Here is a 123,904-nt window from a genome sequence, read left to right on the forward strand (position 1 = left end):
CTAAGAGACAGACTGAGGGAGGGAAAGAGAATGAAAGAAAACCTACAGAGTAGCTGTGCTATTTAAAAAAACTTTATTTGCTTAAAAGAAGATAAGGCAAAACAGAAATTTAAAAACTTTTAAGGACATTTTCCTCCGGATTTGATTCAAATCCGCTGGATAGAAACCAGTTCTGCACAGCTATTAACAATTAAATTGGTTGTTAAAGATATTGTTCAAAGATACGTTGACTAAACAATGGAATTATTCTCTTTTATTATTTCTGTATCCACGGCCAACTGACTATAAAACCATATATAACAGATTATCTGAACAACATTTGTATTTAGAACTTCCAATATTTTTGGTGATTTCACACAAAGTACCTAGTTGAGCACTGAAACCACCATCCACTTATTTTTCTCAAGTTATTTCAAAATAGGGGGGAGGGTTTTATCACAGCTCACTAGGGTGCTTTGTGTGTGAGTGTGGTAGGGTGAAGCGTTTCAACCCTACAACGCGAGTTCGATTCAAAAGAGCCCCTAGCCTTAAGCACAAAGGCTCTAGCTACTTATAAAGCGGGAAGTTTGTAAATATTTTACTCAATACACTAAATCGTTACAATTTTCATGAGAAATACGCATTTTATAAGGCATACAAAACGCTCTAATTTTCGTTCTATTTAACGTAATTTTGTAATTTTTTTTGCTGGTTATTTCATTTTACATATACTTTTATCATTTTATCAAAAAAAATCTTATCTTTTTTCATCATTTTTTGGAGAAATTAATGTTTAAACTAAGGGTATCTTTAAACGCAAAATTGACGCACTTAGAATTAATAATGCGTATTGAGTACAAAGGGGGGATAATTTCAAGACATGCATGTTCCAAAGATATCTTTTTTTCCATAAAATTTTAATGTTTAGTCCACCGGAGATTACCCTGAAAATCATATATCAATTTAGGAAGATAATTTTTGTAGAATAGTTACTGAATTTACAACTTTATTTACTCTAAAAGTATAGTTAAGTTCAAAGGCGTGCAAAAGGTTGGTGTAGGGGTTGTTTACACCACCCTTGTAAAATTAAGGGGGATGGATACACCTCCCTAGGTGTAAACCCATGTCCACCCTCTTGACAAGAGCCTACACCCTCAGATACACCCCTCTATAAATTCCAAGGGGGTGTAAAGGAAATAAATTTACACCCCTTAAAATAAAGAGTAAGGGGGGGGGGGGGAGGTGTTTAAGGCGGGTGTATAAAATTAAGCAACTGATTAAGATAATTCTATGCTATCTATTTTTAGATAAATTAATCATTAATTTCCAGACTTTACTAAAAAAATCTTTCAATATTCTGTACAACTGTACTGTACAACTTTTAATTAGTAAATTGAGACATGAGGAAACTCTCATACATATGTAGGGGGGGGGGGAGTTAATGCAACCATCCCATAATCAATTAATCCAAATTTTGTTATGAAAATTGGCATGTGTAATCCTTAGTAGGTCTGTTTTTCAAAATTTAACAAAAAGTTAATCTTAAGGGGGGGGGGGGGGGGTTAAGGCAACCATCATGTAATCAATGCACAAATGGCACCTAGAATTCGAATTTCATTACAAAACTTGGCATGAGTAATCCTTGGTAGATCTTTTTTCCCAAAATGGAACAACAATTTGGAAAAGTTATGGCTAAGGGCTGTTTGCTCAGCTGTTTAGCCATTTTTGGGCTATTTTCAGGGCAAATCCAGCAATAATTACGTAGGAATCATCCATTAGGGATAGGTTTTAAGGGGTGTTGAGCTGAAAAATACTACCAAAAATAGTGGTAGCTGGGTAATGGCTTATAAGGATATAAAAAATTGAATATTTCCATGAAATTAAACTTTTCTTAATTAACATTATAACTTTATGTCATGGACAAGGACATATTACTAAAAACACTTTTTTAATTTCTAGATTTCGCTGTCATAACAGCTGAAAACTGCCAAAAATGGCTGAGAACAGCTGTCAACAGCCAAAAGTACATATTGTAGATTAAATCATCCCACCATGAAAAAATTTTGAAAAAATTTTTGCCCCCAGTAAAAATGTGGTTGATTTAAGCAAAAAAATGACACATGCTAAATATTTTTTTCTGTGATGCAATAATTGTGACCTCACGAGCACTACAAAGTTTTTGAAATCTGCAAAAAGAATGTTTTTTTAGTTCTTTTGTGTGATCTCAATTTTAAAAATTTTTACAAAATTTCAATTCTAGTATGTCAATATAAACCTGAAATTTACCAAAAAAATGGAGCAGTCTCAATAATAACATATGAAGGTGTAGCAAGAAATCTGCAAAGTCAAATTCCATTTTTGCAATTTTTCTTACCTAACTTAAAAAAAAAAATTTAATTTTGTTTTTCTTTTAGATGCAGTAACTACTGGACCAGGTAGTTTAAAAATTTTAGCTCAATATATATCAATTTTGCCCACATTCCAGCACCAAACCCCCCTTTATTGATAAGAAGACCATTAATTTTATTTTATTAATTTTTAAAATACCACAAAAAAATTCATTTGGCAGCTTGCTAATGGCCGCAGCTCAGCTGGGAGCGGCCAAGAGTAGAATGAGTAGATAGGGCTTGTGACGTGTCTCTTGGTAGGTTTTTAACAGTCTGTGTAACAGCCCCAGCTGCCAAATGGATGGACCCCCACTATTTATAGTAGTATTTTTGAGCTCAGTACCAATAAAAACCTACCCCTAGACATGTCACAAGCCCTATATACTCTTCATACTCTTAGCCGCTCCCAGCCATTTTCAGCCAGTTCTAGCAGCTGGTACAAGAAATTTTAAAAATGGATATTTCAAGCAAAAATATATTTCAAAAAGTTGATTCCTATGCAATTAATGATAGTTTCGCCCTGAATATAGCCCAAAAACGGCTAAATGACTGAGCCGCCAGCTGTTAGCCATAACTTTTCCAACTTTTTGTTCCATTTTGGGAAAATAGATTTACCAAGGATTACTCATGCCAAGTTTTGTAACAAAATTCAAATTCTAAGTGCAATTTGTGCATTGATTACGAGATGGTTGCATTAAGCCCCCCCTCCCCCTCAAACTTGAGTTAATTCCTTTAATGATCTTGATAGATATAAACTTATAACTTTTAATATATTTTACAATAGTTTTTAAAGTTAATGTTGGGAGGGAGATATATCCCAATCCTCTTTTTATAAAAAAAAATTTAAAATGTAATAAATTTCTTATGTAAAGTAGGTTTGGTAAAATCTTAATAAAATCACCCTTGATTTTAGTTAAAGGGGGCTGTCAAACGTCAAAAGTGGGGTGTCAAAAAATTTAGTTGTTAATAAATTAATGGAATATAACCTGATATTATAAATTTGAAACATATTTTTGATGTACAAAGAGAATAAAGCAACATGTATTACACTTTTCTTCATAGAAGAAATTGAATCATTTTTTATTTGTTTTTTTTCAACACAGGGTTATTTGTGTATCTCTTGGTACAAGATACCACCATTATTAGTTAAATCTAATTTTTTATAAATTAAGTGAATAAGTCTGTTAGACCAAGGGTAGAAACTCAGTAGATAGACAGACAGACGGGCAAGAAGAATTATCAAAGTTTAACTAAAATAGACAATTAATTAGATAAAATCCAATAGAGAACCTGTGAATGATCAGACAGACAGAGGGACAGACAGACAGACAGAGGGACAGGTAAATAGTAACAGAGAGTCTTTGAGGCATTAACAAATTACAATTAGGCTATGCTAGATGATTCATTGAAATCCAAAAGAGAGGCAGATAGACAGATAGACAGACAAGTGGTGGGACAGACAGACAAAAGGACAGACAGACAGAGGGACAGACAGACAAATGGGTATTGCCTAAAACAGTTTGGCTGCTATATGAATCATTAAAACCCACCGTAGAAAAGAAATTTACATTAGTTTCTTTTTTCGATACTCAACGCCCCCCCCTCCCCCAATCAAAGGGGTTTATTATTTCTTAATATCAATAAGTGACTTTTCAGCTTAATAAAGTTGAATGTACTTTTTATTTCATCAATTTATCTTAAATAGAACGAAAGTTATAATCATTTTATTGTCTACAAGATATATGCTTTGAGTAAAAATCAACATAATTGTCAGTAAAAACGTCATATTTATGCATATTTACACAGTAAATAGATTTTAAAATTGTATTTTACTGTAATGAATAACTTAAGGGGGTTGTATGAAATATCAAAAACTTAAAAAAACCTAATTTGGTTAAATTAGTCCAAGTAATGATTGATTTAGTACAGTACGTATGAATAAGTTGTCAATTTCCTACCAGAGTCCTTGTGTAAGGATTCTATCAATAAAGTACTACAAGTAGTTACTGTTTGAAAGATATATTTGAACTGAATACACATACAACAAGTTAATAGCTTATATACAAAATAGATTACAAATGGGTTAGGTAGAGAAGGGGTGTAGAGGAGATGGGGGAGCCCCAGCCAGGTGAAGAGTAGAGGGGTAGGCTCCAGTAGGGGGGTAAGGTAGACGTCCCCCGGAAAAGGGTAGGTTACTGGAACATGTAGAGGGGAGGGGCAACTCCCTCCTTTTATCAGTGGTGGATAAGTTGACCGCTTTCTCTGATGATCAAACAATGGCAAAATGGGCTGGCTAGAATTGTGATAAGCCGGGGATTAACGTCTTGGTGTTAGCGGTAGACACGGAGCATAGCATACTCTAGGAAAGGTCTATCCGTCTGTCCGACTACCACATGAGCACCATATTTTCTTTAAAGTTTTATCTCAACTATTCTTCTTTAATTATTTTTAAAATTTACCCCTACGCATTTGCGCCATTTTACCCCCTCCCCGTTAAAAAAATTTACCCCCAACCCAAAATAAAAAGCTTGGACGCCCCTGCATATGTGGATATTATGACATGAGATATAACTTAATTTGCTACTATGTTCCTCATTTATTAGTCAGTACTTTATTCTAGTAGTCAAGGAGGGGATTGGGTAAAAGGAGTGGATTGGGTATTGTTATATTAGCCAGCTGAAATGTTAATTGTATGAGAGTATGCGAAAATATGATGCAACATCCAAGTAATATATATATATCGATTACCAGGAATTATGACATGTGTAAGCATATAAAGATCTTGTAAATGACTATACTGATTTTTGTCCTTCGCCCTGTTAGATAAGGGACAAACGGATGGACATACAAACAGACAAGAGGCGGAAATCCCTAGAGTACTTGATAGATAGATATATTCTACTTTTTTTACTACTTAAATATAATGGTTAATTATCGCATCGTATAATAGACATATTTCCGCGGATATTAAAAGGAAAAAACGATTATTGATAACAGTTTTCTTATCTCTGAAATTCCAAAGGCCTAGGCTAATAAAACTAGTATTAATCTTAAATTTTTATTTTAATATTCGTGGAAAATTTCTATAATACGATGCTACATATGTTTTTTTCAGTATGGCTTGGTACAGATTCTAATCCAGCGGATATTAATCGGTTTCAAAGCCATACTGGAATATTTATTCTCCTGTGATTTATGTATTTTTATTCTTTACATAGATATTAACTTTTTTCGCTGATTATCTTGAATTTTAAAAAAATTATCTGCTATGGAACTATCTTTTGTATAATTCATCCTAAATAATGTATTGTTTAAATATATGATACTATCTTAAAATATTGATAGATAATTTATTGTTTACTATCATTTACTTTATTTGTTAGATATTTCTATTTTTTCCTACTCATTGATTTTATCATCCTTGACAACCAAAACTTTGATTTTACTACCTTTGTCTGGAGGTCCTAACTGTGCAGTGCATGGTAATGCCTGTTTTCAAGCCATCGCATTCACCTACTACACACACATGGCATTTTTGATGTCTCTAGTATTTCACAGTTCAGTCTCGAACCCGACAGGTTTTTTATTAATATTATTTTTTCAAACTGTTTCTTTACTTTCGTTATTGAAGGGCGCCTTTATAATCTGTATATTATATAGTAACATTATGTTAGTTTGTCTGTTTGTTCCAAAGGATTTGCTTAACCACCGGACCGATATGGATCTCCTTTACAAAGAAGTTTCTCAAAAGTCCATCCGAAGAGAAATAGCCCCAGGAAACAAATATTTCACCCCTCAAAAATATTTTTTTTCTTTTAAGAGGGGCGTCATTATGATCTTCCTATTATATAAAGTAGTAAGCGTTTTTTGTCTGTCCCGAAGGAACTCGCTAACCCCTGAACCGATATTGTTCTCCTTTACAATGAAGCTTCTTATAGGTCCTGGGAAGGTTTTAAACTATTTTTGGAGAGGGTGTCTTCACCACCCTCCCTCCCGAAAAAAAATATTTTTTAAAACTCTTTTGTAACTTAAATTTAAAATGGGACGAGGTCGATTTTTCCCCCTCCTACCAGTGCCCCTAGAGGCTTCTAGGGGGCGTAGCCGCTAGTAATATTATAAAGTAACATATTATGTCTGTTTGTACCGAAAAATCTCAAGAACTGCTTGAACGATATGGCTTTCCTTTATAGGGCCAGTCAAGGTTTTTTTATTAGTTTTAGTAAAACTCTTAACCACCAAAAAATATTATTCAAATACTCTCCCTAGAGACTTCTAGTGGCGTAGCCGCTAACATAGTATTTAAACTTGATGCGTATATGCTGTTTTAAAACTTGATTATAGAGATTCTTCGCTTAAAATATCATTTACCTTGTTGAATAAAAAGTTGTTATAAGAAAAGTTAAAATCACCATGGTAAATACGGACTTTCTTGTAACGATTATAGAGTTGCTGCGTTTTCGAAATCGTACCTAACTGTCACGAGAATCAGTATTTAAAGCTTTAAATCGACTGGACAATTCTAACATACCTAAATAATGAAAAGAGCTAACCGTGACGTGCGTACGGATGTACAGACCATAGTTATAGTAAAGCTTTGATAAAAAAAACAAATGTTTAGTTAATTTTACAATATTTATTGTACATTATAGAAACATGCTGTCAATATAAAAACAAAATAATTATCATTTTTAATGCAAATTTTATATTATATACACTAATAGGATGTCATTCTGTATGCATGTATACATGATCAATACTATCTCATAAACGGCTGGATAAACAATTCACTAATTTAGGAAGTTTTATTAAACTAACAACAAAAAGAATCTTTAAATCCTTAAAGGGGCGATACTTTTAGTAATATGATAAATTAGAGATGTTACGGATATTTTTTTACATGGATAATAAATTATGTTGTCAGGAAGAAATTCTCTGATGAAATTATTTACAACATTCTCATTCATTTACATTTCAATAGAGAGAGGATCAATATTGTCAGCTGTTATTTGGATAGAGAGAGGATTCTCTTCAAATATTTCTTCTTCTTTAATTTCCTCCTTGATATAAACTTCTTCACATTTAATTAAACTAATAGATACAGAAGGTGGAACTGTATCATTATGGCTATTCATCATTTCTAAATGTTTAACAGATTTTTTATGGGTTGATAACAAGGAACTAAAGGTATAATGTTTGTCACAAAGTTTACATGAGTATGGCTTTTCTCTTGTATGAACTCTTTTGTGGTTAGTCAAAATTCTATTATTTGTGAAAGAAACTCCACATGAGTATGGCTTCTCACTAGTATGGATCCTTTTGTGTCGAGTCAAATGACTACCTTGATTGAATGTCTTTTCACATTGATCACATGAGAAAGGTCTCTCACCAGTATGGATCCTTTTGTGTTGAACCAAAGTACTTTTATCATAGAAGGTTTTTTCACATTGATCACAAGAGTATGGTTTCTCACCAGTATGGATCATTTTGTGTCGAGTCAAATTACTACCCTGATTGAATGTCTTTTCACATTGATCGCATGAGAAAGGTTTCTCACCAGTATGGATCCTTTTGTGTTGAACCAAAGTACTTTTATCAGAGAAACTTTTTTCACATTGATCACATGAGTATGGTTTGTCTTCAGTATGAATTCTTTTATGTACCTTCAAAGCACTATTCTGAGAAAAAGACTTTTCGCATTTGTCACATGAGTATGGTTTCTCTCCAGTATGAATTCTTTTGTGTCTAGTCAAACGACTATTTTTAGAGAATGCCTTTCCACATTGATCACATGAGTATGGTTTATCACCAGTATGAATCATTTTGTGTTCAGTCAAAGCACCACTATCTTTGAATGTCTTTTCACATTGCTCACATGAGAATGGCTTTTCTCCAGTATGGATCCTCTTATGAAGAGTCAATTTATCTTTCCGTGCAAATGCCTTCTCACATTGATCACATGAGTAAGGTTTCTCGCCAGTGTGGGTTCGTTTGTGTTTATTCAAAACACCATTCTCAGAGAAAGACTTTCCACATTGATCACATGAGTACGGTTTTTCGCCAGTATGAATTCTCCTATGAACAACCAAGTGAGATTTCAGTTTAAAATTCTTTTTGCAAATATCACAGGTATTCATGCTGGTATATCCTCTCTCAAACTTCTGAAATTATTATGAATTAGTATTACAACATAAAATATTTTTCATGTAAAGGGTGTGCAAAAAAAATGCGGACCTTTTTAAAATTTAGATTGCGCGGCTTGTGTTAATAGTAGAAAAACGTTATGCATACCATTAGAACCGTTATGAAGTCTATTTTTTGGAAATATAAAAACGATTCCTATGCTACGTATACTTTAGAAGCTATGTGGTAAAATGTCCCAACTTGCTTAAAACTTGACTTACGAGTAAATCATTAAAGATTAAATTAAAAGGTATGCAAATAAAAATACGTACATTTTTAAAATTCTAGTTGCTCAGCTTGTGTTAATAGTAGAAAAACGTTATGACCGCTATGAAGTCTATTATTTGGAAATATGAAAACGATTCCTGTGCTACGTATGATTTATGAGCTATGTGGTAGAATGTCCCAACTGACTTAAAACTTGACTTGCGAGTAAATCATTAAAGATGAAATTTTTCCACTTTTCTCACACTTATCAATACAGCTCCTAAACTAAAAATAGCACAAAAATCGTACTTATATTTCCAAAAAATAGAGCTTATGACGGTTCTAACGATATACATAGCATTTTTCTACTATTCACACAAGCCGAGCAGTGTGAATTTTAAAAATGTCCGCATTTTTGCACACACTTTTTTTTATCTTTAATGATTTACTCTCAAGTCAAGTTTTAAGTCCGTTGGGACATTCTTCTACGTAGCTCCTAAACTATAAGTAGCACAGTAATGGTTCTTATATTTCCATAAAATAGACTTCATAGCGGTTCTAACGGTATGCATAACGTTGTTCTACTACTAACAGGTAAATTTTAGAAAGGTAAATATTTTTTTTATATACTTTAATCTTTAATGATTTACTCGCAAGTCAAGTTTTAAGGCAGTTGGGACATTTTACCACATCGCTCCTAAACTATACGTAGCACAGGAATCGTTTTTATATTTCCAAAAAATAGACTTCATAACGGTTCTAATGGTATGCATAACGTTTTTCTACTATTAACACAAGCCGCGCAATCTAAATTTTAAAAAGGTCCGCATTTTTTTTGCACACCTTTTATATATTTCTAGATGAACTGTTTCATGAAATATTCGACTTCAAAAAAAAACATTCAAGTTTAATTATTTTTACTTTGAACTCTAAAGATAATGTGATAACCCTTACAGAATATGCCCCACCCCCACTTGTAGGTAAGATAGAGAACTGTGACTTCATGCCTTTTTAAGTTTAGTAATTATACGTCGGCAAGAGTTGATTTTATAAGGATATCGTTTTTTTGTGAATACTTAGTAATCAATGAACATCTGAGAAAAGTGATATTATTATGACCGAATTTTTGTCCGGCTTTTACTATAGACATATGTCATGAATATCGTTTTTTTTTTGGTGAATCCTTGAGCAATAAGGAACTTCCGTGAATAAGATAGGTCATGGCCGTTTGACCGCTACTTGACCGATTTTCTATTTCATGCCTGAAATTCTCTCTCTATATATTTATAAGACTAAAGACAAATATCATGAATTCTATTACACCTACATTTTTTTAATGAATCGAGGAGCAACAAGAAACTTCTATGAAAAAATGAGTGATGACCATTTGATCACTTCTTGACCAATTTTCTATTTTGGCTGCTCTAAAGCTGTTTAAATGATTAGCGGCTGGCCACTAAAAAGCGGTTTGACAACCATGAATATAAATTAATATTTATTGTTATGAAAAATAAAATCTCGACCTAAAATTTAGAAATCTTAGCTTTGAAATTGGTATTTAATATTTAACAGCTGTCCGCTTAAAAGCGAATAAAAAGCAGTTTAGCGACTATGACTATGACAGGTTAATTTTTTTGCTATGAAAAATAAAAGCTCCACCTAAAATTTGGTTATCTTGTTCTAATATTTAGTTTAATCTTTAGCAGCTGGTCGATAAAAAAGCGGCTAGGAAGCAGTCTGACAGCCATGACTCGAAGAATTAATTTTCTCTAAAACAGCACATGAACCAACAGAAAATTTTTTGGTCTCTACCTGTAACAGGAGCCGAGATATAGGGGAGGAAGGGCATAATAGGTGCAAATTGGGGCCCGATCTGTAAGGGTTAAGTTAATCTAAAAAATGGAAAAATATACTTTTTAAAAAAGATGTATTAAAACACAAAAACTTCATTAATATTTTTTTTTTGTAAAATTTACTTTATAAAATAAGTTTTTAAACATAAGTTGTGTTGCAAATATGTGCAGTTTTCATGCTGATTTAAAAAAAAGTAGCAGAGGGTGTTTTTAGACGTACTTACGGATACAATTGTCAAGTAATTTTGTCCAAACATAAAAAAAAGTTTTGACATATGAGGGGGCGAAAAGCGAAGCTTGACAAATCAGATTTACAATCTTACATTGACTAACAGAGAGTGACTGCATAGAGGCTTATATGGCTTTATATACTCCTCTCCCTTATTTTTTGTTTATAGTTATATTTGTTCTAAGTTAGAGCGATAAAGGCAAAATAATATTGCAATAATTTGGGCGTTAAATACCAAAAAAAAATATAGAAAAAATCATTGATTACAACATCTAGAAATAAAATCAGCTTTCTATCTTTGATGAATGCTAAGTAAATGCATATTTCTTATAAAAATTTGACAGACCATCACATCAAGTAATATATAGATTACGTCCAAAATTCGAAAATGGTTAGCAAAATATTCACAAAATAAAATGTTTCTACCCTAATACTAACTCTTTCTTGATTAATGATGTACAGTATAAAAAAAAACAATAAATACCTTGTAATATAAAGTAGATCTGTGTAATATATTTCTTTCTGTTCACTGTAAATGTTAGTTGCTGACTGATATTGATTCTATAATAAGCCTAAGACATAAACAATAGTTAACTATTATTTATAATTAAAGCTAAACTAAATCTCCGCCCATTTACTTAAATATGATGCTTAACGCGGACTCCTCCCACTTTTAATAAGAAACTGGATAAGCAAATATGATATGGTGTTATTTTAAATAAAGGTAATGGCGGCAAATTTAGGGGGGGAGGAGACATTAGTGTGATTATTACACTAGTCCCCACGGTTTTATGAATACGTTTTCTTTTTCGTTTGACCATCAACTTTGGGGACCATAAATGCCTTCTGAGTGTCCAAACGTTTCAACTAAAATAATTTATACCTACAGAAGGGGTAATTTTGTGTATTAACATTTAGGATGTGCATAAAATTATCGGCCATTGTCTTATCCATTATATCCCTGCGGTAAATTAGGAAAAAAAATGTACTAACTTTAAAATAGGGTAATTATTCTTTATTTATATAAAATAGTCTGTTTGGAAAGAGCACAATTCAAAGGTTATTTGATGTGATAACAATATTGTAGATTTGCTTTCTATATAAAACATGAAATGAAAGCAAGATACCCTTACATCCTTATAATAAGTTAACCAGATGTCTGTTTGTCTGTCTGTTCTCGCTAACCGCTGAACCGATGTGATTCTCCTTTACAGGATAGCTTCTCCGACCGATGAAGGTGCGGCAAGGGGCCCGACTGTTTAGGGTTAATGAAAGTAATCACGTTTACCTGATTTATCTTAGCTATTTATTCAAATATAGACTGGAAAAATTGCACTTTCATTTCAGTGTTATCTGAAAAAAAATCAAAGGGTACAAAAATGATAAGTTTTGGTTTGCAAAATAGAAAAAATATTTTTTAATAAATAATCTTAAATAAGCAGCAATAGTAGAAAAATAATATATACAGATATTATAGAAATATGGTAAGGTTTGGAGGGGTGGGTTTGCCACTTTCACTTATTCCGTGATTATCAGGATATGTATTAAAGTTAGACAATATAACAAAAAAGTAAAGTTTTATCCAAAATAACCTAAAATATATATAGTCTAATATTAATATCAAGTCTAATAATGACGGAGTAATCGAAAGTTTCAAAACTTCCCCTTCCCTCCCTTTAATATTTACATTAAAAATAATACAATATTTAGAAAATTTGGTATTTCATATAAAAAAACAATTGTTCATAATATTTCAATTTTATGTTCTATGATATCATTACAATCTTTATCCTCAGTTTCATCTCCTTCTATTTCCTGTTTTATATTTTCTTCAACATTCTCAGCCTCCATGTTGATAGAGAGAGGATCCACATCAAAAGTTTCTTCTTCTTTTATCTCTAGTTTTACATTAGCTTCACCACAATCAACAAAACTGGTAGAAGTAGAAAGTGGAACTGTATTCTTTGTAGATTCTAACTTTTTCAGATGTCCAGCTGTTTTTTTATGTCTTGACAGGTCTGAACTAAAAGTAAAAGATTTTTGACATAATTCACAAGAGTATGGCTTCTCTCCTGTATGAATCCTCTTATGGTCAGTTAAATTACTTTGTTTTGAGAAAGTCTTTTCACATGTATCACACGAGTAATGCTTCTCTCCTGTATGGATCCTCTTGTGGACTGTTAACTCACCATTTGAACGAAAAGCTTTTTCACATGTACTACAAGAGTATGGCTTCATTCCTGTATGAATTCTTTCGTGCTTAGTCAAGTTACCTTTTTCTAAAAATGACTTTTCACAAAGATCACATTTGAATGGCTTCTCTCCTGTATGGATCCTCTTGTGGACTGTTAACTCACCATTTGAACGAAAAGCTTTTTCACATGTACTACAAGAGTATGGCTTCATTCCTGTATGAATTCTTTCGTGCTTAGTCAAGTTACCTTTTTCTAAAAATGACTTTTCACAAAGATCACATTTGAATGGTTTCTCTCCTGTATGGATCTGCTTATGTACAGTTAAATTACTTTTTGTAAGGAAAGTCTTTCTGCATGTATCACAAGAGTATGGCTTCATACCATGAACTGCCTTGTGTCTGTTGAAGCTATCACTCTGTGTGAATCTCAAGCTACATATTTCACATTTGAATGGTTTTACATCTGTTTGTTGAGCATTCATGGTAAGGACAGGGGATTTAACCTTAAAACATTACATAATTTAATACAGTCAATACAGAGGTAAAATTATCTATATTACATTTAAAGTTTGATTTTAATCTAAGGGATAGTTGAACAAAGTGCATTTAACTAGTAAGGGTACTTAGAGTAGTAAACTTTTAGGTAGATATGTTAGCCATGACGAAAATTGAAATAAAAGTAAACTTTTATCACACGGTTTTTGAGTTATGTCCTAAAATGTCTAATCTGTTTAGGTAAAAGTCAGTTCAGAAAACACAATCCAAGCATAAGATACAAGAATACCGACTAACATATAGAATTTTATAATACAATGAATAACACACAATTAACAGTAGTCATTCAGATTTTGTGAAAATAAGCCAGATGTTTAAGTTGCATAGATCATTAGATAACAAGAGAAAGATTTTTAAGTCTTGAAATTTTTCTGACTATGTGGTAGATAATTGAAATCTTTTCAAATATATATGCCTTTTAAATGAATTCTAAACCATTGAACAAGAAAAAATATGTGTTTCACTAAATTCAAGTTAACATGAATTTCTTGCAACTATTCCATTATTCACTTGAAAATTTTTAAATCTAAAAGAGATTATATTTTACAGAAGTTAGAAATAATAAGGAAGATTTTTTTCTGTAACTGCTAACTAAATGACTTGTGGCATATTTAAATTCCCACAAAAAAAGATCTAATAAATACTGAGACTGATTTTACATGAGCTTTCTCGCATTTTCTGTGCATTGACAGAAATTTTACACGTTGTGCTTGTAAGAACTTAAGCTTCCTTGTCTTATCCCACTGTCTCCAAGATTTCCTCAAATTATGGAGGTACCCTCCGCAAAAATAGTTAAAAAAGTTCCCTATTCTTAAAAGTAGCTTGGCTGTAAAGGAATATTTCATCTCTAATAACATATGGCCTCACTTCAATGCCTAACCCAATTACTGTGAAGTGTTCGAATACCTGTTTTTATTGTTCCGTAAAATCAAATTTCATTTTAATGTTCTGAAAATATAAAAAATAATCAAGAAATAAAAGAATTATATCTAATGTACAGAAAACAAACAAAATTACAGATTTACACAGAGAGAAAACTTTAACATTCTTACTTAATCAATTTAAAAATGTAATAGAAAATAAATAGAAGGAAAAAAATTCTTGTTTATATAATATACATATAACCAAATAAAAAAATAACTTAAGTAAGTAATATATTGCCTATTTATTTACAACAATTTAAGGGGGGGGGGCGTAATGACATAAGCTCTTAAACCGTGAGCAAAATGGTCTAAATATTGAGCTAGACCCTTCAAACTTGGTATATAAGCCTAGTCCTATAGGTATTACATCTAAATGGCAAAAAAATCCAAAAATTTTTATTTTTAGGTTAGGTTAGGTAAGAAAAACCCTGCGGAAATGGGGTTTTTAGGCTTTTTTTGGTCTATTTTGCTGTGGAAACTTGCCTTAAATTGTTTTTTCTTAGGGTTTTAACTTAAATACACTGTATCTATTCATATGAACATTATTTAAGATGATTCAGCAAGTCAGGGACCGACCCCAGGGGGCTAGGTGGGTGGCCCGCAGGGGTTAAGTTCATTTTTCCCAATATATTTGTTGTGATACATCAAATTATAGGTTTTTTAGGTCAAGGAACTCAAATTCAGAGCTAAAATAAGCATTAGACTAATCTGAAGCTAGCCCCAGCGGGCTAGGTTGGTGGCCCGCAGGGGTTAAGTGTATTTTTTCTAATATATATCTTGTTGTATATCAAACAATAGGTTTTTTAGGTCAAGAAACTCAAATTCTGAGCGAAAATTAGCCTTAGACTGACCTGAAGCTAACCCCCCCGGGCTAGGTTGGTTTTCTGCAGGGCTTAAGAGCATTTACCTAACCTAACCTAGAAACTTACTTATATTTTTACAGGTTTTTTTCTTGAATAAACTGTGTCTATTAATGAAGACTTTATTTAAGATGATCCAGCAAGTCGGGGACCGACCCCAGCGGGCTAGGTGTGTGGCCCGCAGGGCTTAAGTGCATTTTCCCCTATATATATGATGTGATACATCAAATGATATGTTTTTTAGGTCAAAGAGCTCAAATTCAGAGCTAAAATAAGCATTAGAATAATCTGAAGCTAATTCCAGCGGGCTAGCTGGGTTGCCCACAGGGCTTAAGTGCATTTTACCTAAGCTAACCTAGAAACTTACATTTATTATTTTTTTTAGGTTTTTTTTTTAGAATAAACTGTCCATTCATGAGGACCTTATTTCAGATGATTCAGCAAGTCGAAGACCGACCCCAGCGGGCTAGGTGGGTGGCTTGCAGGGGTTAAGTGCATTTTCCCCAATATATATGTTGTGATAAATCCAATTATATGTTTTTTAGGTCAAAGAGCTCAAATTCAGAGCTGAAATAAGCATTTGAAGCTAACCCCAGCGGGCTAGAAAGGTAGCCCACAGGGCTTAAGTGCATTTTACCTAACCTAACCTAGAAACTTACAATTAATATTTTTTTTTTCAGGTTTTTTTTTCAAATAAACTGTCCATTCATGAGGACCTTATTTCAGATGATCCAGCAAGTCGAAGACCGACCCCAGCGGGCTAGGTGGGTGTCCCTCAGGGGTTAAATGCATTTTTTTAAAGTATGTGTTGTCATACATCCAACTATAGGTTTTTAAGGTCAAGAAACTCAAATTTGCAGCTAATAAAAGCATCAGACTAATCTGAAGCTAGCCCCAGCGGGCTAGGTGGGTTGCCTGCAAGTCTTAAGTGCATTTTACCTAACCTAATCTAGAACCTTACTTGTTTTTTTATGGTTTTTTTCTGGAATAAACTGTGTCTATTTATTAGAACATTATTTAAGATTTAAGACCCCAGCAGGCTAGGTGTGTGGCCCGCAGGGGTTAAGTGCATTTCTAGTTGTCATACATAAAATTATAGGTTTTTTAGGTCCAGAAATTCAAAGGGGTAGTTTCACGAAATGCATTTGAACTTAATTTAGTGAACTGCATATTTTTTCCTGGTTAATTGGTTAAACTACATTTATATGGCATATATTTGAAAGAATTACAATTTTGATAGTACAATGTTAGCGGTGGAAGAATTTAATATGCTAATAGGATACAATTTTTTAATTTAATGTATACCACATACCACGAAAAAACTAGTATTAGGTTGCTATTGTGTTTTTTTTAGCTCCAAATTGACTTTAAAAACCTATAGTTTGATGTATAACAACACATAATTTGGAAAATTTACCCCTGCAGGCCACCCACCTAATCCGCGGGAGTTAGCCTTAGGTCAGTCTAATGCTTAAAATAGCTCTGAATTTGAGTTTCTTGACATAAAAAACCTATAATTTGATGTATGACAACACATACTTAAGAAAAAATGCACTACACCCCTGTGGGCCACCCACCTAGCCCACTGGGGTTGGTCCCCAACTTGCTGGATTATCTAAAATAATGTCCTCATTAATAGACACAGTTTATTCAAGGAAAAAACCAAAAAGAATAAGTAAGTTTCTAGGTTAGGTTAGGTAAAATGCACATAAGCCCTGTGGAAAATCTACCTAGCCCGCAGGGGTTAGCTTCAGGTAAGTCTTATGCCAATTTTAGCTCTGAATTTGAGTTTCTTGACCTTAAAAACCTTTATTTTGATATATAACAAGATCTATATTGGAAATAATGCATTTAACCCCTGCGGGCCACCAACCTAGCCCGCTGGGGATAGTTTCAGATTAGTCTTATGCTAATTCTAGCTCTGAATTTGGGTTAACTAACCTAAAAAACTTATAATTAGATGTATCGCAACATATATATTGGGAAAAATGCACTTAACCCCTGCGGGCCACCCACCTAGCCCGCTGGGGTCGGTCCCTGACTTGCTGGATCATCTTAAATAAAGTCCACGTTAATAGAAACAGTTTATTCAAGAAAAAAACCTGTAAAAATATAAGTAAGTTTCTAGGTTAGGTTAGGTAAATGCTCTTAAGCCCTGCAGAAAACTAACCTAGCCCGGGAGGTTAGCTTCAGGTCAGTCTAATGCTAATTTTCGCTCAGAATTTGAGTTTCTTGACCTAAAAAACCTATAGTTTGATATATAACAAGATATATATTAGAAAAAATACACTCAACCCCTGCGGGCCACCAACCTAGCCCGCTGGGGCTAGCTTCAGATTAGTCTAATGCTTATTTCAGCTCTGAATTTGAGTTCCTTGACCTAAAAAACCTATAATTTGATGTATCACAACAAATATATTTAGAAAAATGAACTTAACCCCTGCGGGCCACCCACCTAGCCCCCTGGGGTCGGTCCCCGACTTGCTGAATCATCTTAAATAATGTCCATATGAATAGATACAGTGTATTTAAGTTAAAACCCTAAGAAAACACAATTTAAGGCAAGTTTCCACATCAAAATAGACCAAAAAATGTCTAAAAACCCCATTTCCGCAGGGTTTTTCTTACCTAACCTAACCTAAAAATAAAATTTTTTGGATTTTTTTGCCATTTAGATGTAATACCTATAGGACTAAGCTTATATACCAAGTTTGAAGGGTCTAGCTCAATATTTAGACCATTTTGCTCACGGTTTAAGAGCTTATGTCATTACGCCCCCCCCCCCCTTTACTGAATATTGATCTTTCTTATCAAATGACATTCTATTTTTGGATAAAATTAACACTATCATAGAGTTAATCATATTTAATTTTGTGTTCCACAATGTCAATAGAATTTTTATAATCATCATCAGGATTCCGTTCACAAGAAAGATAATCTTTATCCTTAATTTCTTCTTCTATTTCTGCTTTTATAGTTTCTTTAACATTCTCAGACTCCATGTTGATAGAGAGAGGATCTTCATCAAGAGTTTCTTCTTCTTTTAACTCTAGTTTTACATCAGCTTTACCACAATCAACAAAACTGGTAGAAGCAGAAGGTGGAACTGAATTCTTATAAGATTCTAACTTCTTGAGATGTCCAGCTGATTTGTTATGTCTTAACAGGTTTGAACTATCATTATAAGATTTTTTACATATATTACAAGAGAATGGCTTCTCTCCTGTATGAATTCTCTTATGGACAATTAACTCACCATTTGTACGGAAAGCTTTTTCACATGTATCACAAGAGTATGGCTTCTCTCCTGTATGAATCTTCTTATGGACAATTAACTCACCATTTGTACGGAAAGCTTTTTCACATGTATCACAAGAGTATGGCTTCTCTCCTGTATGAATCTTCTTATGGACAATTAACTCACCATTTGTACGGAAAGCTTTCTCACATGTATTACAAGAGAATGGCTTCTCTCCTGTATGGATCCTCTTATGGACAGTTAATGTACCTTGTTGTGAGAAAGCTTTTTCACAGGAATCGCATTTAAATGGCTTCTCTCCTGTATGAATTCTCATATGTCTTGTTAAGTCTCTCTTTTTAGAGAATTCCTTGCAGCAGATATGACACTTGTACATGATGGATTTTTTGTTGTTCTTGCACCTTGAATAAATAATATTTAATGTAATACTTGTGTAGAGTTGAAAATAAAAAATTAATGCAACATTATTTTTAATAGCTATTCTATATGTAGGGTATGTCCGTCACTATGTAGGTAAAAGTATTCCAGATGTACTCTATAAAAACTCTCCTCTGATATCTAATTATTATTCCACTTTCTCTTCTATCCACTTACATGTACTTGTCTTATTACCCAATCTACTTCTGATGTTTTATTTAATTACTATCTTTAGCTTTAATTTTAAATACATACTATAGAAAACAATCATCCCAAACCCCAACTGTTTTTTAATGATATTTTTGTCACAGCAAACTAATTCACTTTTATGACAGACAGATATACATACTTTATCTTAAATATTAAGATTTTAAAGATTCTGCTACATAATATTTGTATTATACATAAGCTGACTTACTTTACTTTGTAAACTCAAATAATTCGTTTGTTCTTTCTATTTATAATCATTGAGTCTCAATTCATTTTTTATACAGTCTGAAAATAAATATAATAATAATTTTACAAGTAACACAATTTTAATTATAAGAACTAATTGAAAATAAGAAATAATAAAAATTAGAAATGGTAGAAATACCTTGCTCAATAGGATAGAAAAATGTATAAACAGAAACGGTAACTAAATGATTTAGTGGAAATGCAATTAATATTTACAATATTATATCAATTAGTATTCAATTTTAGGTCAGGGTAAATTGGGTATGTATATGTACAAGGTAGCCCCACAGGGTTGAGCCAACGCAGATTTATGTTTAATCAATAAAGTAAACAAAGTATATAAGATACTAGGTACTTATTTACACATTTTTACAAATAACGTTTTTTTTCAAAGAATTAAGATTTTGTTCTTTAAAATAATTTTTGGAGAAGTAATATCATTTACACATTACATCAAATCTTAGGACGACACATGTTTATGTTTAATCAATAAAGCAAACAAAATATATAAGATACTAACTATTTACACATTTTTTTCAAAAAATTATGATTTTTTTTTAAAATTCGCTATTTAGGGTCATGCATTTATCAAACATTTTTATTTCTATCTACTTAAACGAATTCTTCACTCTAAATTCCTTCTTCCTCCTTTATTTCCTCTTTTATAATTACTTCCACACTCTCAGCCTCAATCTTTATAGATATAGGATCCTCATCAAGAGTTTCTTCATCTTTTATTTCCATCTTTATATTAGCTTCACCACAATCAACAAAACTGGTAGAAGCATAAGGTGTGACAAAATTCCAACTGGATTTATGGATCCTCTTATGCTGAGTTAAATTACCTATATGAGAGAAAGCCCTGTCACATGTATCACAAGCGTATGGCGTCTCTCCTGTATGGATCCTCTTATGGTTATTTAATTCCCATTGATATAGGAAAGCTTTTTCACATGTATCACAAGAGTATGGCTTATCATCTGTATGAATTCTCATATGACTTATTAAACTACTCTTCATAGAAAATTCCTTGCTGCAGATATGACACTTGTGTAGAGTTAATTTACTAGAGTATGGCTTCTCATGCTCAGTAAAATGATAATTAAACTCATACTTTGTACGGAAAGCTTTGTCACATGTATCACACGAGTATGGCTTCTCTCCTGTATGCATCCTTTTATGTAATGTCAACTCTTTACTGAGACGGAAAGTCTTTCCACAAGAATCACAAGAGTATCGATTTTCCCTTTTATGGATCCTCTTATGGTCAGTTAAATGACCTTGTTGAGAGAAAGCCTTATCACATGTATCACATTTGAATGGCTTTTCTCCTGTATGGATCCTATTGTGTCTTAATAAATTACCTTTTTCTGAAAATGCCTTTTCACAAATATCACATTTAAATGGCTTCTCTCCTGTATGAATTCTCATATGTACTGTTAAACAGGCCTTTCTAGAGAATTTCTTGCAGCAGATATGACACTTGTTCATGATAGATTATTAATTGTTCTTGCACCTAGAATAAATAATATTGAATGTAATACCTGTGTGTAATTGAAAATGATAATTTCAAGCCTTCATATTTTTTAATAATCCTTTTAAATACTGACTTTTGTTAAAAAAAGCTAGTATATAATTTGTGCAGCTAGTATATAATTAAGATGTGTTCGTGCAGCTGACAATATGTTGGTAAAAGTATTCCATATTTGCTCTATGAAAACTATCTCTTCTTACATCCATATCTTATTTAATATAGCTACCCTATATGTTGGGTGTGTCCAAGTCCATTAATATGTAAATAAAAGTAATCAAAATATGCTGTGCTATTTTATTCATTGTTATGGACATATTTATTCTTGTACTTGTTAAAAACTAACTTACTTTAATTTTGTTAACTGAGACTGTGCGTGGTTTGTTTCTTTTTATGTTGACTTCAGTTTCAAATCTTATTTCATTTTATATTTGTCTGAAAGTAAACAAAATTATTATTTTATAAGTAGATCTAATTGAATTAAAGAAGGAATACGCATTTTTGCGTTCAAGAGAAAAAATGTATAGACAGAAACAGCATCTACACGATTTAGTCGAAATATCAAAAAAATTTACAATATTATATCAATTAGTATTCCTCAAACTTAGGTTAGGGTTAAGTGGGTATATACAAGATAGCCCTGAAGGGTTAGGACTACACATATTTATGTTTAAACAATAAAGCAAACAAAATATATAAGATACTACCTACTTACACATTTTTACGAATAAAATTTTTTCAAAGAATTATGATTTTTTTCTTTAGAATTGATTTTAGAGAGGTAATATCATTTACACATTACATCAAATCTTAAATAAAAACATAAATATAAAACAAAGCACTTGGTAACAGACATTTACAACAAATTTGCAAACTAGGTTCATTCATTTATCAAAGATTCTTATGTTTATCTACTTAATCAGATTCTTCACTCTCAATTCCTTCTTCCTCCTTTATTTCCTCTTTTATAATTACTTCCACACTCTCAGCCTCTATCTTTATAGATATAGGATCAAGAGTTTCTTCATCTTTCTTCTCTAGTTTGATATTAGCTTTACCACAATCAACAAAACTGGTAGAAGCAGAAGTTGGAACTGTATTCTTAGTAGATTCTAAGTTCTTGAGATGTCCAGCGGATTTATTATGCGTTGTCAGGTTTGAACTGGAGTAAAAAGATTTCTGACATAAGTCACAAGAGTATGGCTTCTCACTGGTGTGGATCCTTTTATGTAAAGTTAATAAACTTGATCGTGAGAAAGCTTTTTCACACAAATTACATTTAAATGGCTTATCACCTGTATGGATCCTCATATGACTTACCAAATGTTGTTGTAGTGTAAATGCATTTTCACAAAAATCACATTTGAATGGCTTCTCTCCTGTATGAATTCTCAGGTGTCTTGTTAAACTACTCTTTGTAGAGAATTCTTTGCAGCAGATATTACACTTGTGTAGAGTTAATGGCTCACCATGCTCAGTAAAATGATGATTCAAATCATACTTTGTACGGAAAGCTTTTTCACATATTTCACACGAGTATGGCTTCTCTCCTGTATGAATTTTTTCATGCTTAGTTAAGTTACCACTTTCTGAAAAAGTCTTTTCACAAAGATCACATTTAAATGACTTCTCTCCTGTATGAATTCTCATGTGTCTTATTAAACTACCGTTTGTAGAGAATTCCTTGCAGCAGATATGACACTTGTTCATGATGGATTATTAATTGATCTTGCACCTGGAATAAATAATATTTATAGTAATACCAGTTTACATTTAAAGATAATAATTTCAATTATTTATCATCAGTTTTAAAACATTTCATTTTTATTAATTTAAGATTTATTTAAGATCATGTCTGAAGGCCCTTCAACACGTAGGAAATAGTATTTTATGAAAACTTTCTCCTTATATCAATATCTTAACTAGCATAGCAACTCTATAATTGTTACCAGTATTGCTGTACATAAAAAATTTAAAATATGTTGATTTTTTACTCATATGATTTTTTTAATGATAATTCCTAGGACAACGATGTAGATTGTTGTAAGCAAAGCATCCCTATTATCAAGTACTAAAAATGTAAGTTTATTTTTTAAACTATTTCATCTATTCACTAGTCACTATTCAGTAAAATATTTGAGGCTAAATGACCAAATGACCATGATATCTTTAATTGGTTAGAGAAGGAAACCAGAAAATGTTGTCATCTACAACTACATCCACACTTCCCTAAACTAAAAAGAAGACACACTCCCCTAACAATATTTTACCCTAAAAGAAAAGCTATAATGTACTAATTGAGACTACCCAGCTACAGATAATATATAATATTTGCTGTATACATATATATACAAAACGGAGGTAGGTACCTAACTAATTAAACTTCTGAGATTGAGAATGTATTGAAGTTAGTTAAAAAATTTTCAAACAACATTTATTAGCTTTCAAAATATCCTGTTTTACACCACCTTCCCCCCCCCCCCCCCCTCCTCTAAATGCAGGTCTGTCTTAATTACATTTTCAAAAAGATATAAGACTGGCAAAAATTTGTGCACCAAAATTAAAAAGTTGCTTTGCCATACCAATTGTGATTGAATTATATACTTTGTTTCATGACTAGATACTTTTTATAAGTGCTGATCATAGAAATGTGTGCATGTTTAAAACAATTGCAAAAAAAATCAAATGTATCATATAATTATAAATTTTAACCTTTCATTATAAATAGCATCTGTATTATCTTGACTTAATATGCTGTCCTCATGAGCTTCCAATTTAATAATGATTTACTGAAATTAGAAACATATGTTGATTGATGATTCTTTAGCTGTCTTAAATATAATGCAATCATTGACAAGAAAAGTACCTTTTTTTTCTTTATTAAGAACTATATGTAAATCACTGTGGCCCTGCAGCGTAGTGTAGTGTATCTTTTGTAAACAACTTTAGTCAAAGCGATATTTCGCCCAAATCCCGACAAAATTATTCCTTTTAGTAGGTGTTAAAAACATCATATCTTTGGTCTTATTTAAGATAAATTAATAATTTTTTTGCATAAATAATTTATTTATGGCCTTATTTATTGTTTTTTATAAAAAATAAATTGATATTTAATTTTTTTGGGGGCAATTGAAGTCCTTAAATATAAGGTATTTTTGAGCGGTTACTGTAAGCCCAAAAATAGTGCTACCATTATACGCAGCAAAACGCGGCAATAAGACAAGATGAATAATGAGTGTGCAAAATTTTATTACATTTAAACCGTGGGAAGTTCATCCCATCTCACCCCGTATGAGGCATACTTTTTCTCACCGTTTCGGTTTTTCCCCCCTGGCGGCTTGGGGGTGGGCAATATTTTCTAAATTTAAACAAAATGTTTTAGACATTTTTAAGACCTTTCCAAAACATATTTTAGATTTCATGTAGCTTAAGTATTAATTGCACTTCAAATTTTCAAATTTTTAAGCAATGTGTCAGTACTTCTCCCTTTCTGCGTTGAGTAAAAAACTACAATTTTTTGGTCAAAATTTTGCATATTTTAACGAAACAACAGTAGAATTGAGGAAATAAAGTATATTTTTAAATTTTCCTTTTAAAACATTGCTAATGTGCTAATGTCGTATGGGTGAGTTGCACCTGGACTGAACAGTCAACTTGTCAACTCAAGGCCAGACTCTTGGTCCTTCACCTCATACCCGTGGTACAGTACATTACAGACAACCAACTCTCTGTGATGCACGATCTTTGTCTGAGAAGTCCTAACTGTGCATGGTAACGAGTTGCGCCTGTTTTGGGCCAAGGTATTCCCCCCACTCTAACTATTTACGTCGCGCATCTGACATAGTAGCAGTGGGAACCATTTTTAACGTCTTTAGTTATGACGCGGTGTCGGACCGAGATTCGAACCTAACACCTTCCCGACGACGAGCGGATGCGCTACGTGTTGAGCCACGGTCGCGGGTCTTTGTGATGATTCTTTCAAAATTCCTTATATAGAATAAGAAAATAAAGTCTGAAATGGATAAATATATATCAATAAATTGCTTAAATTGCAAAATTCTGTATATTTACATTTTAGTTAGATGAAACGACCACGTGGTCTTATCCAAACCAGCCAGGGGCACGTACCTGGGTTTCACTGTTCTTCTTGCCTATAGATCTAAAATAAAGATTTACTTGTTTTGGTATTTCCAAATATCCTAAATATCCTAACCTAAATTATTTCTAGAAGGGAGGAGTAATCTTGACCGTCTGTGACCGGTCAGAAACTCGTGACCGCCGTACTCATAGCTCTTATTGCGGTCAGGCTACGTTGACCGCTCCTTCATTAGCTAAACGGCTGGGCAATTAAGACTAAAATGGAATTTACTAAAATTCCCTGAAGTCCTCCCTTCTATAATTGATTTTATCCCCACTACCAAAAATAAAGGCCCGTGGAGATATGTTAGGTTTGGGGTTGGAATACCCTACATATGTTAGGAAAAGGAGATAACCAAAAACAAGTATCCCTGGGTATGTTATAGCATTCTTGAAGTCCTGTAGCAGTTGCCATTTGAAATCCTCAGTGTAAGTTGGGTTTTTCATCCAATTTGTTATTGAATTTGGCCAACCTGAGGTGACTGGAACTCTAAGTTTGTTAACCAAATTTCTACCTTTCAAGTCATCTCTAGACAATAGATCTGCTATGACTGCTGGGGTTGAAGATAGGCGTGGGCAATGTTCCGGTATAATCCTGCATTCTAGGCTAGAACAGACATATGTGATAGCTGTTATAAACATAGATGCCCAATCATCCTCTTTGCAACGCCCATTTAGCAGGCCGTATACAACTGCCAGGTTGTCACATTGGATTCGAACAATTGACTTCTGGAGTAGGTGAGCACATTTAAACAGAATTAAAACTGTTCCCATTATCTCAAGGGTTGTGGTTTTGTTCCCAATGAATTTCTTTTTAGCATCATATGTGTGTTTTATGAATTGCGGGTCCCAATATTCTGAGCATGCTGTGAAAATCTGCATGGTGGAAGTAATGTAAGCTGCTGCCCCAACTCCAATCTTAAAATTGTAGTTCTCTGCTCTACTTAAACCTGCCGCGTCGGAAATGACACACAATGCATTCTCTGGTATTGTTGCAGAGAAATCAGGTATTGGAAAATATGTCTTTAGATCCGAAAACATTTTTAACCATCCATGTAAGCAATTTATGCTATAGGGTGATAAGAATATTGGTGAACGGGCATAAGCTGACCTTAGGTCATGTATAATAGGTGTTCTAAATGCTCGGAGAACAGGACATAATTGGGTTGTGGAGTTCATTACTCCTAATACTCTCTGTAAAAGGTGTAGCGAGCATTTGGGTCTATTTTTTGCTTCCAACAGAATGTGTTGAAACTTTAATATCTTCTGGTCGTCAAATTTCCACGATAGGGTTTTGGCATCAAATATTACACCTAATATTTTGCCAGAACTTTGGTAAACAAAACTTTTGTCTGCATCGTTTAAATCTGCCAGTTCCAAGTTTATTTCTTCTGCCAGCTTAAGATATGACTTTATGAAGGCTCTGTTTTGCTCCAAGTTCTCTGTGATACACAACTGGTCATCCAGTTGTCGAAATAAGAAACTGGGATCTGTTGATGAGTCAGCTTTGACCAGAGCAGAGAAGGCGCCTGAGAAATCATCATAATTCATGGGGGCGGAGCCAGACCCAAATATGAGCCGTAACTCGACGAAGTACATGCCTAACCAACGGAAGCCTACAAGTCGCCACTGACTAGGTTTAGCCGGTAGGTTCTTGTAGGCATTTCGTTGATCTATCTTACTCATGACTGCTTCTGGGCCGATTTTTTTTATGTGAGCTGCTACCTGTGTTATTGTGCACATCTCTATTTTTCTCATCTTATCCACTTGTATCGCGTCATTATAGCTGGCTTCAGGTGGGCTAGACAAGTTGAGGATGGGTCTGAACTTAGTTTCTTGTTCGACTGTGAAGAGGGGGTTGCTTCTAAAGTTCTTGAATGGCTGACTACTGAAAGGTCCAGCCACCATTTTAGACTTTATCATAGAGCATAACACATCTGTGTAATGACTTCCCATTAAGGAGGATTCCATTGTTTTACTATTTTCCACTTCCATACCTGTCAATTTTAAGTTAATAAACTTGGTTTCATGTAATACTCAACTTATTTGTTTTAGGTAAAGAAACTGAGTTGTGAACAAGAGGAGAAAAGGGAGAGCTTAAGAGGGGAGGAGAATGAAAAGATAAAAAAAAAAATTTATGGGGGGGGGGGGAAGGGGCTGATTAACTCAATCTAGTTACAGGGTCATGTATTTCATATTGTTATTTTTATACAAGTTATTAAGCTATTCCTGGAAGTAGTGATTCGTTGACGTAGTTGTCTGCTCCAAACGTCAAATTTTCGAGAGTTCTGTCCATCATCTCGATTTCTTCCAATCCCATCCTACTTTTCACTCTAATATAATTTTCCTTAAGTTTTTCAAAGTTTATAGGAGAGTTGTAATCATCCGGGTTAGGTAAGGGAAAATGGGGAAACTTCTCCCAAAATGAGCTCCCAGGATTCTCTCTATAGTTATTAAGAAGCGGGATCTCTAAGTTTTTTAATGGTTTCTCACTGATCACCCGTTTTGGGAGTATCTCCGTAAATTTCCTTTGATCAAACCACCCCTCTAACTTTCCGGGGGGGAGGCCTAGTGATGAGGCATCTATTGTCATGTTAGTGTTCTGAAAAATATAAAATTTTCCTACATAAATGTTTCTTAATTTATAATTACAAGAATCCATCAACAAATTTAGCTTCTGCTCCAGATATTTATTTGATTAAATCATGTAATACAGGTTTACTTTTATTTGTAAGACAAAATCAACCAAATTGTATATATAGGAGTTGTGTTATTAATTATCGACAGGAATTAACCTCTTAATACATTTAATGAAGGAAATTTGTATGTTTTTATTTGAGGATTCTTTAAAATAAGTATACAAAATAAACATATTACGTTATAGACTATTACTACTGCTACAGAAGGTTTATTAGAACGTCAATCTGAGAGGGATACTAAGTTCGCCAAAAATTTTTATTTGTTACTGGGGGGGGGGGGGGGGGTTGTGCATGGCGTAATTAACATTCAAACATACCTTCTGGGTAGTAGTTTACTGGTAATCAGATAAAAAGTTGTGCGTAATGAGGTCAATGCCGAAGACAAATTTCTTTGGTATTTTATATTTTAAGTAAGGAAAATAAGTTGTGTACCAGATGTAATTCAATCTTTTAATTTAAGCTCGACATGGAAAGACTAATGATTGCACATGTTAGGTACTAGGATATAAACATTGTAATTTTCAAAAGGTGGGAACTTTCATCAAGTTTACACTATCATATGTTCCACCAGGCCAAACGTGTATTTAGGTGTGACAAGACTAGTCTGCAAAATGAAAATACTATCTAAATACATGAAATTGGAGGTTTTACCCCCATGACTCTTGTAGCAAGTAACAGGATGTTTATTGATTGTCTAGTTCCAAAACTTGGATGTATATTTTAATAGTTGAAAGTGCCTATTATAATATGTTTGTAATAATTCAGTTCTACTTTCGAATGAAAAGTATAATATCTACATTTTTGTGTAAGGTTATATATAGCACATAGATGTTAAGTATCTGGCAGTTTATCAACTATCATAATATTCAACCTTTTGGAAGTTCTTATGGTTTATTCTCTACAATTCTAATGTGTGTTAGTCTCACCAAGTGGTAAAGACAGGGTGAAATTAAAATCTAATAGTCATTCAGAGAAAATATGAATGATGAATTTTAAGTGGTGCATAAATTAAAACATGAGAGAATTAAACAATAGAGAAACACATAAACATTAATACAAAAACATTTATTTCATTACTCAGCTTCTTGTTTTGTCTTGTGTTTGCTGGCTGGATGCGCTTTCTTACACATGTGGCCGCTGGAGAATTTGAAGGTGCACAAGTGTTTAAACTCTTGTCCGAATTTTCCTCGACACTCGCCATCATTCGAATTGCACAGGTTTCCTTTCTCGTTGTTGAATCTGTGACAAAAGAATGTGTTGGTTTTCCCTCTGTTTTGGTTCCCGTGTTTATGTTTGGGGTAGCCTTGCTTGTGTTCTTGTTTGTATTCGTTGCCACGTACATCCTTGACTGTCATCTTGTACTCTCTGAGGACGTTATAGAGTTCTGCGTAGCCTAAGAATGGCATCCTGGTATTGAACCGCATTCCATTGAGGTGTAGTACTGTGTCGATGAATCCTGCTGAAAAGGCTCCAGCATTTACCGACTCAGGTTTAAATTCCTTGTCTCCTACAAAGAAAAGATGGATACTCATGAACCTGAGTAGTGGTTCCAGGGAACAGTCTGCCGGGCATGCTCTGTGTCTTAGTATCAACAACATGCTAAATGCCTCGGCGGTCTCTTTGGCGCTCGTGGCCTCCTGTAGCGCGGCGTCCGTTTCCAAGAAATGCGCTCCGCCTTCCTGGCCAGTAGTGATTCTCCTGGCCCCGCTGTTTGATCTTAGCGCATTTTTGAGTAAAAAGTCTTTGATGGAAATGGTGGTTGAGCCCAGATTTGCTACCTCAAACCATCCCTTCAGTGTGACACAACCGCCGCCGTTTATGTGGTGTAGGGGGTACATGTCAGAAGCTATCGGGATAACTCTTTTTTTAGCCATTGATGTAAAAATTTCCGCTAGGTCCATGAGGGGGAAATTGTATAACAGTCTTGGGTGGCAGTCAGCACTCAGATCATCTGTCATAGCCTCGTATTTCACCGTTTGTTGTTTGTATCCATTTGTCTGCGTGTTTTTCTAGAGTCTACATCTGATTGGTCGTTGGCTAGAGAATCTTCTAGGGCTCTAAGTTGGGACAACGGCATAGTAATTTTTCCTATATCGTCAAAAGCCTTGGCGATCCTTCCAGCGTTGGGGAACACCGCCATTAGGCTCTCCTTGGGTATTGGGGTGTTGAGGATGTCATTGATGTTGGAACTGTCTCTTATCTTACAATGCACAACTACGTTTCGCCACTGATCTTCGGGTGTGAGTGTCATGAAGTTTGCCGGCATTTTATATCCATTTATGCGGATTAGACCTGTTAAAAAACCAGTTTGATTTAGGTTGAGAGAAAAACAAGGGGAACATAATAAGTCTTATTATTGTTCATTTATTCATTTTGGCATTTCCCGACTTATTTAATCAAGTTATTATACATTAGAGTCTACGCCTCCTAGAAGCCTCTAGGAGCAGTTTAAATGGAAGAAAAGAAGTCTACCCCCTCCCATTTCTAATTTAAAAATTCTTGTTTTCTTTAAAAGTTAAAATTTATTTTTAATAAGAAAAAGTTCCCTAGACCTATTAGAGGCCTCGCTGTAAAGGAGAACCGTATCGGTCATATGGTTCGCCCGATCTTTTGCGACAGACAAAGAAAGCCTTACTACTTTATAAAATAGGGTAGGAGTTTATAAACCTGAATTTACAACCCCTTGTAAAACCAACCCAAAACAATGAAATCTGTGTGAGTTAAATTGTTTTCCTATTTCTTATGAAAAGAGGGAAGGAGAAAATGAGAAGAAAAAAAAAAAATACAATTTCCTACCAGGTAAATCAAACAAGTTCCTGTGTTAGAAGCTGTGAAATCAATGTTTCTGGTTATGTGGTCGTCGATGTTGGGATCTAACTCCTTCAGAATTTCTCTTGTAGGTGATGATCTACCCGAGTATGTTTCTTCATCACTGTCTCTTGCTGCCGAGAGCATGTTGGTGTAGCCGCCTGTTTTTGTTGTGGCGGGTGCACGGGTGTTGTGAGAACCCTCTTGGCGCATAAGATTTGTAGCCTCCTGTGTGGTTTTTGCTATTTCTTCTGCGCTCAGAGAGCTACTCGGCCATTTACCTAAAACAAAATTAGGTTAAAGCAAATATAAGTATTTTTAAAAACACAAAATGTTTCATTTTCTTATAAATGAAATAGTGATATTAAGAACCAACTTGTTGAAAATAATATAAAGACTGGCCATACTCAATTTTTCCCTAATCTTGTATTATTTCAGGTATTTATTCAAATGGTCACTTTAATGATGTTTCCTATCAGACATGTAAGGTTCCATATTTACTAGGTGGTTGAATTCTAGTAATTTTAAAATTCGCGCCCCCCCCCCCCCCCAACCTAGTCCCAAGTTAAGACAGACAGTTGCTAGTTTAGTTACCCAGTCTAGATGTCGAATTATACTTTACATTTAATGTTGCTGTACTCTGGTTGGACATCAATGACCCCACCCTGTATCAATTATTAGTAGTGGGGAGGGGAGGGTAGGGTGGGGGGAGGGGGAAGTTTGTCCACTTTTTCTTATACCTTAGATCGCGTTTCCCAAAAGAGTAGCCACTACTTTCCGATGGGTCGTCTTACGGCCTATTCCCATGTGTCTTGTATAGTGGCGATAGGCTTCTGAGTGCCAGTCACCCTGCACGGTTATTTCCTCCTCAGAGAAAACTGTGGGGTGAGCTGACATTAAACTCGGTATCGCTGCCCTGAAGGAGTGACAACTAATGGATCCTAGGCAGGGGTCAATGTAGGTGTACAGCAGCTTCTTGAGCATGTGGTTCATGTTTGCCATTGACATAGTCTTACCATCGGCCATCATAAACACAGGATTCTTGGGGTTGTGCCTGCCCATTTTCCTCTGCATTTTGGCAAGCAGTAATAGGTTCGAAATCGGACAGTAGAGGGGCAAGGGGAAGTTGAACACGTCACACACTACTCCATTTTCTTTCTTGGCGTGTTTGGGGTGAGCCAGGTAGATGATGATCTCCCTGTTGCTTTTAAATTGCACCTTCTCCCAAGTCAAAAGCCTTTCACTATTTGTGTCGAGGGCATCCTTCAGTAGATCTCCCATCCTGCAGCTTGAGAAGAATCCCAATGTGGCGCATGCTAAGTAATTCTGGGCGTTTATAGGTAACATGTTCTCATTAGCCAAACCTTCAGCAAATAACTTTAATAGGGGATAGGTGAAGGCTCTTCTGTTTTGGGAGTCTTGTTCCATAGCTTTGTATTGGTTTTCATAACCCATAAGTAGATATCTTAATGTTGTGGACTTGAAGTTTTCCATGGAATGTTCGGTGATTGCGTGGAAACATTTCAGCGCCGTTAAGTACTGTCTAATGGTTGATGGTGCTACATTACGTATCTTGAACATGAAAATTGTGAAACGTATGAGATCCTCCTTGGATATCGGAAATATTGTCATGCTATTCCTAGACACGTTCTTGTATTTGCGGAACATGTTGAGCGCTGTCTTGTATGTGCTCCAAGTGCTTGTGGCCAGAGAGGTGGCTATACCATCCGCGATGTAGGCAGGAATATTGAGCCCTATTTGGGATAAATTATATTTAGGACCCCACTTGGACACCCTATGCGTACCTGTGAGTGGGTCTAGTGTCTCCTCGTGTTTTCTTTTGCCGGGTCTGACCATTTTGGGGAACCTAAAATAAAACATGTTTATTCTATATTGATTAATACTTTGTATTAACGTCATAGTTACTAGTGTTGACAAATCTAAATGTTGGAGTTAAATTGTTGTAAAGAGAAAAGAAAGGCTAAAAAAAAGGCCTTCGAACTTTGTGGGGTGGGTAATTGTGAACACACATCATTTAGATTTGTTTTATCTTACCCTAGTCCACATATGACTAGGTAGATATTATGACGTAGATTAAATTATAGTGGGAGCCCCAGAATTTTTACATTTTTTATTTATATAATGCACGCTTTCAAGAATCCCCCCCCCCCTTTTTACCCTTTCAATCCCAACCTGACCCTTACCTATTGAAAATTTACAAATGTTTGTTTTATTTTTATAAGACTGAAGTTCCTTTAAATAGATTCAATATAAAAGATTTTCCTTAGACTTCCTCCCTTTTATTTGTAATAATATTTTATAGTCTATCTTAATCCCTAAACTTCCCTTTTGTTCTTGGATGCATTATATAATAAATATTTGTCAGTGACCTGACTAGTCAATATAAAAGAGTTCTTGTTTACCTGCAGGTGTTTTTGTACAAGGTCTTCTCTTTCAACTTCGGTTTCAGCTCTTGTGCAGAAAAATTTGTGTGGCGCTGAACTTGTGTCATGATCCCAGGCATAACTCTTAAGACATACTTTTCATATGTCGGCATCGTTATTTGGCTGTGCGTAAAGAGTACAGGATAGAAAGGCAATGGATATCCATGTGTTTCAATCGGTGGCGCCAATTCTAATGTCTTGACCTCAATCGAGGTGACATGAACAGTTGGAACATTTCCTTTAAGCCACAGGGATGTCATGGTTTTCCTGCTAAGGTTTACTGCCCTTACTTTAATTACCGGTTGCCCGTTGTCCTCGAACCCAACTTCATATCTGAACGAGATATTTTGATCCATTCTCTCATGAAATGCTATCTGTCGCTCGGCAGTGAAGGGTATGTCAGCCAGGCTCGTCTTGTCTTTACAAATGATAGTCTTGTTAAAGAGCTTCTGTTCTAAATCGAACCATTCCGAATACCACTTGTTCTGGAGGAAGTTGACATTTTTAGCCGCCAACCTGGTGTAAAATACACAGTTGGTAAATCCTATCATATCTTGACCCAAAATTAAAGCTGGATCCAACAACAGTTCACGAGGTTCTTCACCAAAAACAATGAGGTCAAACATTCCATCAGGGTTGGTGGTATTTATCTTCATGATCAGAAGCCAGTCATTTGGCTGATGAAACGGAGCTTGATAATCAAAGTAGTCGCTGTCTACCAGCCTCCAGATCTTGTCGAAACTGAAAAAAAAATACCATTGTTAATGGAAAGAATACAATTTGACAAATATTTTATTACTTCCTTAGTATGGGTTCGAAACTGATTTATATCTGCTGGATTAAATTCAGTCGCCCTCCATACTGAAAAAGGTCCCCTACTTATAGAACTTTATATTATAGACAATTACATTAACAAAAAAAAGAAGAAAAACCTCTACCTTTATCTTATTTTATCTTATATCAATAATATTTTAAACAGATTAAGTATTACATCATATTATCGCCGAAATTTTCTTAATAATAAAAGTACAAGAAATTACATAAAAGGATTATTTTTTTATTTTTAAAATCGATTGTATTGAGGGGTGAAAAGGAATTAGATGTCGGACGAATTTTCGGCAAAGATAACCTAGGTAAATTTGAGAAGTTAAAAGTAAAAATTTTTTATGTAATGGAAATATAAGGATAAATTTCTCCATTTCGAGGTCCTTGGATTGCCAAATTTTGATTAGTTAGTCAATTTATAACAGTGTCCCTAAGGATATCATCCGTTAAAATCATTATAATCAATAATAGGTATTTATCCAGATTTATAGCCTAAATATAACTTAAATCCCAAAGGGTAATTTCAGTTACAGCTAAAATCCAAATGGATGTTCATGCTGATTGATAGATCAATACATAATTAATCGTATCCTTAAGGATAACATCAGTTAAAACTATTACCATTAGTAATAGATATTTATTTATAGCCTAAATATAACCTAATCCCTAAGGATAATTTCGGTTACAGCTATAAAATCCAAGGTGGATATTCATCCAGATTTACAGCCTAAATATAACCTAATCCCTAAGGATAATTTCGGTTACAGCTATAAAATCCAAGGTGGATATTCATCCAGATTTATAGCCTAAATATAACCTAATCCCTAAGGATAATTTCGGTTACAGCTATAAATCCACAATGGATGTTCATATTGGTTAAAAGTCCTATATATAACTGTGTCCCAGAGGACATCCATAGTTACGAACTATAACCAATAACATTACTTCATACACATATAGTTTGATTATAATTGTACCTTCATGGTATTCTCAGTTATAAACTATGTATGAAGATTGTCAACTCATGTCCTACTACAATTACTACAACCAAAATTTCCAGACCTTTAATTCAATTTTCCAAGACTATTATCTGACCCAATAGTTATCAACCCAGATTGCTATTCACGTACCAAAAGCTGGTCTCAAATGTTATCAGTATTACTATTTTAAGTTAATCAATCATGGCTTCATAAGGGGGTTAACCCCCTTATCCAATAGTGTCTATGTCCTCGCCCCTGAATATATTTAAATATTGGTCTTATCTGACATGAGTTGACAAATATTAAGTTCATGTTGGCGGCTAAAAGCCGAAAAGTTTTGTGGCAAGCCACTAATTCTTAATGTCTTAAAAGGTCCTATTAATACTTACATTTCGCCGCTGTCATCTCTTCTTTCATAGTTGATCCGCCAGTTAAAACCGCCGTCACCTTCGTCCGACATCTTAAACTCGATTCTTTCAAAATTCCTTATATAGAATAAGAAAATAAAGTCTGAAATGGATAAATATATATCAATAAATTGCTTAAATTGCAAAATTCTGTATATTTACATTTTAGTTAGATGATCACAAGTAAAACCCAGGTATTCCCCCTTCGGATTGAAACGACCACGTGGTCTTATCCAAACCAGCCAGTATTTATAATCTTAATTTCATTGTGAACAATAAAAGTTAAGTGTAATAACAATAACAAACATTTAATTCAAAAGTAGATGTTTATAAACAATGCTCAAATGCCGCATTTTATGCGGACTTTTAAATGTCGTCTTTGATTGAACATAAATTATCTTAAAAATTCCCTTTGCATTTTTTAAATAAAAAGAATAATAAATCCAAATATTATTTATAGTCTAATTTCAAAGTTGTATTAAAAGTATAAACAGCTGAAGAAATTGATTTGTCTGCATAAAATATGAAATTTTTATCAAAAAATAAATTATTTTTCTGGGGAAAATATGTTCTAGAATATTTTGACCAAACGATTTTTGAAAGACGACATTTTGTAATAAATAGTGAGTGCGGCATTCGTACAATGTAAATAAACATTGCATTTTTCAAAACAATTAAGATAACTTAACAGCTATATATAGAAAATGTAATGTCTATTTTCTATAACTAATAAATCATAATTTATGGTTAGACACATATATCAGGAAGAAAAATCTAATTTTAGATTTTTTTTTAACATCAAAAATATTTTTTTCATTCTTTGTGAAAATTTTATCATTTTGGTTAATATTATTTTATATATTAAAACTTTTAGACACTAGCAGTGGCGTGCGAACCGAAGGGGGCATTTGGGGCATACCCCCCCCCTAGCGACCAAAACGCCCCCTCCTGACCCCCCCTAGCCACCGCCCCCCCTGCCCCCCCCCCCTAAAAGTTGAAAAATGCCCCATTTTGCCCCCCCCTGGTCAACAAAAATGCCCCTTTTTGCCCCCTACCCTACAAAAATCAAAACTATCCCAGTTTCCAAAAAAAAAGATCAAGAAATACTCAACAAAAAAAAATTTTGGCGCTTCGCGCCAAACAGACAGTTACTATTCATTTAACCTTACCAAATATTTAATTAGTGTAGAAATTAGGTTATAATCTTTTTTCACTGAACATAACAAACCAAGTAATAGGAAGTATTTTATTTTGTATAATATAAACTTTTTACCAAAGAAATTTTGTACATCTCCAATGATGATACACAAAATTACCCCTTATATAGATTACAATTAGTGGATGAAATGTATGGAAACTCGACTTAATTAACCAACCAATCAAAATTCCATTAAAGTCCCCAAAGTTGTTGAGCCAACGAATAAGAAAATTTCATATGAAATATTGGGGACTAGTGTAATAAATAGCCAAAAAACCCCTCCCTCCCTGCATATTTGAAGAAACAAATTTGCGCTTCGCGCCCTTCCAAATGGTTTCTGCTTTTTATCACATTGTATATTTTGTTTTTATTTCTATAAAAATGTTTGTAAACAACAAATATTTAATCAAAAAATTATTTTACATAAAAAAGAAATAGCGTTGATATTTATCTAAGCCTTGTTTAAATGAATAACTATATATATGATGTCATATTATTTTCAGGATAAGTTTATCATTTTTTTTTGTGTACATACCCTTACAAAAAGACATGTTTTTTTTATGGCAATTTTCATTAAAAACCCTTAAAACTAACTACACTCTATATTCCTAACTTGATAAAATACGCCACTCTTGTTGTCTTTAATTGATTTTAGTTCAAAGGGGGAGTAAATATTTTTAGGTGCGCTTCACGCACCGCCCTTACTTGGAAACACCACTTAATGAAAAATTAACAGAGTTTTAAAGTGCCATTTAAACTGTTTTTAACCTATTTTTTTATCATATATCAAAAATATACTATGACACCAGTAGAATCAGACTGCAGAGCCCAAATTTGAATTAAGTCCCCAATAAACTTTTTTGGGGGGATTTAAAAATCAATTTTATATGTTGCTGTGATCATTTTGATGGAAGCAAAAGCATTTTTTAGTTTGGGGTTAAATTGTTTCTTACAGAACAATTTGATGTGATTAAGATTATATCAATACAATAATAAAAACTCTACTCTGTTCGATGCAAATAATTTTTTTCTAAAACAATAATTTATATAGAGGAAATTTAACATTAAAATAAAACATATTATTCTGAAGTCTGAACCAATTAAAAGTCTTGTTTCATTTCAGTTTTTTTCAATTCAAAAAAGAGTGTTTTCACAAAGTGACTTATTTCCAATGTAGTTAAATAATTTTTATTTAATTAAAATGAAAAGAATGAAAACTATACACATAAAAGATACATGCTTTTTAAAAATATTTAAAAAAATAAGTTTGAATAATCTTATATTTTATCATATTTGTATATGTGACAAAAAAAAATTTGTTGTATTGCGTAAACGTTTGTTGTCATCTTTCACTATTTAACCCTTTACAGCCAATTTTTTGTGTTTTAAATAAGTGATGGAAAACAAGCACGATAAAGTTAATTCATTGATATATTGTAAAGAATTAAGTTTTTAATGAATTAATTTAGATGAAATCAAAAGGCCTAATTTTACTCTATACCAGAATACTATTTATATGAAGCAAAACACTCTAAAAGCTACGAATTTTACCCAAATAAAAAAAGACCTTTTGCTCTGATCAAAAAAGACCACAGCAACAGTAAAATTAATTTTTAAATCCCCTCAAAAAAGTTTATTGGGGACTTAATTCAAATTTAGGCTCTGCAGTTTAATTCTACTGGTGTCATAGTATATTTTTGATATATGTTTTAAAAATAGGTTAAAAACAGTTTAAAAAGGGTAGGATATGTTGATATAACTTTTTAGCTTCTCTATAATTCACTATGGCTGTCAGTACGTAATGGTAAGGGGGAAACATAGACGTCCAAGGGGGGGGGGGTAATGGGGCGATTATCCCCCCCAAACGATTTTGTAGGCACCCCCAAAATTTTTTTCATTTTACCCCCCCCCCCCCCCCATTTAAAATTTACTCCTACCCTAGGGATGCCGTAGGCACCCCCAACCATTTAGGAGGGGGTATTTACCCCCCCTAAACAATTTTTATTTTAGGGGGGGGTAAATACCCCCCCCAAAATAAAAAATCCTTAATATAAAAAATTTTTGCGCGCTTCGCGCACATTTTTAATACTAAATATTTAATAAAATTTAAATTACCCCCCCAAAAAATTTTACCCTGGGGATAAATTTTGGGGGGGGTAAACTAAATTTACCCCCCCTAACAGACTTCAGGGGGGGTAATTACCCCCCCCCCCCAAGCGAATTTTACCCCCCCCCAAATACGAATTACCCCCCCCCCCTCATTGGTACTCATTAACCAACCAAGGGTATGTAGATGCAGCTGATGCATGCATGAGCCAGGAAGAAATCTTCCAGTCAGTCCCTTGAGTCACAAGCCTCAAATACACATCTTAATAATAATATTGTTTTTCAGACAGAATATAAAATGAAATTAGACTCAAGATTGCAAAGCTAAAGTCAATTGAAACATAAGGAGGAAAAAATCTTCAATTTTGAGTTCAGAAAAAAGTAGGTAAGTTAGTTTATAACAAGTACAGTGATAAATTTGAGTAAGTGTTTGAAATTGGTTATGTATTATCAAAATACTATACTTGTACATTGTACATTGTGACGAACATGTGACCATATATAAATAAGATATGGATATAAGGAGTAGAGTTTTGATACTTTTTCTACAAAGTCATAATATTGAAAAGTTCTTGAAATACCCTAGACTCTCATCTGGGGTATATTTTCTTTTTACATAAATTGTTTTTATTGAGAGTTAATATTATTCCAGGTGCAAGAGTTATTCCACCATGAACAATTGTCATATCTGCTGCAAGTAATTCTCTCAAAAGAGTTATTTAAAAATACATATGAGAATACATAAAGGACATCATTTAAATGTAAATTATGTGAAAAAGCATTTACAAAAAGCAGTGATTTAACAATGCACATGAGAATTCATACAGGCGATAAGCCATTCAAATGTTATTTGTGTGAAAAAGCTTTCACACGACCAAGTACATTTACTTTACATGAAAGGATCCATACAGGAGAAAGGCCTTTCCAATGTAATACATGTTAAAAAGCTTTCCATACAAATAGTGAGTTAACTGTCCATAAAAGAATTTACACAGGTGATAAGCCATACTCATGTGATTTATGCCAGAAATCTTATTACTCAAACTTAGAACTGACACAACATAAAAAATCAGCTGGACATCTTCTTAATTTAGAATTAACAGTTCCACCTTCTGCTTCTACCAGTTTTGTTGATTGTGTTGAAGCTGATGTAAAACTTGAGATAAAAAAAGAAGAAACTCCTGATGAGGATCCTGGGTGTATCAACATAGAGGCTGAGAGTGTGGAAGTAATTATAAAAGAGAAAGAAGGAATTGAGAGTAAAGAATTTGTTTAATTAGATAAAAATAAAAATGTTTGATAAATTAATGAACCAAGTTTGTGAATTTGTTGTAAATGTCTTTTAACAAGTGCTTAATTATGTTTTTATTTAAGATTTGAAAAATGTGTATACAGCATGACCCTCAAAAAGTGTTTTTAAGCATCTGCAGCCCTTATTTCTCAATGAATTATTAAAAAATGCATATGTCCTTGTTCTCCATAGTATTCCACGTAAGTAGATATAAAAATATTTTTTTTACCTCCATTAACACCGGAGATTTTTAGAGCTAAAGTTTTGAAAAAGTGACTGAGAAAAAGAATTTTTTTTTGTTTCTCTTATTTTTTGGATGGTTATATTATGTTTTTCTGGCAACTGAATAATGAGACACAAAGAAAAACAAGTAACTAATTATTTCTTTTTTATTCCACCAAAAAATATAAATTTTTAATGGCAAAAAATACTACTGAATGAATTGATTATTTGCAAATTTTAGGTTATTTATTAACCCTTATTTATAGAAAAGGATTAATTATGACAGTTGCTCCGCCTACTTTTCTGACATCTCAATTATTTAATAGGGGGTAAATTAAGCTTTTTAGACTAAAAAATCATTATGTTTATTTTTATTTTCTTTATAACTTTTTTGTTATTAAAGTTAGGATTGTGAAACAAAAACAATTTTCCTGCTATATTCATAGAGATTTATTTGGTTTTTTAATCTTAAACAATTTTGCCTAATAAGTAAGTTTTTCAAAATATCATTAAACTAAAAAGACTCAAAAAATATGTGTAAAAAAATGCTTTTTACTAAAAAACTAAATTTTTTATTTCATTTTTGTATAAAGTTTCTGCTAGTAACAAAAATAAAAGGATTTCTAGCTTAATTTTGCTAAAAAAGTCGTTTCATGTTAAAAGTTACTTTTTCCTCAGTCACTTTTTCAAAACTTTAGCACTAAAAATCTCCGGTGTTAATGGAGGTAAAAAAAATATTTTTATATCTACTTACGTGGAATACTATAGAGAACAAGGACATATGCATTTTTTAATAATTCATTGAGAAATAAGGGCTGCAGATGCTTAAAAATACTTTTTTGAGGGTCATGCTGTATAATATTACTTCTCCAAAAACAAATTTAAAGTTAATTAAAATCATAATTCATCGAAAAAAAAACTTTGTAAATTTTATATATTACTTTGTTTGCTTTATTGTTTATTGTTTAAGCATAAATCTGCGTTGCCCCAGCCTTGTGGGGCTACCATGTACATATCCAATATACCCTCACCTAAGTTTGACTTTGATTTAAATTGTAAAAATTAATTATATTTCAACTAAATCGTGTAGATACTGTTTAAAAAATTTTTCTGTCCTCTCTGCAAATGTATATTTATCTTCTTTAAATTTTTAATTATTTCTCATTTTCTTATTTTAGATCTTCTTTTTAGAATTCTGTTACTTATAAAGTAATTTTTATATTTATTTTCAGACTGAATATAAAATGTATTGAGGCTTAAGACCATAAAACTGAATTTAATAGAAACATAAAAGGAAAAAGAAAACTGAAGTAAGTTTTATCTTAGCAAATTGAAGTAAGTAAATGTCTGTCTGTCCATATAAAAGCCTTTGCTAACCACTGAGAATAATTCAGTTATCTTTTAATGAATCTTAATATAAGTCTATATATATATTTTTTACTTTTAATTGGAGTGTAGTATGGATCTTTAATGGTAAAAGGCCACAAGAAAATATACGATTTTTATTCTTTTTATTTAAGAAAAGAAAGGTTTCCATGAAGTGTCAAATTGAGATCAGAACCCCCCCCCCTTCTTCTTTATTGTGTGGATGTTTTTATGTGTTTGTGTTTTACTTTGGGTTAGGCTAGGTTATATTGGGTACAGGGTAGCATGATTCAAGAAAAAAACTCAATATCTCGTAATCTATAATACAAAGTAGAACGATGTCTGTCTGTCCGTCTGTCCGTCTGTCTGTCTGTCCGTCTGTCTGTCTGTCCCTTAAGATCTCGGTAACCACTGAACCAATCGGATTCTACTCTTCAGGGTATCTACCTATTGGTCCTGTGGTGGTTTTATGCTATTTTCTTGGGGGTTGGGACACCCCCAACCCACCCAAAAACCAAAAAATCCCCCCCCATTTTTTTTTTTTTTTTTTTTTTTTGAAGGAGATTTCCATGGTCCTTTACGATTTTCGCCATAATTTTTTTTTATCACCTCTTGGGGCAAAGCCCCTAGAGGCTAGGGGCGAAGCCGCTAGTTTTTTAAAAAAGTAGATGGGAGTTTCAGAGTGCAAAGTAAGAATTAATTTGATTGATCATTCAAAGATACAATAATAAAGATTTATTATATTCCTTCAACTCAAGAATTGCCTAAAATAAATGTTTATCTCAGGTGCAAGAACAAATAAAAATCCATCATGAACAAGTGTCATATCTGCTACAAGGAATTCTCTACAAAGGGTAATTTAACATTGCACATGAGGATCCATACAGGAGAAAAACCATATTCTTGTGATATATGCGAAAAAGCTTTCCGTACGAATGGACATTTAACTGGTCATAAGATGATCCATACAGGAGAAAAGCCATACTCTTGTGATACATGTAATAAGGCTTTCTCAAAACAAAGTGTATTAGCTGAACATAGGAGGATTCATACAGGAGAGAAACCATACTCCTGTGAATTATGCAAGAAATCTTTTAATGATAGATCGAACTTGACAAGACACCTTAAATCTGCTGGACATCTAAATAAGTTAGAATCTACTAAGGATTTAGTTCCACTTTCTACATCTAACAGTTTTTGTGGTGAAGCTAACATCAAACTAGAGAAGGAAGTAGAAGAAACTCTTGATGAAGATCTTATCTTTATAAAGATAGAGGCTGAAAGTGTGGAAGTAATTATAGAAGAGGAAGAATTTGTTTAAGTAGATAAACATAAAAATGTTTGATAAATGAATGAACCTAGTTTTCGAATTTGTTATAAATGTCTTTTAGCTTGTATGTTTATGTTTGTATTTAAGATTTTAAAAATGTGTAAATGATATTACTTTTCCAAAAACAATTTCAAAGAAAAAAACATAATTATTTGAGGAAAATGTTATTTGTATAAATTTTAAAAATGTGTAAATAGGTAGTTTGTCATATATTTTGTTTGCTTTATTGTTTAAACATGAACCTGTGTCGTCCTAACCTTACAGCGCTACCTTGTACACAACCAATTTACTATAACCTAAGTTTAAGGAATACTAATTGATAAAAAAATGTAATTTTTTTCTGTCCTTCTCTTGAACACCAAATCTTTAATAACTTCTTTAATTTTTATTATCCAATTTATTTCTCATTTTGTTCTTGATTTAGAATTGTGTTACATGTATAATTATTATCATATTTATTTTCAGACTGAATATAAAATGAATTGAGACTCTAAGATTATAAAAAGAAAGAAAACACGAGTAATTTGAGTTTAGCAAAGTAAAGTAATTTTCTTTTCTATATACCTAACAAATATTATGCAGCAGAATATTTATATTAAAGTTGTAGATGTCTGTCTGTCTGTAATAAAAGTGAATTAGTTTATTTTAATATTAATTTTATTTTTTTTGAATAGTGAATTATTATTTAAAGAAAACATTTTGGTTTTGGGATGGTTTTTTCTATAGTATGTATTTCAAATTAAAGCTAAAGATAGGAATTGAATAAAACATTAAAAGTAGATCGGGTAATAATACTATAATCATGTACATGTAAGAGGATAGAGGAGAGAGTTGGGTAAGAATTAGATGTTATAAGAGGAGAGTTTTCATATAGTACATCTGGAATACTTTTACCTACGAAGTAACGGATACACCCTACAAATAGATTAACTATATTAGATAAGAAACATATATAAAGAGATAGTTCTTTCTCATAGTGACAGATGTAAGGTTACTCCAAACATAACAGGGTGGACTGAAAAAAAACTGCTTTTTCCGGTAAATGGAAACAACCAGAAGGAAATGAAAAAAGTAATAATAGGTTCATATTTTCTATAAAAATGTATAACAGATTTAAGGCATTTTTACATCTCTAAAAATGTGGCTGTACTGTTAAATACATATAGGGTAACAATGTCTGAACCTATATCTGTGATAACAATAAGATTCAATTAAATTATTTATTACAAGTCAGTCACTCTTTATTTCGTTCAATATGTTAAAAAATAAGCAAGTTATTAGTGCGTTTTATTGAATTAAAAAGAATGAATACTAAGAATCAAAATTCAAGCAAAGAGAAAATTGATTTGTTGCTGTCAATAAAGTCATTTTAAATTTTTAATTTCATTATTAGAATATTTCGTTGACCATGCTATGGACACATAATTATTTTTTTCTCACTTCTACTGGAATTTTGGTCCACCCTGCATGACTCATGATTTTCAATTATACAGAAGTATTACATTAAATATCAATTTATTCCAGGTGCAAGAACAATTAAGAATTCACCATGAACAATTGTCATATCTGCCCCAAGAAATTATCTAGCAAGGGCAATTTAACAAGACATATGAGAATTCATACAGGTGAGAAACCATTTAAATGTGTTTTTTGTGAAAAAGTATTTACACTACAACAACATTTGGTAAGTCATAAGAGGATTCATACAGGTGATAAGCCTTTCAAATGTGATTTATGTGAAAAGGCTTTCTCACAACAAATTGTATTAACTGCCCATAAGAGGATCCATACAGGAGAGAAGCCTTACTCTTGTGATACATGTGACAAAGCTTTCCGTTCTAGTAGTGAGTTAAAAGTCCACAAGAGGATTCATACAGGAGAGAAGCCATACTCTTGTGAATTCTGCCAGAAATCTTATAAAACTAGAACACAATTGACAATCTATAATACAAAGTAGCTTGATGTCTGTCCGTCTGTCCGTCTGTCCGTCTGTCTGTCCCTTAAGATCTCGGTAACCACTGAACCGATTGGATTCTACTCTTCAGGGTATATTTCTATTGGTCCTGTGGTGGTTTTAAGCTATTTTCTTGGGGGGTGGGACACCCCCAACCCCCCCAAAAACAAGAAAATCCCCCCCCCATTTTTTTTTTTTTTTTTTTGCTGAAGATTTCTTTTAGGTTTTGTAGAAGATTTCCTAGGTTCTTTAGGTTTTGCAGAAGATTTCCTAGGTTCTTTAGGTTTTGCAGAAGATTTCCTAGGTTCTTTAGGTTTTGTAGAAGATTTCCTAGGTTCTTTAGGTTTTGTAGAAGATTTCCTTGGTCCTTTAACGAATTTCGCCTTAATTTTTTTAATCACCTCTTGGGGCAAAGCCCCTAGAGGCTAGGGGCGAAGCCGCTAGTCTATAATACAAAGTAGCTTGATGTCTGTCCGTCTGTCCGTCTGTCTGTCTGTCTGTCCCTTAAGATCTCGGTAACCACTGAACCGATTGGATTCTACTCTTCAGGGTATATACCTATTGGTCCTGTGGTGGTTTTAAGCTATTTTCTTGGGGGTGGGACACCCCCAACCCCCCCAAAAACAAAAAAAATCCCCCCCATTTTTTTTTTGTTTTTTTTTTGTAAGAAATCCTATGTGGAAGATTTCCTTTGTGGAATATTTTTTTTTACAAATTTCACCTTACACTTTTTTTACCATCTCTTGGGGCAAAGCCCCTAGAGGCTAGGGGCGAAGCCGCTAGTCTATAATACAAAGTAGAACAATGTCTGTCTGTCCGTCTGTCCGTCTGACCGTCTGTCCGTCCGTCTGTCTGTCTGTCCCTTAAGATCTCGGTAACCACTGAACCGATCGGATTCTACTCTTCAGGGTATCTACCTATTGGTCCTGTGGTGGTTTTAAGCTATTTTCTCGGGGGGTGGGACACCCCCAACCCCCCCAAAAACCAAAAAATCCCCCCCCATTTTTTTTTTTTTTTTTTTTTTTTTTTTTTTTGAAGGAGTTTCCATGGTCCTTTATGGTCTCTCGCAATAATTTTTTTTTATCACCTCTTGGGCAAAGCCCCTAGAGGCTAGGGGCGAAGCCGCTATACATAATAAATCAGCTGGACATTTTAAGAAAAAAGAATCTACTAAAAATACAGTTCCACCTTCTGTTTCAACTAGTTTCTTTGATTGTGGTGAAGCTAATATTAAACTAGAGATAAAAGAAGAAAAAACTCTTGATGAGGATCCTCTCTCTATCAACATGAAGGCTGAGAATGTGGAAGTAATTATAAAAGAGGAAATAAAGGAAGAAGAAGGAATTGAGAGTGAAGAATTTGTTTAAGTAGATAAAATGCTTTATAAATGAATGAACCTAAATTGCGAATTTGTTGTGAATGTCTTAAAACAAGTGTTTAATTATGTTTGTTTTTAAGATTTGATTGATGTGCAAATAATATCACTTTTCCAAAAATTATTTAATTCATAATTCTTTGAAAAAATGTTATTTGTCAAAATTTGTAAATAGGTAGTATCTTATATATTTTGTTTGCTTTATTGTTTAAAATATCCTAACCTAAGTTTGAGGAATACTAATTGATATTACATTGTAAAACTTCTTTCATTTTTGTTATCCAATATATTTCTCATTTTTTTCTCATGATTATAATTGTGTTAAATTATATTTTTTTATTTTCAGACTGAATATAAAATGAATTGAAAATCTTAGATTATAAAAACAGAAAACGAGTTATTTTAACTAAGTAAAGTAAGTCAGTTTACTATATTATGAAATAAAAACTATCAAATAATTTTGGTCACCTATTATTCTAGCTGGCTAAGTTATCGAGCAGTTCATGTGGTTTAATTTTCAGTTACGCAGATAATTATATTATAATTGTGTATTTAATACCTGCAGGGTTAAAAAATGAATCATCATATATTACAAATATTATGTTGTAGAATCTCTGAAATTCTAGTGTTAAGATTTCCGGTAAAGAGGGGGGGGGGGGGGAGTGGATGTACGTGTTGATTTCATTAAGGGAGGAGTAGGTTGCGCTAAAAAAACCGTAAAGGTGTGAGTTTTAAGGCTTAAAAATAGCAGTAGAACGATAATATTCACTAAATATGTGTATTTCTTATTAAAAAAAACTATAGATAAAAATTTTTTTCAAAGTTAACATAAATACTCTACAAAACTTTAGAAAAGGGTGAAAGTGTAGCAACTCTATATTGGTGGTGAATCAAAAAGAAATATAACCTTAAAATGTTCTAATATTATAGAGGAAGGATTTTTGTCTGTCATTAAAAAAAGACTTTGTTAACCAATAAATAATTCAAATAACCTACCCTATTTAATTTTGTTTTTTGGTACAGCAAAGAACGTCAAAGCTTTCTTTATTTGTGAGAGGGGGTAAAAACTTTTGAAGCGGGGGTGGGGGGATCACCCCTTTACCTCCCCACCGCCCGCTGCGGACGTCCATGGGTTTCAGCTAAAAGTTATTGACAATATGACAACAAATTTTTATTTTATTATCTAGGTACATTTTGATTGAATAATATTTATTCCAGGTGCAAGAACAATTAAAAATTCATCATGTTGTCGTGTGATATTTGCCACAAGCAATTCTCCCACAAGAGCGTTTTAACAAGACATATGGGAATTCATACAGGCGAGAAGCCATTCTCCTGTGATACATGTGAAAAGACTTTCTTACAGCAATGTAAATTAACTGTCCATAAGAGAATCCATATGCTAGAGAAGTTATACTTTTGTGATACATGTAAAAAAGCTTTCCGTACAAATGGTAATTTAACTCGTCATAAGAGGATTCATACAGGTGAGAAGCCATACTCTTGTGAATTATGCCAGAAATCTTATAACTCTAGTTCAAACCTGACAACACATAACAAATCCGCTGGACATCTCAAGAAGTTAAAATCTACTAAGAATACAGTTCCAACTTCTGCTTCTACCAGTTTTGTTGATTGTGGTGAAGCTAATATCAAACTAGAGATAAAAGAAGAAGAAACTCTTGATGAGGATCCTCTCTCAATCAACATGGAGGCTGAGAATGTTGAAGAAACTATAAAAAAGGAAATAGAAGAAGAAATGGATAAAGATTCTCTTTCTTGTGAACAGAATCCTGATGAAGATTATATAAATAGTATTAACATTGTTGAACACAAGATTGAATATAATTAACTCTATTAAAGTAAATTAAATTGTTGTATATAAAAAGACAATGTATTCTTAAGTACTAAATTTTTTTTGATTTTTTACATTAAAAATACTTCAGGGGTGTATATTCTGCACAAGATTTATTTTTTCCCCTGCTACAAATTTTTTTATTTTTTCCCCCCCTAGATTTTTCTTAAAAAGTAGGGGGGAAAATAGAAAAATATTTAAAGAACTCTATATTTTATTTTTTTTATCCCTCCTACCACACATTTTTTTAGTTTTTTTTAACCAAGGAGGGGGGCGAAATGGAAAGAATGTTTTCAGTTTTCTTAATTTTTACATTTTTTTTCCCTCCAACCACTTTTTTTTTATTTCCCCCCCCCCCTGAGCAGGGGATCCCATGAAGAATATACACCCCTGAAATATTTTTTCTCTCTATTTATTTTCTTACATATTTTTAAATTGATTATATAAGAATTTTAAAGTTATCTCTCTGTGTAAATCTGTATTTCTTGTTTGTTTTATGTACATATACTTTTTTATTTCTTGATTATTTTTTATATTTTCAGAACACGAAAATGAAATTTGGTTACATGGAATAATAGAAACATCACATTTAAAAACAGGTATTTGGACACTTCGTTGTTATTAAGTTAGGCATTGAAGTGAGGCCATAGGTTATTAAGTAGAGATTAAAGATATATTAAGGACACAAAGTGGTAGATTCACGAAACGTATTTTAACTTTAATTCGGTGACCCCCACATATATGTTTTCTTGTTTAATTATAAAAACAACATTTGTGGCGGCTAAAACTTATATGCACAGGCCAATGAAATAATTTCACTTTAACGAGTAGTGATTGTTCGATATAAAAGCTACTTTTGGTATGCAATCCTTGCAATTATATTTATAACAGAATTGTATTTATTTGACTTTACAAATTTAACATCCTATATTAAAAATGGTAAATTATCTGAAAATAAAATTATTTCTTTGATTAAATGAGTTTAAGGCTTTTGAACAAAGATAAAATGAAACAAATATAATTGAAATTAAGAAAATTACAAAAAAGGGTTTCTTTAAAAAAATAACGATTCTTGAAATCAGCTCTTAATAATTATCTGGTTTAACATAATATAGAAATAATATCAAATTTAATTATTTTTTTTATAATGAATTAATAATTGTGTTTTATTTATTGCTTTGTATATGTAGTACTAAAAATTACACGGTATAAATTTAACTTATCTTTAATATCATTTTTCTGATATCATAAATTACACATTTTTGGTTGTAACTTCAGATTCTGTATGCAGGACATTTCAGATATTGTCGCTAATTCTTGTTAGGGTGTTCTTTCAACTTTTAAATTCAAATTTGGTGAGAATAAGCAGAAATAAAAAGTAGGAGCAATTGTTGGTTCAGTCTCCATTTCTTCACAGTTGTAAATTGTAAACCCATAAAAGTAACTTCACTACAAATTTTATAGTCTTAGGTAACATAACTTTATAGCAAAAAGTATTAATACCCCCTCTTTCTCACCAGAGATTCACATTGTATTTCTTCCAGTTGTGAAAATTGCACAATACACATAATCGATAAGCAGGTGGGTCCATATCACTGCAAATAAGAAATAGAGAAAAAAAGTGGTGGTATAAAAATTGTCAAATTTTGAGAAAAATTTCCTAAGAGGATAATACCAGTATTTTATTTTAGGATGCAAGAACAGTCCATAATGAACAAGTGTCATATCTGTTACTCTTATTTCTCTTCCAAGGAATATCTAACAAGCCATTTCAAAGTTCATTCCAACAAATGTGACTTATGTGATAAAACTTTTAAACATAAAAGTAAATTAATTGTCCATAAGAGGATCCATACAGGAGAGAAGCCTTACTCTTGTGATACTTGTAAAAAATCTTTCTGTACAAATGGTCAGCTAACTCTACATAAAAGAATTCACACAGGTGAGAAGCCTTACTCTTGTGAAACATGTAATAAAAGTTTTCTTACAAATGGTAGCTTAGTTATACATAAAAGAATTCATACAGGAGAGAAGCCATATTCTTGTGATATATGTGAAAAGGCTTTCAAGCAACAAGGTGAGTTAACTGTCCATAATAGGATTCATACAGGAGAGAAGCCATTCAAATGTGACACATGTGATAAAGCTTTTCTTAGAAAAAGAGAGTTAACTTTCCACAAGATGAACCATACAGGAGAGAAGCCATACTCTTGTGATACATGTAAAAAATCTTTTTGTAGAAATAATGAGTTAAAAGTACATATGAGGATCCATACAGGAGAAAGGCCATACTCCTGTGATTTATGTCAGAAATCTTATTACTCCAGTTCAGAATTATCACAGCATAACAAATCAGTAGGACATCTCAAGAAGTTAGAATCTTCTAAGAATACAGTTTCACCATCTGCTTCTACCAGTTTTGTTGATTGTGGTGAAGCTAATGTAAAACTAGAAATAAAAGAAGAAGAAACTCTTGATGAGGATCCTCTGTCTATCAACATGGAGGCTGAGAATGTAGAAGAAACTATAAAACAGGAAATAGAAGCAGAAGAAAGTCAGGATAAAGATTTTCTTTCTTGTGAACAGAATCATGATGCTAATTATATTAATAGTATTTAAATTGTGGAACATAAAATTAAGAAAGATCAATTTTCAGTATATTTAATTGATGTCTATAAAAAGACAAAATATTACTTACCTACTGAGTTATTTTTATAAACCAGAATTTTTTTTCACATTTTAAATTGATTAAATAAGGATTTTAAATTTATCTCTCTGTGAAAACCTGTAATTCTTGTGTTTTTTTTATATATCATTTTTTTCTTGATTATTTTTAATATTTTCAGAACACAAAAATGAAATTTGGTTACATGGAATAATAAAAATATCACAAATAAAAACAGATATTTGGACACTTCGTTGTTATTAGGATAGGCATTAGAGTGAGGACATAGGTTATTAAGTAGAGAAAAGTATTGTGAATGTAAAGATGTAGATTCACAACAGGCATTTTAACTTTCGTTTAACAATAATTTCAGACAATGCCCAGGCTTCGAAAATGTACAGTCTTTGGATGTAGAAAGACTACAGGAGATGGTATATTACATAGCCTTCCTGCAAATTACACATACAGGTGGATAGAAGCTGTGAATAGAGGACCAGAGTGGAAACCTAACACTAATTCATTTTTATGTAGTGACCATTTCTCTGGGGTAATTATTTTAAAAGCGAATCTTTTTTGTAATTAGAGTCAATCCATCCATAATGGATAGCTGTTTTTGTTGATTTATACATGTTAGAATTGTCCTATTTATTTCAAACTTTGCATGGTGATTCAGTTATATTCGCACTTCCATGTTGATTTTTAACTCTTTTACAAATTTTTTATGATATCAAAATTCTATCACCATATTTAAATTGAAATGCATTTTGTGGAACTTTCCCAATTTTATGCACCTTTAAATTACTATAAATTACGTTTTCAACAATTTACTCAATATTTAACATGATGTGCTATATCTAGATATTTTTAGAAGTGTTGTGTCATTTCAAGCCATGGAGTTATTTTTGATTTAGTCATCTGTAGAGAATCAAACCTATGGTGGTAAACAACTTTGTGTTGGAAGCGAACCTGTGGCAGTCGCTGCCACTACTGCCTAGATAGAAATCGTGCCACATTCAGGTGAGAAGCCATTCAAATGTGATTTTTTGTAAAGGCATTTTCAGTCAATAGTTCCTTAACAAATCACAAAAGAATCCATACAGGTGAAAAACCATACTCTTGTGATACATGTGAAAAAGCTTTCCGTTCAAAGGGTAAGTTAACTCAACATAAGAGGACCCACACATGGGTGAAGCCATACTCTTGTTATACATGTAAAAAAGGTTTTCGTACAACTATTACGTTAATTGTCAAGCATAGAAGTCAAACAGGAAAGAAGATATACACTTGTATAACATGTGAAAAGATATTACAACCAAATGATTTAAACCATAAATCAAGTTGGAATATAGTCACGCCTTCTGCTTCTACCAGTTTTGTTGATTGTAGTGAAGCTGATATAAAACTTGAGATAAAAGAAGAAGAAACTCTTGAAGAGGATCCTATATCTATAAAGATTGAGCCTGAGAGTGTGGAAGTAATTATAAAAGAGGAAATGAATGAGAGAAAGAATGAATTGAGAGTGAAGAATTCGTTTAAGTAGATAAAAATACAAATGTTTGAACCTAAATTGTGAATTTGCTGTAAATGTCTTTTAGCTTTATTATATATTTATTTTTGTATTTAAGATTTGATGTAATGTGTAAATTACTTATCCAAAAACAAAACTAAAGAAAAAATCACAATTCTTGGAAAAAATGAGTGCTATTTGTAAAAATATGTAAATAAGTACCTAGTATCATATATATTTTGTTTGCTTTATTGTTAAACCATAAATCTGCATTGCCCTAACCTTACAGAACTACCTTGTACAGTACAATTACATACCCAATTTACCCTAACCTATGTTTGATGAATATGTATTGATATAAAAATGTAAAAACTAATTATATTTTAACTAAATTGTGTAGATACTGTTTCTGTTTATATATTTGTTTCTGTCCTTCTCTTGAATGCCAAAATGTGTTGTATACATTCTTTAATTTTTGTTATCCAATATATTTCTCATTTTCACATATTAAATTTTTTTCATAATTAAAATTGTGTTACATGAAAAATCATTATTATATTTTTTTCAGACTGAATATAAAATGAATTGAGACTCTAATTTAATAAAAAGAAAGAGAAACACAAAGAAGGGAAATAAACGAGATATTTGAGTTTAGCTAAGTGAAGTAAGTTTTCTAATACAAATATTATGTAGCAGAATCCTAATATTGGATTAAGATAAAGGATGTCTGTCTGTCCGTAAAAGAAGTGAATTAGTGTTTTGTTATAAAAATATTATTTTTTTTAAATGGTGGTTTTGGGTGATTTTTTTCTCTACTATATATTTTAAATAAAAGCTAAAGATAGAAATTGAAAGTAAAGTAAGTTAGTTTTCTACATTACAAATATTATGTAGCAGAATATTTAGAATCAATATTAAAGTTGTGGAATATATGTATATCTGTCTGTCATAAAAGTAAATTAGTTTTCTTTAATCAAATTATTATTTAAACAGATGGAATGGATGTTTTCTATAGTATGTATTTTAAAGAAAAGCTGAAGATGGACTTTGAATAAAACATCAAAAATATATCGAGTAATAAGACATGTACATGTAAGTGAATTGAAGATAAAGTGGGATAAGAATTAGATGTAAGAGTAGAATTTTCATAGAGTACATATGGAATATTTTATCTACTTAGTGACAGACACACCCTACATATAGAGTAGCTATACTAAATAAGATATGGGTGTAAGGAGAGAGTTTCATAGAGTACATCTGGAATACTTTAACCCACATAGTGAAAGACACACCCCACATATAGAGTAGCTATACTAAATAAGATATTGATGTAAGAGGAGAGGTTTTATATAGTACACCTGGAATACATTTACCTACATAGTGACGAACACACCCTACATATAGAGTAGCTATACTAAATAAGATATGGATGTAAGGAGAGAATTTTCATACATACATTTGGAATACTTTTACCTACTTGGTGACAGCCGCACGAACAAACCTAATTATATACTAGCTGTTATACTAAAATCAGTATTAAAATGATTATTAAAAATATGAAGGCTTGAAATTATTATTTCCATTTCTTCACAAAAATTGCATTAAATGTAATTTATTTTAGGTGCAAGAACAATTAATAATCCATCATGAACAAGTGTCATATCTGCTGCAAAGAATTCTCTTACAAGAGCCATTTAGCAATTCATATGAGAATCCATTCAGGTGAGAAGCCATTCAAATGTGATACATGTGAAAAGGCTTTCTCTAACCAAGGTCATTTAACTGGTCATAAGAGGATCCATACAGGAGAGAAGCCATACTCTTGTGATACATGTAATAAGTCATTCTCACAAAAAGTTCATTTGACTGTCCATAAAAGGATCCATACAGGAGAGAAGCCATACTCTTGTGTTTTATGTCAAAAATCTTATAATGATAATTCAAAGCTAAAAAGACATAATAAATCAGCTGAACATTTCAACAAGTTAGAATCTACTAAGTATACAGTTCCACATTCTGCTTCTACAAGTTTTGTTGATTGTTGTGAAGCTAATATTAAACTAGAGATAAAAGAAGAAGAAACTCTTGATGAGGATCCTCTCACTATCAATATGGAGGCTGAGAATATTGAAGAAACTATAAAACAGGAATTTGAAGGAGAAGAAATTGAAGATACAGATTGTATTGATATCGTAGAACATAAAATTGAAACATGATGAACAATTGGTTTTCTTATTTTGTAAATATTATATTATTTTTAATGTAGATATTGAAGGGGGGGGGGGGGGAGTTTGGCAATTTTGCTTACTCTGTGATTATTAGGCTTGATATTAGTGTTAGACTTTATGTTATTTTGGATAAAACTCTCTTTAGGTTATATTTTCTAACATTAATACCTAATAATCATGAAGTCAGTGTAAGTGCTAAACCAACCAACCCCCCCCCACCACCTCCCCACATTGACTTTATTTTTATAAAATCTGTATATATTATTTTTCTACTATTGCTGCTTAATTAAGATTATTTATTTAAAAATATTTTTTTTCTATTTTGCAAATCAAAACTTATCACTTTTTGTACCTTATGATTTTTTTTCATCAGATAACGGATAACAATGAAATGAAAGTATGTATGTATGTATTTCAAAATTTTTACTATCGTTAATACAGTTATTATAAAATAATATAAAAATAAGTTACGAAATAGGTTAATGTACAAGGATAGTAGAGATTAGTACACCTCTTTTAGTACAGTCAGTACTGGTAGAGGTTTTAGAGGTGATATAATATCTTTTAAAATCTGGTTTGATTCTCGGAAGTGAATTATATGTAGATAACACCAAGAACATTAATTTTTAGGACATATGTAGCACTTAAATTTTTTAATTTTATAAAAAAAAGCCTTTTAAAATATTGCTAGAATCCGGAATCCGAATCCGGAATCCGCCAAAAATAAGAATCCGACATCCGTGAGAATCCGCCATTTTTGACGGATTCTTGTAGGAATCCGAATCCAGTACAAAAATTTTACAGATTGCTTTCCCTAGTAAAAATGTGTATATAGACACTATCTTATATATATACATTATTTGCTTTATTGTTTAAACATAAATCTGCGTTGGCCCAACCCTGTGGGTCTACCCTGTACGATTACATATCTAATATACCATTACCTAAGTTTGACTTTGATGTAAAATTGTAAAAAATAATTATATTTCAACTAAATCGTGTAAACACTGTTTAAAAATTGTTTCTGTCCTCTCGGAAAATGTTTATTTACCTTCTTTAAATTTTTAATTATTTCTCATTTTCTTATTTTAGATTTTCTTTTTAGAATTCTGTTACTTATAAAATAATTTTTATATTTATTTTCAGACTGAATATAAAATGAATTAAGGCACAAAATTGTGAAACTGAATATAATAGAAACAGATAAGAAAACGTAGGTAAGTTTTAATTGAGCAAATCAAAGTAAGTAAATGTTTGTCTGTCCATATAAAGACACTTTGCTTATCACTGAAAAATGACTGAGTTCTCTTTAATGAATCTTCATATAAGTCTAGGTATAGATTTATTTTATTTTTGTTGGGTGTAGTAAGAACCTTTAATGGGATAAGGCTACTGGAAAAATATTCGATTCTTTTTTTTCATTTGAAATAAGAATAGTTTTCATTAAAGTGCCTAGTCTAGCTTAGAACCCACTCTTCTATGAGGGGGGTAATCTTTTGTATGTTTGTGTTTTATTTAGTTCAGATTAGGCTAGGTTATATTAGCATAAGAGTAGGACCACAGGGCTAGTACACCATGGGTATATTTTAGTAGTTAAGTAATAAAGAAAAACAAATACTCAGAACCAAATGTTTGCCACTTGTTTTCTAAAAATTGGAGGGGGGGGCGGGGGCGTTGCTTATGCTTTCCAGATACCCCCCCCCCCCTTTTAAGCACAGTAAAGCAAAGATAAAGCAATAAAGGCAAAGAATTATTATTTTCTTTTCTACTCAGGAATAATGTCAAATATTATTAATTTCAGGTGTAAAAAACAATTAAGAATCAATCATGAACAAGTGTCATATCTGCTGCAAGGAATTCTCTACTAAGAGTAATTTGACAGTACACATAAGAATTCATACAGGTGAGAAGCCATACTCATGTAATACATGTGAAAAAAATTTCTATACAATTAGTGATCTGAAAAGACATAACAGGGTCCATACAGGCGAGAAACCATTCAAATGTAATACATGTGAAAAGGCTTTTTCACGACAAAGCCAATTAACTAATCATAAGAGGATTCACACAGGAGAGAAACCATACTCTTGTGATACATGTGATAAAGCTTTCAATACAAATAAGGATTTAACTCTCCATAAGAGGATCCATACAGGAGAGAAGCCTTACTCTTGTGATACATGTGTTAAGGCTTTTACAACAAATGGCCAGTTAACTGTTCATAAGAGGATCCATACAGGAGAGAAGCCATATTCTTGTGATAAATGTGATAAAGCTTTCAATACAAATAAGGATTTAACTCTCCATAGGAGGATCCATACAGGAGAGAAGCCTTACTCTTGTGATACTTGTGATAAGGCTTTTACAACAAATGGTCAGTTAACTGTTCATAAGAGGATCCATACAGGAGAGAAGCCATATTCTTGTGATACATGTGAAATGGCGTTTTCAAACAGTGCTGGATTATGTCATCACAAAAGAATCCATTCAGTTGAGAAGCCATTTAAATGTGATACGTGTGATAAAGCATTTACACTACAACATCATTTGGTAGGTCATATGAGGATCCATACAGGAGAGAAGCCATACTCTTGTGACACATGTGAAAAAGCTTTCCGTACAAATGCTGAATTAACTGTTCATAAGAGGATTCATACAGGAGAAAAGCCATACTCCTGTGATACATGTGGAAAGACTTTCTCACAAACAAGTCGATTAACTGAACATAAAAGGAGCCATACAGGAGAAAAGCCATACTCTTGTGAATTATGCCAGAAATTTTTTAACTCCTGTTCAGACCTATCAAGACATAAAAAATCAGCTGGACATCTCAAAACGTTCGAATCTTCTAAGAATACAGTTCCATCTTCTACTTCTACCAGTTTTGTTGATTGTGGTGAAGCTGAAATCAAACTAGAGATAAAAGAAGAAGAAACTCTTGATGAGGATCCTCTTTTTATCAACATGGAGGCTGAGAATGTTGAAGATAATATAAAACAGGAAATTAAAGAAGAAAGTCAGGATAAAGATTCTCTATCTTGTGAACAGAATTCTGATGAGGATATAGTCAACACTATTGACATTGTTGAACACAAGATTGAAATATGATAAACTAAATGATAATATTAAAATATTAGTGGATTTAATGTTTATGACAAATATTCTTATTTTATGATATCATATGTGTAATAATTTTTGTTGTATTTTTTATCTCTTTATTTCGTTAAAGTTCTTGTAGCTTACTTTTTACTTGTTCAAATTCTAACTAGAATCAAACTTGTTATTTTACAATTTTGATTCTTCTCCTACTGAATGAGGAACATTATATTCAACTTAAATTGTGTCTTACATTATACTTTTTATTTTTCAGATAAAAAATGAACTGAAAAAGTAGAATTCTTGTATTATTCAGTGAAACCAATAACTTAGAAAAAATCAGGTAAAATAATTTCTTTCATTAGTTATTCCACGAAAAAATATGTTCAGATTACAGAAAAGTAATAATTAGTTTGATTGTTATAATCTTGCTAATCAGTGAACCATTTGAGTTATCTACTTGGTTTAGGCCCTTGGATGGTTTTTGGCTAAATTGTTTTAGGATTTAAGTTTCTTCCCTCCCATTTCGAATTCAGAGCCCCTACAATCTATTGGCGTAGTTTAAATATTTCCGTATTTTATACTTACATATTTCACTAACTGTGTTTTACTTCGAAAAATTTTCATTTGCTTTCTTCATATTAAAACATTATAATTAGAATTACAACTTTTATTTTACTGGCGAAAAAAGCAAACAAAATTGCGGGATCTTGTGGTTTTCAGCGGCAACGGAAATGTTAACCCATTAATTCACAGTTCCAAATTATACTCCATTGAAACAGCTGCCGCTAAGCCAAATTACAGCTTTCTGCTCCTGTTTTGAAGTTATGAACACATACCTTTATTGAAAATAAGCAGAAAAAATTACCTCTTTGTCCACCAATTTTTTTGTGTGAAGATAACCTTTTCCAAAGAGTATCCAGTGTACAACTTACTTTGTCTGTTGGTCCGTCAGTCATGCAACAAAAACTCAAAAGTATATTTTATGAAAGTTAAAGTTTCGTGGATGTTATAAGTCATAAGTTTTCTTCCTCTCCTATTCTTTGATTACTGAATATTTGCTTGATAATTCACTTTGCCTGTTGTCCTCTCATAATTTTTATCCGGTGCTACTAATGGATGTTATCATCCCTGCCTTGGGTTCTGGTGTCCTCCGAGCGGAGGGGTAAGTGGAAGACTTTGCAGCTCTGGTGGTGGTGAACTGTTGGATGCACTGCGTAAAAGCTCTTCCTCGACATCCAATCATTTAGAGTTGGCAACATCAACATCAATAATTTATATATACCACCTGTGACGAGCTGCCCCGCAGATTATACCCCCTCTCTCACCCCCTTCCTCGTATCTAGAGACTCTCTAGTTCTTGGTGATATTAATGCACACGACAACCTTTGGCATTCCAGCATTCAAGATCCTAGAGGATCCATTCTATCAGATGAGATCAGTCCTTCCAACCTAGCAGTTCTAAACGAGGATCATCCTACCAGGCTGCCAACCAATGGACAACCTACCTCCCCAGATGTCTCCCTGGCCTCACTTTCCCTTCTCCCCAACATAAAATGGGAAGTAAAGAAAAGTCTTGGGTCAGACCACCTTCCCATAATTATAACCATCTCAACATCTCTGAAAATATCCAAATCTATCAAAAGAACATATGTGAATTTCAAAAAAGCTGATTGGGAAAAATTTACATCCATAACTGAAGAAAAATTCTCAAAAGAACCAGCTCCAACAAACATCTTTGATGCTGAAAAAACCTTTAGACGCATTATCAATAAAGCTGCTAAAGCATCCATCCCTGCAGGAAGAATCAAGGACACTATTCCGGAAATTCCTACCTCAGCCATGGATAAAATTACCAAACGTGACGAATTAAGAGATAGTAACCCTTCCTCTCCTGAAATTCAACAACTAAATCAAGAAATAAATTCTGAAATCAACAACTTCAGAAAAGAAAAGTGGAAGGAAACAGTCAACAATATAGACAAAAAATGTTCATCTAAACTATTCAAACTGATAAAAAATCTGAGTAACAAAGACATTGCCAATCCAAACCAGGCTATCAGATTTAAAGGTAAATACCTTTCTCTTGGGAAGGACATTGCCACAGGATTTGTGAAACAATTTACATCTGTCGTTCACCACAAGAGTTCCAAAAACTCCAGAAAAGTAACCAAAGATATCAAAAAGAATACCTTAGATGACTCTATCTCTTTTACCCCTGAACAAACAAGAGAAGCCATAAAGAAATGCAAAGCCTCTAAAGCCGTAGGCCCAGATGGGATCTCTAATCTACACATCAAACACCTTGGACAGAAAGGAATTGAATTCCTCACCAACATTTTCAACATCTCTGTCAGCTGTAGCAAAATCCCTGATATCTGGAAACAATCATTCGTCGTACCACTATTGAAACCTGGAAAAGACAAAGGAGATTCAAACTCTTACCGTCCAGTCTCTCTGTTATGCCCAGCCATCAAAATCCTGGAAAGACTTATCTTACCAACCCTGCAGGAGAACCTACCGATTCCAGATTTTCAACATGGTTTCAGACAATTACATTCAACTGTTACTGCCCTGAATGAATTTAACGCTCAAGTTTCAGATGGTTTTAGTCAAAAAAGACCACCTGACAGGACAGTTTTATTACAGTTGGACCTCTCTAAAGCATTTGACATGGTTAACCTCGATAAACTTCTTTCAGAATTGAACCAGTCTACTCTGCCACCCTCAATTAAGAGATGGTTTTGTTGCTACTTGAAAGGAAGACAAGCACAGGTACATTTCCGCAACTCAACATCCAGATTTAAAAATGTACGAACAGGAGTCCCACAAGGAGCTGTCACTTCACCTGTTCTTTTTAATTTCTACCTTTCTAAACTCCCTAAACCTCCTTCAGGGGTTTATGTGGTTCAATATGCCGACGACATTTCAATCTACACCTCAGGCACAAACATAGCAGAAATGAGTGAAAAAATCAACTCATATGCCAAAATTGTCGCTGAATATCTGAAAGAAAGAGACCTGATTTTATCAGCTGAAAAATCAACTGTTACTCTGTTCACCCCTGACACAAAGGAATTCAACATCCATCCACAAGTCATAGTTAACAACACCTTAGTCAAACTTGAACGAAATCCTAAACTTCTAGGGGTAACTTTTGACACCATGCACACTTTCACACCACATGTCAACAACACAATCAACACGGCAAAATCTAAAATCAATCTGATGAAATGTGTCGCTGGAAATAACTGGGGCCAAAGTAAAGAAACACTTTCTATGACATATAAAGCTTTGGCCAGAAGCACTCTAGAATACGCCATACCTGTCTGGAGTCCCATTATTTCAGAAACTTGCTGGTCTAAATTACAGGTTGTTCAAAATCAAGCACTAAGAGTAATAACAGGTTGTATGCAAATAACGCCAATTGTTCACCTTCACAGAGAAACTAAAATTCTACCTCTCAGAGAACATGGACAGATGCTTACAAAACAATTTTTACTCAACTGTCACCTCCCTGGTCACCCTGGTAACAAGCTTCTTGATCATCCAGTTCCAGCAAGACCAAACAGAAAACCTACTTTTTTGAGACTGAATCAGACCATAAACCACCTACTACCAGTACCCGACAGAACAGCATTGAAACGAAGTATTAAGAGGGTACATACAGAATCTGTTCAGTCCACTCTAAACAAATATGAGAATAATAAAGTCCTAAATGGCACTCCACCAGAAATAAGCAGTGAAGAAGAAAAGCTTCCCAGAAAAGTGAGATGTCTTCTGTCACAACTAAGATCCGGCTACAGCAGCTTATTATTCTCATATAAACATAGAATTGACAAATCGGGCACAATAGAAGATAAGTGCCCCAAATGCGGAACCTCCCCCCACGACACCCCCCACCTCTTCAACTGTACAGAAAATTCTACTGACCTAACACCCATCAGCCTCTGGACAACGCCACATCAGGCCGCTAACTTTTTAAAACTTGACGAGGGAATCACCTGAAGAGATATCTACCAGTTAGCGGTTCTTGGTGTGACCTTCAGTGGCTACACAAACAAACAAATCATCCCTGCTTTCAAACTATATTTTAAAAAGCAAAAGATAAACATTGAATTAATTACACAGTACATCTGGAATACTTTTACCTACATAATGACGGAGTCAGACACACCCTACATATCAAGTAGCTGTAATAGATAAGATTTAGAAATAAAAAGCTAGCTTTTATTGAGTAACTTTAGTACTAAAATCATTTGAAATGATAATTAGAATCATAAAAGCTTGAAATCATTTGTTTTACATTAAATTTATTTATTCCAGGTGCAAGAACAATTAATAATCCATCAAGCACAAGTGTTATATTATATATATGTGCTAAGGAATTCTCTACAAAAAGCAATTTAACAGTACATAAGAAATTTCATACAGGAGAGAAGCCATTTAAATGTGATACATGTGAAAGGTCCTTTTTACAAAAAGTGCATTAACTCTTCACAAGAGGATTCATACAGGTGAGAAGCTATTCAACTGTGATACATTTGCAAAAGTTTTTTACACAAATGGTCAGTTAACTGTCAATAAAAGGATCCATACAGGAGAGAAACCATACCCTTGTGATACATGTAAAAAGACTTTCACACAACGAGGTCATTTAAATGAACATAAGTCGATTAACTGAACATAAATGGGGCCATACAGGAGAGAAGCCATACTCTTGTGATACATGTGAAAAAGATTTCCGTACAAATGGTGAGTTAAATCTCCATTACAGGGGAGAAGCCATACTGTTGTAGATTATGCAAGAAATCTTTTTACTCCAGTTCACAACTGTCAATACATAAAAAAACAATTGAACATATTATCAAATTAGAATTGAAGGAGACAGTTCCACCTTCTGCTTCTACCAGTTTTGTTGATTGTGGTGAAGCTGATATTAAATTAGAGATTAAAGAGGAAGAAATTCTTGATGAAGAAACTATAATAAAGAAAATAGAAGAAAAAATTCTGAATAAAGATTCTCTTTCTTGTGAACAGAATTTGCATCCAGAACAAAAGTTAAGCAATGAGATAAAATCAGAGCAGAAAGAAACTCTTGATGAGGATCCTCTCTCTATGAAGATGGAGGCTGAGAGTGTGGAAGTAATTATAAAAGAGGAAGAAGGAATTGAGAGTGAAGACTTTGTTTAAATAGATAAAAAAATGTTTGATAAATGCGTAAACCTAAATTTTGAATTATTTGTAAATGTTTTATATCAAGTATTTAATTATGTTTTTATTTAAGAATTGGTATTATGTGTAAATAATATTACTTCTCCAAAAACAATTTAAAAGAAAAATCATAAATCTTTGAAAATGTGTAAATAGGTAGCATCTATATACTTTGTTTACTTTATTGTTTTTTGTTTAAACATAAGTCTGCATTGCCCTAACCCTGCAAGGCTACCCTGTACAAAACCAATTTACCCTAACCTAAGTTTTAGGAATACTAATTGATAAAAAAAATTGTAAAAATTATTTCAACAAAATCATTTAGATACTGTTTCTGTTTATACAATTTTCAATCCTTTTACGCAAAAGTTTGTCTGCCTATCATAATTTTTTTAGTATTCCTCATTTCTTGTATTTAATTAGATCTCATAATTAGAATAGTAAAGGGCGCCGAAGCCAAGTGGTAACACACTGAGCTATGGTGGTGAGAGTTAAAGTTCAATTCTCCGTGTGTTGACTCGAATTTCTCATTCGCAATAATAATCACGCAACTTCCCATGGTTGTGTTAGAAGGGGATTATTGAGTAAGTTTGGATACTCAATAGTCACAGACATAATATCAGTACTACCCTTATCCCAAGCTCTTCTGCGGAAAGCGTCATTCATTACGGTGACTTAATTTGGGACACCTGCCATACTCGGCAAGGGTGATGTAATAATGAGTAGCTCTCATGAGACAGCGGGTCAAGTCACAATGTGCTTTAACGTGGAGCTAGATTGCCCTAGTGGCTAGACAAAAGTGTCTTAGCCTACTCCATGACTACTTAGGCCAAAACCCTAAGAAACTATGGCCAATCAATCAACCAATCAATCAATTAGAATAGTGTTACATTTAAAAATATAATCATATTTATTTCAGACTGAATATAAAATGAATTGAGACTTAAAGATTATAAAAAAAAGAAAACGCGAGTAATTTTAACTTAGCTAAGTAAAGTAAGTTAGTTTTGCAAATATTACGTAGCACAATCTTAATATTAAAGATGTAGGATGTCTGGCTGTCTGTAATAAAAAAACTTATCAATTAATTTTGGTGACCTATTATCCTAGCTGGCTAACGATCAATTCATTTGGTTTAATTTTCAGTTACGCAGTTCATTATATTATACTTAGTATCTTTAATACCTACAGGGTTAAAAAAATCACCATATATTACAAATATTATGTTGTAGAATCTTTGGAATTCTAATATTAAAGATTTCTGGATTTCTGTTGAAGCTAATGTAAAACTAAAAATAAAAGAAGAAGAAACTCTTGAATAGTTTTGATGTTAATTATAAAAAAAAACTTTTAACTGCTGAAATCATTATATAAACTGTTTTTTTTACTTTCCATATTTCAGTTTATATTACAATTTAAGGGGGGGGGGGGGCGTAATGACATTTATTCATAATCCGTGAGCAAAATGGACTAAATATTTAGCTAGACCCTTCAAACTTGGTATATAAGCCTAGTCCTATAGGTATTACATCAATATGGCAAAAAAATCCAAAAAGTTTTATTTTAAGGTTAGGTTAGGTAAGAAAAACCCTGCGGAAATCGGGTTTTTAGGCTTTTTTGGTCTATTTTGATGTGGAAACTTACCTTAAATTGTTTTTTCTTAGGGTTTTAACTTAAATACACTGTATCTATTCATATGGACATTATTTAAGTTGATTTAGCAAGTCGGGGACCGACCCCAGGGTGCTAGGTGGGTGGCCTACAGGGGTAAAGTGCATTTTTCCCAATACATATGTTGTGATACAACTAATTATAGGTTTTTTAGGTCAAGGAACCCAAACTCAGAGCAAATATAAGCATTAGACTAACTGAAGCTAGCCCCATCGGGCTAGGTTGGTGGCCCGCAGGGGTTAAGTGCATTTTTTCCAATATATATCTTGTTATATATCAAAATATAGGTTTTTTAGGTCAAGAAACTAAAATTCTGAGCGAAAATTAACATTAGACTAACCTGAAGCTAACCCCCCCCCCCCCCGGGCTAGGTTGGTTTTCTGCAGGGCTTAAGAGCATTTACCTAACCTAACCTAGAAACTTACTTATATTTTTACATGTTTTTTCTTGAATAAACTTTGTCTATTAATGAGGACTTTATTTAAGACTAGCGGCTACGCCCCTAGAGGCCTTTAGGGGCACTTGAGGAGGAGAGAGTCGAATTTGATAATTCAATTTCTTATTTTAGATTTTAAAAGAAAAAGTTAAAAAAAAATTACGTTTGATGTTTATTTTTCGTTGAACTCTCTTTCTAAAATTGGTAAATTTTTAAAAAAATTAATTTCTCTAGGGAGGGTGGTGGTACCCTCCCCCAAAATAGTTATAAACCTTCCCGGGATATATGAGAATCTACCCTGTTAAGGAGAACCCAATCGGTTCAGCGGTTAGCGAGATCCTTCGGTACACACAGACAGACACACAGACATCCTGTTACTTTAGTATAAGGATAATTTAGCAAGTCGGGAACCGACCCCAGCGGGCTAGGTTGGTGGCCCGCAGGGGTTAAGTGCATTTTTCCCAATATATATGCTGTGATACATCTAATTATAAGTTTTTTAGGTCAGTTAACTCAAATTCAGAGCTAGAATTAGCATAAGACTAATCTGAATCTAGCCCCAGCGGGCTAGGGCGGTGGCCCGTAGGGGTTAAAGGCATTATTTTCCAATATACATCTTGTTATATATCAAAATATAGGTTTTTAAGGTCAAGAAACTCAAATTCAGAGCTAAAATTAGCATAAGACTTACCTGAAGCTAACCCCTGTGGACTAGGTAGATCTACTGCAGGGCTTAAGTGCATTTTACCTAACTAACATAGAAACTTACTTATTTTTTGTTTTTTTCCTTGAATGAACTGTGTCTATGAATGAGGACATTGTTTTAGATGATCCAGCAAGTTGGGGACCTCCTTGGGTCAGCCTCCTGTATGAAGAATCTTTTAAATGATGGCTTTAGGACTATACACTGTGTATCTATGTAAAACCTAGCCCGCCTGGGTCAGTCCCCGACTTGCTGGATCATCTTAAATAATGTTCTCATGAACAGTTTATTCAATTAAAAAACCTTCAAAAAAGTAAGATTCTAGGTTAGGTTTGGTAAAATGCATTTAAGCCTTGCAGGCAACCCACCTAGCCCGCAGGGGCTAGCTTCAGATTAGTCTGATTCTATTATTAGCTCTAAATTTGAATTTCTGGACCTAAAAAACCTATAATTTTATGTATGACAGCACATACTTTTTTAAAATGCACTTAACCCTGGCGGGCCACCCACCTAGCCTGCTGGGGTCGGTCGCTGACTTGCTTGATCATCTTAAATAATAAATAGACACAGTTTATTCCAGAAAAAAACCCCTAAAAAAACAAGTAAGGTTCCAGGTTAGGTTAGGTAAAATGCACTTAAGACTTGCAGGCAACCCACCTAGCCCGCTGGGGCTAGCTTCAGATTAGATTGATACTTTTATTAGCTGTAAATTTGAGTTTCTTGACCTAAGAAACCTGTAAGATAACACATACTTTTTCTAAAAAATGCATTTAACCCCTGCGGGCCACCCACCTAGCCCGCTGGGGTCGGTCTTCGACTTGCTGGATCATCTGAAATAAGATCCTCATGAATGGACAGTTTATTGAGAAACAAAACCTAAAAAAATAATATTAAATGTAAGTTTCTAGGTTAGGTTAGGTAAAATGCACTTAAGCCCTGTGGGCAACCCAACTAGCCCGCTGGGGTTAGCTTCAGATTAGTCGGTCCCCGACTTTCTGGATCATTTTAAATAAAGTCCTCATTAATAGACCCAGTTTATACAAGAAAAAAAACCTGTAAAAAATTAGGTAAGTTTCTAGGTTAGGTTAGGTAAATGCTCTTAAGCCCTGCAGAAAACCAACCTAGCCCGGGGGGGGGGGGGGGTTAGCTGTAGGTTAGTCTAATGCTAATTTTCGCTGAGAATTTGAGTTTCTTGACCTAAAAAACCTATATTTTGATATATTACAAGATATATATTGGAAAAAATGCACTTAACCCCTGCGGGCCACCAACCTAGCCCGCTGGGGCTAGCTTTAGATTAGTCTAATGCTTATTTTAGCTCTAAATTTGAGTTCCTTGACCTAAAGAACCTATAATTAGATGTATCACAACATATGTATTGGGAAAAAGGCACTTAACCCCTGCGGGCCACCCACCTAGCCCCCTGGGGTCGGTCCCCGACTTGCTGAATCATCTTAAATAATGTCCATATGAATAGATACAGTGTATTTAAGTTAAAACCCTAAGAAAAAACAATTTAAGGTAAGTTTCCACATCAAAATAGACCAAAAAAAGCCCAAAAACCCCATTTCTGCAGGGTTTTTCTTACCTAACCTAACCTTAAAATAAAAAATTTTGGATTTTTTTGCCATTTAGATGTAATACCTATAGGACTAGGCTTATATACCAAGTTTGATGGGTCTAGCTAAATTTTTAGACCATTTTGCTCACGAATTACGAATAAATGTCATTACGCCCCCCCCCCCCCTTATATGAGTTCTTGTATTTTATAATACTAGCGGATACGCCCCCTAGAAGCCTCTAGGGGCACTGCACTGGTAGGAGAAGGAAAAGTCGACCTCATCCTATTTTAAATTTGAGTTTCCAAAGATTTATAAAATTATTTTTGGGGGGAGAGGGGGGTTAAGACACCCTCTCGAAAAATAGTTTAAAACCTTCCCAGGACCTATAAGAAGCTTCACTGTAAAGTAGAACAATATCGGTTCAGCGGTTAGCGAGATCCTTCGGGACAGACAAAAACGCTTACTACTTTATATAATAGGATATTGATTTGGTAAAGGGAACTATACTAAACCAGAGCAAGTAATTTTAAAGATATATGTTTATTGAGTTCAATGTGTATAAAAAATCACCATAAAATTATAAAAAAAATGCTTTTAAATTTATATTAATTTTCAGATTAATCCTTACGTTGAAATGTTTCAATTGATTTAGATTCTTTTTAACCTCTTTATTGCAAATAACATAAAACAAATCAGGTAAATAGATAAATAAATAATAAATAATTTCATTTACTATTAAGTTAAGTAATAAGGTATTTTTGTTTGTATTTCAGTTAAGATCTCACTAAGCACAAAATCTTCTGAATTCGCCAATTAAAGAAAGCTTTTTACAGGTACTGGGATTGGTTAGGGTATTTTTTTTATAGTAGGTTTGATAATTACATAAGGATACGGGGTTTTAGGCTAGGTTATATGGCTAGGGGGCAGAGCGCCCGCGGCTAGGCAGGCTAGGGGGCCGAGCGCCCGCGGCTAGGCAGGCCAGGGGGCCGTTTTTCTGGAGGGGGGGGGGGGGGGTTATAAAAATTGTCAAATTTTGATAAAAATTTCCTAAGAGGATAATACCATTTTTTAATTACAAACATATTATTTTTTATTTCATGGAAATATATAAGGAAATTATATTATTTAAGAAAATTTGGCTCACATTTATTAGTTTATGTTATTTTTTATATAATTGGATATTTTTAACCCTTTATTGTCTGTATCTATTGTGTATTGTCTTAGGAGCAACTGACAAATGGATACAAAAGAAAAAACATTCAAATGTGGATCATGCAACATGACATTCTTACAGATTGATAGTTTTAACAGACACAAGACCATTCATGGCGTGAGACCATTTAAATGTGATACATGTGAAAAATCTTTCCGTACAAAAGGTGAATTAACAGTACATAAGAGGATCCATACAGGAGAGAAGCCATACAAATGTGATACATGTGATAAAGCTTTCCTTACAAGTAGTAAGTTAACTGTTCATAAGAGGATCCATACAGGAGAGAAGCCGTACTCTTGTGATAAATGTGAAAAGGCATTCTCGCGACAAGATGCATTAGCTGGACATAAGAGGAATCATACAGGAGTAAAGCCATACTCATGTGATATATGTGAAAAATCTTTCTATTCTACTGGTGATTTAACAAGACATAAGAAGATTCATACAGGTGAGAAGCCATACTCTTGTGATACATGTGGAAAAACTTTCCGTACAAATGGTGAGTTAATTGTCCATAAGAGAATTCATACAGGAGAGAAGCCATTCTCTTGTAATATATGTAAAAAATCTTATAATGATAGTTCAAACCTGTTAAGACATAACAAATCAGCTGGACATCTCAAGAAGTTAGAATCTTCTAAGAATACAGTTCCACCTTCTGCTTCTACCAGTTTTGTTGATTGTGGTAAAGCTGATGTTAAACTAGAAATAAAAGAAGAAACTTTTGATGAGGATCCTCTCTCTATCAACATGGAGGCTGAGAATGTTGAAGAAACTATAAAAAAGGAAAAAGAAGAAGAAAGTCAGGATAAAGATTCTCTTTCTTGTGAACAAAATTCTAACGAGGATAGAATACCAACTATTGATATTGTGGAATAAAATTGAACTGTAATAAATATTTTTGATTAATATTATTTCAACAAAATCTTGCAGATACTCGGTGTATGGATTGTAGTTAAATATAAGGTGCAGAATTTTTATACTATAAATAAACAATTGGACAATGACAATTGTAAAAAATTTAAAAAACTTTTCATCCTTGATATTTACAAGCTTCCTAAGTCAGAACTTTACTTATACAATTTTTTTCTTTCTTTCTAAATTATATCAAACTTTTCACATATTTCTTTTTATTATTTTATATTCACTTAGATCCGATGATAAGACTTGTATTACTTGTAATAATAATTATATTTATTTTCAGACAAAATATAAAATGAAATAAGACTGAAGTAAATAGAACTGAAAGTGAAAGAAAACTCAAGTAAGTAAATACCTGTCTGTCTATATGAAAAAACTTTGCCTACCACTGAAATGGAGGAATCTTGATATAAGTCTAGGCATAGTTTTATTTTTACTTCCTATTGGAGCATAGTTCAAACCTATAATGGAAAAAGTCCTATTTTTTCATTAAAATAATAATGATTTCCCTCAAAGTGCCTAGTGAAGCTCAGAACTCTCCCCCCCCCCCCTCTATATTGGTTGGTATTCTTTCGTGTTTTTGTGTTTACTTATGTTCAGGTGAAGTTAGAATATATTGGGTTGCATTGCAGCTCTAGTACACAACAGGTATAGGTCTTGCATGGTATGGACCCAGGACAGAAGGGGCTTCAACAAAATATTCCCTATTTTCAACTTATTTTATTTCTTAAAAAGAAGGGTTTGGGGTTGCTTATACTCGCTAGGCACATTAAGGTAATGCACTAAAATGAGAAATAATGTTGTTGGTGAAACGTTATCCTCCTCCCTCCCTCCCTCACAACAACACCAATTTCCTTGAGCACAGCTAATAGTCAAAGATAAAATAAAAGAGGCAAAGCATAATTATTTTCTATTCAGAATATACAATAAAATAACAAATGCTTGAAATTATTATTTTCAATTCTACACAAGTATTACCTACATTGTTTTCTATTTATTCCAGGTGCAAGAACAGTTAAGAAACCATCATGAACAAGTGTAATATCTGTAGCAAGAAATTCTCTTACAAGAGTCATTTAAATGTAATTTATACAATAAATCATTTATTCAGGATGGTAGTTTAAAAAATCACATGAGAATCCATACAGGTGAGAAGCCATTTACATGTGATACATGTGAAAGGGATTTCTCACATCAAAGTACATTAGCTGATCATAAGAGGATTCATACAGGAGAGAGGCCATACTCTTGTGATACATGTGAAAAAACTTTCGTACAAAAAACTAGTTTGACTGTACATAAGAGGATCCATACAGGAGAGAAGCCATACTCTTGTGATTTGTGCCATATATCTTTTTGCACCAGTTCCAACCTATCAACACACAATAAATCAGCAAAACATCTTAAGAAGTTAGAATCTGTTAAATTAGCAGGACATCTGAAGAAGATAGAATCTACAAAGAATTCAGTTTCACCTTCTGCTTCTACCAGTTTTGTTGATTGTGGTGAAGCTGATATTAAACTAGAGATAAAAGAGGAAGAAACTCTTGATGAGGATCCTCTCTCTAACAACATGGAGGCTGAGAATGTTGAAGAAACTATAAAACAGGAAATATATAATATATTTAAATAATTTATCTTTTTGTTGTTTTATCTATAACAATTTTGCCTGATATAAGTAAGTTTTTCAAAATATCATTAACCTAAAAAGACTCCAAAAATAGGTGTAAAAAAATGATTTTAACTTAAAACCTAAATTTTAGATTACACTTTTTAAAGTTCCTGCTGGTAACAAAAAATAACAGGATCTCTAGCTCAATTTTGCCAAAAAGTCGTTTTATGTAAAAAGTTACTTTTTTGCTCAGTCACTTTTTTAAAACTTCAGCTCTTAAAATCTTCGTTGTTAATGTAGGTAAAATATTTTTTTTTGTATATTCTTGTGTGAAAGTGTATAGAGAACAAGGACATATGTTACTTTTGATGATACATTAAGAAATAAAGGCTGTATACCCTAAAAGATACTTTTACGTGGGTCTTACTGTACATTTTTTCTATTAGAGATTTAATAATGAGTAGTTAAATTTATGTACTTCAATATCACATACGTAGAATATAGATACAGTTCCCAGTATTTTCCTTTTATAAATAACAAAACTTTTTAATGCTTTTAGTGTTGAAAGAGATTATCAAAATGATGTTATTCTCAATTCTTAGTATTTTTGCTGATTTCAAAAATATCTTTTAAGTTCCACAAGGTGCTCTGAATGAGATAATGTTATTAGTGACCCAATTAATATTTTCCAGAGTATGACAAGTATAGATTAGCAATGATTATATTTAATAAAAAGATCAATTTATTATCAAGTTGTTTGTCATCAAAAATTTCTGATTTGTGATTATTAAGGTTAGTTTTTGATAAAAAGCATAAATCACAATTGTACAGCTTTACATAAGTATTATTTTAAAGTTTTAACATTAAAATATAGGGTCAAAATAAAAATAATCCCAATTATTTTCTTTAAATATACAAGAAAAGGAAAAATACTGTGATCAGATCACGAATGTAATTTCAAATGATCTCATATTGAATAATTTTGTTATTTATTAATGAAAATATATTGTAACAGAAATATCTGTTTATGTAATTTAATATTAGAATCCTTATTATACCTAAAGTCATTATTTTGTGAAGACAACATTCTAACTTAAGTATTAAAAAGATGCGTGGCATTGAGTACTGGTGTACGTATGTGAGTTGGAATGAGATGAATTGGAATGAGTAGCAAATGTTTTCTTTCCTTTGTACTGAAGATTTCATAGTAGTAGGGTAAATTATTTAGTGAATTGATTTGTTATATGTTCCCTTAATCTTAACTTTATTTCACCTTTCTTCATTTTATTTAATTATTTTGCTGTTTTTAAGTCTAATGTGAGTTGTTTCACTATAACTTTATATCATTTATAAAAGTATTATTACAGATATAGATCCTGGTTCATCAATATTTTATTATTTGTTCATCAAACTTATGTTGCTTGTAAAATGATAATTACATTTTTTTTCAGATATAATATAAAATGAAATGAGACTCAAGACTATAAAACTGTCATTAACAACATAAAGAGAAACAAAACACCAATAAATTTAATTTCAGAAACAAAGTAAGTTAGTTTTTAACAAGTACAAGTATAATTTTGTCCATAACAAACCACAACAGGCCAAAAACATTTAAAAACATTTAAAAATATGACATCAAAAGTTTATATGTATTCCTAAGATACTATTTCATGTATAAGGTGTGTGTCATGTATATAGCTGGGAGCTTCCACGTGACTATAGATAAAGAGGGATATAGAGTACATCTAATAATTATTCCTACATAGTGACTGATGTACAGAATAATTTCTATTTACCTTTCACATTAAATATTGTTTATTTTAGGTGTAAGAACAATAAAAAACCATCATGAACAAGTGTCATATCTGTAGCAAGGAATTCTCTAAAAAGAGCAATTTAACAGTACATATGACAATTCATACAGGTGAAAAACCATTCAAATGTGATACATGTGATAAGGCTGTCCAGACAAGTTATGAGTTAACTGTCCATAAGAGAAACCACTCAGGAGAGAAGCCATACTCTTGTGATACATGTGAAAAGACTTTCTCACAACAAAGTAATTTAGTTCTCCATAAAAGGATCCATACAGGAGAGAAGCCATACTCTTGTGATAAATGTGAAAAGACTTTCTCACATCAAAGTAGTTTAACTCTTCATAAGAGGATTCATACAGGGGAAAAGCAATTTAAATGTGATTTATGTGAAAAGACATTCTCACAACAAAGTCACTTAATTCATCATAAGAGAATCCATACAGGAGAGAAACCATATTCTTGAGAAATATGCAAGAAATCTTTTACCAAAAGTTCAGACCTATCAAGACATGAAAAATCAGCTAGACATCTCAAGCAGTTAGAATCTGTTAAAAACTCAGTTCCACCTTCTACTTCTACCAGTTTTGTTGATTGTTGTGAAGCTAATACAAAACTAGAAATAAAAGAAGAAGAAATTCTTGATGAGGATCCTCTCTCTATAAAGATGGAGGCTGAGAGTGTGGAAGTAATTATAAAAGAGGAAATAAAGGAGGAAGAAGGAATTGAGAGTGAAGAATTCTTTTAAGTAGATAAAAATGATAAATGAATGAAACTAGATTGTGAATTTGTTCCAAACATCTTTTAGCAAGTGCTGTAATATATTTAAGATTTGATGTAAACATAAAATTGTGTTGTCCTAACCTTACAGGGCTACCTTGTACATACCGAATTTACTCTAACCTAAGTTTCATGAATACTAATTGATAAAAAATATTAAAAATTAATTTAATTTCAACTAAATTATGTAGATACTGTTAAATATTCATTTTTTCTGTCCTTCTCTTAAATGCAAAAATAAACCTATATACCTTTTTTTAATTAAATTAGATCTACTTATAAAATAATACCTAATTTTTTTCTATTTTCAGACAAAAAGTAAAATGAAATTTTTGAAACAGAAGTCAACATAAAGAGAAACAAACCACGCATAGTCTCAGTTCAGAAAATTAAAGTAAGTTAGTTTTTAACAAGTACAAAGATAATTTTGTCCATAACATTAAATAAAACAGCACTGAATTTTTTAAATACTTTTACTTACATATTGATGGACACACCCTACATATAGAGTAGCTATACTAAATAAGATATGGATGTAAGGAGATAGTTTTCATATTAATAGTACATCCGGAACACTTTTCCTGCATAGTGACGGACACTGACTACATTTAGAGTAGATATACAAAAAAAAAGATATGGATGTAAGCAGATAGTTTTCATAGAGTACATCCGTATTACTTTTCCTTCATAGTGACGGACACACCCTACATATATAGTAGTTATTCTATATAACATATGGGTGTAAGAAGATGAGTTTTCATAGAGTACATCTGGAATGATTTTACCTATATAGTGAAGGACACACCCTACATATAGAGTAGGTATACTAAATATGATATGGATGTAATGAGAGAGTTTTCATAAAATACATTGTGACAGACCTACGGAAACAACCTTAAATAAAGAGAAGCTGTAATAAAAAAAGTCATACAAATACAAAATTAATAAAAGTGGAATTATTATTCCATTTCTACAATGGTATTACATTAAATATTATTTATTCTAGGTGCAAGAACAGTGAAGAATCCACCATGAACAAGTGTCATATCTGCTGCAAGAAATTCTCTAAGAAGAGTGATTTGACAAGACATATGAGAATTCATACAGGAGAGAAGCCATTCAAATGTGATTTTTGTGAAAGGGCATTTTCAGACAATAGTGTCTTAACAAAGCACAAAAGAATCCATACAGGAGAGAAGCCATACTCTTGTGATACATGTGAAAAATCTTTCCGTACAAGTAGTGAGCTAACTGTTCACAAGAGGATCCATACTGGAGAGAAACCATACTCTTGTGATACATGTAAAAAGTGTTTCCCACAACAAATTGAATTAACTCACCATAAGAGAATTCATACTGGAGAGAAGCCATACTCTTGTGATACTTGTAAAAAGGCTTTTACACAACGAAGTACATTGACTGAGCATAAGAGGATCCATACAGGAGAGAAGCCATTCTGTTGTGAAACATGTGAAAAAACCTTCTGTACAAATAGAGAGTTAACTGCCCATAAAAGGATCCATATTGGGAACAAGCCATACTCTTGTGAATTATGTAAGATATATGTTTGCTCTAATTCAGAACTGTTAAGACATACTAATTCAGTTACACATCTCATGATGTTAGAATCTACTAAAAACTCAGTTCCCCCTTCTACTTCTACCAGTTTTGTCGATTGTGGTGAAGCTGACATTAAGCTAGAGGTAAAAGAAGAAACTTTTGATGAGGATCCTCTCTCTGTCAACATGGAGGCTGAGAATCTTGAAGAAATTATAAAACAGGAAATAGAAAAAGAAGAAAGTCTTTCTTGTGAACAGAATCCTGATGAGGATTGTATAATTAATATTGACATTGTGGAACATAAAATTGAATGTGATTAACTCTATGAATGTTTTGGTTTTTACAGAATATCATTTGATAAGAAAGATCAATTTTCAGTAAATTAAATTGCTGTATATATAAAGACAATGTATTACATACTTACTATATTATTTTTTGTTTGTTATATATGCAAGAACTTTTTTCACTCTATTTATTTTCTTATACATTTTCAAACTGTTTAAATACATATTTTAAAGTTATCTCCCTGTGAAAACCTGTAATTCTTGTTTAATTTCTGTACATATAATTTATGATTATTGGCTGTGTGCTCACATTTTAAATTATTTTCAGATTTAGAAAATGAAATTTGATTATATGGAATAATAAAATATTCTCAGTTATTTCACAAATAAAAACAGATAATGGGGTTTGGACACTCCGTGGTTATTGGGTTAGGCATTGAATAATACTAATAAAGAGATAGAATGCTTTATATTATGAGATTTTTTGCTGGTAGGTTTTCTGTCTAAATATTTGATACTATAAGTAAGAGTTAATGTTAACAAGAATAGTTGCATGAAGTGCATTTAACGAGTTGAGATAGTTGTAATAGTAAACCTAAAAATATTTTTTTCATGATATGAAAATTTTGTATTAGTAAGAAAGATTTTTGAAAGAAAATTAAATTTTTTTGACAGTTTTGAAGATACACATAAAAATGGCTAATTTGTGATTTTAAAGGTTCCCATTTGATAAAGATGATTGCAAGCATAAAATACAAGAATATGGATTATAATTGGTATTTCATAGGGAAATATTGAATGAACAATATGGCATCACTTATATTTAGTTATATCTCATTATTAGACTTGTGCTACTTATTATATATTTATTTTTTATTTTCAGACAAAAAATAAAATGAAATAGATTTGAAACAGAAGTCAACATAAAGAGAAACAAGACACGCATAGTCTCAGTTCAGAAAATTAAAGTAAGTTAGTTTTTAACAAGTACAAAGATAATTTTGTCCATAGCATTAAATAAAACAGCACCGCATATTTGGAATACTTATTTATGGACACACCCTACATATAGAGTAGGTATACTAATTATGAAATGGATGTAAGGAGAGAGATTTCATAAAGTACAAAGTGACAGACCTACGGAAACAACCTTAAATAAAGAAAGGCTGTAATAAAAAAGTCATACAAATACAAAAAAAATAAAAGTGGAATTATTATTCCATTTCTACAATAGTATTACATTAAATATTATTTATTCCAGGTGCAAGAATAATTAAGAATTCATCATAAACAAGTGTCATATCTGCAGCAAGGAATTTTCTTTAAAAAGTAATTTGACAAGACATATGAAAATTCATACAGGTGAAAAATCATTCAAATGTGATACATGTGAAAAGGCTTTTTCACAACAAGGTCATTTAATTGTTCATGAGAGGACCCATACAGGAGTGATATATGTGAAAAGACTTTCTCACTACAAACTAGTTTAACACGACATATGAGAATTCATACAGGAGAGAAGCCATTCAAATGTTATTTTTGTGAAAAGGCATTTTCAGACAAAGGTAATTTAGCAAAACACAGCAGGATCCATACAGGTGAGAAACAATACTCTTGTGATACATGTGAAAAGGCTTTTTCACAAAAAGGTCATTTATATGAACATAAGAAGATCCATACAGAAGAGAAACCATACTCTTGTGAAACATGTGGAAAATCTTTCTGTATAAATAGTGATTTAACAAGACATAAGAGGATCCATACAGGAGAGAAGCCATACTCTTGTGATACATGTAAAAAGGCATTATTACAACAAAGTAGTTTAACTGTACATAAGAGGATCCATACATGGGAGAAGCCAAACTCTTGCGATTCATGTAAAAAATCATTCTGTACAAATTGTGATTTGATAAGACATAAGAGGATCCATACAGGAGAGAAACCATACCATTGTGATTTATGTCAGAAATCTTATTACTCCAGTTCAGAATTATCACAGCATAACAAATCAGTTGATTGTGGTGAAGCTGATCTGAAACTAGAGATAAAAGACGAAGAAACTCTTGAAGAAGGCTGAGAATATTGAAGAAACTTTAAAACAGGAAATTGAAGGAGAAGTTAAGGATAAGGATTCTCTTTCTTGTGAACAGAATTCAGATGAGGATATAGTCAACACTATTGACATTGTTAAACACAAGATTGAGATATCATAAACTAAATGTTTTTATAAAAGTATATATTTTTAGTAGATTTAATCTTAATCACTTTATACTTTTTTAATACTTTTCATTATTCAATGTAATTAATTCCAGAACTATTTCAATTTTACTCTTGTGCAATTTCTGTAAAACCTTACTTTGTATCAATTTTGTTGTTTTACTATTTTGATTCTTCTATTGAATGAGGAACATTATATTCATCTTAAATTGTTTCTTAGATTATACTTATTTTTTTCAGATAAAACTAATGAATTGAAAAAAGTAGAATTCTTGTAATCTTCATTGAAACCACTAAGTATCTAGGATAAAAAAAGGTGAACAAGATTTTAACTGTATATTCATATTTTTTTTTGCAAAAAAAAAACATTCTAAAATGATATCCAGTCATTCAATGAAGACATTGAGTGTTCAATGTTAAGCAATATAAAATATATGTCTGTCTGTCAAGATTTGCGTTATTTGGCCAATATTTATTATTTGGCATTCTATTTGGTTTGTGTCTATGTAAAGGAAGGTCCGAAGGTGCAAGCTTTTCCTCAGTGGACCTATCCGGGGGAGGGGAAGAAGGAGAAAACCTGCACCAAAGCACCTGTTCTGACAGCCATGTGACGTCTCTCTCTCTCTCTGTAAAGGAAAGGAGAATCATCTTTTCTCATTGAAATTAATCTTGTTAATTTAGTTATCAATAAGTTAAAAAGGTTGCTAGACTATTATTTTCATTATGATTTTTTATTTAAACTTGTTTTATTTCCAGGCGCAAGAAGAATAAAGAATCCATCATGAACAAGTGTCATATCTGCTGCAAGAAATTCTCTACAAAGGGTAGTTTAACATTGCACATGAGTATCCATACAGGAGAGAAACCATACTCTTGTGATACATGTGAAAAAACTTTCCGTACGAATGGACATTTAACTGATCATAAGAGGATCCATACAGGAGAAAAGCCATACTCTTGTGATACATGCAATAAGGCTTTCTCACAAACAAATCGTTTAACTGAACATAAAAGGAGCCATACAGGAGAGAAGCCATACTCTTGTGAATTATGCGAGAAATATTTTTACTCTAGTTCTAGTTTAACAATACATAATAAATCAACTGTACACATAAAGAATTTAGAATCTCCTAAGACTACAGTTAAAAAAAATCATTCTGGTGATAAGCCATACTCTTGTGTTATATGTGAAAAAGCTTTCCGTACAAATAGAGACTTAACTGTTCATAAGAGGATTCATACAGGAGAAAAGCCATTTAAATGTGATTTATGTGAAAAAACTTTCTCACAACAAAGTCATTTAAATGAACATAAGAGGACTCATACAGGAGAGAAGCCATACTCTTGTAAAATATGCAAGAAATCTTTTACCAAAAGTTCAGACCTATCAAGACATGAAAAATCATCCAGACATCTCAAGCAGTTAGAATCTACCAAGTATACAGTTCCACATTCTGCTTCTACAAGTTTTGTTGATTGTTGTGAATCTGATATTAAACTAGAAATAAAAGAAGAAGAAACTCTTGATGAGGATCCTCTCTCTATCAAAATGGAGGCTGAGAATATTGAAGAAACTGTAAAACAGGAATTTGAAGGAGAAGAAATTGAAGATAAAGATTGTATTGATATCGTAGAACATAAAATTGAAACATGATGAACAATTGGTTTTCTTATTTTGTAAATATTATATTATTTTTAATGTAAATATTGAAGGGAGGGGTGGGTAGTTTTGCCACTTTCACTGACTCTGTCACTATTAGGCTTGATATTAATGTTAGACTATATTTTAAATATTTTTTTCTATTTTGCAAATCAAAACTTTTTTTCATATAATGGATAACAATGAAATGAAAATATAATTCTTCCAGCCTTCATTTGAATAAATAGCTAAGATAAATCAGGTAAATATGATTTCTCTCATTAATTGTACTAGAATTTGTTTTTATAATTTCCCGCAGAATCAGATAATGTATAATCATTAAGATTTTTTTCTAGGTTTTCTCCTTACAACTAACCCCTGCGAGACAAGCTAAATCTTAATTTTATTAGTGAGCTACTCACTTCATTTTAAGATATTTGAACAAAATATCTATTTTTGCTGACTCAATATTTCTCTTTTTTGCAGTGCAACTAATTTTATAAGCTACAGCGTTTGTCTCACAGTTGCCAAAGAGTTCCAACAGGATTTAGTTACAAGGAGAAAATTTATTGAGAAAAAATCAAATTTTCAAATTATTAAAAATTCTAATTAATGACGATTTTTGTAGATAAGCTTAGGCCAAGAGTTATACTAATAATTTTTATCAAGCCTATTGAGTATCAAAACTAGGTACTCAATTATCTACTAAGGTTATGAAGACGCAGCTGAGGCGAGAATGAGCTAGAAGGATATCTTCTAGTCAGTCCCTCGAGTCACAATCCTCAAATACACATTTAATAACAATATTTTTTTTCAGACAGAATAAAAAATGAAGTAAGACTTAAGATTGCAAAGCTGAAGTCAATTTTAAAAAAGGAGAAATAAAAATTCAGTTTTGAGTTCAGAATAAAAGTAAGTTAGTTTTTTTGAACAAGAACAAAGATAATTTTATCCATAAGTAGCTCAGCAAAAAATAAACTAGCAACATTATAAAGAAAAATACACAGTGATAACTAATTTGTCCGTTATAATCTTGCTAATCAGTGAACCAATTGAGTTCTCTACTTAATTTAGGCTTTATTTAGGTCCTTGGATGGTTTTAGGCTAACTTGTTTTTTATATTTAAGTTTCTTCCCTCCTATTTCGATTTCAGATCCTATAAAAGCTATGTGCGTAGTCACATGTAAAGATATCTCTCCACTTTAAAAATTTTCATCTTCTAAGACTATAGTTGAAAATTTTACTACATAACTTTATTCATAGAATACACTTGTTTCTTTAATTTGTTTTTGATTTAAAATCATTTTTAATTTAGCATGAAAAAGCAAACAAAATCGCGGGATCTTGTGGTTTTAAGCAGCAGCGGCGATTTTAACCCGTTACTTGATGGTTCCATATTATACCTTAGGCCAAATTTCAGCCTTCTACTCTTGTTTAAAAATCTTTAAACACATACCTATGCGGCAAATAAGCAAACATATCCCTTTGTCCACGATGTTTTTTTGTGAAGATACCCTTTCCCAAAAAGCATCCATAGTACAACTTACTTTGTCTGTTGGTCCGTCAGTCATGCAACAAAAACTTAAAAGTATATTTTATAAAAGTTTCATGGATGTTATAAATCATAAGTTTTCTTCTTCTCCTATTGTTTGATCACTGAATATTTGCTCGATAATTCATATTGCCCATTTGTCCTCTCATAATTTTTATGTGCTGCGCTACTAATGGATGTTGTCATCCCTGCTTTCAAAAAAAGTCATTTAACTGAACATAAGAGGATCCACACAGGAGAGAAACCATTCTCTTGTGAATTATGCCAGAAATCTTTTTATGACAGTTCAAACCTGTCAAAACATAATAAATCAGCTGGACATCTCAAGAAGTTAGAATCTACTAAGAAAACAGTTCCTCCTTCTGCTTCTATCAGTTTTGTTGATTGTGGTGAAGCTGATATTAAACTAGAAATAAAAGAAGAAGAAACTCTTGACGAAGATCCTCTCTCTATCAACATGAAGGCTGAGAATCTTGAAGAAACTCTAAAACAGGAAATAGAAAAAAACATTGAAGGTAAAGATTTTCTTTTGTGTGAACATGATTCTGATGAGGATAAAGTCAACACTATTGACATTATTGAACACAAAATTGAACTATGATAAATTAAATGCTTTTATGAAAATATTAAGTTTTAGTAGATTTAATGTTAATCAAAAATAATTTAAATTAACGATTTTGTGTAGGTACATATTGTTTTTTTTTGGGTATAGTCCCTTTCGTAACATCGCACCTTAAGAGGCGATTCTTCGTATTTTTCACAGTAGCTTTTCTCCTATTTCTAGCCCCTGTGGGGGGCTCTAACCCTGTGGGTAATCACCTAACCCAATATAACCCAACTTAACCTAAAATAACCTATAAAAAGCCATTTTAAAAATACGACTAATCGCATCTTATGGGGTGATGTTACGAAAAGGACTATTACCGTTTTTTCATACTTTTTATTCTTTGTTGTAAATTATTGTAATATTGTTGCAAGTATATGAATTCTTGTATTTTATTTTGCTCTGGTACAATTTTTCGAAAATCTAACTTTGTATCAGTACTTAAGTATTATGTTAATATTTTGATTCTTCTTCTATTGAATGTAGAACATTATATTTATTTTAAAATGTTTCTTGCTTTATACTTATTATTTTTCAAATAGAAAATGAAATGAAATTATATTAAAAAAATATTTCTTTAAGCCTACATTGATACCAACAGCTTACATAAAATCAGGTTTATATGATTTTGAAAAAAAATATTATATTTTTAAATTATTATATCCATCAATTCTATTTTTTTGTTAATGCTTTGTTTTGATTACCCATTTGGGACCCCCAAAACAGGGGTCTCCAAAGAGATTGTCTTTGTGTTTGTAATATATTTTCTCCGACGCAAATTTGTTGATACCAAACTTTTTTTAGTTTTGGGTATTTAGACTTTTTTTTGGCTAAAAGCATTTGATGTCTATACAACTCTTAAGAATTAATTTTGATTCCTTTCTCTGTAAAGAATTATTCATCTTGTTTTATAAATATTTCATCATTTCCTCATTATCAAATTTATGTTGTTTGTAAAATAATAATTATATTTATTTTCAGATAAAATATAAAATGAAATTAAACTGAAGATCATAATACTGTAGTCATTAACTTCAGAAAGAGAAACAAAACTCCAATAAATTTTTGTTCAGAATCAAAGTAAGGTAGTTTTCAACAAGTACAAGGATAATTTTTTCCATAACAAACCACAACAAGCCAAAAACATTAAAAAAATTGCTATCATAAGGTTATATGTATTGCTATTTTATGTATTAGGTACTTTGTGTGTGTCATGTTTATTGTACATAGCTTTCACTTGACAAGAGAGAGGTGATAGAGGGATATATTTGATGTTCATAAAGTAAATCTAATAGTTTTGTTTACTTAGTGACTGATGTACAGACATCTTAATTTTATTTTACTATTACATAGAATATTATTTATTGAAGGTGCAAGAACAATTAATAATCCATCATGAACAAGTGTCTTATTTGTGCTAAGGAATTCTCTACAAAAAGCAATTTAACAGCACATAAGAGAATTCATACAGGAGAGAAGCCGTTCAAATGTGATACATGTGAAAAGACTTTCTCACAACAAAGCAACTTAACTCTACACAAGAGGACTCACACAGGTGAGAAGCCATTCAAATTTGATTTTTGTGAAAAAGCATTTACACTACAACAACATTTGATATATCATATGAGAATCCATACAGGTGAGAAACCACACTCTTGTGATACATGTGAAAAAGCTTTCCATAGAAATAGTGAGTTAACTATACATAAGAGGATCCATACAGGAGAGAAACCATATTCTTGTGATATTTGTAATAAGGCTTTCTCACGACAAGGTGACTTAACTGTTCATAAGAGGATTCATACAGGTGAGAAACCGTACCCTTGTGATACATGTGAAAAGACATTCTCACAACTAAGCCAATCAATTAACCATAAGAGGATTCACACAGGAGACAAACCATACTCTTGTAATACATGTGAAAAAGCTTTCTCACAAAAAAGTGCTTTAACTAGTCATAAGAGGATCCATATAGAAGAGAAGCTATACTCTTGTAAAATATGCAAGAAATATTTTAAAAGTAATGCTTCTTTGACAATACATAATAAATCAGCTGAACATCTCAACAAGCTGGAACCTACTAAGAATACAATTCTACCTTCTGCTTCTACCAATTTTGTTGATTGTGGTGAAGCTGATATTAAACTAGAAATAAAAGAAGAAGAAACTCTTGATGAGGATCCTCTCTCTATCAACATGGAGGCTGAGAATGTTGAAGAAACTTTAAAACAGGAAATTGAAGATAAAGATTGTATTGATGTCATAGAACATAAAATTGAAATATGATGAACAATTGGTTTTCTTATTTGAAATACCAAATTTTGTAAATATTTTTTTTTTAATGTAAATATTAAAGGGAGGGGTGGGTAGTTTTGCCACTTTCACTGACTCTGTCACTATTAGGCTTGATATTAATGTTAGACTATATTTTAAATATTTTTTTCTATTTTGCAAATCAAAACTTTTTTTCATATAATGGATAACAATGAAATGAAAATATAATTCTTCCAGCCTTCATTTGAATAAATAGCTAAGATAAATCAGGTAAATATGATTACTTTCATTAATTGTGCCAGAATCAGATAATCTGAAATCATTAAGATTTTTTTCTAGATGTTCCTCTTACAACTAACCCCTGCGAGACAAGCTAGATCTTAATTTTATTTGTGAGTTACTCACTTCCTTTTAAGATATTTGAACAAAATACCTTTTTTGCTGAATCATTACTTTTCACATTTTCACAGTGCAGGTATCTTTATAAGCAACAGCGTTTGTCTCGCAGTAGCCAAAGAGTCCACCCGAGGGTTAGTTACAAGGAGTAAAATATCAGAGATAAAATTAAATTTTCAAATTATTACAATTTCTTATTTACATTAAATTGAAATGATAACAATAGTTATCTCTCGCGTCATATTATAAACAGCTTTCCGCAGATATAAAATGTACAATTATAAGATTAGAACTAGTTTTGTAGACCCGAGATGCTGAGATTCTTTAAAACATGTTTATTTTCTTAAGTTTATTTGTTTTGATAAGATACTATTTTATGTATTAGGTACTTTGTGTGTGTGTCATGTATATTGTACGTAGATGAGCGCTCTCATGTGACTAGAGAGAGAGGAGTTAGAGGGATATAGAGTACATCTTATAATTTTATCTACATAGGGACTAATGTACCGACATCTTAATTATAGAGTAGCTTTGAAAATGAAATAATAAGATCAAAAATTATTATTTCCTACTTTACTATTATATATTGTTTATTCCAGGTGCAAGAACAATTTAGAATCCATCATGAACAAGTGAAATTTCTGCTACAAGGAATTCCCTAAGAAGAGTAGTTTAACAAGACATATGAGAATTCATACAGGTGAGAAGCCATTCAAATGTGATACATGTGAAATGGCATTTTCAGTAAGTAATCACCTTACAGTTCACAAAAGGATCCATACTGGTGAGAAACCATACTCTTGTGATACATGTGAAAAGGCTTTCTCACATCAAAGTGCATTAAAAGAACATAACAGGATCCATACAGGAGAGAAGCCTTACTCTTGTGATACATGTGACAAAGCTTTCCGTTCTAGTAGTGAGTTAACAGTCCACAAGAGGATTCATACAGGAGAGAAGCCATACTCTTGTGAATTCTGCCAGAAATCTTATAAAACTAGAACACAATTGACAATACATAATAAATCAGCTGGACATCTAAAGAAAATAGAATCTACTAAAAATACAGTTCCGCCTTCTGCTTCTACCAGTTTTGTTGATTGTGGTGAAGCTGAAATCAAACTAGAGATAAAAGAAGAAGAAACTCTTGATGAAGATCCTCTCTCTATCAACATGAAGGCTGAGAATGTGGAAGTAATTATAAAAGAGGAAATAAAGGAAGAAGAAGGAATTGAGAGTGAAGAATTTGTTTAAGTAGATAAAATGCTTTATAAATAAATGAACCTAAATTGCAAATTTGTTTTGAATGTCTTAAAACAAGTGTTTAATTATGTTTGTTTTTAAGATTTGATGTAATGTGCAAATAATATCACTTTTCCAAAAATTATTTAATTCATAATTCTTTGAAAAAATGTTATTTGTCAAAATTTGTAAATAGGTAGTATCTTATATATTTTGTTTGCTTTATTGTTTAAAATATCCTAACCTAAGTTTGAGGAATACTAATTGATATTACATTGTAAAACTTCTTTCATTTTTGTTATCCAATATATTTCTCATTTTTTTCTCATGATTATAATTGTGTTAGATTATATTTTTTTTATTTTCAGACTGAATATAAAATGAATTGAAAATCTTAGATTATAAAAAAAGAAAACGAGTTATTTTAGCTAAGTAAAGTAAGTCAGTTTACTATATTATGAAATAAAAACTATCAAATAATTTTGGTCACCTATTATTCTAGCAGTTCATGTGGTTTAATTTTCAGTTACGCAGATAATTATATTATATAATCACGCCTTCTTCTTCTACCAGTTTTGTTGATTTTGGTGAAGCTAATATTAAACTAGAAATAAAAGAAGAACAAAATAATGATGAGGATCCTATATCTATAAAGATAGAGGCTGAGAGTGTGCAAGTAATTATAAAGGAGGAAGAAGGAAATGAGAGTGAAGAATTTGTTGAAGTAGATAGAATTAAAAATGTTTGATAAATGAATGAACCTAAATTGTGAATTTGCTGTAAATGTCTTTAAGCTTTATTATATTTTATTTTTATGTTCTTAAGTATTAAGATTTGATGTAATGTTTAAATGATATTACTTCTCCAAAAACAATTTTAAAGAAAAAATCATAATTCATTGAAAAAAATGTTATTTGTAAAAATGTGTAAATAAGTACCTAATATCTTATATACTTTGTTTGCTTTATTGTTTAAACATAAATCTGCGTTGCCCTAACCCTGTGGAGCTACCTTGTACATATACATACCTAATTTACCCTAACCTAAAATTGAGGAATACTAATTGAGATAAAATTAAAAAATTGAATATATTTCAACTAAATTGTATAGAAATTGTTTCTTTTTATACATTTTTTCTATCCTATTGAGCAAGGTCTGTCTACCATCTCTAACTTTTATTATTTCTCATTTTCTTACATTCAATTAATCAGATCTCATTATTAGAATTGTGTTACTTGTAAAATTATTATTATATTTATTTTCAGACTGAATATAAAATGAATTGAAAATCTTAGATTATAAAAACAGAAAACGAGTTATTTTAACTAAGTAAAGTAAGTCAGTTTACTATATTATGAAATAAAAACTATCAAATAATTTTGGTCACCTATTATTCTAGCTGGCTAAGTTATCGAGCAGTTCATGTGGTTTAATTTTCAGTTACGCAGATAATTATATTATAATTGTGTATTTAATACCTGCAGGGTTAAAAAATGAATCATCATATATTACAAATATTATGTTGTAGAATCTCTGAAATTCTAGTGTTAAGATTTCCGGTAAAGAGGGGGGGGGGGAGTGGATGTACGTGTTGATTTCATTAAGGGAGGAGTAGGTTGCGCTAAAAAAACCGTAAAGGTGTGAGTTTTAAGGCTTAAAAATAGCAGTAGAACAATAATATTCACTAAATATGTGTATTTCTTATTAAAAAAAACTATAGACAAAAATTTTTTTCAAAGTTAACATAAATACTCTACAAAACTTTAGAAAAGGGTGAAAGTGTAGCAACTCTATATTGGTGGTGAATCAAAAAGAAATATAACCTTAAAATGTTCTAATATTATAGAGGAAGGATTTTTGTCTGTCATTAAAAAAAAGACTTTGTTAACCAATAAATAATTCAAATAACCTACCCTATTTAATTTTGTTTTTTGGTACAGCAAAGAACGTCAAAGCTTTCTTTATTTGTGAGAGGGGGTAAAAACTTTTGAAGCGGGGGTGGGGGGATCACCCCTTTACCTCCCCACCGCCCGCTGCGGACGTCCATGGGTTTCAGCTAAAAGTTATTGACAATATGACAACAAATTTTTATTTTATTATCTACATTTTGATTGAATAATATTTATTCCAGGTGCAAGAACAATTAAAAATTCATCATGTTGTCGTGTGATATTTGCCACAAGCAATTCTCCCACAAGAGCGTTTTAACAAGACATATGGGAATTCATACAGGCGAGAAGCCATTCTCCTGTGATACATGTGAAAAGACTTTCTTACAGCAATGTAAATTAACTGTCCATAAGAGAATCCATATGCTAGAGAAGTTATACTTTTGTGATACATGTAAAAAAGCTTTCAGTACAAATAGTAATTTAACTCGTCATAAGAGGATTCATACAGGTGAGAAGCCATACTCTTGTGAATTATGCCAGAAATCTTATAACTCTAGTTCAAACCTGACAACACATAACAAATCCGCTGGACATCTCAAGAAGTTAAAATCTACTAAGAATACAGTTCCAACTTCTGCTTCTACCAGTTTTGTTGATTGTGGTGAAGCTAATATCAAACTAGAGATAAAAGAAGAAGAAACTCTTGATGAGGATCCTCTCTCTATCAACATGGAGGCTGAGAATGTTGAAGAAACTATAAAAAAGGAAATAGAAGAAGAAATGGATAAAGATTCTCTTTCTTGTGAACAGAATCCTGATGAAGATTATATAAATAGTATTAACATTGTTGAACACAAGATTGAATATAATTAACTCTATTAAAGTAAATTAAATTGTTGTATATAAAAAGACAATGTATTCTTAAGTACTAAATTTTTTTTGATTTTTTACATTAAAAATACTTCAGGGGTGTATATTCTGCACAAGATTTATTTTTTTCCCCTGCTACAAATTTTTTTATTTTTTCCCCCCCTAGATTTTTCTTAAAAAGTAGGGGGGAAAATAGAAAAATATTTAAAGAACTCTATATTTTATTTATTTTATCCCTCCTACCACACATTTTTTTAGTTTTTTTAACCAAGGAGGGGGGCGAAATGGAAAAAATGTTTTCAGTTTTCTTAATTTTTACATTTTTTTTCCCTCCAACCACTTTTTTTTTATTTCCCCCCCCCCCCCTGAGCAGGGGATCCCATGCAGAATATACACCCCTGAAATATTTTTTCTCTCTATTTATTTTCTTACATATTTTTAAATTGATTATATAAGAATTTTAAAGTTATCTCTCTGTGTAAATCTGTATTTCTTGTTTGTTTTCTGTACATATACTTTTTTATTTCTTGATTATTTTTTATATTTTCAGAACACGAAAATGAAATTTGGTTACATGGAATAATAGAAACATCACATTTAAAAACAGGTATTTGGACACTTCGTTGTTATTAAGTTAGGCATTGAAGTGAGGCCATAGGTTATTAAGTAGAGATTAAAGATATATTAAGGACACAAAGTGGTAGATTCACGAAACGTATTTTAACTTTAATTCGGTGACCCCCACATATATGTTTTCTTGTTTAATTATAAAAACAACATTTGTGGCGGCTAAAACTTATATGCACAGGCCAATGAAATAATTTCACTTTAACGAGTAGTGATTGTTCGAAATAAAAGCTACTTTTGGTATGCAATCCTTGCAATTATATAACAGAATTGTATTAATTATTTATTTGACTTTACAAATTTAACATCCTATATTAAAAATGGTGAATTCTCTGAAAATAAAATTATTTCTTTGATTAAATGAGTTTAAGGCTTTTGAACAAAGATAAAATAAAACAAATATTATAATTGAAATTAAGAAAATTACAAAAAAGGGTTTCTTTAAAAAAATAACGATTCTTGAAATCAGCTCTTAATAATTATCTGGTTTAACATAATATAGAAATAATATCAAATTTAATTATTTTTTTTATAATGAATTAATATTTGTGTTTTATTTATTGCTATGTATATGTAGTACTAAAAATTACATGGTATAAATTTAACTTATCTTTAATATCATTTTTCTGATATCATAAATTACACATTTTTGGTTGTAACTTCAGATTCTGTATGCAGGACATTTCAGATATTGTCGCTAATTCTTGTTAGGGTGTTCTTTCAACTTTTAAATTCAAATTTGGTGAGAATAAGCAGAAATAAAAAGTAGGAGCAATTGTTGGTTCAGTCTCCATTTCTTCACAGTTGTACATTGTAAACCCATAAAAGTAACTTCACTACAAATTTTATAGTCTTAGGTAACATAACTTTATAGCAAAAAAGTATTAATACCCCCTCTTTCTCACCGGAGATTCACATTGTATTTCTTCCAGTTGTGAAAATTGCACAATACACATAATCGATAAGCAGGTGGGTCCATATCACTGCAAATAAGAAATAGAGAAAAAAAGTGGGGTAATAATTGCATGTTATTAAATAGATATTACGTATTTTGGCGTTATCCTCTTAGGAATTTTTTTCTTCAATTTTTTTCAATTTTATACCCCCCCCCCCCCCCCCCCCCCGACTAAATGACTGGGTTAGGTTAGGCTAGGTTAGGTTATATAGCTAAAGGGCCGAGCGCCCGCGGCTAGGCAGGCTAGGGGGGCCAAGCGCCCGCGGCTAGGCAGGCCAGGGGGCCGTTTCTCGGGGGTGGGGGGGGGGGGGGTGGTATAAAAATTGTCAAATTTTGAGAAAAATTTCTTAAGAGGATAATACCAGTATTTTATTTTAGGATGCAAGAACAGTCCATAATGAACAAGTGTCATATCTGTTACTCTTATTTCTCTTCCAAGGAATATCTAACAAGCCATTTCAAAGTTCATTCCAACAAATTTGACTTATGTGATAAGGCTTTTAAACATGAAAGTAAATTAACTGTCCATAAGAGGATACATACAGGAGAGAAGCCTTACTCTTGTGATACTTGTGAAAAATCTTTCCGTACAAATGGTCAGCTAACTCTACATAAAAGAATTCACACAGGTGACATGCCTTACTCTTGTGAAACATGTAATAAAAGTTTTCTTACAAATGGTAGCTTAGTTATACATAAAAGAATTCATACAGGAGAGAAGCCATATTCTTGTGATATATGTGAAAAGGCTTTCAAGCAACAAGGTGAGTTAACTGTCCATAATAGGATTCATACAGGAGAGAAGCCATTCAAATGTGACACATGTGATAAAGCTTTCCTTAGAAAAAGAGAGTTAACTTTCCACAAGATGAACCATACAGGAGAGAAGCCATACTCTTGTGATACATGTAAAAAATCTTTTTGTAGAAATAATGAGTTAAAAGTACATATGAGGATCCATACAGGAGAAAGGCCATACTCCTGTGATTTATGTCAGAAATCTTATTACTCCAGTTCAGAATTATCACAGCATAACAAATCAGTAGGACATCTCAAGAAGTTAGAATCTTCTAAGAAAACAGTTTCACCATCTGCTTCTACCAGTTTTGTTGATTGTGGTGAAGCTGATATTAAACTAGAAATAAAAGAAGAAGAAACTCTTGATGACGATCCTCTCTCTATCAACATGGAGGCTGAGAATATTGTAGAAACTATAAAACAGAAAATAGAAGTTGAAAGTCAGGATAATGATTTTCTTTCTTGTGAACAGAATTCTGATGAACATAAAATTGAAATATGACAAACAATAGATTTTCTTAAATGAGATACCTGAATTTGTAAATATATTCAATATTTCTAATTTGAATTACAATTTTTCTTTTTAAAATTAAATCTGAAAATACTATTTTTCCAACTGTTTGATTTAAGAATTTTTTGTTTCAAAGTTTTCTTTTTCTGCTAATCAAAGCTTAATTTTTGTTGCATTGTTCTCCTCCATTTAACATTAACATAATAAATGTCTTTGATTGAATCTTTAAACTAAATTATGTATATATTTTTCTTAGGTAGCACCTTCGATGCACTAGCCATGAGGGATTATCCTGTCCCTAGTTTAACCTAATCTAACCCAGAATAAAACATTAAAACAATCACTTTTACTAAATTTGTTTCCAAAGATTTCTTATTGATATTTTTTATACTTTTCATGTTGAAAGCAAATAATGACCAGAAAGCTAGGAGTTAGAATAAGTTTTTTTCAATTTAAAATAGAATCTTTTAAACTTCTGATCACTAGGTATTGTTTTACAAAATGAAATATTAGATATTTGAATGTCTGTATTGGTAGTTTTTTGTCTGAGTATTTGATCAATTTAGATAATGTTTTTCCCCCTGGATAATACCCTAAAACAATTACTATTCCTAATATTAACTAACTACTAAAGACAAAATTTTACACAAGATAAGATTTTCATCTACTTTCTTATTAGTAGCGAAGCTACTCTATAATTCGCTTTGTCCGTCCGTCAGTCAGTCAGTCAGTCAGTCCGTCAGTCCGTCAGTCCGTCAGTCCGTAACGCTATGGGGGAAATGGGATTTACTCAGCTCCTATAAAAGATAGAATGCTGAAATTTTTTGACAACATTCCCATTATTAAGGAGCACAATTGACTATAAAACATCATTTGCGGTCGGACCGATTTTTAGCAGGTTTTAGGCTATTTTTATATATTTCACATTTTTCTCCATATCTTCAGTGTTTATGGTCCGATTTTCAAAATTTTTTCAGTTACAGATATCAAAATTAAATTTCCTGTCGTTTAAAGAAACAATCATGAAGGCCAGACTGCCTTTTTAGCAGGTTTTAGGCTATTTTTATATTTTTCACATTTTTCTCCATATCTTCAGTGTATGGTCCGATTTTCAAAATTTTTTCAGTTATAGATATCAAAATTAAATTTCCCGTCTTTTAGAGAAGACAACCATGACGGCCAGACTGCCTTTTCAGCAGGTTTTAGGCTGTTTTTTTTATATTTTTAAGATTTTTCTCCATATCTTCAGTGTTTATAGTCCGATTTTCAAAATTTTTTCAGTTGTAGATATCAAAATTAAATTTCCTGTCTTTAAAGGAAATAACCATGACGGCCAAACTGCCTTTTTGGCAGGTTTTAGGCTATTTATAAATATATTTAACACTTTTTTCCATATCTTCAGTGTATATGGTCCGATTTTCCAAATTTTTAAAGTTTTTAAGGATTTAAAAATTAAATTTTTTGTCGTTTTAAGAAAACAACCATGGCGGCCAGACTGCCTTTTATCAGGTTTTTGGCTATTTTTATAGGTTTTAAATATTTCCCAAGATCTTTGTTTATTTTGATCCAATTTTCAAACTTTTATGGGATATCAGTATCAAAATAATTTTTCCCTTTGTTATGAGCATCTTTAATATAATTTACTTTGACCATCGTCATCATACAAAATAAAACAAGGTTTCATATTTATTTTATCCAATAAATCTATTCTTGATTTTAGTAAAAACCTTTTAAATCTACCTGTACGTATTCCCATCTACGATTTTTGGTGCTTCGCTACTTATGGATGTTGTCATCCTTGTCTATAAATATTATGTAGCTTTCTTTAATATTCATTTAAATATCATTATAAGACTTGTGTTACTTAGAAAATTATAATTATATTTATTTTCAGACAGAATATAAAATGAAATAAGACTAAATATTATAAAGCTGAAGTCAATAGAATTGAAAGAGAAAGAAAAAGCAGGTAAGTTTTATTTTATCAAATTAAAGTAAGTAAATGTCTGTCTGTCCATATAAAATACTTTGCTAACCACTGAGAATAATTCTCTTTTAAGGAATTTTTATATAAGTCTAGGTATGTTTTTTTTGTTAGAGTGTAGTACAAACCTATAATAGGAAAAAAAAAAAATTTCGTGTAAAATAAGAATAGTTTCTCTCAAAGAGCTTAGTCAGAACCCCTCTTTTATGAAGGGGTAATCTTTCGTATGTTTGTGCTTTATTTAGTTCAGATTAGGTTAGGTTATATAGGGTAAGAGTAGCACCACAGGGCTAGTACAACACGGGTATATAGTTCAGTAGTTAAGTAATAAAGAAAAACAAATACTCACAACTCACTGTTTTCAACTTATTTTCTAAAAATAGAAAGAAGGGAGGGGGCTGGGGCGTTGCTTATGCTCTCCAGATAAAGTTAGAATTGTATCATTGGTTGAACAACCCCCCTCCTTTTAAGCACAGTAAAGCAAATATAAAGGCAAAGAATTATTATTTTCTTTCCTACTCACAAATAATGTCAAATATTATTAATTTCAGGTGTAAAAACAATTAAGAATCCATCATGAACAAGTGTCATATCTGCTGCAAGGAATTTTCTACTAAGAGTAATTTGACAGTACACATAAGAATTTATACAGAAGCCATACTCATGTAATACATGTGAAAAAAATTTCTTTGATCTGAAAAGACATAACAGGATCCATACAGGTGAGAAACCATTCAAATGTAATACATGTATAAAAGTTTTCACACAACAAAATCATTTAACTGACCATATGAGGATCCATAAAGGAGAGAAGTCATACTCATGTGTTACATGTGAAAAAACTTTCCGCACAAATTCTGATTTAACCTGTCGTAAGAGGGTTCATACAGGAGAGAAACCTTACTCTTGTGATATATGTGAAAAGACTTTCTCACAACTAAGCCAATTAACTCACCATAAGATGATTCACACCGGAGAGAAACCATACTCTTGTGATACATGTGAAAAGGCTTTTACCGTCAGGAGTTCCTTAACAACACACAGAAGAAACAATAAATGTGAGAAGCCATTCTCTTGTGATACATGTGAAAAGGCTTTCTCACAAAAAAGTCATTTAATTGTACATAATAGGATCCATACTGGTGAGATGCCATACTCATGTGAATTATGCCAGAAATCTTATTACAAAAGTTTTAGCATGTCAAACCAAAAGAAATCAGCTGGACATCTGAAAAAGTTAGAAACTATTAAGAATACAGTCACACCTTCTGCTTCTGCTTCTACCAGTTTTGTTGATTGTGGTGAAGCTGATATTAAACTAGAAATAAAAGAAGAAGAAATTCCTGATGAGGATCCTCTCTTTATAAAGCTGGAGGCTGAGAGTGTGGAAAAAAATATAAAAGAGGAAATAAAGGAGGAAGAAGGAATTGAGAGTGAAGAATTTGTTTAGGTAGATAAACATAAAAATGTTTGTTAAATGAATGAACCTAGTTTGCGAATTTGTTGTAAATGTCTTTTGGCAAGTACTCCGTTTTTTATTTATTTTTGTATTTAAGATTTGAAAATGTGTAAATAATAGTACTTCTCTAAAAACTATTATAAAGAAAAAAATCATAATTCTTTGAAAAAAATGTTTAAATAGTAGTATCCTATATACTTTGTTTGCTTTATTGTTTAAAAATAAATCTGAGATGCGCTAACCTTTCGGGGCTACCTTGTACAAATCCAATTTACCATAACCTAAGTTTAAGGAATACTTATTGATAAAAAATTAATTTTATATCAATTAATTTATTTAGATAATGTTTTTGTTATATTTTAAGTCGGTCTCTTGAATGCCAAAATACCTTCTTTAATTTTTGTTAACCGATATACATTTATCATTTCCTCATATTTAAGGGGAGGGGGGCGTAATAACATTTAAACTTAAATAGTGAGCAAAATGGTCTAAATATTGAGCTATATTCTTGAAACTTGGTACATAAGCTTAGTCCTACAGGTGCAAAAATCCAGAAAATTTAATTTTTAGGGTAGGTTAGGTAAGAAAAACCCTGCGAAAATGGGATTTTTAGGCCTTTTTTGGTCTATATTGATTTAGAAACTTAAACAGTTGGTCTATTTTAATGTAATTTGATGTAGACACTTACTTTAATTTTTTTTCATAGATTTTTTTCCTTGAATACACTGTGTTTATACACAAGGACATTATTTAAGATGATTCAGCAAGTCGGGTACCAACCCCAGCGGGCTAGGTTGGTGGCTCGCAGGAGTAAAGTGCATGTTTCTAAAGTTTGTGAGTCATATATCAAATATAGGTTTTTGAGTTTCGGTCCCCAAACTTGCTGAATCATCTTAAATAATGTCCTTATGAATAGACATACTGTATTCAAGAAAAATCAATTAAAAGTAAGTGTCTACATCAAATTACATTAAAATAGACCAACTATTCAAAATTAGATTTCATTTTGCCCCCCCCCCCCTCTCTAGTTCTCATAATTAAAATTGTGTTACATGTAAAATTATTACATTTGTTTCCAGACTGAATAGAAAATGAAATACGACTCAAGATCATAAAACTGAAAGCTAAAGAAAAACTAGAAGAAGTTGTATCTGAGCAAATTAAAGTAAATGTATGCCAGTCCTTTCGCATAAAATAATTCAGTTCTCCGTTTAAGGAATCTTTATATAAGTCTAAGTATGTATTTTTTGTTGGAGTGTAGTACTAACCTATAATGTCAATGGCCACTGGAAATTTTTTTTCTTTCATTTCAAATAAAATGGTTTCCCTCAAAGTGCCTAGTAAAGTTAAGAACTCTCCCCCCCCCCCCTCTTTATTAGAGGAAATTTTTTCTAACCTATAATGTTAAAAGGCCACAGGAAAATTTGTTTCTTTCATTTGAAAAGAGAGGAATTTATTAGAGAGATGGGGATGTAAGAATTTTATTATTGGTTCAACATACCCTCCCGCCCCCCCCCCCCTCACTTAAACACAGCTAATAGTCAAAGATAATAAATTGATAAAAATTTCATTATTTTCCATTCTCCTCAAGAATTGCATTAAATGTTTATTTCAGGTGCAAGAATAATTAATAATCCATCATGAACAAGTGTCATATCTGTAGCAAGGAATTCTCTAAAAAAGGCATTTTAACATTACATATGAGGAGCCATACAGGAGAGAAGTCATACTTTTGTGATAGATGTGAAAAGACTTTCTCACTACAAGGTCATTTAACTCGTCATAAAAGGATTCATACAGGAAAACTTTACTCTTGTGACACATGTGAGAAATCCTATTATACAAATAATCAGCTAACAGTCCATAAGAGAATTCATACAGGAGGAAAGCCATACTCTTGTGATTTATGTGAAAAATCTTACCCTACAAGAAGAGATTTAACTGTCCATAAGAGGTTCCATACAGGAGAGAAGCCATTCAAATGCGATTCGTGTGAAAAAGCTTTCTCACGACAAGATGCATTAACTCGTCATAAGTGGAGTCATTCAGGAGAAAAACCATACTCTTGTGATACATGTAAAAAAGATTTCAGACAACAAAGTGTATTAACTGTCCATAAGAGGATTCATACAGGTGAGAAGCCATACTCTTGTGATACATGCAAAAAAGATTTCAGACAACAAAGTGTATTAACTGTCCATAAGAGGATCCATACGCTAGAGAAGTTATACTCTTGTGATACATGTAAAAAAGATTTCAGACAACAAAGTGTATTAACTGTCCATAAGAGGATTCATACAGGTGAGAAGCCATACTCTTGTGATACATGCAAAAAAGATTTCAGACAACAAAGTGTATTAACTGTCCATAAGAGGATCCATACGCTAGAGAAGTTATACTCTTGTGATACATGTAAAAAAGATTTCAGACAACAAAGTGTATTAACTGTCCATAAGAGGATTCATACAGGTGAGAAGCCATACTCTTGTGATACATGCAAAAAAGATTTCAGACAACAAAGTGTATTAACTGTCCATAAGAGGATCCATACGCTAGAGAAGTTATACTCTTGTGATACATGTAAAAAAGATTTCAGACAACAAAGTGTATTAACTGTCCATAAGAGGATTCATACAGGTGAGAAGCCATACTCTTGTGATACATGCAAAAAGGATTTCGGTACAAATGGTGAGTTAAATCTCCATAAGAGGATCCATACGCTAGAGAAGTTATACTCTTGTGATACGTGTAAAAAAGCTTTCCGTACAAATGGTAATTTAACTCGACATAACAGGATCCATACAGGTGAAAAGCCATACTCTTGTGACACTTGTAAAAAATCATTTATTAACATTGGTGACTTGATAAAGCATAGAAGGATCCATACAGGAGAAAGGCCTTATTATTGTGATTTATGCTCAAAATCCTTTTACTCCAGTTCAGAATTGTCACAGCACAACAAATCAGTAGGACATATCAAGAAGATAGAGTCTACTAAAAATACAGTTTCACTTTCTACTTCTACTAGTTTTGTTGATTGTGGCGAAGCTGAAATTAAAGTAGAAATAAAAGAAGAGGAAACTCTTGATAAGGATCCTCTCTCTATCAACATGGAGGCTGAGAATGTTGAAGAAACTTTAAAACAGGAAATAAAATGAGAAGAAATTGAGGATAAAGATTGTACTGATATCATAGAACATAAAATTTAGATATAATGATAAACAATTTGTTTTCTTATGTGAAATACCAAATTTTGTAAATATTGTATTTTTTTTGATGTAAATATTAAAGCTGGGGGGGGGGGGAGTTTTGAAACTTTCACTTACTCCGTCATTATGATTATTGATATTAATATTAGATTTTAGGTTATTTCGGATATAACTTTATCTTTAGGTTATATTACATTATTACCAAGCCAAATATTCATGAAGTAAGTAAAAAGTGGAAAAACTCCCCCTCGCCTCTCCTTCCAACACTTTATTTTTACAAAAATCTGTATACATTATTTTTCTTCTTATTGCTGGTTATTAAAGATTATTTGGTTATTTTTTCTATTTTGCAAATCAAAACTTATCACTTTTTGTAACTTTTTATTTTTTTCAGATAACGGATAACAATGAAATGAAAATATAATTCTTCCAGCCTTCATTTGAATAAATAGCTAAGATAAATCAGGTAAATATGATTTCTCTCATTAATTGTACCAGAATTTGTTTTTATAATTTCCCGCAGAATCAGATAATGTATAATCATTAAGATTTTTTTCTAGATTTTTCCCTTACAACTAACACCTGCGAGACAAGCTAGATCTTAATTTTATTAGTAAGCTACTCACTTCATTTTAGGATATTTGAACAAAATTTTTTTTTGCGGAATCATTATTTATCTTTTTTTTACAGTATTTATGCTGATCTGTCTCTCAATCATTTAATATCTTGGAATCCATGTATGGTGAATATTGTGTTAGTTTTATTTATTTTCAGACTGAATGTAAAATTAAAGAAGACTCAAGATTACAAAACTAAACTTAGTAGAAACACAAAGATCAAGAAAAGAGAAGTAAATTGAGTTTAGCAAAACAAAGTAAGTTAGTTTTTTATATATATAAACAAGTTTGAAACCTTCCATAAAAGCAATGCAATTTAAAATTGAATGTAAATTTGAAGCAAAGTTGCTTAAATACAGGATAATGTTTTAAGAATATGTTTACGATATAAGGACTAGACAATAGTTTATTAGTTTACCTTGTTGTCCTAGGAATTAAATATTATTTAAAAGTTCAGCATTTTTTAAAGAACATACAAACATTCTGCTAAAGATTATGAAGTTGCTACACTTTCTAAATCGTAACTAAATATTACAGAAACCATCCTCCAAAGTTTCAAATTAATAGAACAATTCTAACATGCCTTAATTACTATTAAGACTATAGATTAGATAGAGTTTACGTCGAGTATAAAGTGACAGACACACTCTACATATAGAAGATGGCTATACTAAATAATACTAATAATAAACTTACACTAAATAATGTAATGAGATAGTTTTCATAGTAATAGACGTACAAGAATACCTTGATTATAAAGTAACTATTATTTTTTTAATTCTACACAAGTATTACATCAAATATATTTTTTATTTCAGGTGCAAGTACAATTAATAACCCATCATGAACAAGTGTCATATCTGCTTCAAGAGATTCTCTATAAAGAGAGACTTAACAGTGCATATGAGAATTCATACAGGTGAGAAGCCATTCAAATGTGATACATGTGATAAGGCTTTCTCACAACAAGGTCATTTATATGCCCATGAGAGGATCCATACAGGAGAGAAACCATACTCTTGTGATTCATGTGAAAAGAGTTTCTTACAAAAAAGTAATTTAACAGTACATATGAGAATTCATACAGGTGAGAAACCATTCAAATGTGACAAATGTGATAAGGCTGTCCGGACAAGTCATGAGTTAATTGTCCATAAAAGGAACCACACAAGAGAAAAACCATACTCTTGTGATACATGTGATAAGGCTTTCTTACAACAAATTCATTTAACTCTTCATAAAAGGATTCATATAGGTGAGAAGCCATACTCTTGTGAAATATGTGATAAGGCTTTCACACAACAAGGTCAATTAACTCTACATATGAGGATCCACACTGGTGAGAAGCCATACTCTTGTGTGTTATGCCAGAAATCCTTTAAAACTACTTCAAACATGATAACACATAATAAAACAGCAAGACATCTCAAGAAGTTAGAATCAACTAAGAATGCAGATTCACCCTCTGCTTCTACCAGTTTTGTTGATTGTGGTGAAGGTGAAGTAAAATTAGAGATAAAAGAAGAAGAAACTCTTGATGAAGATCCTCTCTCTATCAACATAGAGGCTGAGAGTGTTGAAGAAATTATAAAACAGGAAATAAAAGAGGATGAAGGAATTAATAGTGAAGAACTTGTTTAAGTTTAAGATGTTTGATAAATTAATGAACCTAAATTGTGAATTTGTTGTAAATGTCTTTTGGCTTTATTATATATTTATTAGTGATGGCAATCCGTCGAATTTTTGGGCCGGATTCGGATTCCGGATTTTTAAAGAATCCGTCAAAAAAGTAGCGGATTCCGGATTCTTATTTTTGGCGGATTCCGGATTCTAGCAATATTTTTAAAGAATTTAAAAAAAAATTTAAAATTTAAGTACTACATATGTCCTAAAAATCAATGTTCTTGGTGTTCTCTATAATTCACTTCCGAGAATCTAACCAGATTTTAAAAGATATTATTTATAATGATGAAAAGTTTTGCCTTCAAAGAGGAGGAGTTGAAAGAAAAAACTCAAGACGCTAATTTTAGCCTACCAAATAAGAATCCGAAATCCACTATTAAAAAACGGATTCCGGATCCGGATTCGGATTCAAAAATTGGGCAGATTCCGGATACGGATTGCCAACCCTTATATTTATGTTTGTATTTAAGATTTGATAGTAAGTGTATATAATATTGCTTCTTCAAAAAACAATTTCAAAGAAAAATTTATAAAGATGACAGTTACCTTGGTAGTGTCTTATATTCTTTGTTTCCTTTATTGTTTATTGTTTAAACATAAATCTGCATTGTCCTACCCTGCGGGATACCTTGTACATACCCAAATAACCATTGCCTAAGTTTGAGGAATACCTGATAAAAAATTGTATATTTCAACTAAATTATGTAGATACTGTTTCTGTTTATACATTTTTCAGTCCTTTTACGCAAAAGTTTGTCTACCTATCTTAATTTCTTAGTATTAAAATCATTCTTCATTTCTTGTATTCAATTTGATCTCAAAATTAGAATTGTGATACATGTAAAATTATAATTGTGATTATTTTCAGACCGAATAAAAAAATTAATTGAGAATCTTAGAAAAAATTTTAAAAAAGAGAACGCGAGTAATTTTAATTTAGCTAAGTAAAGTAAGTTAGTTTTCTATAGTATGAAAAAAACCTATCAAATAATTTTTGTGACCTATTATTTTAGCCAGCTATCAAGCAATTCATTTGTTTTAATTTTAAGTTATAATTGTGTATCTTTAATACCTGCAGTGTTATAAAATAAATCATCATATATTACAAATATTATGTTGTAGAATCTTTGGAATTCTAATATTAAAGATTTCTGGAAATGGGGAGGGGGGGGGGTTGGTGTTCTCCTTTACGGATGTATGCGTTAATTTCATTAATTTATTCTCTACAAAAATTTGGAAAAGGGTGAAAGTAAAGCAACTCTACATTTGTGGTGAATCCAAAAGAAATATAATCTTAAAATATTCTAATATCAAAGAGGAAGGATTTCTGTCTGTCTTTAAAGAGAGACTTTGATAACCAATAAAATAATTCAAATTTTAATCTACCCTATTTAATTTTGTTTTTGGTACAGCCAAGGACGTACAAGCTTTTTTATTTTGGGGAGGGGTAAAACTTTTTAAGGGGGGGAGGAAACACCCGTTTACCTCACCCCCCCCCCCCCGCCTTGGACGTTTTTAACTAAATTTTTCTAGGACGGGGCACTGTTATGAAAGTCTATAATACTTATTGCTTTATTGTATTAAAATGGATAAATGCACACATATTCGTTAGTCTCTTTTTAATTCACCTGTTTTTATTTTAGTTTCAAGAGCATAATCCATCATGAACAAGTGTAATATCTACTGCAAAGAACTCTCCACAAAAGGCAACTTAAAAGCACATATGATAATCCATACAGGTGAGAAACAATACTCTTGTGATGCATGTGAAAAGTCATTCCCATGGCCAAGTTCATTAATTGTTCATAAGAGGATCCATACAGGAGAAAAGCCATACTCATGTGATACATGTAATAAGGCTTTCTCAAAACAAAGTGTATTAGCTGACCATAAGAGGCTCTATATAGTACATACAGTAGAGAAGTTAAACTCTTGTGATAAATGTGAGAAATCTTTCTGTACAAATATAGAGTTAACTGCCCATAAAATGATCCATATTGGGAACAAGCCATACTCTTGTGAATTATGTAAGATATATGTTTGCTCTAATTCAGAACTGTTAAGACATAATAGTTCAGCTGGACATCTCAAGAAGTTAGAAATAGAATACAGTTTCACCTTCTGCTTCTACTAGTTTTGTTGATTGTGTTGAAGCTAATGTAAAACTAAAAATAAAAGAAGAAGAAACTCTTGAATAGTTTTGATGTTAATTATAAAAAAAAAACTTTTAACTGCTGAAATCATTATATAAACTGTTTTTTTTACTTTCCATATTTCAGTTTATATTACAATTTAATTATATGAGTTCTTGTATTTTATAATACATTGCTTTGGTAAAGGGAACTATACTGGAACCAGAGCAAGTAATTTTAAAGATATATGTTTATTGAGTTCAGTGTGTATAAAAAATCACCATAAAACTATAAAAAAAATGCTTTTAAATGTATATTAATTTTCAGATTAATCCTTACGTTGAAATATTTTAATTGATTTAAATTCTTTTTCTCCTCTTCATTGCAACTAACATAAAACAAATCAGGTAAATAGATAAATAAATAATAAATAATTTCATTTACTATTAAGTTAAGTAATAAGGTATTTTTGTTTGTATTTCAGTTAAGATCTCACTAAGCACAAAATCTTCTGAATTCGCCAATTAAAGAAAGCTTTTTACAGGTACTGGGATTGGTTAGGGTATTTTTTTATAGTAGGTTTGATAATTACATAAGGATATACCTCGCATTAAATTGTCAAATTTTGATAAAAATTTCCTAAGAGGATGATACCATTTTTTAATTACATACATATTATTTTTTATTTCATGGAAATATATAAGGAAATTATATTATTTAAGAAAATTTGGCTCACATTTATTAGTTTATGTTATTTTTTATATAATTGGATATTTTTAACCCTTTATTGTCTGTATCTAATTGTGTATTGTCTTAGGTGCAACTGACAAATGGATACAAAAGAAAAAACATTCAAATGTGGATCATGCAACATGACATTCTTACAGATTGATAGTTTTAACAGACACAAGACCATTCATGGCGTGAGACCATTTAAATGTGATACATGTGAAAAATCTTTCCGTACAAAAGGTGAATTAACAGTACATAAGAGGATCCATACAGGAGAGAAGACATACAAATGTGATACATGTGATAAAGCTTTCCTTAGAAGTAGTAAGTTAACTGTTCATAAGAGGATCCATACAGGAGAGAAGCCGTACTCTTGTGATAAATTTGAAAAGGCATTCTCGCGACAAGATGCATTAGCTGAACATACGAGGAATCATACAGGAGTAAAGCCATACTCATGTGATATATGTGAAAAATCTTTCTATTCTACTGGTGATTTAACAAGACATAAGAAGATTCATACAGGAGAGAAGCCATACTCTTGTGATACATGTGAAAAAGCTTTCCGTACAAATGGTGAGTTAATTGTCCATAAGAGAATTCATACAGGAGAGAAGCCATTCTCTTGTAATATATGTAAAAAATCTTATAATGATAGTTCAAACCTGTTAAGACAAATCCGCTGTACATCTCATTCTCAAGAAGTTAGAATCTACTAAGAATTCAGTTCCACCTTCTGCTTCTACCAGTTTTGTTGATTGTGGTAAAGCTGATGTAAAACTAGAGTTAAAAGAAGAAGAAACTCTTGATGAAGATCCTCTCTCTATCAACATGGAGGCTTGGAATGTTGAAGAAATTATAAAACAGGAAATAAAAGAGGATAAAGGAATTGATAGTGATGAATTTGTTTAAGTTTAAGATGTTTGATAAATTAATGAACCTAAATTGTGAATTTGTTGTAAATGTCTTTTTGCTTTATTATATATTTATTAGTGATGGCAATCCGTCGAATTTTTGGGCCGGATTCGGATTCCGGATTTTTAAAGAATCCGTCAAAAAAGTAGCGGATTCCTTGCGGATTCCGGATTCTAGAAATATTTTTAAAAGATTTTTAAAAAAAATTTAAATTTAAGTGCTACATATGTCCTAAAAATCAATGTTCTTGGTGTTCTCTATAATTCACTTCCGAGAATCCAACCAGATTTTAAAAGCTTTGCCTTCAAAGAGGAGTAGTTGAAAGAAAAAACTCAAGACGCTAATTTTAGCCTACCAAATAAGAATAACGGATTCCGGATCCGGATTCGGATTCCAAAATTGGCCAAGAAATTGGGCAGATTCCGGATACGGATTGCCAACCCTAATATTTATGTTTGTATTTAAGATTTGATAGTAAGTGTATATAATATTGCTACTCCAAAAACAATTTAAAAGAAAAAATTATAAAGATGACAACTACCTTGGTAGTGTCTTATATTCTTTGTTTCCTTTATTGTTTAAACATAAATCTGCATTGTCCTAACCCTGCGGGGCTACCTTGTACATACCCAAATAACCCTAACCTAAGTTTGAGGAATAGTAATTGATAAAAAAATATTAAAAATTAATTTAATTTCAACTAAATCATGTAGATACTGTTTCTGTATATACTTTTTTTCTGTCCTTCTCTTAAAAGCAAAAATATACCTATATACCTTCTTTTAATTAAATTAGATCTACTTATGAAATAATAATTTTTTCTATTTTCAGACAAAAAGTAAAATGAAATTTTTGAAACAGAAGTCAACATAAAGAGAAACAAACCACGCATATTGCATAGTCTCAGTTCAGAAATATAAAGTAAGTTAGTTTTTAACAAGTACAAGAATACATTTGTCCATAACATTGAATAAAACAGCACAGCATATTTGGAATACTTTTACTTACATATTGATGGACACACCCTACATATAGAGTAGCTATACTAAATAAGATATGGATGTAAAGAGGAGAGTTTTCATACAGTACATCCGGAATACTTTTACCTACATAGTGACGGACTTTCCCTACAAATAGAGTAGCTATATAAAATAAGATAGTTTTCATACATTACATATAGAACATTTTAACCTACATAGTGATTGACACACCCTACATATAGAGTAGCTATACTAAATAAAATTTGGATGTAAGGAGGAGAGTTTTCGTAAAATACATAGTGACAGACTTATGGAAACAACCTTAAATAAAGAGAAGCTGTAATAATAAAGGTAAACAATACAAAAAAAATAAAAGTGGAATTATTATTCCAATTCTACACAAGTATTACATTAAATATTATTCATTCCAGGTGCAAGAACAATTAAGAATTCATCATGAACAAGTGTCATATCTGCTGCAAGGATTTCTCTACAAAAAGCAATTTAACAGTACATATGAGAAATCATGCAGGAGAGAAGCCATTCAAATGTGACACATGTGAGAAAGCTTTTCTTACAAGTAATAAGTTAACTGTACACACGAGGATCCATACAGGAGAGAAGCCATACTCTTGTGATACATGTGAAAAGGCATTCTCGCGACAAGATGCATTAGCTAAACATAAGAGGATTCATACAGGAGAAAAACCATATTCATGTGATACATGTGAAAAAGAATTTCGTACAAATGGTGAATTAACTGTTCATAAGATGACCCACACAGGAAAGAAACCTTTCTATTGTGATACATGTGAAAAAACTTTCCGTACAAGTGCTCAATTAAATGTCCATAAGAGGATCCATTCAGGAGAGAAGCCATACACTTGTGATACATGTAAAAAGCCTTTCTCACAACTTAGTTCATTAGCTGATCATAAGAGGATCCACACAGAAGAGAAGCCATACTCTTGTGAATTATGTCAGAAATCTTATAAAACTAGTACAGAATTGTCAAGGCATAAAAAATCAGCTGAACAAGTTGGAAACTACTAAGAATACAGAATCTTCTGCTTCTACCAGTTTTGTTGATTGTGGTGAAGCTGATGTTAAACTAGAGATAAAAGAAGAAGAAACTCTTGATGAGGATCCTATAATTCTAAACATGGAGGCTGAGAATGTTGGAGAAACTCTAAAACAGGAAATAGAAGGAGAAGAAATTGAGAATAAAGATTCTCTTAACATCGTTGAACATAAGATTTAAATATAATGATAAACAATTGGGTTGCTTATATGAAATACGAAATTTTGTAAATATTGTATTATTTTTAATGTAAGTATTAAAAGGGGGGGGGGGAGCAGTTTTGCCACTTTCACTTACTCCGTCATTATTAGAGTTGATATTAATGTTAGACTATAAGTTATTTGGGATAAAACTTTGTCTTCAGGTTATATCGTCAAACATTAATACCTAACCTAATAATCATGGACCAAGTGAAAGTGGCAAACCCGCCCCTCCCAACACTCACTTTATTTTTATAAAATCTGTAAATATTAGTTTTCTTCTATTGCTGGTTATTTTAGATTATTTGATTAAAAATATTTTTGATATTTTGCAAATCAAAACTTATCATTTTTTTCAGAAAACGGATAACAATGAAATGAAAGTATAATTCTTCCAGCCTTCATTTCAATAAATAGCTAAGATAAATCAGGTAAATGTGATTACTTTCATTAACACTTAACAATTGGGCCCCTTGCCGCACCTTTATTGGTTGTGAGGGGTGCGTTCTATTATCTCAGCTCCTTATTAGAACTAGAGGGCTAAAAATTGTTGTGCATGTTCCCTGCTTGATGAATTTCCGACTATAAGTGAGTCAAAGTCAATTTTCGCTTCCTTCACCCTTTTATTTAGCAACATTTGTTTTTAGGTCCTTTTTTACTTAAACATGATTTCTTGCATGAATTCTGTCATAGTTGAAAATAAAAAACTATTATGGTAAGATCAATCTCTCTCTTTCTAGAATATAAATCTTTGTTAAATATTATATCTAACTACTAGCGGCTACTACCCTAGAGGACATGTTAAATTGTTAGTTATGTTTTTAGCTAATTATTAAAAATATCTGCAGAGCGGCGTTTTTATTTTATTTTTGGCAATTTCTCTGTCTATCAGTTTATACACTTCAAATAACCTTTGAATTGTGCTCTTTCTGAACAGACTATTTCATATAAATAAAGAATATTTTCTCTAGGTATTTTAAAGTTAGTATATTTTTCTTGCTAATCTCCCGCAGGAACATAAAGGGATAGGACAATGGGCGATAATATATAATAATGTTAATATACAAAATTACCCCTTCTGTAGGTATCAATTTTTGGTTGAAACGTTTAGATACTTAATATACCAACCAATCGGAATGCATTTATGGTCCCCAAAGTTGTTGGTCAAGCGGAAAAGAAAACGTAATTATAAAACTTTGGGGACTAGCATAACAATCAGCTCAATGTCTCCTCCCTCCCTAAATTTTTTGCCATTATCTTTATTTAAAATAACACCATATCATATTTGCGAGTTCAGTTTCTGATTAAAAGTGGGAGGAGTCCGCATTGAGCATCTTGATTAAGTAAATGGGCGGAGATTTTGTGAGGTTTTAATATAAAACAAGAGTTAACTATTGTTTATGATTTAGGTGAATAATAGAATCATTGTCAGTCACCAACTAACTTTCACAGTGAACAGGGAGAAATCCATTGTACAGATCTACTTTTTATTATAAGGTATTTATATGTTTAACTGCGAAGATTTTCTATATTTACGGTCGGCCCGTCCGTCCGTAACGGTCAGCTCTTTTCGTTAATTTGACATGTTAGGAATCATCTCTATAATCAACTTCTTATCTGCTTATTCAGCTTCACCGTTATGAATGTTGTCATTCTTATGTTGTATATAGTTTGCTGTCAATTTCCGAATATCGCACCTACTCTATACATCACTTGATGTGTTAGTCTGTTTGTACTGCTCTAAATAAATTTATATATGAAATATGCCCCCAAACTTTTATAATAACGCTTACTTTACAACTTTAGGGACACTTGTGAATTTTGAATGGTTGATTAAATAAGTTAATTTTACAATCGTTTCAACCACTAATTTTAATCTACAGAAGTGGTAATTAATTATGTGCATTATCATAGAAAATGCTCATCAATTTTATTGGCCATTGTCTAATTCCTTTAGATCCCTGCTTACTCCAAACTTTGAAGTCTCTCATTTTACTCCCCTGTCTGATATTTTCAATTCTAACTCCGCCCATTTATCATTGAATTAGAACAATGAAAGAAGGAGGAGTTGCTGAATATTTTTAAAAATAATTATAAAAACTAAATCTGGGGAGAGGGATGGTTGAGTTTTAAAACCATATCAACCTCTGTACACAATATAAATGCTGTCATTCCATGTTTGTTAGCTTCTCTTTTATTAATGTTGTCATACTTGTTTATTACTTTTTTTCTACAATATTTAAAAGCGAAGCTTTCTTACATTTTTCTGTACGTAAAATTATTTAGCTTTATTGACAACAACTTGGATATGACTTTTCAATTTTAATTGCTTGTCTGACCGCCTGTTTTTTCTTGCTTTGCTTCTATGGAAGTTGTTATCCTTGTTTCAGTTTTGTGTTTATCTAAAAATATTAGAACCACAAAATTTTGTGTTTTTATTAATTAAAATTGTATTTCAGGAGACTGAGAGAGAATATACCAGCATGAATAACTGTGATATTTGTTTTAAGAATTTTATAAAGAAATCTAAATTGGTTGTTCATATGAGGGTTCATACGGGAGAGAAAACATTCTCATGTGATCAATGTGAAAAGTCATTCTCTGATGCTAGTAATTTGACTAAGCACAAGAGGATCCATACAAGTGAGAATCCATTTTCATGTGATCAATGTGGAAAGACCTTTTTAACTAGTAGTAACTTGACTGTCCATAAAAGAATTCATACTAATGAGAAGCCACACTCATGTGATCAATGTGGAAAGTCATTTGCACGTAATGATTATCTGACTCATCATGAAAGGATCCATACTGGAGAAAAACCATTTTCATTTGATCAATGTGAAAAAACATTACAACTAGTAGAAATCTGACTTATCACAAAATAGTTCATACTGGTGAGAAGCCATACTCATGTGATCAATGTGAAAAGACATTCAGACAAAGTAGTGGCTTGACTAAGCACAAAAGGATCCACACTGGTGAGAAGCCATACTCATGTAAATTTTGTGACAAACATTATATCTCTAGTTCAGCACTGGCATATCATAAAAAATCCCCGGGACATTTAGAAATGATGAAAACTTGTAATGTTCAACCTTCTGTATCTATTAATTTCATTGAATGTGAAGAAGTTTATGTCAAGGAAGAAATTTAAGAAGAAATAATATTTGAAGAGGATCCTCTCTCTATCCAGATGAGAGCTGACAATATTGATGCTCTCTCTATTGAAATGTAAATGAATGAGAGTGTTCTAAATAATTTTATCAGAGAACTATAAATAATATTCTAATTTCTGATATAAAAATCCAAACATACAACATAATTTATTATCCAATTTAAAAAAAATATCCGTATCATATCTTCTTTATCATATTACTAAGAGCATTGCCCCTTGCCTATAACTACTCAGATATTTTTTTTTCTTAGTAAACATATTATCCAGCCGTTTATGAGATAGTATTGACCATACAAACATATAAATAGAATGACATCCTATTAGTTTATAATATAAAATTTCTATTTAGAATGAATAGTCATTTTTTTATATTTTGACAACCTGTTTCTATAATGTAAAATAAATATTGTAAAATTAACTAAACATTTCTTTGTTCTTATCAAATCTTTTCTGTAACTAGGGTCTGTATGTCATTATTAAAAGCAAAGCTTTTCTATAATTAGGGTTGGTCCGTCCGTCCGAGATAGATAGCTTTTATTCGTTAATTTAGGCATGTTAGAATTGTCCTATCGATTTCAAACTTTGCATGATGATTCCTGTAGTAGTTAGGTACGATTTAGACAGCGTAGCAACTCTATAATCATTACCAGAATGTCCATACGTCTATTTTAAACATGTTGATTTTCTACTTTTTTAACAACAAATTTTTATGTGATCTAATTATCCGTTTGATCTGATTTTTGGTATACTGATTTCTGGGACAACAAAGTACAATATTACAAGCGAAGCAACTCTATAATCAAGTCCTTAAAATGTAAGTATGTCCATAAACATTATTCTGTATCAAGCAGTTTTTCCACAAATTTACCTACAATTTTGCTTCGACTCTTATCAATTTAAGTTTTAGTGCTTCAAAGGATGTTGTCAGTGTTTTAAGGATCTTTGCTGAACTTAATTGCAACTGTGCGTTTAAATGAATAACTCTTATTGCAAAATCTCAAGCAAGGAAGTCCAAGCTTTTAAGTATATAAATTAAATTATTAAACTTAATTATAGCTTAGGAATTGTGCCAAATAAGCTTATATATAATATTTTTCAAATTAATAATAATTATATCATAAATAAATACCAGCGGCTCTTGACCTCTAGGGGCACTTTCGGTAAGAGTGAAGTTGACCACCCCAAAATCTAATCTTAGGTTTAAAATAATGTTTTAGGGTGTTTATTTTTCTCTTGGGCGAGGGGTGGTAAACCAAATACTTATAAACCTTCACAGGACCTAGTACAAGCTACTCTGTAGAAGAGAACCATATCTTTTCAGCGGTTAGCGAGATCCCTTTTTACAAACAAATAGACAGACAAACTCACACACATCCTGTTATTTTTATATAAGAACATATATGAATTTTTAATCAATAGGACAATTCTGAAATGAATAATCTTCAATCCTTATAATAAAGTAACAGAATGTCTATTTGTATGTGTGTTTGTATGTTTGTACCAAAGGATAACAACTGAACTGATCGGGTTCTCCTTAACTGGGAAGCTTTTCTTAGGTCCCGGGAAGATTTATAACTATTTGGGGGGAGGTTACCAAAATTTTTCAATTTTGCGTAGAGACTTGTGAGCAACATACAAAAATCATTTCTCAAATTAGATATTTGAAATAAAAAAAAACATTTAAAGAGTCCTCTAGGGACGTAGCCGCTAGTAATAAAATAATTGAACAATGCAACATTGATGCAAACTGTTTTCCTTAAACAAACAGAAAGTCAGACAGACAAACATCATCAAAATGTAGACAATTACTATCTAGATAATCTTCGTTTAAAAACAAGGATGACAACATCCAAAAAAGCAAAGCGCTGAAGCGGTCGGACAAACGAACATTAACACTTGTATAGTGTCATAACTGATTAATCAGGTTATAAATGTATAATTTCAAACCTGTAAAATGTAAACTGCTTAAATACAGAATAATGTTTAAGGACATACTTACATTTTTAGGACTTAATTATAGAGGTGCTTGTACTTTGTTGTTATAGGAATCAGTATTCTGAAAATGCACGTAAGTACATTCTAGTAACGATTATATAGTTGCTACGCTTTCTAAATTGTACCTAACTACTAAAGGAATCAAAATGCAAAGTTTGGAATCGATAGGACAATTCTAACATGCTTAAATTAACGAAAAAATGCTATCCGTTACGGACGAACGGACCTAATTATAGAAAAGCTTCGCTTTTAAAAGATAGCTTGCGTTTATAGTAATTAATAGTTGCACTTTCATACACTCACACACATACAAATCCCCCCCCCCCCCTCCTTTCCACCCACAAATACCAAATGTTCACTAATAAGACTAAAAATGGTCATGGCAAATATACATCTACCTTGCCTAAACACATACATCCACAGTAAGTTTGCTGGATGTGTAAGTGCTAAATTTTTTTTTCTATGTACACAAAAAGACATTGCATATGCACATACACACACATACATACACACACAAAAACACACATATACACGCATACAAACACACACATACACACACACACATACACACACACGCACACACACACACAAAGCTATAAAATTAGATCCTAATAAAAAGTGGATTATCATGGAAAGTTAATTTAAGGTTTTCATCTATGTTACCTTTTTGAAAGCAAACCTTTTTTACATTAGATTAAAAATTAGATTAGAAAGTGCAGCAACACTATTATCGTTATACTCTCTAAAGTAAAGCTTACAGCTGGCTAAATATCGAAATCTCTCCATCCATAAACTCCTACTTGATGAATAACCTTACCAATAAATGAGGTCTATTTTGGCGATCTAAATTTTCTCTGTCAATTTACCCACGTATATTCTATTTCCATGGTTCTTATTTTGATAATAGATAGATACGCAACACACTGGTAATCTTATTTATCATTTTTTAAGAAAAGAAAAATAAATACTTGATATTATAACTTCTAGTTTACTTCACAAAAAAATAAATGTATAGACATTATTAGTACAGAGTTATAGGAATAGCTGCGCTCTTAAAATAATAATTTTGATGAAGTGGTCAGAGCAAGATTTTGCTGTGCACTTTCTTAGAAAATTGTTTAAATCATGGGACATGTTTATTACGCTAGTCCCCGACGGTTTCTGATACCATTGGCTCCATAACTTTGGGGACTTATTATATAGAATTTAAACTGGTTGGTTCATTAGGTTGAGTGCTGAAACGATTCTAACACTAATTGAAGTCGACAGTAATTTTTGTTAATCAGCATTGGGGATGAACATGAATTTATCAGCCATTGTCCTATCCATTAGCCGCTAAACCAATATGGTTCTCCTTTAAAGTGAAGCTTCTTATAGGTCCGGGGAAGGTTTTTCACTATTTTGGGGTAGGGTCTCTCAACCCTCTCTGATTAAAAGACCTCCCTCCAAACAAATTTTAAACTTTTTCTTTAAAATTCAAATTGAAATTTGGCGAGGGGTTCGACTTTTTAACCTCCAACTTAGTAATTAGGGCGTTATAGGAATATTTTTCTTCAATTTTTTTCAATTTTATACCCCCTCAAGACTAAATAACTGGGTTAGGTTAGGCTAGGTTAGGTTATATGGCTAGGGGGCCGAGTTCCTGCAGCTAGGCAGGCCAGGGGGCCGTATTACTGGGAGGGGGGGGGGGGGTAGGGTATAAAAATTGTCAAATTTTTAGAAAAATTTCCTAAGAGGATAATACCGTAATTAGGTATACAAAGATACAACTTTCACTGCAAAATAGCATATCATGTGCGAAAATAGCCGCAATCAACATACGAAAACTCTCTAATCATGCAGTTCATGAATAGCGCATGGGGGGATTTCTTTAGAAACAAGGATGACAACATCCATAAAAGCAAAGCTCTGTAATCGCTCGCAAGAAAGGGTAAATGAAGAATGTAAGAAACTGATAACTGCAACTGATAACTGCAACGCTTCCTAAAAATGCCTAATTGTTACAGGAATCATAATGGCGAAGTTGAAATTTGATAGGACTAACATACTAAAAATTACGATAAGAGCTATCCGTTTTGGAGGTACAGACCGACGATAATTACAGATTAGCCCCGCTTTTAAACACTAGGCTTGTATGAGGGGATAGAGGGGACAATGTGCTGCTTATTACACTAGTACCCAAATTAAGTTTCATATTAATGTTTTCGTGTCGTTAGCTTAAAAACTTTTGGGACTTTCATTGAATTTTGATTAGTTGTTTCATCAAGTTGAGTGTCCCAGCGTTTTAACCAACAATTGTAATCTACAGAAGGGGTAATTTTGTTCATAATTATTGGGGATGTACATCAATTTATCGGACATTGTCTTGTCCCTCTAGACCCCTGGGATGTATGTGTTTTAGATATTTGAAGGTATAAAAATTATATGAAATTATTATACATCAGTTATTTGTGAAATTAATTAATTAAAATAATTACTTCTATAGCAAAAGCTTTTCTGTAATTAGGGTCGGTCCATCCGTAACTGATAGCTGTTATCCTTTATTTAGGCATATTATTCGATTTAAAGATTTGGCATGATGATTCCTGAAATAATAAATACTTAGAAAGCGAAGCAACTATATTAATAGTTATCATGATATATCTAAATCTTAAAAATGTATGTATGTCCTAAAAAATATCATGTATTTAAGCAGTTTCTCAGCATATTTACTTACAATTTTGTTTGGACTCTTATTCATTTATATTCTGATTATTCAGTTCTGACACTCTACAAGTATTAATGTCCGTTTGTCCAACTGTTTCAGAGCTTCGTTTTTATGGATGTTGTCATCCTTGTTGTTATTATAATCTTATTGTTAATCATTGTTTGTGCAATAACAAAATTGCTGAGTCATGGTCAATGTAATTTATACCATGGACAGATAGATAGATAGATAGATAGACAGATAGATAGATAGATGTGTAATAGGAGTGTAATTTCCCTGAACTTAATGTGTATTGCTATATATACCTACCAGCAGACTCGCCCCTTGCATGTAGGGGCTTTGCCCCAAGAGGTTTGATCAGCCTAATTTTCGTATTTCAGATTTAAAAAGAAAAAAAATTGGGGGAGGGGGGAGAATTTTTCTTGGGGTGGGGGGTAAGAAAATAGCTTAAAACCATCACAGGACCAGTAGGTATATTCTCTAAAGATTAGAGCCCAATCGGTTCAGTGGTTACTGAGATCTTAAGATTCAGACGGACAGACAGACATCGTTCTACTTTATATTTTAGGATAATATTGTGTCGTAATTCAATTGGTTAAATTATAGTTGTTGTAATTAAAATAGTGTTAGGCTTGTCAAAAATTGTTAATTATATTGTGCTACCAGAATTTGAAACCATTTTAGAAAGCATAGAATGTGAGTTGTGTGTGTGTGTGAGAGGTATGTGTTAGTTGGAGATATCCAACGCGGTGATTTGAAAGCCAAGTCTAAAAATTTACCAAATTATGTATTTTGTTGTGTGTGTTGTTATCGGACATATGTGATATAGACAGACTTACATAAGTTAATGATAGAGTAGACTTAATGTTCAATTCAAAATGCAAACAGATTTTTAAGTATTTATTATATTGGATTAAATGCAGTTTTTGAGTAAATAAGATTATATATTGATACTATATTTAGAAATGATTAAATATGTTAATAAGTCAAAACTACTGATTATTCAAAGCTGGATAGTTCTGAAGTAGCAGGATGTCTGTCTGTATATCAGGACACCAATCAACAGGATGACTGTCTGTTTAATTAATACAATGTATTAATTAACTATGCACTTTGAAGGGGTAGAATATCTGCCTATACAAACTATCTAAAATAGTAGGATGTCTGTGAATAGCTGTATTGGTCTTAATAAAGACTCGAACCCAAACCAGATAATGTTCTGTGTTAGGACTCTCAATATCAACTGACTTAAATATATTTTCTCTTTATTCTTTCTGAGAGCAATTAAAGAGTAATTAAGAGTAACAACTAACATATGTCTGCAAACTTAAATATATGACATCACAACATAAATATATGACATTTACCCCCTTCTGAAACCATCCAGCTAAGCATGGTTTCACCATCCATCAGGCTGATCCAATAAACTGGGATCAATGTCTTCACTGGGTGAACCTACATCGAAATTAACCCCGGCCTCAAGTCCTTCCTCTCCTTCACCCACTGGAGGAGGAATGTTCAGCGCCCCTCCACCAACCTCAGCCGAGACACCCACTGTTGCCGCCATGACAGCATTACCCGCTGCAGCAGTTACGGGCCCTCCTACAGCAACCATCACAGCATCATTTACCGCTGAGGCGGTATCATTCGCAACAGCCACCTCTGCAGCAACCGCTGGTCCATCTGCCGGCATTGCCACCTCCATATCAACACCACCAGTGACCTGAACACCTCCCGAAACCAACATCACCCCGTTGTTAGCCTCAGCACCACCAGAAGTTCCAGCCTGTTGCAACTGCCAATATGCCGCCGCCGGTAAGTCATTGTTTATTCTGCGCCGGATCTCGCTAAGCTCACTAAAAATATTAGACAGGTGCCGTTGCACTTCAGCCTCTTTTTTGGCCATCTCAGAAATAGCCTCTTGAACCTTAGTTCCCTGTCCTGCCAAAACACTTTCCACCTGTTGGCCCACCTGCTGTCCCAACTTGGTTGAACTACTTTCCCAATTATCAGTCATTGCTGTCTGTACACTCTGTACCATATAAGAAGCCTTTTGCTGTGCAGTAGTAGCCACCATTTGCTGCATCTCCGTATCGACTTTCCTTATACAGTCCATTAGATCCCTCTTATGCGAGGCCAACATATCTTTAACCCGATTATGACTGTCCGTCTGCCAAAGTTTCTGTGCAGTGTTCAAACTTTTGACTGATTCTCTTACAGCTTCACGAATTTTTTCCTCAATCATAGGCTTTAGAGTCACAGCAACAGAATTACTGATTCTACCTATATCTTCATCACTGAGCAGCGCTAAGCCCTGTCTGTCATTCTTGCGTTCAGCCTTATTTCTCTCAACCTCAGCACGTAAATCTGGTAACTCCCTCTTTTGTTTAGGCCCAAGAGAATCTGCCCCAGCAGGCCGCTTGACCACGCCCCTTCTGGAAGTACCTTCCCCAGCATCATTATAAGCCTTGCTGGCTCCCCTTCTGGAAGTACCTTCCCCAGCAACATCATAAGCCTTGCTGGCTCCCTTAGTCCTGACCGACCCAGCAGCCTGATTTGGCACAAACTTACCAAACCTGCGCCGTCCCTCACCAGAACCAGTATCTGCCACCTTTCCAGGCTTGTCCGTTGGAGGCTCAATCCAACTGTCTACCTCTGAACCACTCTGTTCACTAGGCAGACGATCCCTGGAATCAAGCTCAACCTCAAGACTCACGTTGCCAACATCGTCTTCATCATCAAACCCAGGCTCATACCTGGGCGATTCTACATCATACTGCCTCCTATCATCTCTTCTATACACAACATGTCGCTGATTAGCTCTACCAGCATCCAACATTTCAACAGACGGTTCACGCTCCTCCCGCCGACCAGACGGCCGCTGATACCGCCTTTCGTTTCCATCTCCATTTCCTGATAATAATCAATAATTAAATATTAACATTTTAATATTGTAATATTTTAACATTTTTCATATATAAGACGACATTCAAAACGAAATACTTTACACAAATTATATTTATCAGGGATGCCAAATTTTAATTACTGTTTTCCCGATAACGCGAAAATTTAACGCAGTTACACAGTCTGCCTAAACAACCAACACACAGCAATCCAACAACCACCCCCGCAGCACCCATCACAGCCATAATAAAATGCTGCCAACTATTAGTCAACCAATCAATCGAGGTATTATACAAATGTACAAACCAATCTTCTGTCACCTCTACAACAAAAGCATTTGAATTAGCAGCCAATTCCGAAAGTTTAGCCTCTTCCACAGACTCCAACACCTGTCCTTTTTCTCCCTTATCCAGCAGATGCTCAAAATTCAATGGTACCTTCAACCAACTATCCTCCAGCCGTTTAGTCTGAACCAGCTGCATTCCTGCCCCCTTGTTGCCTAAATATAATCCAGGTTTAACTCTCACAAATACTGGATTTTTCCTACACTCGACAACCATCAACAAGGAAACATTTTTAACTAATCTTGTGAACGGTTCTACAGCAACAATTCTATCATCCATGAACAAAGAAAAATGACCAAGATAACACGGCAAATTTGCTCCTAAAGTCACATTCAACCATCTTTTTTTACATACAGACATAAGTCAGTTGATATTGAGAGTCCTAACACAGAACATTATCTGGTTTGGGTTCGAGTCTTTATTAAGACCGATACAGCTATTCACAGACATCCTACTATTTTAGATAGTTTGTATAGGCAGATATTCTACCCCTTCAAAGTGCATAGTTAATTAATACATTGTATTAATTAAACAGACAGTCATCCTGTTGATTGGTGTCCTGATATACAGACAGACATCCTGCTACTTCAGAACTATCCAGCTTTGAATAATCAGTAGTTTTGACTTATTAACATATTTAATCATTTCTAAATATAGTATCAATATATAATCTTATTTACTCAAAAACTGCATTTAATCCAATATAATAAATACTTAAAAATCTGTTTGCATTTTGAATTGAACATTAAGTCTACTCTATCATTAACTTATGTAAGTCTGTCTATATCACATTTGGCGCAGTCTTATTGTGCTACGTGTTATTTAGAACTGCTGCTGAGTTAAGGGTGGGGGAAGTGGTGTTTAATTTGAAGTCAATCACTTTTTGAGATATTTTTTTATCTTGGATTTTTCACAGTTTTGTTTTAATTTTTATATTTCTAACTTGATTTATATTTCAGGTTTCTGTGGAATTTCATTCTTTAACTCTTTTGATCTAAATTTCACGGCGGATCTGGTTCCAGTGCTCGGATATGGCTGATGGTGAAAAAGGAGAGCGGGGTAAAAATGAAGGCAAGCGTGGACGGCCGCCTAAACGTCCTCGGGAGAATGACAGTCAGGATGATGATGGAACTCCCGAAAATTGGGAGGAGGAGGATGCTGCGGCTGAGGATGCTGGTGCAGGTGCCAATGCGAATGTGGAGTTGGCGTTGGGCGAGGTGGAGAATGACGTTGTGCCTGAAAGCATAAAAAAATATGTTAGGGCAATGTTGCAGGAGCATACGACTGTCAAAGGTCAGGTGGATAAGTTAACGGCGGCGAATAAACGGCTGGAGAATAAGGTGAAAGAGTTTAAGAACTCTGATGAGCATAAGAAGTTAGGTTATGATGTTGATTTGGCTACTATTAAGAAAAAGGTGGCGCAATTGCCAGTGGATGGAGATATTAGCGGTTTTTTGTATGAGACAAGTATGGGGGCTAGTGTATCTGCAGTCAAAGCGACGGGAGATGATTCGTTTAATACATCTTTCATTAATCGTTTGAGTGTGGAGGCTAAATTGGATTCTACAAATTTTGAGGCTAAAAGGGTGAAAAGTGCTCTGGGACATTTGAAGTTTTCGCAGATTGAGTTTTTGGGTCCTGTTGGGAATGGAAATTGGATGAATGTTCGTGAGAGTTGTCTGACCGAATATGAGAATCAATTGTTGGATATATTTCCATTAATTGAGGAAAGGGCTGAAGTGCTTAAGGCCTATAAAAAGGTGGCCGGCGGAAGTGTAAGCCAACAGAGTGTAGAGGAGCAGTTTAGGGAGTTTTGTCTTGTAAGAGGAGTCAAGTGGGATAGTGATTTTGTGCGGGATGCTCCATTTTGGGATGGAAACATTGATTTTGAGGATTATTTCTTATCCTTATGGAGGGTTGCTCGGTTCGCAAAGTTGGAGGATCCTATGCTTTTCAAGGACGTCCTGTACAATAGGATTTTCGAGTGCAAAGGGAAGAAGATGGGGAGGCTTATTACGCCGGAGGCTAATGCTTCCCTAAGTGCTTTAGGTTATTACCTGTTGATAAGAAGGTTGGTGATACCCTTTGCTGATACAGAGTCGGCTACCGAATTCTTTTACGCCCTGAAACAAAAGAGTGGTCAGAATGTGGATGTGTTTTTCAATGCTAAATTGCGTCTGTTTAGGCTTATGCATCCTGGTCAAATTTCTAGACAATCTTGGCGTGATTTCTACAATAATGTGGCTAAGAATTTGCTGTTTTCTGATTTAGCTAGAGATATGGCTAATTTCATTGAATCTATGCATTACCTGGAAGATTACAGTGCTTTCTTGACTTATTTGATTCGCAGAGGTCAGCATTATATAAGCTGGGCTCGTTCTGGACACGTTTCACCTGAAAATGTAACGTCCTGTTATTCTCAGGCTATGGAAGGGTTGAGGCTAGAGGATTCTAGGGAGGTAAAGGCTAGGCCTGTAATCAGTGAAGTGCATGTATCTGATATGGAGGGCAGGACTGAGATTGGCGATAATAATGCGTGGATTGAAGGGGATGATGATATTCCTTGGGATCAGGTTGAGAACGTGATTGGGGCTCTGAATTCGAAGGCTAAAACTATGATTTGTTGGTATTGTGGGAAAAAAGGTCATGTAGTGGCTAGTTGCTGGCAGAAGAGAGACGGCAAGCCGCCAGCTCCTGATTCTCGCATAGGAAAGACCAAAGCTAAGTTTTTCTCAGCCGGTAGTGAAAAGAAAGAGGGTCCTGGAGTGCCTAATAATAGGGTAATACCTGAGCAGTTTCTGAAGAAGACAGTCAATCAGGTGGGGCCTGTTGTGGATTCTGAAAAGAGCAGAGATGAGAAACAGTATGAGGCTATGATTGCTGACATAGCCAGAAACAATTTTCAGCAATATCCTATGTAATGGATATGATTGATTTGATGTATAAATCTTATTTTAGGATGAAATTTATAGATCGTTCTTTTATTCATATTCATTATATAGGCTATAGTACTGTAAATAGTTAATTTTGCTGTTTTGTATTCACATTATTGCTCTCAACTTTATAAAGTATTACTGTCTTGTTTATTCTTCAGTCAAGATGTGATCGTGTTAATGAAAACATTATATATATATATTTATATATATATATATCTACTATATATTATATTCTGATAGGTACCTATGCAAGGTTGAATACTTCGAGAGGTACTTACTTGTATAAGAAAAGGCTTGGAGTGTAGCTGTGTGATGCTGGTAGTCTGGGAGATGTACAGGATTTCATAAATTGAACAGTATGTTGGCGGCTGGTGACAGATGGGGGGCTGACTGCTGTGTAGTGGAATGATGTATATCTAAAATATATAGATACATTAATTAATTATAATGACTAGTGTTTTCAAGAGATTGTGAAGTTTTTGAAGATAACGAAAATGCCTATTTGTGCGGATTTAGAATTTCTTGTGCCTGGGGCTGATATTCCGGTGAAGGAGTTAGGAATTGTTGATACAGGAAATAATTTTAATTCTTTGATATCTAGAGAAATTCTTGATAAACATGGAATTGAGTTTTGTCCTGCTAAATTATCAGCGTATTCAGTAGATTTAAAGAAAGTTAATATTATTGGATATGTTGAGTTGAAATTTAGATTTGCTGGAACTCAAGCTGTGATTACGGAGATATTTTATGTACCTGAGGTGACGAGTAGGTTGGTAAATCTTGGATCTGATTTCCTGAAAAAGAATAAAATTAATATTTGTTTGGATGAAGATAAGTTTGAATTTTGTGGGGAATCTGTTCCTATTAATTCCTGTTTACAGAAACAGGTGGTGGCGGAGATACAGAAAATTCCTATTTTGTCCGGACGAATGAATTCTGAAATTCCATCTAAACCTACCTTGCCAGGGATAAAGGAGGGGGGTGGGTTTGGAGAGTTATATTCAACGAAGTATAATGTGAAGTTGCTGGATAAAACTATTTTTTATCCTGGAGGATCTACCGCTGTGGTGCATGTGACTGGATTAAAGAATGATGGGCTTTGGTACGTGTCCCCTAATTCTTCTAAGATGACAAGTGGCAATGGGATTATGATTATTGAGGGGGTGTATCAGCCACGGAAAGATGGGTCCTGCGTGGTTAATGTGGTTAATGCGTCAATAAAACCTATTACCTTGCTGAGAAATGTGAAGATGGGGCATTGTTTCATCATGGATAATCAAGATGTCACCTGTAATAAAACAATTAATGAATTGGATAAGCCAGAAAAGTTGTCGGGGCAAAAAATGCATGAACGGGTACAGTTTATTATTCAAAAATTGAAGTTAGATGAAAACCAGATGATTAAGGAAAATCCAGAATTGAAACCCAGGATTATTAAAATTTGTTTGGAAAATTTTGATATCTTTTCAATGAATGATTCAGATATTGGTGATTGTAGATTAATGACATATAATATAGAATTGTTACCTGGAGCTAAACCTGTGAAGGCCAGAAATATTCCTTTGAATCCAGAGTACGATGCTAAATTGAAGGAACAGTTAACCAAATGGCTGGATGCTGGCATTATTGAGGAGGGTTTCTCGGATTGGTCTAGTCCTATTTTTGCTGTGAAAAAGAAGGCTGCACCTGGAGCAGAGGCTAAGTTGAGGTTTGTCATCGATTTCCGCAATCTGAACAACGTGACTAAGCGGGAGGCGTGGCCGCTGCCACTGATCTCGGATAATCTGACGAAGCTGGGTTCTGGCAAGGTGTTCAGTACTCTTGATTTGACAGCTGCCTACCATTCCTCACATACCTCACTGTTCTTTGAGAGTCAAAACTCTGTTTAAAATTACCATTTTTAGTAGCGAAGCTACTCTATATTTTACAATGTCCGTCCGTCCGTCTGTCCGTAATTATTGAATTGGGGGAAACGTGATTTTCTAGGCTCCTATTCAAGATAGACATCTCAAATTTTTAGTGAAGATTCTCACTGTATATGCCCTTCTAATATATACTTTGTTTTGTCCGTCTGTTTGTTATTTGGGGTGCTAGATCGATTCCTAGATTTTTACGTTTTCGTGATTTTCTCAACTCCTTTTCAAGATAAAAGACTGAAATTTTCAGGGATTAATTAATTTTATATTCTACATATTTTCATCAAGTTTTATTAATATTTTTTTTATTAATTGGGGTGCTAGATCGATTCCTAGATTTTTTAGGTTTTCATGGTTTTCTCAATTCCTATTCAGGATTGACGGTTGAAATTATCAGGGATTGAGTATGCTCATGTTCTACATATTTCCATCAAGTTTCATTAAGATTTGTCTATTAATTGCGGTGCTAGATAGATTCCTAGATTTTTAAGTATACATGATTATAAGGTTGCGTGATTTTAAAGGTGTGATGATTTCCCTATTTTACCAATATTAATATTTGATATATGCAACTGCTTTATAGTATTGTTTTCCTGATATACAATCATAACTTTTGAGCTTTGCTTCTTATGGATGTTGTCATCCTTGTTATAATAATAAATAAACTGACCTTTCTCTCAAATATTGATCTAAATATTCAATTTTCAGAGCATTTTTAATATTAGTTATTTTAATGCCTAGTTACAATATAAGTGTTTTTTTAATAAATATATTCCTTAATAACAAAGTTTCTTTTTAACTCACTTTTTCTGTCTGTTAATGTTGTTATAGTTGTTGCTGTTAACTATGCCCTTAGAGGTCTCTAGAGGCACTTGAGGTGGTGGGGGGTTCAATATGACCCCTCCATTTTTTAAAAATTTTTTAAATATTTTCAAATAGATAAGCTTTTCAATAATTAGGGTTATGTTAATATTAGATTTGTCCTATTGATTTCAAAATTTGCATGATGATTCCTGTAACAGTTAGGTACAGTTTAGTAAGGGTAGCATTTATATAACCATTATTAAAAGGTATGTGTGGTGGCCATTTGAAACATTTTTAAATTTTTCTGCATTTTCTGGTCCTGTAAATGTAAGCATGTCCTTAAAAGTACCTAATATTTATGCAGGTTTCCAATATATTTTTATACAGTTTTGTTTAGAATTATAAATTAATACCTTGCCTATTCAGTTGTTCGATTACCCTTCCATCTGATTTTAGAGCATTGTTTTTATGGATGTTGTCATCATAGTTCATATTATTACAGAGGATTTATTACCAATTTTTAATGGAATTTTCTGTTATTGGTCATTTTGCAGCAGTAAATAGGGGCTTTCAAAGTCTAAGGGGTTAAAATACACCCCTTTCACCCCCACTTTAGACTTCTATGCTCTCTACTATTTTTTCACAATCCTCCTTGTTTACTATCTGTTTTCTAAAATTATCAGAACTTTTCTTAATTTTACTATAAGAATAAAGGATGATAGAATGCAAACTTCATAGAAGTTCTTATCTTCCTATGCTTGTTATGTTTCTTGTTCTAATAATATCTATCTATGGTCCTCCTAATCCTAATCAAGGTATCTATCTATCCATCTATGTATCTATCTATCTTCCTATGCTTGTTATGTTTCTTGTTCTAATAATATCTATCTATGGACCTCCTAATCCTAATCAAGGTATCTATCTATCCATCTATGTATCTATCTATCTTCCTATGCTTGTTATGTTTCTTGTTCTAATAATATCTATCTATGGACCTCCTAATCCTAATCAAGGTATCTATCTATCCATCTATATATCTATCTATCCTACTATGCTTGTTATGTTTCTTGTTCTAATAATATCTATCTATGGTCCTCCTAATCCTAATCAAGGTATCTATCTATCCATCTATGTATCTATCTATCTTCCTATGCTTGTTATGTTTCTTGTTCTAATAATATCTATCTATGGACCTCCTAATCCTAATCAAGGTATCTATCTATCCATCTATGTATCTATCTATCTTCCTATGCTTG

General features: G+C 32.5%; 15 protein-coding genes and 2 long non-coding RNA genes across 22 annotated transcripts; 12 read left to right on the top strand and 5 right to left on the bottom strand.

Annotated features, from left to right (window-relative positions):
- Positions 1–7,139: 7,139 nt before the first annotated feature.
- Positions 7,140–12,190, bottom strand: LOC145318397 (uncharacterized). Its single transcript, XM_080159689.1, has 3 exons — positions 12,124–12,190; positions 11,320–11,407; positions 7,140–8,524 (listed from the first exon to the last, which is right to left on the bottom strand). The coding sequence occupies exon 3, from the start codon at positions 8,498–8,500 to the stop codon at positions 7,331–7,333; it is 1,170 nt and encodes a 389-aa protein (XP_080015815.1). The 5' UTR covers positions 8,501–8,524; positions 11,320–11,407; positions 12,124–12,190; the 3' UTR covers positions 7,140–7,330.
- A 195-nt stretch (positions 12,191–12,385) lies between these two features.
- Positions 12,386–14,534, bottom strand: LOC145318398 (uncharacterized). Its single transcript, XM_080159690.1, has 2 exons — positions 14,491–14,534; positions 12,386–13,532 (listed from the first exon to the last, which is right to left on the bottom strand). The coding sequence occupies exon 2, from the start codon at positions 13,509–13,511 to the stop codon at positions 12,579–12,581; it is 933 nt and encodes a 310-aa protein (XP_080015816.1). The 5' UTR covers positions 13,512–13,532; positions 14,491–14,534; the 3' UTR covers positions 12,386–12,578.
- Positions 14,535–18,159: 3,625 nt separating this feature from the next.
- LOC145317924 (uncharacterized) lies at positions 18,160–19,540 on the bottom strand. The gene is made up of 2 exons (XM_080159212.1): positions 19,462–19,540; positions 18,160–19,027 (listed from the first exon to the last, which is right to left on the bottom strand). The coding sequence occupies exon 2, from the start codon at positions 19,000–19,002 to the stop codon at positions 18,223–18,225; it is 780 nt and encodes a 259-aa protein (XP_080015338.1). The 5' UTR covers positions 19,003–19,027; positions 19,462–19,540; the 3' UTR covers positions 18,160–18,222.
- An 11,275-nt stretch (positions 19,541–30,815) lies between these two features.
- On the bottom strand, positions 30,816–35,580 carry LOC145317925 (uncharacterized). Its single transcript, XM_080159213.1, has 4 exons — positions 35,313–35,580; positions 33,098–33,859; positions 31,415–32,541; positions 30,816–30,955 (listed from the first exon to the last, which is right to left on the bottom strand). The coding sequence occupies exons 1-3, from the start codon at positions 35,381–35,383 to the stop codon at positions 31,416–31,418; spliced, it is 1,959 nt and encodes a 652-aa protein (XP_080015339.1). The 5' UTR covers positions 35,384–35,580; the 3' UTR covers positions 30,816–30,955; position 31,415.
- A 5,797-nt stretch (positions 35,581–41,377) lies between these two features.
- On the top strand, positions 41,378–43,308 carry LOC145317933 (uncharacterized). Its single transcript, XR_013879163.1, has 2 exons — positions 41,378–41,457; positions 42,299–43,308. It is a non-coding gene; the product is annotated as an uncharacterized LOC145317933 (long non-coding RNA).
- On the top strand, positions 43,306–46,518 carry LOC145317934 (uncharacterized). The gene is made up of 2 exons (XR_013879164.1): positions 43,306–43,380; positions 44,367–46,518. It is a non-coding gene; the product is annotated as an uncharacterized LOC145317934 (long non-coding RNA).
- LOC145317932 (uncharacterized) lies at positions 46,516–48,413 on the top strand. Its single transcript, XM_080159217.1, has 2 exons — positions 46,516–46,586; positions 47,390–48,413. The coding sequence occupies exon 2, from the start codon at positions 47,415–47,417 to the stop codon at positions 48,021–48,023; it is 609 nt and encodes a 202-aa protein (XP_080015343.1). The 5' UTR covers positions 46,516–46,586; positions 47,390–47,414; the 3' UTR covers positions 48,024–48,413.
- Positions 48,414–48,565: 152 nt separating this feature from the next.
- Positions 48,566–50,724, top strand: LOC145318399 (uncharacterized). The gene is made up of 2 exons (XM_080159691.1): positions 48,566–48,625; positions 49,718–50,724. The coding sequence occupies exon 2, from the start codon at positions 49,719–49,721 to the stop codon at positions 50,643–50,645; it is 927 nt and encodes a 308-aa protein (XP_080015817.1). The 5' UTR covers positions 48,566–48,625; position 49,718; the 3' UTR covers positions 50,646–50,724.
- A 2,040-nt stretch (positions 50,725–52,764) lies between these two features.
- On the top strand, positions 52,765–57,572 carry LOC145318401 (uncharacterized). 2 transcript variants are annotated; one of them, XM_080159693.1, is made up of 4 exons: positions 52,765–52,862; positions 53,820–54,054; positions 56,296–56,329; positions 56,414–57,572. In XM_080159693.1, the coding sequence occupies exons 2-4, from the start codon at positions 53,845–53,847 to the stop codon at positions 57,532–57,534; spliced, it is 1,365 nt and encodes a 454-aa protein (XP_080015819.1). In that variant the 5' UTR covers positions 52,765–52,862; positions 53,820–53,844; the 3' UTR covers positions 57,535–57,572. The 2 variants fall into 2 exon arrangements, with proteins under 2 accessions (XP_080015819.1, XP_080015818.1); XM_080159692.1 differs by lacking the exons at positions 52,765–52,862; positions 53,820–54,054 and adding an exon at positions 55,571–55,643 and having other exon boundaries at positions 56,228–57,572.
- Positions 57,573–67,325: 9,753 nt separating this feature from the next.
- LOC145317937 (uncharacterized) lies at positions 67,326–69,513 on the top strand. The gene is made up of 2 exons (XM_080159225.1): positions 67,326–67,804; positions 68,333–69,513. Exon 2 carries the CDS (start codon positions 68,346–68,348, stop codon positions 69,201–69,203), a length of 858 nt encoding a protein of 285 aa, XP_080015351.1. The 5' UTR covers positions 67,326–67,804; positions 68,333–68,345; the 3' UTR covers positions 69,204–69,513.
- Positions 69,514–73,763: 4,250 nt separating this feature from the next.
- LOC145317938 (uncharacterized) lies at positions 73,764–75,627 on the top strand. The gene is made up of 2 exons (XM_080159226.1): positions 73,764–73,848; positions 74,461–75,627. The coding sequence occupies exon 2, from the start codon at positions 74,486–74,488 to the stop codon at positions 75,332–75,334; it is 849 nt and encodes a 282-aa protein (XP_080015352.1). The 5' UTR covers positions 73,764–73,848; positions 74,461–74,485; the 3' UTR covers positions 75,335–75,627.
- Positions 75,628–77,753: 2,126 nt separating this feature from the next.
- Positions 77,754–79,169, top strand: LOC145318107 (uncharacterized). The gene is made up of 2 exons (XM_080159457.1): positions 77,754–77,831; positions 78,272–79,169. The coding sequence occupies exon 2, from the start codon at positions 78,297–78,299 to the stop codon at positions 79,167–79,169; it is 873 nt and encodes a 290-aa protein (XP_080015583.1). The 5' UTR covers positions 77,754–77,831; positions 78,272–78,296.
- Positions 79,170–82,289: 3,120 nt separating this feature from the next.
- LOC145318108 (uncharacterized) lies at positions 82,290–85,513 on the top strand. The gene is made up of 3 exons (XM_080159458.1): positions 82,290–82,390; positions 82,681–83,593; positions 84,620–85,513. Exons 2-3 carry the CDS (start codon positions 82,706–82,708, stop codon positions 85,232–85,234), a joined length of 1,503 nt encoding a protein of 500 aa, XP_080015584.1. The 5' UTR covers positions 82,290–82,390; positions 82,681–82,705; the 3' UTR covers positions 85,235–85,513.
- Positions 83,648–97,560, top strand: LOC145317935 (uncharacterized). Of its 4 annotated transcripts, none has more exons than XM_080159221.1 (2): positions 83,648–83,854; positions 95,934–97,560. In XM_080159221.1, exon 2 carries the CDS (start codon positions 95,959–95,961, stop codon positions 97,474–97,476), a length of 1,518 nt encoding a protein of 505 aa, XP_080015347.1. In that variant the 5' UTR covers positions 83,648–83,854; positions 95,934–95,958; the 3' UTR covers positions 97,477–97,560. The 4 variants fall into 4 exon arrangements, with proteins under 4 accessions (XP_080015347.1, XP_080015348.1, XP_080015345.1 ...); XM_080159222.1 differs by lacking the exon at positions 83,648–83,854 and adding an exon at positions 94,235–94,309; XM_080159219.1 differs by lacking the exon at positions 83,648–83,854 and adding an exon at positions 95,396–95,483.
- On the top strand, positions 85,580–88,488 carry LOC145317942 (uncharacterized). 2 transcript variants are annotated; one of them, XM_080159230.1, is made up of 2 exons: positions 85,580–85,659; positions 87,354–88,488. In XM_080159230.1, exon 2 carries the CDS (start codon positions 87,379–87,381, stop codon positions 87,985–87,987), a length of 609 nt encoding a protein of 202 aa, XP_080015356.1. In that variant the 5' UTR covers positions 85,580–85,659; positions 87,354–87,378; the 3' UTR covers positions 87,988–88,488. The 2 variants fall into 2 exon arrangements, with proteins under 2 accessions (XP_080015356.1, XP_080015355.1); XM_080159229.1 differs by lacking the exon at positions 85,580–85,659 and adding an exon at positions 86,486–86,556 and having other exon boundaries at positions 87,354–88,485.
- A 359-nt stretch (positions 97,561–97,919) lies between the features above and the next one.
- LOC145318402 (uncharacterized) lies at positions 97,920–99,963 on the top strand. Its single transcript, XM_080159694.1, has 3 exons — positions 97,920–97,993; positions 98,302–98,401; positions 98,963–99,963. Exon 3 carries the CDS (start codon positions 98,988–98,990, stop codon positions 99,783–99,785), a length of 798 nt encoding a protein of 265 aa, XP_080015820.1. The 5' UTR covers positions 97,920–97,993; positions 98,302–98,401; positions 98,963–98,987; the 3' UTR covers positions 99,786–99,963.
- An 18,825-nt stretch (positions 99,964–118,788) lies between these two features.
- On the bottom strand, positions 118,789–121,764 carry LOC145317926 (uncharacterized). The gene is made up of 6 exons (XM_080159214.1): positions 121,456–121,764; positions 121,160–121,216; positions 120,682–120,722; positions 120,207–120,344; positions 119,780–119,830; positions 118,789–119,386 (listed from the first exon to the last, which is right to left on the bottom strand). Exons 1-5 carry the CDS (start codon positions 121,643–121,645, stop codon positions 119,804–119,806), a joined length of 453 nt encoding a protein of 150 aa, XP_080015340.1. The 5' UTR covers positions 121,646–121,764; the 3' UTR covers positions 118,789–119,386; positions 119,780–119,803.
- Between the last annotated feature and the right edge of the window lie 2,140 nt (positions 121,765–123,904).

Source organism: Acartia tonsa, chromosome 4, assembly GCF_053477335.1.
Source record: "Acartia tonsa isolate MP-2025a chromosome 4, ASM5347733v1, whole genome shotgun sequence".
NCBI classification, from domain to species: Eukaryota; Metazoa; Arthropoda; class Copepoda; order Calanoida; family Acartiidae; genus Acartia; species Acartia tonsa.

What these genes read in the sequence shown, in the direction of transcription:
- LOC145318397 (XM_080159689.1), bottom strand. Translation starts at nt 8,500, where the DNA reads ATGAATACCTGTGATATTTGCAAAAAGAATTTTAAACTGAAATCTCAC.
- LOC145317926 (XM_080159214.1), bottom strand. Translation starts at nt 121,645, where the DNA reads ATGACAAACCTCAACTTAGCCTCTGCTCCAGGTGCAGCCTTCTTTTTC. An exon ending in CTTCACAGGTTTAGCTCCAG is followed by an intron (nt 121,217 to 121,455) that starts GTAACAATTCTA and finishes GTTTTATTACAG; the next exon opens with GTGACATCTTGATTATCCAT. An exon ending in CCAAGCCTTTTCTTATACAA is followed by an intron (nt 119,831 to 120,206) that starts GTAAGTACCTCT and finishes TGCTCTTTTCAG; the next exon opens with AATCCACAACAGGCCCCACC.
- LOC145318398 (XM_080159690.1), bottom strand. Translation starts at nt 13,511, where the DNA reads ATGAATGCTCAACAAACAGATGTAAAACCATTCAAATGTGAAATATGT.
- LOC145317935 (XM_080159221.1), top strand. Translation starts at nt 95,959, where the DNA reads ATGAACAAGTGTCATATCTGTAGCAAGGAATTCTCTAAAAAAGGCATT.
- LOC145318402 (XM_080159694.1), top strand. Translation starts at nt 98,988, where the DNA reads ATGAACAAGTGTCATATCTGCTTCAAGAGATTCTCTATAAAGAGAGAC.
- LOC145317937 (XM_080159225.1), top strand. Translation starts at nt 68,346, where the DNA reads ATGGATACAAAAGAAAAAACATTCAAATGTGGATCATGCAACATGACA.
- LOC145318401 (XM_080159693.1), top strand. Translation starts at nt 53,845, where the DNA reads ATGAACAAGTGTCATATCTGCTGCAAAGAATTCTCTTACAAGAGCCAT. An exon ending in ATAAGTCATTCTCACAAAAA is followed by an intron (nt 54,055 to 56,295) that starts GTTCATTTGACT and finishes TTCTCTACTAAG; the next exon opens with AGTAATTTGACAGTACACAT. An exon ending in ACACATAAGAATTCATACAG is followed by an intron (nt 56,330 to 56,413) that starts GTGAGAAGCCAT and finishes GGGTCCATACAG; the next exon opens with GCGAGAAACCATTCAAATGT.
- LOC145317932 (XM_080159217.1), top strand. Translation starts at nt 47,415, where the DNA reads ATGTTGTCGTGTGATATTTGCCACAAGCAATTCTCCCACAAGAGCGTT.
- LOC145317924 (XM_080159212.1), bottom strand. Translation starts at nt 19,002, where the DNA reads ATGTACAAGTGTCATATCTGCTGCAAGGAATTCTCTAAAAAGAGAGAC.
- LOC145317938 (XM_080159226.1), top strand. Translation starts at nt 74,486, where the DNA reads ATGAACAAGTGTCATATCTGCTGCAAGAAATTCTCTAAGAAGAGTGAT.
- LOC145318107 (XM_080159457.1), top strand. Translation starts at nt 78,297, where the DNA reads ATGAACAAGTGTCATATCTGCTGCAAGAAATTCTCTACAAAGGGTAGT.
- LOC145317942 (XM_080159230.1), top strand. Translation starts at nt 87,379, where the DNA reads ATGTTGTCGTGTGATATTTGCCACAAGCAATTCTCCCACAAGAGCGTT.
- LOC145317925 (XM_080159213.1), bottom strand. Translation starts at nt 35,383, where the DNA reads ATGTCGGACGAAGGTGACGGCGGTTTTAACTGGCGGATCAACTATGAA. An exon ending in AGAGATGACAGCGGCGAAAT is followed by an intron (nt 33,860 to 35,312) that starts GTAAGTATTAAT and finishes TTTTTTTTTCAG; the next exon opens with TTTCGACAAGATCTGGAGGC. An exon ending in TTGTACAAAAACACCTGCAG is followed by an intron (nt 32,542 to 33,097) that starts GTAAACAAGAAC and finishes GTTTTATTTTAG; the next exon opens with GTTCCCCAAAATGGTCAGAC.
- LOC145318399 (XM_080159691.1), top strand. Translation starts at nt 49,719, where the DNA reads ATGCAAGAACAGTCCATAATGAACAAGTGTCATATCTGTTACTCTTAT.
- LOC145318108 (XM_080159458.1), top strand. Translation starts at nt 82,706, where the DNA reads ATGAACAAGTGTCTTATTTGTGCTAAGGAATTCTCTACAAAAAGCAAT. An exon ending in TAGAACATAAAATTGAAATA is followed by an intron (nt 83,594 to 84,619) that starts TGATGAACAATT and finishes AACAAGTGAAAT; the next exon opens with TTCTGCTACAAGGAATTCCC.